The sequence below is a fragment of the Carcharhinus amblyrhynchos genome, chromosome 22 (assembly GCF_965287045.1).
Source record: "Carcharhinus amblyrhynchos chromosome 22, sCarAmb.v2.hapA, whole genome shotgun sequence".
Taxonomy (NCBI): Eukaryota; Metazoa; Chordata; class Chondrichthyes; order Carcharhiniformes; family Carcharhinidae; genus Carcharhinus; species Carcharhinus amblyrhynchos.
The window spans coordinates 26,304,734-26,448,912 of NC_137345.1; the positions used below are offsets into that span (position 1 = coordinate 26,304,734).

Below are 144,179 nucleotides of genomic sequence, written 5' to 3' on the forward strand. Positions count from 1 at the left end.
GGTTAGTCTTTTGATTGCCTGATAATCCAAATTAAGGTGTATGTTCAGCCTTTTGTTTTGTGTTTGGTCTCTTGTTTTAGTTTTAAAAGAGTTGTCTTGAAAGATGGAAAAAATTGGGAACAAAACATTTATAAGGCCTAAAATTGTCTTGGAACTATTTCCATATAAAACAGTCTCCAAATTTGCCTTAATTGAACTCAGACCACTTGTATGAAAGCAGAAGAGATTTGGAACTTATACAACCTTCCATCCAACACCTCGGCCAAAATTTAGTGTTTTATTCAAAGCTGTTTATAGAAAACCTCATCACAGTTTGTCAGACACAACAACTTGGTTTTTAAAAAAGCATTTGAATTTATTTCAGAATAGTTTATTGTATGGTCTTACTACGATGTCACACCTGGTAAGTCACAATTACAACAAGGAACTCTACAGGTATATTGGACAGCTGGAGTTATTACAGTATATGGAAAATATTTTTCATAATTCTACTTAATCTTACACAAGAGTGATGAAGCATTTTAATACAAATAAGTAAATTTACCTAAATCTTTGAATTTGTGCTATAACATTCCCGTTCCAATATCTTATAAACAAAGACATGCATTCTTTTAGTTTGTAGTATTGCTGAACAGTCCAGTAAGTTTTAAAAATGAAATTACAATAAAAACAATCACCCCTTTATGCTGTAAACAGCAAATACATCTATAAATTAATGTACATCCCATTTGTACTTTTTATAAAAGTAACAATTACTGCCTGCGTTTTTAGGTTTGGGTGGCTTTTGTACATGTCATTGAACATTTAAAATAGTATGCAATTTTGAAAATAAGGCATACAAATACACAAAGTTTACCAGTTCGAATACAAGTGCTTGCAAGGGATTTAGTTAACAGTTCACAGTGGATGATAATGGCAATATACAAAAAGCTGGCAATTGCTCAGGATTTAGCAAAACATGCAGGACGTAGAAGAATTGTTATAAAAGTTCTATTTTGCCCTCACCCACAAACAATCCGTCATCAAGACCATGATAGGCACTTGATAATATTGGAAAGAACCATCAGTCGAACTGGTTAAGTCCTCACAGTGATGCGATATAAAAGATCTCAATACAGAAGTAAGGTTTTCATGGCTCCAAGTCCATACTCTCAGCTTGTAGCTCTGGCGGCACAAAGCTGAGTACTTCTTCATAGGTTAATCCTGAACACAAAAGAGCAACATCTTAAATATCTTTGTATTACGATGTCTGGATAAAAACATTGAATGAAAATAAGATCCCTTATACAAAGATTCAAATACTTGCACCAAACATTAATGCAAATTCAATCTTGTTCTGCAAACAAACTCCAAGCAAAATGTAAAGAAAATTAAAGTCATTATTTTCTACAAGTGGACATTGTTGCATATTTCTATCATAATCAAAGGGTAATCCAAAGATTAAGAATACTTACTGCTCTTATTTTTCTAAGTTCTTTTTACAATTAAATAAACGTAGATTCATTGGCAGCACAATGACAGTGATTAGCATGTGCCTCGTGGCACCAGAGACTCAGGTTCAATTTTGGCCTTGGGTGACTGGCTGTGTGAAATTTGCATGTTCTCTGTGTCTGCGTGTTTGTCCTCCAGGAGCTCCAGTTTCCTCCCACAGTCCAAAAAACGAGCTGGTTTGGTGCACTGGCCATGCTAGATTCTCCCTCAGTGTACCCGGACAGGCACCAGAGTGGAGTGACTAGGGGATTTTCACTTTATTGCAATGTTAACATAAGCCTACTTGTGTCACTAATAAATAAAGTTAAAACTTAAAGACAGGGAATGCACAAAAGTCCTTATCAATTTGAGTCAAAGGACTCCAAGTTAGTTTCGTAAAGCTACCCTCACAAAGCTTACACACACACTACAATCAATGACTCATCCTCAAAAAGACTGATTTTAAAAAAACATTTACACTATTTTGTACATATACAATTGTATTATATACACAGCCCCTCTGGGTGCTCCAATTTCTTCCCATATGCCAAAGATGTGGGGGTTAGTTTAATTGGGCATGGAAAATTGTCCCCTAATGTCAGGGGGATTAGATGAGTATATGGGTTTAGGGCTGGGTGGGATTGTTGTCAATGCAGACATGATGGGCCAAATGGCTTCCTTCTACACTGAGGGATTCCATGATTCTCTGAGGGCTCTGACGAATGCAAATAGCTTTGCTGGAAAAAATCACATAAGAATTAAGGGGCGCACTGAAGTTAGTTTTCTTGCAGGATTGGAATTGTTTGAAAGGTGAGAGTTTAAGAACAATTTTGAACAGGTGATTTTTGGCTTGAGTGGCTCTCAATTAATTTTTGGGCTTTTTTCCCCCCCAAGTTATCACAGAATAGCCTTGTCATAGAAGAGCCTTGCTGCACATTAACGGGATTGAAAAATGCTCCAATGTACTGAAAATCGAATTAGCACCCAAGAAATTCAGCATCTTCAATCATGTAACTTTGAATATCCTGAAATATTGGTTAAATTGCTGAGCACTTCAGGTGGGTTCTGGTGGTATACATTTACTATCCAAAACTGCCAATTAATTATTTCACTAATAAACCTACAAAATAATGCCCTCTCAGCCTGGACAGGTACGATAGTTTAATATGGAACTGCAACTGACTGAGTACAAAGCTGCAATTTTTTGGTTTCAGTAATAAACAAATATGCACTTAAATGCTTATTTCTTGCGCTATTAATCCTGTAACACTTTGAACAATTCCCTTAATGTGTTTTCCCTTTATTCAGCGATCTTGAGGGCAATTAGGGATGGGCAATAAATTCTTGCCTAGCCAGCAATACAAAATTGCTTTCGACGGGGATTGGAAAAAATAACTTCAGCATCCATCCCATCTGGAGAAACAGCCCTTCAAAAATCCTTTTTGATACAGTAGGCCTGATTTTAACTGTGCCAGTGAACAGGTTTGACATGTCATCCACTGATCATACAATCATTTCAAAAATCTGGCAGTGGAAAATTTGCAATGGCATTTCTTAAAACAAACCTTCTTGATGATCTGCTTAGAAATCTATTAACGTAAATTGCAAACAGTTTGGAATTTTGATAAAGGACAGATAAAAACACAGCTCAACATTCACCTACATTTGTAGCTCACCAGGATTTGGATCAGGAGCTCAAAAAAAAAGGCATCACCCCTTCCTTCCCCACCACCACTATGTTCATGCAGAATTTCAGATTCCTTGGACACAGCAACAACTTGGTATTAGGTCATCTGAGAAAAAAATCTGCCAATATTCCAGGGTCATGCTTGCGGTTGGCTATTTTTAGCACATTTTACATTACCCTCAAAAGTCTCTGTTGAATATGTTAACATGCACTAGAACAATCTGTAAATTCAAATAATGGTAGGTCCTAAAGTGAGTCTGCAAATTTTACATTTTAAAGCTATAGTGTTTTTGTCTAACTTAGAAGGGTTATCACCTGTATATATGTGCTTTAACTATCAATCATAGGAGAAATAACTAACATTTGTTTTAGTCAGTCGGATGGGCTGACATTTGTGGAAATCCATCACCCTACATTAGCCTGCAGGGTTTCTGTTTGTAAGTACAGAGAACACATAGGATATACTCACCCAAATTAGGGCAACTGGTAGAGCTAAAAACTAGCCTCTTAGGCATTATGTGTATTCAGATACACTCAGATTTAATCAGAAAAAATTTCACAGCTTACCAAAGCCACTTCCTCTTACTTATCCGGCAAGGAGGAATGTGACAATATTTTCAGAAGTCTCAAAGCAGTTTATTAATAAAGACTGACTTCAAACAAGATGGGCAACGGTTGACAACACTTGCATCACCACTCTTTCGGTGAATTGACTGAAACTGTATTTATATCCTGAGAGATTTTGGAGATTAACTATAGATTCAAGATCATGAAACTGGAGTGCAGACTTCAAAAATATACCAGTTCATTGGGAGGACTGCATGAGTCAGAACATTGAAAGTCTTGTGAAAATCAATAACAACTGTAAAATCCTAATGGTACCTTTGTAACTGCTCCATGACCATCACAATGTATATGTGACAAGCTGAACAACCTAACTAGCCACTAATAGTTTTAAAGAAAATGAGTAAATTTCTTAATTATGGGGAGAGGGGCTACTCTTCCACCAAGAGCAGCAATGGTCTTTGCTCAGTTTGATCATCTTTCAGATCCGCCAGTTAAAAATATAGATGGTGTACTATTTAGCTGAACTGCACAAAAATGTTCCTGGATGAACAAGGCAATTTTGCATTAGTGGAGTGCAGTGAATTAAAGCAGCACAGTATCCCTACTTTTAACACCCACTACAATTGAATGAATCCAATTCCATCCAAAACAGAGCAACATTTTCACTGCTAAAATGGAGAGACAATTATTAACTCAGCCTGATGAGCAATGACAGGAAAAGGAAAAAAGGGGGCAACATTATATCAACATCTTTGATCTGAGCACAATTCCAGAATTAATACACGTAAGAATAGTTTCACTTACGTTAAGAAATTAAATGTTAACAGTTGAATTTGTGATAACAAAACAATTTAATTTGCACGATGACACTTAACCCACACCGTTTTATCCGAAATTCTCTTCTCAAAATACACCCATGTTCCCTGAACTCAAAGATCTTCCTTTTCCCAAACAATATCCAATTTAATAACTCTTAAGCCAAATCAGGTTAACTTTTACAATTCAGCTTAAATGACCAAGTCTGGGAAAACACCTTTAGAGAATACCTGCAAACTGCTGTGTAACAGGATCAACAGGTGTCCAGAGGAATACTGAGATGTGATTTGCCCAATAACAAGAATAGCAGGCTTGTAAAGAAACTGAGGTGCAAACTGCCATATCAGAAGAACTGTTTACCAGAGATCAGTGGAGCTATACAAATGATAACTTCTAAAAGGCAAGGAATTTGCCAAAAGATGTAGACAATCGAATCGAGGGTGGATATCAAAGAGACTCAACGGTATAACTGCTAGCACACTCATATGGGAAGGAGGCTAGTTTTCCATCCACAGGCAGGCTAGTTCCATCTATGATCATGGCCACAGAGGCCTGTTGCATCTAACATTCAGAGTCATGACAGTTTGCACACCTACTGTAAAGGACATAGTTTTGCCTCTTTGCTGAATCAGGAAAACATGTCTTCCCAGACTTGGCCATCTAAGCTATATTGTGTGGTAACTATTAGCTGGATTTAGTTTAACAGTTACAAAATTGATATTGTTTGGGAAAAGGGGATCTCTGAGTTCAGGGAATGTGGATATGTTTTGGGAAGAGGTAATTTCAGACAAAACGGTGTGTCATCATCCATATTAGTCTTTTTTGTCATGTGCTTTTCTTTATATAAACAATTAATTAAGTATTTATTAATGATTGGACTGGCTCCTCACGCTATTCCAAATATACACCACTATGATCCTTTGGGGTTCTGAGACACTCTCGCAGCTAATGCCAGTGGGGTTCTTAGCACTCACTTTTCCATTCTTCTATTTCAAGCTCTCGGCTTTCAAACGACTGATCATAAGGGTCTGCTTCAGGTTCATCATCTGGATCATGATACTGAGAGAAATACGAATGGGCCAAAGCTTCTGCCGCTGTGATCCTCTTATCTGTGTCCAGCACAAGCATTTTCTCCAAAAGGTCAACAGCTACATGATGGGGTAACAAAAATGGTTGATACAAAATTGATAAGGGGTTCTCTTTGCAGTGAAGTTTTATACATTAACATAAAACATTTAGCTGACAGAACTAAGTCAACAGATGATTACAAAAACAGAGAGACACCTGCTTTTGTCTCTTCTCATTCCCCTACCCTCTCACCACAAAAACAATTAATTAGGCAAAAAAAACTGAAATAAATCCAGTTTGCACCTGCTTATAGCAGACATGATATTATTAGCGTAATATGCCCATTATAAGCAATGGACCGTAAAATTATGATCTTTAAGAATGAAACGTAACCACAGTCAACCTATAGTGGATTTAAAGTGTGAATGATTGGTTGGGTTTTGTACACTGTAGGGGTGGGGAAATTGGAACTAATTTATATTACTTATTAACCATATCCTATTAACCATCTTGCAAGCTATTTAAGCCTTAGGCTTCAATAATTGGGGGATATTTAATATTCCTAAAATGACTTTGGATTCTTGAAAGCATGACACCAGTGTGTCAATGCAAGTTTTGAGAAAGGATCTGCTGTGATAGAAGGAAAAACAGGAAGTTTATTATTGCAAGAAATCACTGTTAAAGTTTTACAAAATCTCAATAAATTTATTGATTGTAGAAACAGTTCTCTCTCCCCTTATAAAAAAGAATGTTCCACAACACCTTGGTGAGCTGACAAACAGGACAGCGCAAGTCTGTTATTTCTGCTTAGTAAGAAGTCTCAACACCAGGTTGAAGTCCGACCAGTTTATTTGATAGTAAACCTACAAGCTTTTGGAAACGCTGTTCCTTCATCAGATGTCTGGAAGTTTCTGAACAGAGAAGGGCATATAAAGTCACACACAGTTTATAGAATATTGATCAGAATGCAAGTCTTTACAGCTAAAGACTTAAAGCTGTAAAGACTTGCATTCTAATCAGTATTCTGTAAAACGTGTGCGACTTTATATGCCCTTCTCTGATCAGAACCTTCCACACACCTGCCGAAGGAATACCGTTTCTGAAAGCTTGTGGGTTTACTATCAAATAAATTGGTCGGACTTTAACCTGGTATTGAGAGACTTCTTACTGTGTTTATCCCAGTCCAACGCTGGCATCTCCACATCATTTCTGCTTAGGACATGATTCTATTGCAGACTCTGAAACAATACATTCCTAAACCCAATAAAGTTAGATCTCATGATCAGTATCTAAATCAACTATCTGATTTCAGGTTTGGCAGGATATCTTATCAAACGATAAGCATGGACTTCAGGGAGATTACCTCGAATATCTATTTCTTGCAAATGGGTGATGAAACTGTAAGAGAAAGACATGGAACGAGCCAAAAAAATAAGGTATCTAACAGGCTCTCAACGTGGGGTGGTTGTGGCCAGCTCAAGATAACCTAAAGCAGGAGAGATTCCTACCTCCAGTCAAAGAGATCAGCTTCATCTGTCTCTTTAAAAAAGCAAATTACTGCAAATGCTGAAATCAAAAACAAAACAGGAAATGCTGAAAAATCTCAGCAGGTCTGACAGCATCTGTGGAGAGAGAATAAGCATCTCAAGTCTGATGAAGGATTATTCAGACTTGAGACACTAGCTCTATTTTCTCTCCACAGATGCTATCAGACCTGCTGAGATTTTCCAGCATTTTCCGTTTTGTGTCATCTGCCTATCACATCTGATCTGGGACCAGTAAATCATTCTTGCCTGATATGTTGTACGTCTTTCCTGCCAATTTAGCCGACGCTTTACATCCAAACTGTTTTAAAATTGTCTGTGACCCACTTTTGAATATTTTGACACTCCTATATCAAATCGTACATGATCACGTTGGTAAATATGACTAAACGATCTGCCTAAATAGCCAACATGCTTAGCAAGTGATAACTGTGTGACTGACTCCTGTTTGCTAATAATAGTTTGACATCTCCACCCCCTCTGATTAGAAGCATGGTTCAACTGGTGGAAACTGGTGTACACCTGCAATCCCTAACAATGAATTTGGATATCAACCTTTTTTTTTTAAACAAAAACGGATTACTTTTCTACCAAAAGGAAAATACAAACACTAGACAAGCTTATGCCCATTCCTTTACACCTCTCTTCCAGTTCCAAACTGCAAAAGGAAACTGGAATAAGACGTTATCTATTAAAATCATGGAATACAAAGCTAAGCTGATTTATAAAGAATAAAAGAATACACATTAAAAATGGCATTACCTTGAGGATTAGCTCCAATGAATACATCTTCAAAGCTCTGCTTTGGCATATGCTGTAAGGATTGTATGTAGTTTCTAGCCTGCATAAATAGTTTATATGGATTATTCATCTTCTACTAAGAAGCAGAAATAAATTTATCCTCTCAATCCAAGTTCCTGTATCACTTTTCCTAGGTATTTTCTGGAGGCATACTGAACACTATAGCTCATCTGAAACATAAACATGGATCAATTGAGCTGAATTTCCAGTTTCTGACATAAATAGGTAGTATTTATATTTTAGAAAACAATTTTAGTTCATGGATGCCTGGCAAAATCTATTTCAAGATCAGAAAGATCTTGCCACAAGTCCAATTAGTATTTTGCTCTTCTCCTTTTGAATATGAAAGATAAATTTAAAGATCACTTGAAAAGTAATAACACAAGCCAATATTCAAGAAAAGGAAAACTTTTGTAAAAGTTATAAGATTAGACATGCCACAATGCACTCTTAAGAAAACAACCACAACACTTCCCTACCTGGGCACAATACAGGTTATAAACTGAAGATTAGAAAATTTTTTGTCAAATTTCTGCAAGATTGGCAATAGTGAAATTCATCTGATGCATATGATTTTATGGATAATTTTTCACAAAGTATTTATATAACTTGAAGTTCTCTCCCAACATGACAATAAAAACTCAATCAAGACTTACAAAAATGATTAACGTCAAGTAAAGCTTTTTATTTTGATTATCCACTAAAATAATTTTACCATGTCCAATTTGTTACAAAGTTCCAGCTGGATAAGCAATTTGCAGAATTAAGGTATTTGACAATATACTCAAACCTCTTACATACCTGTGTTTGACCACAAAATCTCACTTACTCTGTTCAGAATAAAGTAACTTTGCAGAATAAATAAACTCTTCCTAGCAAATTCTGAATATCAAAATTTCATTGGACAAGAAAAAACAAACTAAACCAAATAATCTGCTCCAAAGTGAAACAGAACTGAAATTAAAGATTACATATTTTAGAAAATTCTCTTCACTAGCAGATGTCTGCGCCAACAGACATCACATCAGGCCAAGGACAGATAAGGGTATTCTTCAGAATTAAATGCATACAAACTGAATGAGATAATGAAGACAGCCAGCAAAATCATTAACTCATCATTTTGCATTTAGCGGAACAAATTAACCATCGATCATTTCCTGGTGTACAGCACAAGGAAAATTTTTAATTCAAGGCTCAAAAGGAAAAAAAGACGACATTGAAAAATCATTTGTATTAAGCTAACTTAATGATTCAACGTGTATGACTGCAGGCAAGTTAGAAGTTCCAAGGAGAGAAATAAAAGCTGCTGGTAAGTACCCAATTTTAAACATCTTAACCAAGTATTCAGTAAACCTCTGGTGGCATATTTCTTATCCTGATGTCTGCATTACATATATTTTGGTCAATTGTAAAAACTGACAAAACAGGATTTGAGATCACAAATTAAGTGGAAACCATAATTAGGAATTTTGTTTTAGAAAAGAGAGGTGTTTTGGGACAGGAACGCATTATATGGAGGTACCTGTATAGATAATACTTGGTGCAGATACTATCTTGAACTTGGTACTGGGGTAGAAAGGACCAGTCCTTATTTTTAAACTTTTATTTATCTTAGGCTTTGGCTTACTGGTAGGGAATAGGTGTCTATGAAGGGGCCGAAGTATGGTGTGTAGAAAGTAACCAATAAACCTCAGGATAACCCAACATGCTTTTAAGCCAATTAAATACTTTCAACAGATGCTCAAATCTTCATGAGATGTGGAGGAAGGCTTGATGAACCAAATGGTCTTTTCCTATCCACTAATTCTGTACATTGATATGAATTCAATGCAGCACAAAGTCAGGATACATTAATCTTGCTGACCTTTCTTCATAAAAGAATCCCTGATGTATCCCTTATGGTTTTAAAACAAATTGCAGAAAAAATAAAACTGAGAAATACTGGTCAAAAATTTTAAACAGGATGAGAGAAATTTAAATATGTATTTCCTAATTTAGAGTTGCTAATGGCACATATCAAACAAAATTCAGAACATGCCTATTTGTAAAATCATCAACTTAGTCCCCACCTGGGATCACTGAATCCTGTAGTGCAGGAGGCGGCATTCGGCCCATCAAGTCTGCACTGACCACAATCCCACCCAGGCCCTGGCCACATAATCCCATGCATTTACCCTAGCTAGTACCTCTGACACTAAGGGGCAATTTAGCATAGCCAATCCACTTAACCCGCACATCTTTGGACTGTAGGAGGAAACCCATGCAGACGAGGGAGAATGTACAAGCTCCACTCAGACAGTGACCCAAGCTGGGAATCGAACCAAGGGCCCTGGCACTGTGAGGCAGCAGTGCTAACCACTGTGCCACCCTAAAGTTTATTTATTAGTCACAAGTAGGCTTACGTTAACATTGCAATGAAGCTACCATGAAATCCCCAAGAGCCACACTCTGGCACCTATTCGGGTACAGAGGGAGAATTATTTCTGGAGAGGTGACAAGTTGAGCATTTTTAAGAGCAAAACTGGCTTTTAACTTTCCAGTGTGCTAATACAGAAAGAAAAATTCATTATTATGATACATTATAGGCAAGAGTTTAATTTTTCTCAGCTCCGTTAATTATGCTTTCCATGAGTTTTTGGGTTAATGGTCATTGCAATAGTCGGGTGCAGTTAGCAGGGTATGGTTTTGGTAATTAAGGAATTTCCCAACTTAGAATTTAAAATATTTTTGACACCATAGATTGCCTGCCTGAACACGATACATTTAAATCTGATTATGGAGATCCTATATAATAAACTGTTTCAGGGATTAAAAAATTTACTCCCCTTAATTTCAGGAAACCTTCACAGTGCCCAAGAAAAATGTGAAAGTAACAGACCATTTTCCTAAAACAAGTTTCTCTGATTGTAAAAAGAGAAAGAATTCAAGTTCATAAAAAGACTTAAACAATCCTCCATTCTAGGCTATATGAAACACAAATTATCTGCAAAAATTGACAGAACTATCCTTGTTCCCAAGACTGTAAAATAAACACAGGAATCTGAAACACCCAAATATTTCAAATTATTGCTAGCAGTTTTAACCTATAGATGATTTCATATAATTGTCCAGATTTAGAAGTGGGTTTTCTATGTGATATATTTCTAAGGAACATTAGAACACTGTACAGATCTTTGGAACCCTATTTGGATATGTTGACCCACACACAACTCACATTAAATTGTTACACTGAAATTTTACATAGTTCAAATTTGAATTTTGCCTTCCGAAAAGAGGAAGCTGAAAACAATTTATCCTACACAATAGCTGGCAGCTAAGATAGATAGCTGAAAAATTGACACCATCAGTTAGGTGGTCCATTGATCGATATATACAGAAAAGACATGAGTAGCAACAGAAGTCTTCCCTATGAGGAGTTCATTGATAGCCTGTCTGTCTCACCTCGTGGCTGGGCATCCTGTTAATTAAGGAAGCAGGAGGGGTTCCTGTCAATCTCATGATCTGCTGAAGCTGGTTAATATCTTAAACGCCCAGGTCAAGGCGTTTATCCGATCTTCCAAAGGGTATTCAAAAGATTTGAAAAAGAATTTTCAACTATCATAACCATTCTAATGAAATTCTTGTGTTGCTGGTTGTTATGTTAGAAAAAGATAGCAGGATTCAGTGAAAAATAAAAAGACACAAACATGCAGAGGAGGGGAAGGCCATGATCAATGACAGCATGCTACAGGGTTAGATTGGTTAGTACCAAATGGATGTTACTTTGTTTTAATATAGAGCACTTAAAACAAGCAAACTGCAAACATTCAATTTTTAATGTTGTCAAACCTCACACTTAAAAACTTTTAAAATCGGGTAAACTGAGGTATGTGTGTTATTTTAGACTTGTTATGGATTAGGGTAAAACGTTACCAACAATACTATTTCTGTAATAACCAAAATTACCACAGCAATGAAAAGAACATTTCTAATAGATAACCAAATCGTGCCAATTAATACTGGTAAATTTGTGCTTTAATTTGCAGTGTTGCAAGTGACTTACTAGAATGGTCAATAACTATCAGCGGAAAGTACAGGCAATACATAAACTCACAGAATCAGATGATATTTTCATCAAAAGTTCTGGCCCTGGTGTTCCGACGAGCTGCATTATTAGCTTCAACTGATCAATATCTAACATTGTAACATAAAGGAAAACATAGGGGATAGGTTATAACGAAAACGGCCAATGCATTTTAGAGTTGTAACGATAATGGAGTTCAGAGGAACCATGAGCCAATATTCAGGTCATAAGTGATGAATGGCTTCAGTTAACTTCTGATAACTAAGGATTGTGGCTTCATAAATTGTAGTGGTGATTATTGAGACAGTAAGAGAAAATCTATTTTACTCAGCGGCACAATTCAGCTCAGACTTATTCTCGTGATTTTAATTGACTAATTCACTAAAGAATTAAAATATAGAAATCAGTTTAGGTATTTTAACCCGACAATGTGAAAATTTCAAAATGTTGTCAATCAGCAGCATTAATGTACTGCTACAAGTAAAAAAAAATTGGTTAAAATTTTCAGTCCTCTCTTCAAAGCCTCTTCCAATATTCATACAATTTAAACATTGAAACCTTTTCAGAACAAGTGAAGACATGCTGAACGAATGAGTGGAAAACCAAGAAACATGTAACTTTTAGGCACAGAATTTTCTGGGGGGTTTTTTTCCAATGCTTTAAATTATTTGTAGATATTTTTGTCTCAACTTTGCTGATGTAACTTTTGTTACATTTGCAAGATCCAGAAGGCTGTCACATTACCGATACAACTCTAAACCCCTGCCAAAATAAAAATATCCTATTCAGACACACATTTTACGATATTCTTTAATTTCCTGCATTTCCATCACCTACTATCTGGGGAGCCTCCTACTTTCCCATTCACCACAATCAGAATGGCAATTAAACATTAAAACCAATGACTAGAAGGGACTAGATAGCAACAATTAATATTTTCCATTCATGATGCCCAATCTGGTGGCATGGATGAAATTCATTGCACTTGAAAATCAGAATCTCACACAGAATTTAAGGTAAACACACTTAACTTAATCTTTACGGTCCAACTAAAATAAATTTCTGAACAATAAAATGCACTTCCATACAGACCAATGCAGTATATTGATTCTAGATACACTTCAGTATAGTACATAATGACATTTATGCAATTATTCCCTAAATGTCAATACAATGATCTATAGAAAATAAATTTCAGAATTCCTGAAAGTACAGTATATTTTTATGGCCATTTGAAGTCAATCAATATTTTTTGATTTATGTACTCCAGCAAGAGATCAAAATAGCATTCTGATGAAGCAGCCAATTCAAGAACCTGATCCAAATTTTCACTAAACATAAAAGGAGAGTGAAAGCAAAAGATTTATCACAGGAAGCTTCACATCAATTTTAAAACACTTTACAATTTAAAATCAACACGCCTGATGCATGGTAACTCTAAGTGCATTCCATTGATAGCAAAGAAATTCAAACACTTGCAATGCTATTAGTGCCATTTTATGGGTTAGGATTGCTAATATTAATTTTAAAAATCCAAATTTACATTGGGTGACAACTATCAGATTCAGCATCAATTGAATGTTAGATTAAATGCCATAAACACTGCCCCTTTCCTGAGGTGTTTACTCACACTGGTGTACAATTCCACCGGCACCGATAAGTCACCTAGTATGTCACTCAAAATGTTTGTTCATGAAGAGTCAGGAAGTTTTGACATGCCTTTCAATCATTAGTATGATCAGAAGCACTTTGATCTTTTCCTCAGCCACTATCCCTACAAACTAGTTTTCTAGCAATAGTTTCTGGATGGTTATTAGTAACAGGTACACCAATTATTACAACCATAATGCCTGCCCCCCAACTCCTGAGAACAAATGTAGTACACAACGTGCCACAACATTTCACACATCACAAATCAAAAATCAAAATTGGAAGCTTCTTGTTTGAACAGCTCAGGGCTGTTAGGTGTCTTTACTCACTAGACATCAGAAGTCTCTGGGTCTTTTGAATCAAATTATTTAATTTATCACTTACCAAAAGAACAATAACACCTTTATAAATTTATTCAATAACTATAGGTATTGGTCATTTCAATTGACATATACCTGATGTCATTACATGAAAACGTCAAACCCTTACTTCATAAGGAATTTTCAAACTTGAATTTGGCTCCTCAATACAATATTCAGTGTATAAGCTTGGTTAAGACTGCATGCAAAGGTAACCCACAGTTAAATTTTCTTGTGACAAGCTTTAAGAGGTCCAACAAGTAATTAAAATGTTTGTCTGAGCAGGATTGGGTTAGTAAAGACAAAACACAAAGAACAAGCGTAAACACATGAAACTATGGTTCATGCAGATTTCAAGTAACCACTGTTAGAAAATACTGGGTCACTTTTCTATAATCAATTATGTGTCATGCACTGTTGAGGTCATAGCTGTGGTCTTCTTTCTAAGCAAAATAACTGAAGCAGGAGAGAATGTAAGCATTGAAAAATTAGGTTAATTGCAAAACATTCCACAGTAACATAAAGCATTAATCCATGCATAGTGCTAACAAAGTTGTGAACAATCTTATGATTGAATTATGTTTGTAAATTATCTTACAAATCTGGCACACTTAAGTTAGCAATCGACAGAAAAATGAGCACAGCTCAAAAAAGTACTACTTTCTGGTAAGTTAGCGAGTTACTCAAAAAGGCAAGATAAATGTAATTATAGAACAACACAAATATAACAGCACTGATGATCCAAAGGTTATTCAATTCAGTATCCCACTGTACTAAAAACAAAATCACAAAACATGTTAAATATACTGTGCTTGGATGAAAGACATATCTGCTAAAAATATTGGTAATGTCTTTATGCTTCCATGGTGGAAATGTTCATCAGCACATTGATCAGTACAATAACTTTGTAAAGAAATTCAAGCACATAACATCAGAAATGATATTGACATGAGGGGTATTAAAAATTATAAAGGGAACATGATATTCATTCCTATATTGAGGGAAGGTAGCTTTTGAAAGTCACTGACAGAAATTAGAACTGAAATCACTTACATTTTGGCAGAATGCAATCATGATGAAAATAATTGTTACTAGTGTCATTCAGTGTGCAGTTGGCAGGGTCAGAGCCAAGAACAGGTTTGGAAAAGGAAATAGTTTTGCTTGGGAACAATATCAGGCCACAGGCAAGCTGCTGAACAGATTCAGTTTCACTGATCACAAAGCAAACTTGGTTGCAAACTCAAAATCTGACCCAGTTAAGTTCTACACAATTAGTGGACGCAGAAAAACAATTTCCATCTGAAAAAAATGGATTGTTATGTGAGATAGATAAAGGGAAACAGAGGGAAACATTACAGTCAGAAGTGTAAAGCAACAAGAGCTCGGAAAAGCATTATGCAAAAATAAATTCTGTTATTTGACTACCAAAGGGATCTAACTAAGGAGACCAATTCTATTTGTGGGTTGAATCAACTCCGTTTCAGGCCTATTGTGATAGAATAGCACTCAGTTTACTATTCCATCAGTATGTTATTAAGCAGCGTGCCAAGATTTTAACTGTTTGCCAACTTCAAAGTTATGCATCTAAACGATGAAAAAAATGCCCAAACTAACCAGTTTTACACATTTCGCTTTGCTCAAAGCTTTACAAATGTTTGTTTTAGTTCACGTTAACGTATGTCAGTGTAAACTAAAATAAAAGGCAAGAATGCAATCGGTAATAAATGAAATGAACTTGGCCAGGTGATTTGTCAAGAGGTGCAATAGCACATCCTTAAATACGAATGTTTCGTTTTGTAGGAAGCATAGAAATATAGTTCCGAGTAATCTAATGCAGCATTTTGAACTGGTGCTATAAAGTTAGTTTTAAAAGCAACCAGTTGGAGAAGGACAATTCGTTACAAATGTAATTATTTAACTCTTTTTAAACTAAAAATTAACCAGTTCATGTTTGGCAATATGCATATGGGATTTTTAATACAGGCTGAACACACATTACCATGATATTGTTTCAATGAACTGCTCACTGACTTAAGTTGACAAAGTCTTTATTTACCAAGTTTGAGAGTATATTTACCAAATTAGTATTCACAATACCTTTGGCCAAACATTCCAGGTCCTATAAAGCAGGTTGGAATGGGGCATGGAGAGAAGTAAGGCTGAAGAAAATTGGGGATGTAACCAGAAGCACAATGAGGTGGGTCTTAGGAAGCCTACAAGGTGGAGAAAGGTGGAGCAAAGTTGTTGAAATAGGGAATTCCAGAGTACAGAAGCACGATAGCCAATGCTATGCTACTGGCCAAGATTCAGATAAGGGGGGGAGAGCATGGGCATCAGGAAGTAGACCCCACAGTTTTGAGGAGCAAAGGATGCTCAGATGTAGATATACAGCCAGGGGAGAGGAATTTGAAATTAAGGATGAACATAGATCAATTTACTGTGAACTAGTGAGTCAATGTAGAACGAGGTTCCTAGGAACTCAGCATTTCCTGTAGAATAGAATGAAGGTGACTGAGTTCTGGACTAAATGGAGATAAAATATAAAAAACAGGCAAATAGTTCTCCAGAATAATCACAAGTATTCTGTTCCTCTGACAAGGAAGCATTGGTTTATAAAAATAAATTTTGAAATGAAGATGTAATTTACTACAAAGATATTTGTAGAATTAACGAGAGCTGTGTGCAAATAATTAGCAACAAAACAGCACGAAGCTCAGTTCCCAAGGTACCCATTTTGAAAAGAAATCTTGCCTTAAATAAACTGATCATGAAAATGTTATGAAATCTGTTAAAATGTGAAATGATTTTAGATTCAAGTGGACTGATTCATATGGTGATAGTTTGTTCAGAAAAGTTAATTTAACTCAATAAATGTAATAGTGTTTAGATTGAGGTGAAATTACTATATTAGTGAACAACTTTTTCCCCCTGCTCAAACAAGAAAAGTGGTGCTAAGATTATTTTTTAAAATAAGCAATCAAGGATACGGTCAGTGCCTGGAAATAGAGTCTTTCCTGTCAGTAGTTCTGCCATAATGCAGCCAACAGACCAAATATCAACTGGAAATAGAAAAGAAAAACAGAAATTAGTATTTTAATTTCATCTTGCATGGGCTAGTTAGGAATGAAAAAAATAATAACAAAATTTTCATGTTCTTGTACAAATCAAAAAAGGGGTTTTTTAAAAAAAAAGTTGAAGTCAGTGTACTATTACAGCTATAGATGTGTTCTCTACTGTATGAAATATCAATGATAGCTGTCAATTTCAATTGAACCAACATTAGTCATTAGGATGCCAATTGCTATACTGCAGTTAATTTTCGAAGACAGCTCTAAGTAGGCAAGTCAGAGAACAGTTATATCTGCTTGTGAGTGCCAGTCAATGCTAGTCTTTTCTCATGTTTTAAATATCGTTTTCCATCTTAATGTAGGACATCCGATTTACGACTGATGCGCACTAAACATACAAAAATACGATATCTACTACATTTCTGTCCAAGACACTGCAAATTCCTTTGCTTACAACTCAGGTTGAATTAAATTTTGTAGAATTTAAACAGCAATAAGTCATAAATGAATATGTGGGTGGCCCATCAAAAAAGTAAAGTTAAAAAGAAGATAAGTTTATTTATTAGTCACAAGTAGGCTTACAGTAACACCATAAATTAAGTTATGGTGAAAATCCCCTAATCACCACACTGTGGTGCCTGTTTGGGTACACTGAGGGAGAATATAGCATAGCCAATGCACCTGCCCTTTTTTGGACTGCGGGAGGAAACCGGAACACCCAGAGGAAACCCATGCAGACACAAGAAGAATGTGCAAATTCCACACAGACAGTCACCCATGCCAGGAATCGAACCTGGGTTCTTGGTGCTGTGAGACAGCAGTGCTAACCACTGCGCCACCGTTCTGCCTACAAAAATGGGAACGAAAGAAAAAACAAAATTCAAAAGCAACATATGGGAATAAAGGACATTAAACAATTGTTATTAATTTTAAAAAGATGAGCAAAGCCATTTGTTCCAATTTTTTTAAAAAAACAAAACACCTCTGGTATCATCTTGGGGTCTCCACTAAAGTAAAATCTGTAAAACGGATTGTTACAAAAAAAAGCTTTAAACTTGTCTGTGCAAAACATTGTTTAAAAAGCCTATAAATGTTTTCCATGGAAGCTCTGTGCCTATGTGAGAAGTCTTAACCTCAAATTCATGCATATTTCCAGACTAATTATTGTTGGAGACATGCGCTAGCAGGTTACAGCAAAGACCTGTACCATCAACTGCTAGAAAAATGAGAACGCAAAAACAAATGACTTCATTTAAACAAGCAGATAGTAACTTGCAGAAGTCTGTGCAATTGAGTTGAAACAAAGTTCTGAATATAAGGACTAAGTTTAAAAATCAAAAGGTTCTGCTTGAACAAACAGGACTACCACAAAGAAATCTGGTAAAAATGAAAATGTAAGATTAAATTATACACTTCTTGGCCTTTATTATAAAACTCACATCTTGACCAACTATACAATAGTTTCACATGTCTACAAATGTAACTTCAAATAATACAAAATATAAAGATGTCACTTTTTGGAAAATATAGCAGCTCCTGGCTTTAATTAACTTGTACTGAAAATTTAAATTATGAAAGCAGTTATAGTCACATCTGCATGCTGTAACCTGTATGTGTGCCAAATCTAGTTTCCCAAGTTAATGATAACGACTCTGGCAACTAAGACAGACTTAGAATTCACTTTTTTGGCTTTGGCATAGGGTATCCAAAGAAAACATTTGTACACAATGAGATTTATTTATGTAATTATTTCTTTACCTACGTGAATCAAACCAGAGCACAGTAAATAGAGAAACTGCTGAAGGAACATAAGAAATAGGAGCAGGAGTAGGCCATCTAGCCCCTCGAGCCTGCCCCGCCATTCAATAAGATCATGGCTGATCTGTCGTGGCTCAGTTCCACATTCCCGCCCTCTCCCCATAACCCTTAATCCCCTTGCCTATCAAAAACCTATCAACGCGCATCTTAAAAATACTGAGCGAGGCAGCCTCCACCACTTCAACGGGCAGAGAATTCCAGAGATTCACCACCCTTTGAGTGAAGTTGTTCCTCCTCAACTCCGTTCTAAACCCCTCCCCCCCTTATCCTGAGGCTGTGCCCTCTAGTCCTACTGTCCTTTGAGCAGGAAGAGCCTCTCCACCTCTATCCTATCCATCCCATACAACATCTTATACATCTCAATGAGATCTCCCCTCATTCTTCTAAACTCTAACGAGTACAAGCCTAGTTTATTCAGCCTCTCCTCATAGTTCAACCCCCTCAACTCCGGACTACCAAGGATATATGGAAATAAGAGTAAGAGGAGTCAACGTAATCCAACAAAAGGTGAGGAGAACAAATCAAATATTTCCTTGTTTAAAATTTGTTTAATAACATCTTGCAAAACGAGTCAATGGCAAGATCACCAAAGCCTATTTTCATCAGGTTTGCAGTGCTATAACTTGGTCAGTTCAAAACAGACCTAAAAAGGTAGCAGACTACAACTTGGAACACTGTATTTCAAACACTGGGAAAATTGTCAGCACGTCCTTGTGAAAACATGCATTAGTCAGGTTGAAATTTACAAAAACATAAATGACTAACCCAAACCTGTGGGAAGACTAACTACTTACCCCAATGCAGCAGCAAGAGGAATTTTAGCAGGGAAAGAGTGGAGAGAAAAAAAAATGCAGTGGTTTTCCATAATGTAAAACAAAGAGGCTGTGATCAGCAAATTAAAATATGCAAATTTCAAGCATCTCTTTCCTCAGGCCAGGGACAAAACATTGTCAGCTAAATTAATATATACATTCAAGTAATTATTGCCCAGATTTTAAAACACAGAAAATGACTTGTCTATCACTGTAATTCACCTGTTTGATTGTAATGCATCCAATTTAGCATTATCTCTGGAGCTCTGTACCATCTAGTGGCTACGTATCCAGTCATCTCATCATCAGTGTGACGAGCCAATCCGAAGTCCAAGATCTATAATCAAAACAATTATGATCATAAAATTTAAAAACTGAAATTCAAAAGGTCAAAATTACATCTAGTTCATAGGAGATCCCTTTATTTAGCTGGGAGTCAAATAGGAGGCAGAGAGTGGGGGTTAATGGGTGCTATTCGGATTGGCCGTTGGTGACTAGTGGAGTGCCCCAGGGGTCAGTGCTGGGGCCTCAGCTATTTACCATTTATATAGATGATCCGGAGGATGGAACCGAGTGTATGGTGTCGAAATTTGCTGATGACACCAAGATTGGTGGAACGGCAAATTGCGCGGAGAGTGTGGAGAGTCTGCAGAAGGATCTAGATAGGCTGGGCGAATAGGCCAGGTAATGGCAAATGGAATTTAATGTTGGCAAGTGCAAGGTGGTCCACTTTGGTAGGAATGATGGTAGGAAGGACTATTACTTACGTGGCGAAAAACTGCAGCAGGCGACGGTGCAGAGGGACCTCGGGGTCCTTGTGCATGAGTCGCAAAAACCCAGCCTGCAGGTGCAGCAGGTGGTCAGGAAGGCTAATGGGATGTTGGCCTTCATAGCGAGGGGGATTGAATCTAAAAGTAGGGAGGTCTTGCTGCGGCCGTATAGGGCATTGGTGAGGCCGCAGCTGGAGTACTGTGTGCAGTTTTGGGCACCGTACTTACACAAGGATATTTTGGCCTTGGAGGGAGTGCAGAGGTGGTTTACTAGGCTGATACCGGAGTTGAGGGGGTTGAACTATGAGGAGAGGCTGAATAAACTAGGCTTGTACTCGTTAGAGTTTAGAAGAATGAGGGGAGATCTCATTGAGACATATGAGATGATGAATGGGATGGATAGGATAGAGGTGGAGAGACTTTTCCCGCTCAGAAAGGACAGTAGGACTAGGGGGCACAGCCTCAAGATAAAGGGGGAGCGGTTTAGAATGGTTGAGGAGGAACTTCTTCACTCAAAGGGTGGTGAATCTCTGGAATTCTCTGCCCGTTGAGGTGGTGGAGGCTGCCTCGCTAAATATTTTTAAGACGCGGGTTGATGGGTTTTTGATAAGCGAGGGGATTAAGAGTTATGGGGAGAGGGTGGGAATGTGGAACTGAGCCATGACAGATCAGCCATGATCTTATTGAATGGCGGGGCAGGCTTGAAGGGCTAGATGGCCTACTCCTGCTCCTATTTCTTATGTTATGAGATAGGGAGGGAACAATTCAGTAATAAATAGGATGACCTGGAAATCTAATCATTATACTGACAAAGTATTACATATTACATTTATCTCAGTTTTCATTACATTTAGGTAGCAAAATAACAGATACACAGGAACACAATGAGGACAAGGTGGTGTAGTGGTACTGTCATTCGACTAATAATGCAGGCTAATGCTCTGGGAATGGGTTCAAATCTCAGCGTGAAATTTAAATACAATTCATAAAAATCTGAAATAAAAGTCTAATCTCAGTAACGTGAACTGTAGTCATCACCGATTATCTTAAATCATTGGCTCATTGCTGTCCTTTGGGAAAGGAAATCTGCCATCTATACCTGATCATGTGATGCCAGAATTACAGCAATGTGGTTGACTCTTAACAGCCCTCTGAAATGGCCCAGCATTCTTGCTGCACTATTCAAGTATGCCTGATCAGTTCAATAGATAGCAACTAAAGAAAATACTATTCTAGAACTACTCCCACCCTATACAAAACATAGGAGGTTTCTGTAAAGTGTACATTGTTGTGTATTATTAATTCACATTTTGTCTTCTAGACAGATCTACTATCACTTTGAAGAACACAAGCATTATCTTAACATTGACAGACTCGATTAGGGAACTTAAGTTGAAGTAGCCCTTAGGGAGTAGTGACCACAATATGATAGAATTTATCCCTGCAGTGTAAGGGAGAGAAGCTGGAATCAGATCTAACAGTACTACAATTAAGTAAAAGGCAACTACAAAGACATGAGGGAGGAGTTGGCCAGAATTGATTGGAAAGGGAGTCTAGCAGGAAGACAGTGGAACAGTAATGACAGGAGTTTTTGAGGGTTATTCGGGAGGCACAACAGAAATTCATCCCAAGGAGCAAATATGCTAAGAAGAGGACAAGACATCCATGGCTGACGAGGAAAGTAAAGGACAGCATAAAAGCAAAAGAGAAAGCATACAAAATGGCAAGGATTAGAGGGAAGCCAGAGGATTGGGAAGCCTTTGAAAGTGAGCAGAGGACAACTAAAAAAAGTAATAAGCAGGGAGAAGATGAAATATGAGTTTAAGCTAGCTAGTAATATAAAAGATAGGAGTTTTTTTTTCAATATATAAAAAAAAGGCAAAAATAGACATTGGACCATTGGAAAACGAGGCTGGAAAAGTAATAATAGAAAACAAAGAAACGGCAGAGGAATTGAATAGTTATTTTATATCAGTCTTCATGGTGGAAGACACCAGTGGGATGCCAGAGTTCCAGGAGAGTCAGCGGGCATAGGTGAATGCAATGGCGCACAGGTGAATGCAGTGGCCATCACTAAGGAGAAGGCTCTGGGGAAACTGAAGGATCTGAAGGTGGATAATCACCTAGACCAGATGGACTACACCCCAAGGTTCTAAAAGAGATAGCTGAGGAAATTGTGGAGGCATGGCAATGATCTTTAAGGAATCACTGGAGGCAGGGAGGGTCCCAGAGGACTGGAAAGTAGCTAATATAAACCACTGTTTAAGGAGGAAGGGAGGCAGCAGGACATGAAATTATAGGCCAGTTAGCCTCACTTCAGTCACTGGCAAGATTTGAGAGTCCATTATTAAAGATGAGATCACAGATTACTTGGAAGTGCATGATAAAATAGGACTGAGTTAGCACGGCTTTGTCAAGGGGAGGTCATGTCTGACAGATCTGTTAGAGTTCTTTGAGGAGGTGACAAGGAAGTTAGATAAAGGAGAATTGGAGGAGGTGATTTATTTAGATTTTCAGAAGGCCTTTGACAAGGTGCCACATAGTAGACTTATATAAATTAAGAGCCCATGGTGTTAGGGTAAGATCCTGGCATGGACAGAGGACTGACTGACTGGCAGAAGGCAGAGAGTGGGCATAAAGGTATCCTTTTCTGGATGGCAGCCAGTGACATGATGTGCCTCAGGGGTCAGGGCTGGGGCCACAACATACATTAACCATTTGAAAGAAACTGAAAGCACTGACATTAAGTTTGCAGATGATACAAAGATATGTATAGGGACAGGTAATATTGAGGAAGCGGAGGAAAGAGACATGGACAGGTTAGGAGACAAAGGAGTGGCAGATGGAATATAATGTGGAAAAGTGAGAGGTTATGCACTTTGGAAAGAAGAATGCAGGCATATTTTCTAAATGGGGAAATGGTTAGGAAATCAGAAACACAAAGGGACTTGGAAGTCCTTGTTCAAGATTCTTTTATGGTTAACGTGCAGGTTCAGTTGGCAGTTAGGAGGGCAATGCAGTGTTAGCATTCATGTTACAGATAGCAGTCATGGGCATTCAGCCTCTGATCTTCGGGTAAGCGTTCTCCAAGGGGCCTTCACGACACACAACGCAGAATCACTGAGCTGAAACTGATAGCAAGTTCCACACACGAGGACGGCCTCAATTGGGATCTTGGGTTCATGTCACGCTATTTGTAACTCCGACTTGCCAGGCTTGCAAAATCTCACTAATTGTCCTGGCTGGAGACAATACACACCTCTAACTTGTTCGTGGCCCTCTGTCCACTCACACTGTCTGTAGCTTTAAGACTTGATTATCTGTAAAGATTCGCATTCCAACCATTATCTTGTAAATTGAGTTTGTGTCTGTATACGACCTGTTTGTGAACACAATTGCTCACTCACCCGATGAAGAAGCCTGAGACTCCGAAAGCTAGTGCTGCCAAATAAACCTGTTGAACTTTAACCTGGTGTTGAGACACTTCTTACTTGGAAAAGGTCCAGAGGAGACTTGCAAAAATGATCCCTGGAATGAAGAGCTTGTCGTATAAGGAACAATTGAGAACTCTGGGTCTATACTCGTTGGGAGTTTAGAAGGATAAGGGGGATTTTATCGAAACTTACAGGATACTGCAAGGCCTGGATAGCGTGGACACGGAGATGATGTTTCCACTAGTAGGAAAAATGAGAACCAGAGGGCACAACCTCAGCTTAAAAGGGACAATCTTTTAAAACAGATGGAGGAATTTCTTCAGCTGGAGTGTTGTGAATCTGTGGAACTCTTTGCCACAGAAGGCAGTGGAGGCCAGGTTATTGAGTGTCTTTACCTCAGAGATAGATTAATAAGGGGATCAGGGGTTTTGGGGAAAAGGCAGGAGGATGGGGATGAGAAAAATATAAGCCATGATTGAATGACAGAGCAGATTCCATGGGCTAAGCGGCCTAATTCTGCTCCTATGTCTTATGGTCTTACCATCCAATGCCTGAGAACAGCAAAGTTGAGGCACAAATTCCCCAGCATAATCATATAATTGGAGTATTGATAAGGAAGTAGGTTACAGACAGGTGGGCGAGCACAAGAGAGAAAATAGGAGAAAAAAGTTGATTATTCTACCTACTAATCAGTAGGGAAAACAGGCTGCAAAGAGTTTGCGAAGCTTTCTGGTGATTTGTTGCCAAGAACTGCTATTTGATACATTTCATCTAACATCATGGGGGCAACAAGTCTCCAGGCCCTTGCTAAACGCAAGACTGTGACCAACATAATGCATGAGACTAGAATTGCCAAGGTGCGTGGCTACTGTATGGAGATTCACATTTCCCAGAAGTTTGAAATGGAAAGTTAGCATTGTTCATCCGTGAAAAAAAGGTTAAACAGGTTCCTGTGAGCACTGACATGCATCTGTTTTCATTGTGGGTAATGGGTGGGGCAGAGAATAGACAAGAGGAGGAGGATAAATTTACATGCCACAAATATACAAAATAATGGGGAGTAGGCCACACGACCTTTTGACCCTGTTCTGCATTCGATGAGATCATGGCTGATACAATTGTGAGTTCAACTTCACTTCCCTGCTTACACCCATCTACCTCTTCCGATAGAGCAGTATATTTGAAGTGTTAAATGTGCTTTCATCAACAGTATTCAAGATCCTTTGTCATTTTGTTTAAAGAAAAGAATACTTGTTATATCTCCACGTTATCTATCTAGGTCAGCCAGCATCCTGTAAGGAAGGCATTACATATATACAAGTTAAACGCAGGAGTCAGTCCCTCATGGCTGAAATTCTATCATCTTGCCCGCTGTGGAAATTATAGTAGGAGACACAGAAACTGTGGTGAACCACTTAAAGATCCATTGAGCTGGATCAGGAATTTCTGGTCTTAGGATGCATGTGGCGAGAAAATCCTGTCCCATGTCTTTAAACAGTAGTTGTTTCAAACCATGCTATTTAAATATAGAAGTCATATGTTATAAATTTAAAATCTACAACACCCAAAAATACAGTCACACCATCAGAATGGTGAAACTAATATGACTGCATGTCTTGTGGGAAATGACTGCTTTGATCTGAACTGTTGTCCAAGTCTACTTCCACTTTAAAGTAGTCCTGGAATATCTCTTCACAACTGATCTGGGACATTCAGTGCTCTGTCATCTGTCAGTTTCCATGTGTCACGGAGGAAAGAAATGAATAGAAATGAACACCATGGTTACATCCAAAGACTGAATTTGAGAAGAATAAGGTTCTGGATTTTTATTTTCAGGATAATTCAACGTATTGCACAAGTCAATTAATGAATCACTTTTGTTTCTCTTCTTTGCAATTACAACTCGTGTAATCTTGGCTATTAGTTTTTGATTTGACTTCTCCCTCAACATCAACAACATTGTCACATGTACGAACAGTGAAAAGTATTGTTTCTTGCATGATCTCCAGACAAAACACTGTTCATAGAGAAGGAAACGAGAGAGTGCAGAATATAGTGTCACAGTCATAGCAAGGTGCAGAGAACAATCAACTTAATGCAAGGTAAGTCCGTTCAAAAGTCTGACAGCAACAGGGAAGAAGTTGAGTTGGTTGGTACGTGACCTCAGACTTTTGTATCTTTTTCCCGAAGGAAGGTGTGAGAGAGAATTCTGGGGTCCTTAACTACACTGGCTGCTTTGTCATGGCAGTGGGAAGTGTAGACAGAGTCAACAGATAGGAAGCTGGTTTGCATGATGGATTGGGTTACATTCATGACCTTTTGCAGTTCCCTGCAGTCTTGGGCAGAGCAGGAGCCATACCAAGCTGTGATAAAACCAGAAAGAATGTTTTCTATGGTGCAGCTGTAAAAGTTGGAGTGTGTTGTAGCTGACATGCCAAATTTCATTGGTCTTTTGAGAAAGTTGGTGGGCTTTCTTAACTATACTGTCGGCATGAGAGGGGGATCAGGACAGGTTATTGGGGATCCGGACACCTAAAAACTTGAAGCTCTTGACCATTTCTACTTCATCCCTATTGATGTAGACAGGGGAATGTTCTCCTTTATGTCATCAACTTCAGGAAGCAATCTCTTTTGTTGACATTGAGGGAGAAATTATTGTTGCCATGCCAGTTCACCAGATTTTCTACGTCATTCTTTTACTCTGTCTTGTCATTGTTTGAGATCTGACCCACTTCGGTGGTGTTGTCAGCAAACTTGAAAATTGAATTGAAGGGGAATTTGGCCACATAGTCATGGCTATATAAGTATAGTAGGGGGCCGAGAACACAACCTTGTGGGGCAGTGGTGTTGAGGATGATGTTGCCTATCCTTACTGATTGTAGGCTGAGTTAGGAAGTTCGGGATCCAGTTGCAGAGGGAGGTGCTAAGGCCCAGGCCACAGAGTTTGGAAATGAGTTTTGTGGGAATAATAGCGTTGAAGACTGAGCTGTAGTCAATAAATAGGAGTCTGACATAGGTGTCCTTGTTATCTAGGTGTTCCAGGGTTGAGTGCAGGCTCAGGGAAATGGCATTTGCTGTGGACCTGACAGGGCAGAAAGCAAACTGTAGTTTAGTCTGCTTAATATGGTCTCTGTTTTGCATTCTGCTTCTCAGTAAAAAGTGATGGACAGACCACTCAACCTCTAGCTCCAAAGATGGTGACGAGAATACAGCCCACAATTGTTTCCATATTATGCTTAAATTTTCAAGATTCAATCTTGGGGATGTGTAAGTAAACTTGTAAATATTACCTTGTTGCATTATCAGAGAAAAACACTGCAATGAAATGTGCCAACTGTCTGGTGATAGAAAGGAATGGAAGTGTACAAGGCTCATATCATGCAAATAGATCAAAGCACCAGAAGTCAAGGTAAGGTAACAAAGTGCACTCAGTGATAACATTTCTCTGGAAGACTTCAATGCCTTGGGTAGGATGTTTAAATGAAAGCTTCTTAAAAAAGCAAAATACTGTACATGCTGGGTATCTGAAATTTAAATATTAGGCAGGCATGGCAGCATCTGAAGAATGAGAAACCGTCAACTTTTCCCATCTTTCGTCCTTGGACTTCAACAAAGACACTGATTAGGCCTCATTTAGAAATCAAGTTTTACCACTCACATGGTAGGTGGCATACAAATTTTGGAGAAGATTCAGAGAAGAACAACTGTCAGATAATTAATATAAACGTTATTAATTACAATAAATGGCTGACAAAGCTAGATTTATTACTCTGGAGAAATACTGATTTTAAAGAGACGATTGAGATTTTTAACAAAGTAGATTTACAAGTAAATAGGTATTTTGAGTTAGGTTAGAAGGACTAGAGTATAATATTGCAAGCATGGAACTAGGTCGGATGCTTGGAAACATTTTTTTTTTAGGTAGCTGAATACAGATTTGTTGAAAAAAATGGAGAAACCTGAAGGGTTTCTCAAATGTGGCTGACGATTAAATATAGTTAGTTATTATGGGGTATTTTCTGCACATCACTATTTTGAAATATTTAATTGCTTTTAGGAGCTGGAGAGGAATTACCCAGAGTATTATTTCTAAACCAAGGTTTTTCTGGGGGTTTTTGTGGAGGAGTTTCTAACACATCAGTTAAAAAAGTCTCAATGAATCAACTAAATTGTTCCTGTCCTTTGCTTTATATAAGTATGAAAATTAACAACATTTTATGCAGCATTTCCACTTTGAGAAGTTCACATTTATTATAGAAAGTTGTTTGCGCAATTATAACATTGTAAGTTATTACCACCAGTGATGGTTTAATTGCAACTTAATTGTGATCTAGCTTTGGGGTGAGAAGAATATTTTTTGAAGAGTTGTTTTGAAGACTGAATTTACATGTGCAATGCATCATCTGCAGGTCCAGAAACAATCTAGCTCAGACATACCTCCTTTGTTAATGATTCCACTTAATCAAATTAAATACATTTCAATATTAGCTTATTTTGTTTCCAAGATTTTCCTATCTCAAGTTACCCATTAAGAACAGATAGCTAGCTATTCTTACATTCTGGTCCACAAAGCAACTGACCAACAATTTAACTGTTTAAAATACTCTGTCTCCTTACCTTTAGCTCACAATCTTCATTCACTGCTAGATTGCTGGGTTTCAAATCCTGCAACAAGGAATAACTTTTTTCAAATGACCTTGCTAAGATGCTTTTAATGCAAATGAATAAAACATATTCTGAACCATTCCATTAAGTATAAGCTAAATTCCAATGGTAAAAGAAGAACCTGCATAGAGGGTCAAGACAAGATCCTGCCCTTTTCGCCCAGCTTTACATTAAATATGGTGGTCTCCAAGCTGATGTGCCCAAGTAACCAATATTGCTTCTATCGCAGATTTCCAAATAGATTATCTGATCCAACATTTACAAAAATTTTCAAAGCTTATTTAGTGCATAATCTTTAAAATGTAGCAATCTTTCATGTACTATGATACAAGCATAGCAAAAAGATAAGAATCACTGGAGAATGCTCAATAGTCAAAATATTTGCAAGCTCCTGTTATGTTACATATTACACAAATTTCCAGTTGGCCCTATTCTTTGAGCAAAGAGCAACAAGCTCTCAGACAACTGGATTCCCTAATGCTCATTATTAAAATAATTGACTCTTGACTAAATAATTTTGTTTGAAATTTAAACATCTTCAAATAATTAGGGGGAAGATATGCAGGGGCCCAGGTCAATATTCTGGGAACATGGGTCCAAATCCCATCATGGGAGCTGGTGGAATCTTAATTAAAAGTTAGTTGCCATAATAGTGACTATGAAACTGTTACCGATTCTTCTAAAAACCCATTTGATGCACCAATGTTTAGGGAAGGGAAATCTGACATTCTTACCTTATGTGGCCTACATTTGACTCTAGACGCACAGCAATGTGGTGGACCCTATGCTCCCCTCTGAAATGGCCTAGCAAGTCACTCAAATCAAGGGCAATTAGGGATGTGCAACAAATGCTGACCTTGCCAGCAACGCCCACATCCCAGGAAAAATATTTTTAAAAACTTGCCAAGTAGAAACTGTTGCAAGGTTAACCAAACTCCTCTCAATTACAGTTTCTTTCCCAAAAGTGCTAATGAAGATAAAATGTTAAATCACAGGTTCTTCCGAAAAGGAAGACATCTGAATAAACCTGAAGTAAAGCTATTATCTTCACCTCACCCAACTGGTTTGCTGCTTTCTTACCAACATAGACAGCCTCTGCTCCTCCATGTAAACTCACCTAGCTACATTCTTGGACACCTAGTCTATCTCATAATGCCCACGGTCTCTTACCATCCACATGCCTATTCACATTCTTCTATCCCACCTCTGCAAACTTAGATACATTAATATAGATGGCAAATAGCCAAGGCCCCAGTATTGATCTCTGTGGCACTCTACTAGTCATAGACTGTCAACTTGAAAATACCTTGTTTATCACTATTCTTTGCTTCCAACCCATTAACCAACCCCCATCCACCCAAAACTCAATCTTCCATATTAACCTTTTGTGTGGCACCTTAATGAACATCTTTTTAAAATTCAAATATACTATATGTATACCGGCCTTTTTTTAATCTATCCTACTAGCTGCATCCTGAAACAAACTAATAGATTTCTTAAACACGATTTCCTTTTTGTAAAACAATATTGACGCTGCCTGATCATATTAGGACATTCTAGGCGCGTTCAGACTTCCTTAATAGCAGATGTTAGCACTTTCCCAATGACTGATATCAGACTAACCGGCGTGTAGTTCCTCATTTTCTCTCTTATCCTTTTTTGTATAGTGGTGTTACATTTGCCAACTTAAATCCACTGGGAATGTTTCAGAATTTAGAGAATTTTGGAAAATTATAACCGTGCATCCACTATCCCTGCAGTTACCACTTTTAAAAGATTTGGCGAATTTTACTCAAGTTTCACGACTACTTTTTCTCTACTGATTTTAATTATCTCAAGCAAGTACTCCCTTCCAGGTGACACTAAGATTGGTGGCATAGTGGACAGTGAAGAAAGTTATCTCCAATTGCAACGGGATCTTGATTAATTGAGCCACAGGGCTGAGAATGGCAGATGGAGTTTAATTTAGACAAATGCAAGGTGATACATTTTGGGTGGACTGAACCTGGGCAGGACTTACTCAGTTAATGGTAGGGCATTGGGGAGAGTTACAGAACAGAGAGATCTAGAAGTACATGTTCATAGCTCCTTGAAAATGGAATCACAGGTGGACAGAGTGGTGGAGGAGGCATTCGGCACACTTGGTTGCATCGGTCAAAACACTGAATACAGGAGTTCGGACGTCTTGTACAAGACATTGCTAAGGCCATATTTGGAATACCGTGCGCGATTCTGGTCACCCTATTATAAGAACAATAAGAACATAAGAAATAGGAGCAGGAGTAGGCCATCTAGCCCTTCGAGCCTGCCCTGCCATTCAATAAGATCATGGCTGATCTGTTGTGGCTCAGTTCCACTTTCCCGCCCTCTCCCCATAACCCTTAATCCCCTCTCTTATCAAAAACCCATCAACCCGCGTCTTAAAAATATTTAGCGAGGTAGCCTCCACCACTTCAACGGGCAGAGAATTCCAGAGATTCACCACCCTTTGAGTGAAGAAGTTCCTCCTCAACTCCGTTCTAAACCGCCCCCCCACTTTATCTTGAGGCTGTGCCCCCAGTCCTACTGTTTTTTTTGAGCAGGAAGAGTCTCTCCACCTCTATCCTATCCATCCCATTCATCATCTTATACGTCTCAGTGAGATCTCCCCTCATTCTTCTAAACTCTAACGAATACAAGCCTAGTTTATTCAGCCTCTCCTCACAGCTCAACCCCCTCAACTCCGGTATCAGCCTAGTAAACTTCCTCTGCACTCCCTCCAAGGCCAAAATATCTTTGCGCAGGTGCGGCACCCAAAACTGCACACAGTACTCCAGCTGCGGCCTCACCAATGCCCTATACAGCCGCAGCAAGACCTCCCTACTTTTATATATCAGTCCCCCTCGCTATGAAGGCCAGCATCCCATTCGCCTTCCTGACCACCTGCTGCAAAGGATATTATTAAACTAGAGAGTGCAGAAAAGATTTACTACGATGCTACTGGAACTTGATGGATTGAGTTATGAGGAGAGGCTGGATAGACTGGGACCTTTCTTGCTCTGGAGCATAAGAGGCTAAGGGGTGATCTTACAGAGGTATATAAAATAATGAGGGGCATAGATCAGCTAAACAGTCAATATTTTTTCCAAAGGTAGTGGAGTCTAAAACTAGAGGGCATAGGTTTAAGGGGAGAGATACAAAAGTGTCCAGAAGGGCAATTTTTTCACACAGAAGGCAGTGTCTGGAACAAGCTGCTAGAGATAGTAGCAGAGGCAGGTATAATTTTGTCTTTTAAAAAGCATTTAGATAGTTACATGGGTATAATGGATCTAGAGGGATATGGGTCAAATGCAGGCAACTGGAATTAGCTTAGGGTTTTAAAAAAAGGATGGCACGGACAAGTTGGGCCAAAAGGGCCTGTTGCCATGCTATAAACCTCTATGGCCTCTATGATTACTGGCATATTATTTGCATTTTCTATTGTGAAGACAGGCAAAATATTTATTCAATATCTCAACCATATCCTCATTCCCCATGATAAATTATTCTTTATCTGCCTTTAAGAAACTAATGTTTACTTTAGCTACTCTCTTTTTATATACAGGTCGAGTATCCTTTATCTAAACGCTCATGGCTGATTGCATTTTGGATTACAGATGATTTTAGGATACTGCACACAAACTTAGATTCCAATTGTCTAAGTTTAGTCTTGCTATAGTCTAAAATAAATAAAATGACTCGAAAAGATGAATCACTGAATAATAAATACAGGTTACCGGAAAATGTTTATTTTTGATACGTTTACCACAAAAATATCAAAGTAAACAATGCAGACAAACAAGTGGACTACCAATGCTGAAGGTTGATGAGGTTAAAAAACGTGCGATTTTTGGGTGCGTTTGGATTTTGGATTTGCGGATAAAGGATACTCAACCTGCACTTGAAAAAGAACTTGCAATCAATCAGTTTTTGTATTATTGGATTGTTTACTCCCTTTTTTTAAAATTACCAAGTTTATTGTGGCCCTTTGCAAATTTCTAATCCTCAGGTTTACCACTATCCCTTACATTATACTGCTCCTCTTTCAACCTAACCAACCTGCCTCACTACACAAGACAAAGTTTAAAATAGATGAAACCCTAATCAGTTCCACAATATTTTGGTCCAGGAAACTGTATTTTAAGCATTCAATAAACTCAGCTATCAGGCCACTCTTAATAATTTGATTGGGTTAGCCTTTTCCAAACATTACATTGTTTTTGTAAAAACCTTCCAATAACTCCTTGCTTAATCCCTGGCCTGTTAAGCAGCTGAAAACTACTCACCAGCATTATGACCCTTGTTATTTCCTAATTTATACCCATATGATTTACTTCCTGATCTGAGCTACGATCCCTTCTCACTACCATGCCTCCTTTTCCACCCTGTCCGGCTCTCTGAAATCTTGTAAACTCTAAAATATTTCTTAATCCTGCGAATCAGATCTAAACCATTTCTTTCTAATTTGTGTCATGAGTTAATTTATTTTACTCAAATACTTTGTGCATCCAGACACTTTTTTCAACAATTATTTACACTGATCTTATTTGCTCATGCACTATTAAACTCCACCCCTTCCTATCCCATTTGACTTGTCTTTGCCCAAATTGTTACACTAGTTTCCAGTCAACTTCTCTTAAAACTCTAAATCTTTTTGCACCTGAATCCTCTCCAACAGACTCTCATTAAAGTTTTATCTACAATTTGTCTAACCTTACCATCAAATATGCTTTGGCAATCCTGGTTTCCAGTAAGTATTTATTCTTTCCCCTTCACACATTCCCTGTAAAGCTAGTATTTTGCTTTCTCCAATTTAATATCTAGTGTACTGATTTAACCTTCCACTTTGAGATTCAACCCAACCCTTCAGGCCTTGATCACTTGAAGAATACCTATGTTTCAAGACATCAAAGCAAAGACAATACCCAACTTATTTTCACTACCCAAAATGTCTCCTGTCCCCTTTCCTACGCCTCATTCATCTTGGCCACAGACACTATCCATTTGATCACTGCTGATGTTTACCCAAATCTTTTCCACCTGCACTTCTTAGCTTGCTTATTTATATTCCTCAGACAAAGAACGTGCACTCCACAATCATAAGAACATAAGAACATAAGAAATAGGAGCAGGAGTAGGCCATCTGGCCCTTCGAGCCTGCCCCGCCATTCAATAAGATCATGGCTGATCTGTCGTGGCTCAGTTCCACTTTCCCGCCCTCTCCTCATAACCCTTAATCCCCTCTCTTATCAAAAACCCATCAACCCGCTTCTTAAAAATATTTAGCGAGGCAGCCTCCACCACTTCAACGGGCAGAGAATTCCAGAGATTCACCACCCTTTGAGTGAAGAAGTTCCTCCTCAACTCCGTTCTGAACCGCCCCCCCTTTATCTTGAGGCTGTGCCCCCTAGTCCTACTGTCTTTTTTGAGCGGGAAGAGTCTTTCCACCTCTATCCTATCCATCCCATTCATCATCTTATACGTCTCAATGAGATCTCCCCTCATTCTTCTAAACTCTAACGAGTACAAGCCTAGTTTATTCAGCCTCTCCTCATAGCTCAACCCCCTCAACTCCGGTATCAGCCTAGTAAACCTCCTCTGCACTCCCTCCAAGGCCAAAATATCCTTGCGCAGGTGCGGCGCCCAAAACTGCACACAGTACTCCAGCTGCGGCCTCACCAATGCCCTATACAGCTGCAGCAAGACCTCCCTACTTTTATATTCAATCCCCCTCGCTATGAAGGCCAACATCCCATTCGCCTTCCTGACCACCTGCTGCACCTGCAGGCTGGGTTTTTGCGACTCATGCACAAGGACCCCGAGGTCCCTCTGCACCGTCGCCTGCTGCAGTTTTTCGCCACGTAAGTAATAGTCCTTCCTACCATTCTTCCTACCAAAGTGGACCACCTCACACTTGCCAACATTAAATTCCATTTGCCATTTCCTGGCCCATTCGCCCAGCCTATCTAGATCCTTCTGCAGACTCTCCACACCCTCCGCACAATTTGCCTTTCCCCCAATCTTGGTGTCATCAGCAAATTTCGACACCCTACACTCGGTTCCCTCCTCCAGATCATCTATATAAATGGTAAATAGCTGAGGCCCCAGCACCGACCCCTGGGGCACCCCACTAGTCACCAACCGCCAATCCGAATAGCACCCATTGACCCCCACTCTCTGCCTCCTATTTGACAACCAATCCTCTATCCACGCTAACACCCTACCCCCAACTCCATGTCCTCTGACCTTCTGCAGTAACCTCTTGTGAGGTACCTTATCAAACGCCTTCTGAAAATCCAGAAAGACCACATCCACCGGCTCTCCTCTATCCACCGCCCTAGACACATCCTCATAGAACTCCAGTAAATTTGTCAGACACGACTTCCCTTTAATGAAACCGTGCTGCGTCTGTTCTATCAAGCAATTCCCTTCAAGATGCCTCGCAATTTCCTCCTTAATGACGGATTCTAACATTTTACCTACCACAGACGTTAAACTAACCGGCCTGTAATTCCCCGCCTTTTGCCTGGCACCCTTCTTAAACAACGGCGTAACATTAGCCGTTTTCCAATCCTCCGGCACTTCCCCGGAATCCAGCGACGTCTGGAAAATAACCACCAAGGCATCCACTATCACCTCCGCCATTTCTTTCAGAACCCTCGGATGCATTCCATCCGGTCCTGGGGACTTGTCCACAATCAGCCCCTCCAGTCTGTCACGCACCACCTCTCTAGTAACAGTAATGTCATTAAGACCCTCCAGTCCTACCACCTTTCCATCGCTAACACCCGGCAAATTATTCACGTCCTCCTCCGTGAAGACAGAAACAAAAAAGTTATTCAAGACCTTAGCCATATCCCCATCCCCTACCACTAGGTCCCCTTTCTCATCCGCTAAGGGACCAACGTTCACCCTAGCCAGCCTCTTCCTTTTTATATATTTATAAAAACTCTTGCTATCCTTTTTTATATTAAGCGCTAGCCCAGCTTCATAGCTTCTTCTACCCTCCTTTATCAACTTTTTTGTCAATCTTTGTTGACATTTAAACCTTTCCCAATCCTCTTCTCGCCCACTGCTCTTAGCTACTCTAAATTCCTCCGCTTTTAATTTAACACTTTCCTTCACCTCCTTCGTTATCCACGGCTTATTACCTCTCTGCCTACTGTCCTTTTTAACCATTGGAATAAATTTCTGCTGAGCACCAAGAAAGATCTCCTTAAAGATCCTCCACTGCTCCTCAGCAGACCTACCTTCCAACGCGCTCCCCCAGTCCACATTCGCCAATTCTTCTCTCATCCTACCATACTCCCCTCTATTCAAACAAAGGACACGTGTCCGGGAACCCACTTTCTCCTCCTCCACCTGCAACAGAAACTCCACCATACAATGATCACTCTCTCCAAGAGGATCCTTCACCTCAAGGTCCCTAATTCTACCCGCCTCATTACATAGCACCAGATCCAAGATAGCTCGCTCCCTCGTCGGCTCCAACACACACTGTTCCAGGAAACTATCCCGGCAGCATTCCAAGAACTCCTCCTCGAGCCCGCCTCGTCCAACATGGGTCGACCAATCAATATGCAGATTGAAATCCCCCATAACTACTGCCGTCCCATTCCTGCATGCCGCACTTATTTGCGCGTTAACAGCCCGCCCTACCTCCAGATCATTATTCGGGGGCCTATAGACGACACCCACCAGCGTCTTCCTCCCTTTGCTGTTCCTAATCTCCACCCACAACGATTCCACTTTCTGCTCTTTGGCTCCGATATCATCCCTTGCTACCACCTTGATGCTGTCCTTAATCAGCAGAGCTACGCCACCCCCTCTTTCCTCCTGCCTATCCTTCCTAAACACTTGATAGCCCTGTACATTCATCTCCCAGTCCCTGTCACCTTGCAGCCACGTCTCTGTAATGGCCACCAGATCGTATCCATTTGTGTCGATCTGCGCCACCAGCTCATCCACTTTATTCCGAATGCTTCGTGCATTCAGATAAAGCGCTTTCATCCCAGCCTTCTTCTGGACCCTATTTGCCGTAACGCCACCACTTGGGACATCCTCAGCCTCTTCCCTTACCTGTACCCTATCCTTAACTGTAGACCTCCTAACATCACCTACCCTCGCACCCTCCCCCCCCCTAATTAGTTTAAAGCCCTGTCTACAGTCCTCTTTACTCGATTCGCCAGCACTCTGGTCCCAGCACGATTCAGACCAACCCCATCCCGCCCGAACAAGTCCCACCTACCCCAATACTGGTGCCAATGCCCCATAAATTCGAACCCATTCCTCCCACACCAATCTCTGAGCCACCCATTCACTTCCTTTATCCTGTCAACCCTACGCCCGTCTGCACTCGGTTCAGGCAGTAGCCCAGAGAAGACCACCTTGTCGGTTCTACTTTTTAATTCCATTCCCAGCTTCTCATACTCCCTCCCCAGATCCTCAGTCCGCACTTTGCCTACGTCGCTGGCACCCACATGTACCACCACAACTGGGTTCTCACCCTCCCACTCCAGATTCCTCTGCAGCCCAGCTGCGACATCCTGTACCCGAGCACCAGGCAGACAACACACCCTTCTGTGCACTTTGTCATTGTGACAAAGGACAGTGTCAATACCCTTCACCCCACTATCCCCAATCACTACTACGTTCCTTTTCCCCTTCTCTTTGCCTATGTCCTGCTGCATCACTGTACCGTGTGCAGTTTGCTCACCAACCTCACCTGCCTCGTCCTCTTCCAGAGTGGAAGCAAGAACCTCAAACCTGTTATGCAGATTAAGAGGCTGAGGCCTCCGCTCCTCACCCCCCTTCCTCCTCCCAGCAGCCCCCTTGTGTTCCTGACCCTTAGATTTAGACAGTCTAGAGGGGGTGGATGTCACTTGCACCCCATTGACAATGACACCCTCTCTCCCCCTGATGAGCCTCAGTGTCTGTAGAGACATCATATACATAGCTGCAAACTTTTGGACAGCTTAAATTGAAGGGTTTCAAATGTATGCCAGACACCTAACTAATCCAAAATTAAAAGCTAGGATCCCTGAATGCTCCACCAGAAGGAGGTCGACAATAATTGCTTTGTAAATCAGATCTACATATAGGCAATGAACACAAGACTTTCATAGTGGTTCCATAGTTTTCATTCTCATACTAATAGTATGCAGAAGGAAAACTAAGGCACTTTTCTTTCCTCTTTCACGCATATGAACTTGCTTCACAGATGCTCACGTGGACCACAAGAAAAAGGAATTGGGTATCTTTCAAAACGAACGCCGCTTCCTATTACGCCTAGGCCACCAGATACACTGACAAAAAAGATGGCGATTCTTGGTTTAAAATCAAGAAATAAAATGGCATTGCAGCCATCCTATGCAGTCATCTCAGCAGCTGTCCCACTGAAGTCTCTTCTTCCCCCCGCCCCCCAAACTTCCTCAGAAAGATCATAACAAAACTTGCAGAAGCAAAGCCGCATTGTTATTGATTTGGTGAACAAAACAGGTCACATGCAAATACATGATACAATGTGCAACCAATCTTAAACAGGTCTTAAACTGAAATTAACTTATTTGCAACAACCCTCACCTACACAGATAAAACTAGTTACAAAATGTTAAAGGCCAAAAGAATGTGACATACTGTCTACACAGTTGAAAAGGATGAATAACTATTGTCCTTTCAAAGCTTCTACAGATAGCAGCTAATAAAAATAGAATAAAATTCACAGTATGAAATACTTACTCTATGTATGATTCCAGCTGAATGAATATACTGGTAAGAAGAAAACAAAATTAGATACTGTTGCAGTTTTAAGTCAACGTAGTTCTACAAATTAAATACTCATTTTAATTAATATCTAGTTGCAACCAAATACACAAAACGTAATTTCTAATGAAGGAACCCATGTTAACAAACATGGGTCCTTAAGGCTATTAAAGTTACTGAACTGAAAATACTAAATCAATTACTTGGCTTGTGAACAAAGATGTTGACGTGGTACAATCCTTTGATCCGCTTTTGCACTTGCTATTGGGGATCCATAACTAAATAAGGATGTACATTAGCTAAGAATTCTAAGACTGTGTTCATTCAACATAAATGCTGCCTGTAAGACACGATATCTCATATTTTTGTTATGCAGCAAGAAATTTTTAACGTCTTGTATTTCTGTTCAAGTAAAATGTAACCAGTTGTGGCATGGACCAGCATGCAGAGCTCAACATCAGGTGGTAAGAATATGGAGTGCACAGGACATCAAGTTGAAGGAAGGGGTCTGATTGAAGACATAATTGCTGAAGCTGATATTGAACTGACTTAAAAATAAAGGCTGTCTCAACTAAACAGGGACACACACACACCCCCCCATGTCAAGACATGTCACTGGGGCATTGGCTACAGAAATAAATCCAAACAATGGTTTCTGAAGCACATTTGAATGGCTTTCTTCTTCCTTTACAAAGATAAAGAAATCGTATCCATTGTTGCCAGTACCTGAAGACATCTACTGCTGACAGCAGGAAACAACTGCATGCAGGTGGTCCTTGCATAGCCAGGGTGGGACTGTAATCCAATTGGATTACGTGAGGGACCAGGATCAGAAAAGGGTTTAAAGTCATAGCTTTCAAGGATATAAGAACATAAGAAATAGGAGCAGGAGCAGGCCATCTAGCCCTTCGAGCCTGCCCCGCCATTCAATAAGATCATGGCTGATCTGTCGTGGCTCAGTTCCACATTCCCGCCCTCTCCCCATAACCCTTAATCCCCTCTCTTATCAAAAACCCATCAACCCGCGTCTTAAAAATATTTAGCGAGACAGCCTCCACCACTTCAATGGGCAGAGAATTCCAGAGATTCACCACCCTTTGAGTGAAGAAGTTCCTCCTCAACTCCATTCTAAACCGCCCCCCCTTTATCTTAAGGCTGTGCCCCCTAGTCCTACTGTCCTTTGAGCGGGAAGAGTCTCTCCACCTCTATCCTATCCATCCCATTCATCATCTTATACGTCTCAATGAGATCTCCCCTCATTCTTCTAAACTCTAACGAGTACAAGCCTAGTTTATTCAGCCTCTCCTCATAGCTCAATCCCCTCAACTCCGGCATCAGCCTAGTAAACCTCCTCTGCACTCCCTCCAAGGCCAAAATATCCTTGCGCAAGTACGGCGCCCAAAACTGCACACAGTACTCCAGCTGCGGCCTCACCAATGCTCTGTACAGCCACAGCAAGACCTCCCTACTTTTATATTCAATCCCCCTCGCTATGAAGGCCAGCATCCCATTCGCCTTCCTGATCACCTGCTGCACCTGCAAGCTGGGTTTTTGCGACTCACGCACAAGGACCCCAAGGTCCCTCTGCACTGTCGCCTGCTGCAGTTTTTCGCCACGTAAGTGATAATCCTTCCTATCATTATTCCTACCAAAGTGGACCACCTTGCACTTGCCAACATTAAATTCCATTTGCCATTTCCTGGCCCATTCGCCCAGCCTATCTAGATCCTTCTGTAGACTCTCCACACCTTCCGCACAATTTGCCTTTCCTCCAATCTTGGTGTCATCAGCAAATTTCAACACCCTACACTCAGTTCCCTCCTCCAGATCATCTATATAAATGGTAAATAGCTGAGGCCCCAGCACTGACCCCTGGGGCACTCCACTAGTCACCATCCGCCAATCCGAATAGCACCCATTGACCCCCACTCACTGCCTCCTATTTGACAACCAATCCTCTATCCACGCTAACACCCTACCCCCAACTCCCTGTCCCCTGACCTTCTGCAATAACCTCCTGTGAGGTACCTTGTCAAACGCCTTCTGAAATTCCAGAAAGACCACATCCACCGGCTCTCCGTATGAGAAGTCAGTCATAGGATGTTACCCAAAAGAACTCCTTCAACCAACTGATCACCTGGGAATGAACTTCTGCTTGCCGGTGTTACTAAGCAACTGGTGTTGCTGTTTATACTATTGCTTAATGGGTTAAGAAAGGTTCTCCACAAAGTGGAAATTGCACCCAAGGTTGTTGTTTCATTGATATGGGGTCCACACCTTAGAGGGTAGTGAAATCCTCCTGTTTAAGAGGTTTGCCTGCCCTGCAAAACTATCTTATCAGACCAGAATAGACAAATTATTAGAAAAAGGATAGACTATGTAATGTCCAATTCAGGACTGCATTCAAACAAGCCAAGCATAACAATATATTCCATTGTTTTACCGCAATATATTCTAGAATTATAAACTGCTTTAAGGTTTGAGGGGAAGAAAAGAGCGTTGAAGAGGGGTGTATTTGGATTGTGAATATGGGTTTTCAAGAAGTGTTTAAGAAAGTGCCACATAATGGACTGGTTAATAAAATTGAGCCCTGTGGGATTAAAGGGAGAAAGGCAGCATGGATTTACAAAAAAAAACAAAATACAATGATTAGTAGTGAATGACTGCTTTTCAGACTGGATGAAAGTGGTGTCCTTCAACAGTAGAATTACTGCTTTGATACATTTTAATTATCTGTACTTGGGTATAGATGGCATAATTTTAAATTAAGGAGGTAATATCAAATTTGTAATTACAGTACCAAGTGAGGATAGTACCAGCCTCAAAGACCGATTGGTGAAATGGGCAATTACATGACAGATATAGTTTTATGCAGAGAAGTTTGAAGTAATGAAGCAACAATGAGGACAAATATAAACCAAAGTTCAGGAAAAAAAAAGGGGGGGGGCGCGTTGGGGAGGATGTTCTATACATAAATTTTTGCAAGTGCTAGGAGAAGTTAGTAAAGCTCTTACAAAAGTCATATGAGATCATTTGCTTTATAAACTAAAGTTTAAGAGGCTATACTAAATCTTTATAAAAAATTGGTTATGCCTCAGGTAAAATACTGTCCCCAATTCTGGGCACCACACTTTAGGAAAGCTTTGGACATGGTGAAATATACTAGAATGGTACCAGTGATGTGGGATTGGAGTTGAGATAATTACTTCTGCTTTAAGGAAACTAACAGGAGTGCTCGGAATTGAAGAATTTTAATACAGTAAATAGGTGAAATTGGTTCTGGTAGCTGGTAGGTCAGAAAAATCGACAATTCAGATTGAAGGTATTTGGCAAATGAACCAGAAGGAAGATGAAGCAGCAATTTTAATCATATGTAGCGAGTTATGATCTGGAATGCACTGTCTAGAAGTTTGGTGCATTCAATAACAACTTTCAAAGGGTGTAGATATATTTTTAAAGAAGGAAATAATTACAGAACTATGGGGAAAGACAGTCAGACTGTTGGATTCAACGCTTTCAAAGACTGAATAGTATTTCTTCTGTGTTGCATAATTCTATTAGTTTTGTTCATAAATGTACACATACTATACTCCTGTCAACTTTCATCAAACCAGTCAGAGCCCTGCAACAGTGATTACATCCAGAAAGAGAAAATCGGAGAAACGAGGGGGGAGAAAATTTTCACCTTAAGGCCCCGAAGTATCTGATAAATTAAGAACTGTACATGGTCATCCGTGAGCTTCTGACATTTAACTATATTGTTTAGGTCTGCTCCCATTAGGTTTGTCACCAAATACCTGTGTAGAAAGCATCAAATTCAAATTAGTTATGCAATGACATCACCTTGCAGTGGTCACTTGCTCTGCAAAAATAAAACATATTTAAGTAAATCTCTTCAGTCTGTGCCATGCCAAGTTGAATTGCGCGATACCACTATTGATAAGGCAATATACAGTACTCAATATACAGTACTCAACATACAGCAAACTCTGTCTCTTAACCAGAATCCATAGGATGAAGGAATCACATTCATTATTGTAAAGCTCAGCAGCAACTCACAGGCATTATTCTCTTGAAATCTGAATTGTAACACCATCAGTATAAAAGCAGTTTCGGATAAGTTCACATGCCTGTGGTAATAGTACACCAAACATGTCCAACTTCATTCGAAAATAAAGTTCAGCACGATATAATGCATTGTTAAAAATTATTTTCCCTCAGTTTATATTAAATTATAAAAAAGCAAAAGTTAACATGGAAATAAATTTTTCAAAAATTAGCACTTCACTGTAGCTAAATTAGCAAGAGGATTGGCTATCCACCTGTAACTAATCAGAATGAGTAAGCGACCCAATTCCACCGTACATCCGAGCAAACCAGGTAGATTAGCAGCAGCGAAACTATAGCTATACAGCATGCTTCTGCACATGTTCTAGATCTGTTGCAATTTCCTGTTCAGAAGTGTCAAGGTCACGTGAGACATTTAAACAGAAATCCAAACCCATGCATTCCTGGGCTATTAACAATGTACAGTTGCCGGTGTTTAACTGGGGTAGGCACAGTAAAAAGTCTCAACACCAGATTAAAGTCCAACGGGTTTATTTGGTAGCACAAGCTTTCGGAACGCTGCCCCTTTATCAGGTGACTCACCTGACACACGGCCAGCACACAAAGCTCGTGTTACCAAATAAACATGTTGGACTTTAACCTGGTATTGAGAGACTTCTTACTTGGCTTATTAACAGCATAGCAGACCTGATTACACAGATTTTGTTCCCTACAAAGGCACAAGAAGAATTCCCCTTCAAGTAACACGTAGTTTCAATGCTCTGGACAGGTTGGAGGAGGGTTGTACCTCAACATACAGGGTTCTCTAGTTTTGTGGGACACTTACTGCATTTACAAACAAGGACTATATGTCGAGTGCTGTATGAAACCATCTTGAGAACATGTAATCTCAAAATTACAAAGATAAAAATGCCAAGATTTTTCAGGTCTGAGTAACTCACTCATTAGAAATTGAATAACATAATTGAGATTGTTACTGCTTTTCCTCCATTTGTTTAGATTATGCTCATGTCCTCCAAGAACTTTATAACATTAAGAAAAGATGTGAAGTTTAATGCTAAACATCGATGTATTCATTTAGAGTTTAGGAGCTACTTTACAATGAATATACCAGATTACAAAGCACATTTTCAGCATTATTTTAGTCAAAACTAACTTTAAAAAATGAAATTCTGTACTTTAACAAATAAAATGCAATTAAATTGGAATGGTTGGGAAACGGATGGCATGAAAACAACAATTTTGACACTCAATACTTAAATCTAGCCCAGAGTGATGCCAACTGCAAAAGTCAAGTTTGATTCATCTGGCATTTTCAATGGTTTCCAGTTATAGAGTAATAGAATCAGAGGTTTACAGCATGGAAACAGCCCTTTGGCCCAACTTGTCCATGCCATCTCTTTTATTGCTTAAGCTAGTCCCAATTGGCCCATATCCCTCTATACCCATTTTACCCATGTAACTATCTAAACGCTTTTTAAAAGACAAAATTGTACCTACCTCTACTTCTATCGCTGGCAGCTTGTTCCAGACACTCACCACCAGGATCCTTTTGTATCTCTACCCCCTCACCTTAAATCTATGCCCTTTCATTTTAGGGCCCCCTGCCTTTGTGAAAAGATATTGATTATCTAGCTGATCTAGATAAGGTTGATAAGGTTGTTAAGAAGGCGTACGGTGTGTTAGCTTTTATTGGTAGAGGGATTGAATTTCGGAGCCGTGAGGTCACGTTACAATTGTACAAAACTCTGGTGCGACTGCACTTGAAGTATTGTGTACAGTTCTGGTCGCCGCATTATAAGAAAGATGTGGAGGCATTGGAAAGGGTGCAGAGGAGGTTTACCAGGACGTTGCCTGGTATGGTGGGAAGGTCTTATGAGGAAAGGCGGAGGGACTTGAGGCGATTTTCATTGGAGAGAAGGTGATTACAAGGTGACCTAATTGAGGCATACAAGATGATCAAAGGATTGGATAGGGTGGACAGTGAGAGCCTTTTACCTCGGATGGTGATGGCTAACACAAGGGGACATAGCTTTAAATTAAGGGGTGGTAATTATAGGACGGATGTCAGAGGTAGGTTCTTTACTCAGAGGGTAGTGAGGTCGTGGAATGCCCTGCCTGCAGTAGTTGTGGACTCGCCAACTTTAAGGGCGTTCAAATGGTCTGTGGATAGGCACATGGATAACATTGGAATAGTTTAGGTTAGAGGGTCGTTAGATTGGTTCCACTGGTTGGCGCAACATCGAGGGCCAAAAGGCCTGTACTGCGCTGTAGTGTTCTATGCCCCTCATTATTTTATAGACCTTTGTAAGATCACCCCAAAGCCTCCTAGCTCCAGAGAAAGAAGTCCCAGTCTATCCAGCCTTTCCTTATAACTCAAACCATCAAGTCCCAGTGGCATCCTAGTAAATCTTTTCTGCACTCTTTCTAGTTTAATAATATCTTTTCTATAATAGGGTGACCAGAACTGTACACAGTATTCCAAGTGTGGCCTTACCAATGTCTTGTACAACTTCAACAAGACATTCCAACTCCTGTATTCAATGTTCTGACTGATGAAACCAAGCATGCCGAATGCCTTCTTCGCCACCCTGTCCACCTGTGACTCCACTTTCAAGGAGCAAAAAAACATGTACCTTGAGATCTCTCTCCCCAACACCCTACCATTAACTGAGTAAGTCCTGCTCTAGTTCAATCTACCAAAATTTATCACATTTATCAAAATAAAACTCCATCTGCCATTCGTCAGCCCTCTGGCCCAACAGATCAAGGTCCGGCTGCAATCCAGATAACATTCTTCACTGTCCACTATGCCACCAATCTTGGTGTCATCTGCAAACTTACCAATCATGCCTCCTATATTTTCATCCAAATTAACATAAATGACAAATAACAGTGGACCCGGCACCAATTCTTGAGGCACACCGCTGGTCACAGGCCTCCAGTTTGAAACACAACCCTCCACAACCACTCTGTCTTCTGTCATCAAGCCAATTTGATATCCATTTGGCTACCTCACTCTGGATGCAAGTTCATGTCATAAAGCTGACTATAATTCAGTCTGAAATTATTAGTCACACCCAATACATTTATTGTGGAATGACACCAAAGATGACTATTAAAAAATGTAAATTATACACTGGTGTATTTAACTAAAGGTGAAATACGTCAATATTTCCCAAATACGTCACTCATGCTTTCCTCAACAAATCATTTAATAATAACATCCAATGTTAAGAGGAGGAGTATTCTGCTCCTGATGCACAATTTATTTTTGTTTTTTTCAAAGTGAAAGCTCTATCAAGGATGATAACTTGTAAAACGCATGGATTAATGGGAGAAATAAGTGATAATTTAGACATAGGGAAACCAATTTAAGAGAAAGGGAGTGCTTATTTCCCTTATTTTGGTTTTAACTGTTTGAACTGTGCCATTCAAAACCAAAACGAGATAGTTAAAAAAATCCAGATGCAGATGACACTTGTATCGCTTTTCACATCAAATGTCAAACTGCTGATGGAGTGCACAAGTGAGGAGTTTAAGCTTTGAAGTGGAATGTAGTCCAAATGCAAACAAATTATTTACTCTTGTCTCCCAGAACTTTTCCTTTTCTGCCTCTGTTGGTTACATGTGACAGAACAGATCTTCATTGTATCTTTTTATATCCTGATGCCTGCTTCAACTGGACCTTGGCTGAACAAAGGCAACCCCCCTACCCCGGATTTTTGTTTGCGACCCCAGAACAAAAGAAGCCACTTTACAGTTTCAGAAATTGACAAATTATCCCAGAGGACCTCCTAATGATCACCTGGGAACTGCCAGTCTAACTTCAAAGGGAACCACGTTGATAATCTTTTGCCTTTAATAATCCAGGCTTACCAGCAGAGACAAAGTCTAAGAAAAAGACCTTTCAAACATCCCTTTTAACCCAAAAGGGCAGGGATGTTTAGCAGTCCTGGAGATCCAACCTACTCCAGACAATGGACTTGCATGCTTTATTGAAGAAGCGGTGAACAGTTACGGTCACGTGACACAAGCCTCTGACTTGTTGAAGTTAACATGGCCTTGCAAAGTTGCATAGCCCAGTTTGCTGTTTTAACATCCAACTGTCAGGCCACATGGAAGGAGCTCTGCCCATGTTGGACATCGAGCCCCATTTACTCTACTTCTCTGGAAATGCTGCATCATCGCCACAAAACTGATTATCTCTGCCTGCCTATCTCATCTTTTGATGTCAACACCACTGGAAATGTGAATTTTACAACATCAACTTTCAGCCTGCTGACCTCCGCGGAAGAATATCTCATTGAACTTTGATTCTGGACTCTTGAACTCACGTGAATCAATATTTATTTTCTCTGTGATCTCTGGACTATAAAACCTTCTTTACTCTATGAGCATAATGGGAAAGTTGCTAATCATTTTCATGTTTTGAACGTGTGCAATAAACTAATCCTTTAAGAGTTCATCCAACCTCAAGTTTGCTGTGGGGTGATTAGCAGAAATTGGATCACACAAAATTTGAGGGGTTGGGAAATTGACCACCACTTATTCAAAAGAAACACTTATTTACAGATGAGCGATGAGGGGAAAATGTAGGGCTGTCTGAATAAATCGCCGCCCCCACAACATACTATATGAATTTTTTCTTCTTAATTTCCATGATGGATTGTTTTTGCACTGTTTCCCTCAGTATTGAATCTGCAATGGTCAACACGTGATTAAGTGAACATTTTCCATGAGCTGCATTTGGCTAAGGAGTTGTATCTTCTTCAAAATGCCTTGTCAGCTGTCAGCAGGAAATGTTAACTACAAACTGATGTACAATGCATTTTTTAGGAGTCTGTTATTGCTGGCCCTTTTGATTCCATTCTCTTAAAATGTCTCCACATGTAGTGATTCAAAATAGCTCACCCCATCCAAAATCATTAACCATTTATTGGTCAATTTTAAATATTAATATCCAATTATTAACTAACTAGAATTGCTACAACAAATATTTGAAGAGAGCTTCAACAGTGAAAAGAATACAGCTTACAAGGCTACAAACAGCTACAGATAGAAATGCATGGATTACTTAGTCACGTCCTCTTTAATTTCCTCATGTTAATTTACAAAATGGTTACTCATAGCCACGTCCACACAGAAAGCTGCTTTGATTTAAGGGAAAGGAGGCTGAATTAAAGAAGTTAGTAAATAACCAATCGATCTTTTTGGGTTAAGGAAGGAGATTTCGTAGAAAATTGCCATTATGCACAAAGTCCTGGCTTTGCAAAACAAAACTTCAAAGAAAGCATCACTAAATTATAAAAGTGGCATACTTACACATCTGTAAAATCTTCCAAAGTTGTTGCTGGCGTGAAAACATCTAATAGGCCAATTACCTATGAAAATAAAAATCTAAGTCAAAGGGTAACATTCAAAATTTGGAGGTTTTATTTAAAATGAAAAATCTCAATCTCAACCCTTCTGCACCTTCAGTTGGGATCAATCATATCTTTTCTGCTCATTATTCAGGCACCAGGGACATCTTTTTAGCAAAATCTTCTGGAGATTACAAATATAAACTGACCTTTTCCATCCACAACTATGCTGTAAAGCAAATATGGTTAATTTGTAATGACGGGCCAATCCCTTTGCTGAGCATCACTCTAGTTCTCCCTCTAAACTCTTGACAGGTAGGATCCATGGAGCAGGGCAAATAAAAAGATTATGCACCTTTAGTTTTCACCACCCCAAAAGAAAAGCAAATGGTTCTTAAGACCAGCATGGGTTAATGGACTATTCAGCAACTTGCAATTACATAACTCCAGTAGGATTTAAACTTTGGGAGAAATGCTGGAATACCTTTAAATCAGGCTTAGCTGAATAAACACAAGGCAACTCTGTACATATGGAAGCAAAATTTCCATACAGAAAGTCGCCACATCTGTCAGCTGTGAACCAAGGGCAAAAAGCAAACACGCATTACATGCAATAAATTGTAAAGCAAGTCTAAAAACAGTACGGCCTTCTGATTCGCTTGCTAAGACAGAACAAAATAGGTCTTTCAAAGAAAGACCACAATGTTCTTCAACTACAAGATGGCATTGGGAATCATTCATATGGTTTCCAAATATAGGAAAGAGGCTTCAATTTTACACAATCCCCACAGTGCAGGAGGCAGCCATTTGGGCCATCAAGCTTGTATTGATAACAATTCCACCCAGGACCTTCTAACCCTCCTGACACTAAAGGGGCAATTTACCCTGGTCAAATCAACCTAACCTGATCATCTTTGGAGTGTGGAAAGAAACCAAACGAGGAAACCCATGCAGACACAGGGAGAACGGGCAAACTCCACCAAAGGCCAGAATTGAACCCAGGTCCCTAGTGCTGTGAGGCAGCAGTGCTAACTACTGTGTGCCACCCTATTTGTACAACATCTAAAAACTGTTTCTAAAAATCTCTTATTTAATTGATTTTGTAATTAATTTTCCAAAAGAGCCAGAGGTGGACCTTTGTACATATGCATTGCAATTCAAAAGATTGGACATGAAGCATATTAAGATAAAGCAAAAATTGAAGAAAAGTGCTTCAACAAAATAGGAAGGTGGTGTAGAGTGTTTCTAAACTTGCAGACAGTTGGTGGTGCATACTGTGGCTGGAGAACAAAGAGTGTGGTGATTGAGGATGGGATATTGGTGAAGGGTGTTTATAAGATTTGAAAGTAGTTAAAGTGAGAGTGAGATTTAGGACTAACAAAAGTTGTTTCACTACATTGGAGAACGAAGTGCAGTTTTGGGATTGAAGATTGTGTCAGGCACAGCATAGTACTGTGTGTATACAGCACGTTACGTTGCAGGGAAGTGATCCCAGGATAGGAAATATGGGATGGCAGAATACCTGGACACCACAATAACTGGAAAAGAATTTTGATTGATAAACAGGAATAGGTAGGTGGATTGGTAACTAAAGGACACAGATTTAGGATCACTGACAAAGGGATCAGGGAGGAATGGAGATTTTTTTATCTCATAACTACAATCTAGAATCCACTGTCTTAAAAAGGTGTTGGTTCAACAGTGATTTTAAAAAGGGAATGGGATATATACTCAAAAAGGAAACATCTGCAGGGATAAGGGGTGAAGTGGGATAACTCTCAGAGCCAGCACAAGCACAATGTGGCGAATTCTGTGATGGATGATTTAATGATAAATCTGGAAAAAATTTAAACAAATCCTTTAAGATGAAAAGTGCTATCACAATAGCATCACCTAGACACTTCCTCCTCTAAGCCACAGTTGAGTTATAGCAAATTCACATAATTCCTATTAACTGAATTTTCTCACAGCAATGCTGACATAAGTGAATCAGATAAAAAGGGCCTACTTTAAAAATAAAATGAAAATTTTCACATCCACCACAGATATCCATTCTATTCCATTTAAAAAAAGTGGTCGCAATGTTATTTTGGGAATGAAATTCCACACTGCACTGAAAAATGTAATTTTCAACACCTAAAAAATATTAACTTCAACAGTTGTTTTGAATAACTCAAACACAATTACACAGAGTACTTACATTTTCATGTTTCATATGTTTCAGCAATCGCAGCTCTCTGTACGTTCGTTTTGCATGAATGATAGATTGAAACGGTCTGGAAAGTTTTTTTACTGCCACACGTGCAGTTGATTTTGTGTCAAAAGCAGAGCTACAAAACACAAGGACAGCTCATTAATGTTCAGTTATCACTATCATCAATATAATTGCATTGCTGAGGTCAAAAACGAAACTGAAGATTAAGCCATTAACCATTTAACCACACAGATACTTCCAAATTATGTGCGATACTCAGCATTAACTTTTTTGCAATCAAGCTTCTTTCTCTCCCTCAAAAAATAAAATCAGTTTAATGTCCTCAAAAAATATTTTAGGAAATAGGTACATTATATTTTAACAAAATAGCTATGGAAAACTGCAAAATGAAAGATCTCTTCCTTAATAGACCATCTACCCCACATTCAGTGTCTCCACATCTGAGCTCAGTTGGTTCAATATCCCTCAGTACAATTGCAACAGCTCACATCCAATTTTGGAACGGATGTTTAAAATTAAAGCTGACTATGCTAATTCTATAAGACTTGCTTTTGCAATCAGAAAGCAGAACATAAATACACCATGTTGACTGTCAAGTCAACATGAATGGAAGATTACCCACAAGTGCAGATTGCTACTGCACTCAAAGATTGGTTGAATAATTTATTCCTAAATCAGACTGATTGATCTATTTAACTGTAACGAGCCATACTGATATAAATACCAGAGGTTTCAAACCAGTAAAACTCCGTCATCAGATTTATTGGTGGTAACACAAATACATTTCATTGACTAGACTGATGCATTAAAGCAATTACACAGACGCTGCTCAGACAGAAGAATTAAGCCCTGCTCTTGGGTCTGAGCACAAAATCTAGGTTGACACTTGAATTCAACAAATACATCACTTCATCAGTATTGCACTTTCAGACGAACCTTTAACCCAAGATGCCACCTGCCTCTTTAGATCAAAAGTAAAAGATCCTGTGACACTATTAAAAGCAGGAACTTGCCAGTTCTGTAGCCAACCTTATACCTTCAACAAAAGCCACCTAAAACGATTAACTCATTTATTTATAATTCATGAGTCCTAGATACAAAATATCAACATAAGTAATTTATTTGCTTGAACACATTTAGAGCAGGTCAACAGGATTATATAAATGCCAATGTTCTCTTCATCCCAGGTGTTGCAAAGGATGGTTCATGTTGCGGCAAACTACTCCATTCTGTTGAACATAAGAACATAAGAAATAGGAGCAGGAGTAGGCCATCTAGCCCTTCGAGCCTGCCCCGCCATTCAATAAGATCATGGCTGATCTGTCGCTGCTCAGTTCCACTTTCCCGCCCTCTCCCCATAACCTTTAATCCCCTCTCTTATCAAAAACCCATCAACCCGCGTCTTAAAAATATTTACTGAGGCAGCCTCCACCACTTCAACGGGCAGAGAATTCCAGAGATTCACCACCCTTTGAGTGAAGAAGTTCCTCCTCAACTCCGTTCTAAACCGCCCCCCTTTTATCTTGAGGCTGTGCCCCCTAGTCCTACTGTCTTTTTTGAGCGGGAAGAGTCTCTCCACCTCTAACCTATCCATCCCATTCATCATCTTATACGTCTCAATGAGATCTCCCCTCATTCTTCTAAACTCTAATGAGTACAAGCCCAGTTTATTCAGCCTCTCCTCATAGCTCAACCCCCTCAACTCCGGTATCAGCCTAGTAAACCTCCTCTGCACTCCCTCCAAGGCCAAAATATCTTTGCGCAGGTGCGGCGCCCAAAACTGCACACAGTACTCCAGCTGCAGCAAGAACTCCCTACTTTTATATTCAATCCCCCTCGCTATGAAGGCCAGCATCCCATTCGCCTTCCTGACCACCTGCTGCACCTGCAAGCTGGGTTTTTGCGACTCATGCACAAGGACCCCGAGGTCCCTCTGCACCGTCGCCTGCTGCAGTTTTTCACCCCGTAAGTAATAGTCCTTCCTACCATTCTTCCTACCAAAGTGGACCACCTCACACTTGCCAACATTAAATTCCATTTGCCATTTCCTGGCCCATTCGCCCAGCCTATCTAGATCCTTCTGCAGACTCTCCACACCCTCCGCACAATTTGCCGTTCCCCCAATCTTGGTGTCATCAGCAAATTTCGACACCCTACACTCGGTTCCCTCCTCCAGATCATCTATACAAATGGTAAAAAGCTGAGGCCCCAGCACCGACCCCTGGGGCACTCCACTAGTCACCATCCGCCAATCCGAATAGCACCCATTGACCCCCACTCTCTGCCTCCTATTTGACAACCGATCCTCTATCCACGCTAACACCCTACCCCCAACTCCATGTCCCTTGACCTTCTGCAATAACCTCTTGTGAGGTACTTTGTCAAACGCCTTCTGAAAATCAAGAAAGACCACATCCACCGGCTCTCCTCTATCCACCGCCCTAGACACATCCTCATAGAACTCCAGTAAATTTGTCAGACACGACTTCCCTTTAATGAAACCGTGCTGCGTCTGCTCTATCAAGCAATTCCCTTCAAGATGCCTCGCAATTTCCTCCTTAATGACAGATTCTAACATTTTACCTACCACAGACGTTAAACTAACCGGCCTATAATTCCCCGCCTTTTGCCTGGCACCCTTCTTAAACAACAGCGTAACATTAGCCGTTTTCCAATCATCCGGCACTTCCCCGGAATCCAGCGACATCTGGAAAATAACCACCAAGGCATCCACTATCACCTCCGCCATTTCTTTCAGAACCCTCGGATGCATTCCATCCGGTCCTGGGGACTTGTCCACAATCAGCCCCTCCAGTCTGTCGAGCACCGCCTCTCTAGTAACAGTAATGTCATTAAGACCCTCCATTCCTACCACCTTTCCATCGCTAACACCCGGCAAATTATTCACGTCCTCCTCCGTGAAGACAGAAACAAAAAAGTTATTCAATACCTTAGCCATATCCCCATCCCCTACCACTAGGTCCCCTTTCTCATCCTCTAAAGGACCAACATTCACCCTAGCCAGCCTCTTCCTTTTTATATATTTATAAAAACTCTTGCTATCCTTTTTTATATTAAGCGCTAGCCCAGCTTCATAGTTTCTCCTACCCTTCTTTATCAACTTCTTTGTCAATCTTTGTTGACATTTAAACCTCTCCCAATCCTCTTCTCGCCCACTACTCTTAGCTACCCTAAATTCCTCCGCTTTTAATTTAACACTTTCCTTCACCTCCTTCGTTATCCACGGCTTATTACCTCTCCTCCTACTATCCTTTTTGACCATCGGAATAAATTTCTGCTGAGCACCAAGAAAGATCTCCTTAAAGATCCTCCACTGCTCCTCAACAGACCCTCCCTCCAACGCGCTCCCCCAGTCCACATTCGCCAATTCTTCTCTCATCCTACCGTACTCCCCTCTATTCAAACAAAGGACGCGTGTCCAGGAACCCACTTTCTCCTCCTCCATCTGCATCAGAAACTCCACCATACAATGATCACTCTCCCCAAGAGGATCCTTCACCACAAGGTCCCTAATTCTACCCGCCTCATTACATAGCACCAGATCCAAGATAGCTCATTCCCTCGTCGGCTGCAACACACACTGTTCGAGGAAACTATCCCGGCAGCATTCCAAGAACTCTTCCTCGAGCCCCCCGCGTCCAACATGGGTCAACCAATCAATATGCAGATTGAAATCCCCCATAACTACGGCCGTCCCATTCCTGCACGCCGCACTTATTTGAGCGTTAACAGCCCGCCCCACCTCCAGATCATTATTTGGGGGCCTATAGACGACACCCACCAGCGACTTCCTCCCTTTGCTGTTCCTAATTTCCACCCACAACGATTCCACCCTCTGCTCCTTGGCTCCAATATCATCCCTTGCTACCACCCTGATGCTATCCTTAATCAGCAGAGCTACGCCCCCCCCTTTTCCCTCCTGCCTATCCTTCCTAAACACTTGATAGCCCTGTACATTCAGCTCCCAGTCCCTGTCACCTTGCAGCCACGTCTCTGTAATGGCCACCAGATCGACACAAATGGGTACGATCTGCGCCACCAGCTCATCCACTTTATTCCGAATGCTTCGTGCATTCAGATAAAGCGCTTTCATCCCAGCCTTCACCTGGACCCTATTTGCCGTAACGCCACCAACCGTACTCACACCCCCTACTCCCTCTATTATTGGGACATCCTCGGCCTCTTCCCTTACCTGTACCCTCTCCTTAACTTTAGGCCTCGTAACATCACCTACCCTCGCACCCTCCCCCCCCTAATTAGTTTAAAGCCCTGTCTACAGTCCTCTTTACTCGATTCGCCAGCACTCTGGTCCCAGCACGGTTCAGACCAACCCTATCCTGCCCGAACAGGTCCCACCTACCCCAATACTGGTGCCAATGCCCCATAAATTCAAACCCATTCCTCCCACACCAATCCCTGAGCCACCCATTCACTTCCTTAATCCTGTCAACCCTACACCTGTCTGCACTCGGTTCAGGCAGTAGCCCAGAGATGACCACCTTGTCGGTTCTACTTTTTGTTGAGTCTTGCCATATGTCCCTTGTGCTGTTGTGTCCTTGTGGCCCTTCAGGGAGATGATGGATCCTGTTGGATGATTCTCTGAGCACATTATCAAAGTCATTATTTTGAAGTAAGTAACTTGGCTGCTGGTGAGAAGGACATTGGGAAGAGACCATCTCAAATCTCGTCCTGGAATGTGCATTTGCAAAGATGATCGAAGAGACACTTTTGGTCTGCCCAAAACTCTACTGGTTTTCTGATGTAAAAATCTGTCGTCAACTAAATGCTACAGACTGGCACATTCCAAGGTTCAGGACCGCCCATTGAGGGACACACTAAAGCTTGGAGGAGCTGCCGCAAATGACTCAGTGGAGCAACACCACAATCTAAGGACTGCTTGCCATAGTACATTACATGAGTACTGCAACTAGAACCTGTACATCTATATGGAATAATGTTACAAACTGTAATGGGAAAGAAAATGGAACTCTACTGCAGTGTGTTGACAATTTTGAACTGTTATATAATGCATTTTCACAAACTTTCTGAATAAATTAATTTTGAAAACCGTATATAAATGCAATTTTTTTCTTTGCATCATTTACATTTGATCATTTTGACACGAGATTGACAGGAATAAAGTCAACCAATAATTGCCAATCATTAAGTTTCTCCCTATAGTAATTTCATGTTGTGTTAATATCAAAATACCCATCCTCAGTCCAATGTGATTGAGTATCATAACATCATGATTGACTCACTCCCCTAGTTGTACCAAATCATCAGCATTTTTACATGAGTGATCACCACCCTTTGGTGGGCAACTAGGAATGTCAACAAATCAGGATCCCTACTGTGCAGGAGGCAGCCATTCAATCCTTTGAGTGGAGCATCTTTCCCACGCCCACCACCCCACCTTTACCTGTAACCATAAGATGATAAGACATAGGAGCAGAATTAGGCCACTTGGCCCATTGAGTCTGCTCTGCCATTCAATCATGGTTTTTTTTTCTCTCAGCCCCATTCATCTACCTTTTCCCCATGATCCCTGATCCCCTTATCAATTAAGAACCTCTCTATCTGTCTTAAAGACGGTCAATGACCTGGCCTTCTCAGCATTCTGCAGCAGAGTTCCACAAATTCACCACTCTGACTGAAGAAATTCGTCCTCATCTCTGTTTTAAAGGATTGTCCCTTTAGCGTGAGGTTCTGGTTCTAGTTCTAGTTTTTCCTGTTAGTGGAAACATCCTCTCCACGACCACTCTATCCAGGCCTCGCAGTATCCTGTAAGTTTCAGTAAGATCCCCCCCTCATCTTTCTAAACTCCAACAAGTACAGAGCCAGAGTCCTCAACCATTCCTCAAGCAAGCTCTTCATTCCAGGGATTATTTTGTGATCCTCCTCTGGATCCTTTCCAAGACCAGCACATCCTTCCTTAGATATGGGCCAAAATTGTTCACAATACTCCAAATGGGGTCTGACCAGAGCTTTATACAGCCTCAGAAGTACATCCCTGCTCTTGTATTCCTGCCCTCTCGACATGAATGCTAACATTGCATTTGCCTTCCTAACTGCAGACTGAACCTGCAAGTTAACCTTAAGAGAATCTTGAACAAGGACTCCCAAGTCCCTTTGTTTCTGATTTCCTAAGCATTTTCCCATTTATCAAACATGACGTCCTATTGACAAAGCTGTGCTGACTCAGTACTACTTTATCGTGCACTTCCAAGTACTCTGCAATCTCATCTTTAACCCCAGACATTTACCCTGTTAATTCCCCAAACCGACAGATCTTGGGACAATTTAGCATGGCCAATCTACCTAATCAATACATCTTTGGACTGTGGAAGGAAACTGGAGCACCAGGAGGAAACCCAGGGAAAAAGTGCAAACTCCACAGACAGTGACCCAGGCCAGAATTGAACCTGGGTTCCCAGCACTGTGAGGCAGCAGTGCTAACCACTGTACCACCATGCCTCTCGTCGGTCCAACCAAAACCCATATTCTGTATAATTCTTTCCTTAATCGTTTCAGCTTCTCTACTACTCTTTCAAGGCATTCTTTAAATTCTACTTCCCCTGTTCTAACTTTGGTGTCAATAATGATCCTGTATAGCCCGCGATACATTTTCTACATTAAATACAGCATATAAATCCAAGCTGAAGAGTGAAAAGGTGAAATTTTTGCATGTGTAGATAAAAATAAGTGTGTTTTGGAGGGTTAGACATATAAAGTAGGCAAGTTCACAATCTCTTTAAATGCAGGTGGAGTTTGGTAAAGATATTAAAAGAGACCAATGGTAACTCTGCTGGCATAAATATTCAGAGAAATAACAGAATACCAATTCAACCCAAGTGAAACACACTATAGCAGGAGTGATTGAAAGTCATCCAATAAACAATACATAGTGAAGGAATATTGTACTGGAGAGAGTAGGGTAAGTCAAGGGGCGGATGAGCTGATCAAGGAGACTGCTGTCTCTATGAAATCAATCCAAGTGTGCTTGCAGCTTACCCATTTTGGGAGTGACGGGTATTTAAGCACACCTGTTTGTAATGCACAAGACATACTACTGACTGCATACAGATAATAGGAGAAAAATTGCAAATCTAATAGGCATTTTGACATGGTGAAGTGCAATCTAATTTATGTCCAAATTTTAATGCACGTACTTGCAAGCACAAAGGGAATTGAAATTTTTAATTCAGGGTTTGCAAACGAGGTGCCATTATTTGCACTATGATTTTGATTTAGTATTAATTTATCAGCCTTATCAAAATAGTGTTTCTTTATTCTATCCATAGGCTAAGTTGGGTTATATAACTCAAAAATATAGTTACCTATCTGCCAAGCATAACAATGAACCAACATATGTAAAGTTCATGATCACACACACCCTCTAGGGCATGGTACCTGGAGAAAGAGTTGCCTCTGAAATTTCAATCCCAAAGATTTTTTGCACCACTTTGATTACCTTTCCACCTCTCAGAGATGCTAATTATTGCCACTCTTCAAATGGACAATAGCTGTATTGTGCCACACCCAATTCAGTGCCCACAACTTGTTTTGCAATGGTCACTGAACATCAAAAAGCAGAAAGTCTCGAAAAGTGTTTCCTTTAGCTTGGGACTGCAAGAATTAACATAAGAAACATAAGAAATAGGAGCAGGAGTAGGCCATCTAGCCCTTCGAGCCTGCCCCGCCATTCAATAAGATCATGGCTGATCTGTCGTGGCTCAGTTCCACATTTCCGCCCTCTCCCCATAACCCTTAATCCCCTCGCTTATCAAAAACCCATCAACCTACGTCTTAAAAATATTTAGCAAGGCACTTCAACGGGCAGAGAATTCCAGAGATTCGCCACCCTTTGAGTGAAGAAGATCCTCCTCAACTCCGTTCTAAACCGCGCCCCCTTTATCTTGAGGCTGTGCCCCCCTAGTCCTACTGTCCTTTCTGAGCGGGAAGAGTCTCTCCACCTCTATCCTATCCATCCCATTCATCATCATATATGTCTCAATGAGATCTCCCCTCATTCTTCTAAACTCTAATGAGTACAAGCCTAGTTTATTCAGTCTGTCCTCATAGCTCAACCCCCTCAACTCCGGTATCAGCCTAGTAAACCTCCTCTGCACTCCCTCCAAGGCCAAAATATCCTTGCATAAGTGCGGCGACCAAAACTGCACACAGTACTCCAGCTGCGGCCTAACCAATGCCCTACACAGCTGCAGCTAGACCTCCCTACTTTTATAAGAACATAAGAACATAAGAAATAGGAGCAGGAGTAGGCCATCTAGCCCTTCGAGCCTGCCCCGCCATTCAATAAGATCATGGCTGATCTGTTGTAGCTCAGTTCCACTTTCCCGCCCTCTCCCCATAACCCTTAATCCCCTCTCTTATCAAGAACCCATCAACCCGCTTCTTAAAAATATTTAGCGAGACAGCCTCCACCACTTCAACGGGCAGAGAATTCCAGAGATTCACCACCCTTTGAGTGAAGAAGTTCCTCCTCAACTCCGTTCTAAACCGCCTCCCCTTTATCTTGAGGCTGTGCCCCCTAGTCCTACTGTCTTTTTTGAGCAGGAAGAGTCTCTCCACCTCTATCCTATCCATCCCATTCATCATCTTATACGTCTCAATGAGATCTCCCCTCATTCTTCTAAACTCTAACGAGTACAAGCCTAGTTTATTCAGCCTCTCCTCATAGCTCAATCCCCTCAACTATATTCAATCCCCCTCACTATGAAGGCCAGCATCCCATTAGCCTTCCTGACCACCTGCTGCACTATCCTATTGGGCTTATAGGCACAGTTGCTTGAAGATGGAATGTGTTTTCTGGACACCAATCCATTCCCAATGGCCAGGAAAGGTTTGGTGAACTAACAGAAAGCAAAAAGTGGGGGTAAATGGGTGTTTTTCTGGTTGACTAGTGGTGTGCCTCAGGGATCAGTGTTGAGACCATAATAGTTTACGATTTACATAGATGATTTGGAGTTGGGGACTAAGTGTAGCGCATCAAAATTCACAGATGACATTAAGGTGGGAGGAACAGCAAAGTGTGCAGAGGATGCTGAAAGTCTGCAAAGGGATCTGGATAATTTGAGTGGGTGAGGGTCTGGCAGAAGGAGTACAATGTTGGTAAATATGAGGTCATCCAATTTGGCAGGACTAACAACAAAATGGACTATTGTTTAAATGGTAAAAAATTGCAGCATGTTGCTGTGCAGAGGGACTTGGGTGTCCTTGTGCAGGAATCTCAAGGAGTTGGTTTGCAGGTGCAGCAGATAATTAAGGTGGCAAATGGAATTTTGTCCTTCATTGTTAGAGGGATGCAATTTAAAAACAGCAAGATTATGTTGCAGCTGTATAAGGTGCTGGTGAGGCCACACCTGGAGCACTGGGTACAGTCTTGGTCTCCTTACTTGAGAAAGGATATACTGGAACTGGAGGGGGTCCAGAAGAGATTCACTAGGTTGATGCCAGAGTTGAGAGGGTTGGCTTATGAGGAGGGACTGAGTAGATTGGGGAATTCAGAAGAATGAGGGGAGATCTTATAGTTCACCACTGGCAGGTGAAACTAGGATTAGGTGGCATAGCCTCAAAATAGGGGGAAGCAGATTTAGGACTGAGTTGAGGAGGAACTTCTTCATGCAAAGGGTTGCGAATCTGTGGAATTTCCTGCCCAGTAAAGCAGTTGAGGCTACCTCATTGAATGTTTTTAAGGATAGATGAATTTTTGAACAGTAAACTAATTAAGGGTTATGGTGAGCAGCTAAGTGGTGCTGAGTCCACAAAAAAATCTGCCATGATCTTACTGAATGGCGGAGCAGGCTCGAGGGGCCAGATGACCTACACCTGCTCCTAGTTCTTACGTTATGTTAAGGTCAGAGTTGGTTACAATGGGAAAGCCAGATGATTGGTCATTAAGAACACATCACGTCCTCAAAGCTAACCAGAGCAGAGAAGAATGCTATAACATTGTTTTTTCTGGAAGTGCCGGGGGCGGGGGGTGGTGGTGGAATAAATCACCATTACAGATGAGTATTAACACTTCCAAGTTATAGCCAGAGGTACTATTATCAGCACCATAAAAGATATCAAGAAAATACAACTTGAATTTCTATAGCAACCAATTACTACATTCAAAGTCATCTCAAGAGTATTTTACTGGGCAGTGAATGCCAGTTAACACCCAGTCAAGGGAAGAGGGGAAAGAGTCTGGAAAGATGATGAAAGAATAATGAAGGCGGAATCAAAATTCAGACATTAATGCAGACCTAGATAATTAAATATTCTCCTTTATCTTTTCCTCTATAAATCAGGCCACACAGAAACACACTCAAAATATACTAGGTTTTGGGTAGAATAATTACTAGTTCCTTTTGTATTTGCATAAAAGTCTTAATCTTGGCTCAGTGGTAGAATTCTTCCTGCCAAGTGTTGAGATGTGGAGATGCTGGCGTCGGACTGGGGTTAAGCACAGCAAGAAGTCTCACACCACCAAGGTGAGTGACCTGATGAAGGAGCAGTGCTCCAAAAGTTTGTGGCTTGTGCTATCAAATAAACCTGTTGGACTTTAACCTGGTGTTGTGAGACTTCTTAAAGTGTTAAGATACCAGAGCAGAAACCCTAAAGTATGTTATGTAGCTCGACTAGACTCCAACAGTTTTTTTGTTGGACATTTGTGTGAGGATAAGGTGTTTCACTCCAGGTGTGATTTTATTGACACACTAGGACGGTTGCATCAAAACAACCATCTGGACACCAGGCAGTTCGCACGCTGAGAATGCAGGGTAATGCGTGATTTGAGGTAGGGATGTGTTGTTTTAATCTGACTTGATGCATTTTGTTTTCCTTTCCCTTTGTGGTTTCAGGAGGTTTTGATGAGGTTGATTGACAATCATGTGGTTATGGGGAAGAGATAAGCTTACAGGGAAAAACCAAGCAGTTACTGGTAGGTTCTGAAAGAAGCAAGAGGGGTCTCTCTCTCTCTCTCTGCTCTCTTTCTCCCCAAGGTGTTCAAAAGCTCCAGGGCTGTTAACAAGTACAAACACGTAAACCTGTGTGGTGTTAACTGATTTTGAAGAGGAGTTCAAGTCTATAAGAGGAATATTGCTGGAATTGGAACTAAAAGATAGACTACAGTCACCCGAGGTGGGAACTGAAGCCATTGTGAGGCAGCAGTGCTAACCACTGTGACACCATGTCGCCCATAAGTAATTCAACAACTAAATTTAAGTTTTTTTCCCTGAAATCCTGACACTTGGCATTTTGTCACTTGTGACAATTATAAGTTCTGTTTTCCCAACTCTAATATCAACCAAGAAAACAAACTTCCAAAAATAAATTGAATATTAGAAATGCATTTAGAATAAAAGTCTATTGGGTTTGATACATGAAAAAATTGTATTATTAAAAGAATCAGTTTCTGACGTAGTGGGTCTAAAAATAGAGCAGGGATACCAAAAAATTTACAGTAATATGTTCTTTCACATGTCTTCTGAAATTCCATTTGCAACTTAACATAATAAACCTCATACACTTTATGCTGATTCACCCACAGTCTGCAGAAGATTGGCAATCAAGAGAAAATACAGTTCTGTATCAGGTTAACAAAAAACAAGCTCTAAATTTCTTATTTGTTAAGAGTTTTGTTTAAAGATCTGCCCCTCCAACAGTTCAGTTTTTCTGAGAAAAGTTTGGAAGTGAATACATATAAAACTTTCAAATGCCCATTTCAACCAAAATTAAATATAAATGTCACCCGTTCCCTCCAATTCCATCCTGGCAACAGTCTGAGACTAAACCAGATTGTTCACATATTATATGTAACCCCAAGCTAAGCTTCCGAGTACATAACTATACCATTACTAAGATGGTCTATTTCTACCTCCATAAGATTGCCCAACTTCCTCCCTGCCTCAGTTCAGCTGCTGCTGAAATCCTAATTCATGGCTTTGTTATCAATTCTAATGCATGTCTGGCTAGTCTCCCACATTTGATCTTCTGACAGTGGTCAGAGTCAAGCAACATTGTGATATTAAAAACTCTCAAGCTCATTTCCAAATCCCTCAATGGCCTTCCCCCTCCCTAATCTCTTCCAGGCCCATAACCTTCACATTTGCACTCATTTAATTGATATTGAGTATTCCCAATTTTAACTGTCCCACCATGAGTGGTTGGCCTTCAAGTGCTAAGCCCCTAAACTCTAGAATTCCTTCCATTCATGCCTCTTCAAGATACTCCTTAAAAAATTATTTATTTGACCAAGCCTTTGGCTAGCTGCCCTCATATCACTTTATATTAGTAACATTAAACACAATAACACAAATTCCAGCAAAGTACTTTGGAAAGTTTTATTATACCGGTGTACAAAAGTAACTTACATTAAAGATAAAGAAATTACTGCTTTAACCAGAGATAAACTAAGTCTGAATTTGTACTTGCAGGGCAGTAGTCAAGGACTCAACTAACTGATTCCAACTTCTTCCAAGATTCAACATTGTTTCAAATTTTAATCTAATAAAAAAGAGAGTTGTAAAAGTAGGCTTTTGCAATGCTGCACTTATCTTGAGGCTGTGCCTCGAGTAGTGGGGGGTGGGGGCAGTTTAGATCAGAGTTGAGGGGGAACTTCTTCACTCAAAAGGTGGTGAATCTCTGGAATTCTCTGCCTGTTGAAGTGGTGGAGGCTACCTCGCTGAATATATTTAAGTCATGGGTAGATAGGTTTTTGATAGACAGGGGAATTAAGGGTTATGGGGAGAAAGCGGGTAAGTGGAACTGATCCACTTCAGATCAGCCATGATCTCATCAAATGGCGGGGCAGGCTCGAAGGGCTAGATGACCTACTCCTGCTCCTATTTCTTATGTTCTTATGCCTTCATTATCTTATAGCTCTCCGAATATAAACAATGACAAGACACAATTAAGAACAGAAACACACTTTCAGCTGCACAGAAGCCAGAGGGTGACATAGTGAGTGCAGTCAGGCATTATCTTGGCTTTGTCGGCTATGTAAACAAGTGACATAACTATCGCGTTGTTATTGGTTATCTGGTCAATAAAATATTCAATTCTACATATAGAAACAAATAGAAATCTGCTGTTATCCAGATACAACATAGTTAGAACTTATAGATTGGCACTTTGCAGCTAATGAAGTATTTTGAATGCAATTATAATGTTGGAAACACACTAGCCCATTTTCACACAGCAAAGATCCCACAAACATTGAGAAAAATCACTAGATAATTTATTTTTAGTGATATTTGTTAAAGGATAAACATTAGCCAAAACAGTAAGCATTTACTTTTCAAATAATGCTATAGGATTTCTTACCTCCATCTGTGGGGGCAGATGGGACAAATAAACCACCCATTAGGCAGAACTCCCTAAGTATTGCAGTGTTTGAAGGTTAAGTTATGTGCTTAAATCTCCAGAATTAAAACCAGTTGAGGCCACAACTGTCTAATTTAGAGGCAAGAGTGCATTGAGCTAAAGTTGACACCACAGCTTGTATATGTGATGTCTTGTATCCTGTTTGATGTTTGGATAGAAATAATGATGAAGCCACAAAGGAGGTGAACTGAAAAATCCCCTTTCGCAATGATTCTCATACAAATTACCAGCTAAATATTGCGAAATCCAAAACCATAAATTTGCTTTCCACGATAATTCAATTTTTAATCAGATTATGTCCTCCATACGGTGGCACAGTGGTTAGCACTGCTGTCTCAGTGCCAGGGACCTGAGCTCAATTCCCTGTTTGGATAAGCCTGGGTGGCATTTGCACGTTCTCCCCATGTCTGCAAGGATTTCCTCTGGGTGCCCTGGTTTCCTTCCATAGTCTGAAAGGTACGTTGATTAAGTGCACTGACCCGAACAGGTGCTGGAGCATGGCGCCTAGGATAACTTCACAGTAACTTCATTGCAGAGTTAATTAAAGTCTTGTGACTAATAAACAAACTTTAAATATAAATAAAGTCAGCTACCCAAACTGGGCCACTCTTTGGTGCCTTCTGACTCAGAGGTGAACTTGTATTCTAGTCATCGGCAAAGCCATTTATTTTTGCCCCTCCATCATTACCAGGCTACCCATGAGGGACCTCGGGGTCCTTGTGCATGAGTCGCAAAAACCCAGCTTGCAGGTGCAGCATGTGGTCAGGAAGGCGAATGGGATGCTGGCCTTCATAGCGAGGGGGATTGAATATAAAAGTAGGGAGGTCTTGCTGCAGCTGTATAGGACATTGGTGAGGCTGCAGCTGGAGTACTGTGTGCAGTTTTGGGCGCCGCACCTGCGCAAAGATATTTTGGCCTTGGAGGGAGTGCAGAGGTTTACTAGGCTGATACCGGAGTTGAGGGGGTTGAGCTATGAGGAGAGGCTGAATAAACTAGGCTTGTACTCGTTAGAGTTTAGAAGAATGAGGGGAGATCTCATTGAGACGCATAAGATGATGAATGGGATGGATAGGATAGAGGTGGAGAGACTCTTCCTGCTCAAAAAAGACAGTAGGACTAGGGGGCACAGCCTCAAGATAATGGGGGGGCGGTTTAGACCGGAGTTGAGGAGGAACTTCTTCACTCAAAGGGTGGTGAATCTCTGGAATTCTCTGCCCGTTGAAGTGGTGGAGGCTGCCTCGCTAAATATTTTTAAGACGCGGGTTGATGGGTTTTTGATAAGAGAGGGAATTAAGGGTTATGGGGAGAGGGCGGGAAAGTGGAACTGAGCCACGACAGATCAGCCATGATCTTATTGAATGGCGGGGTAGGCTCGAAGGGCTAGATGGCCTACTCCTGCTCCTATTTCTTATGTTCTTATGTTCATCACCAATTGAACTCATTCACATGTTTACCACTTCTAGACATTTTTCTAATATCTTCCCTGTTGGCCTCAAGTCTTCCAAATACTCCAACTCATCCAAAGTGCAACACCCTACAGGAAAAAAAGGCCAGCTACATTGCTAGGACTATACTTCAACCCCCAAATAGTGGGAGGAAATTGGAACATATAGACAGATTTTGGAATGCAAACAAAAAAAAAAGGCCACCTTTGAGGACTTCAACTACCCCAATATTAATTAGGACACAAACAGTGTGAAAGGCACAGAGGGTACAAAACTTTTGAACTACATTCGAGAGAACTTTTTTTTTAAGATAGCAAGTAACAAGCCCAATGAGAGGGGGTGCAATTCTAGATTTAGTCTTAGGGAAATGCGACTCATTAACTGGAAGAAAGGGCAGTGGGGACTACAGTGACCACAATATAGTTAGATGCAGGGGAATAAAGTGTGAGAGAGAGAAAGATGTATTTTACAAAGCCAAGAGATGAGCTGGCAAGAGTGAACTGGATACAATTACTGAAAGTAAAAAGCAATGGGAGGCACTTAAAGGTGAAATTCTACAGTGTAGACATGTTCCCAAAGAAAATGGGTGGTACTACCAAATCTAGAGCACCCTGATTATCCTGAAGCATACTGGCCAAGGCAAAAAAAGCTTATGACAATCACAAAACATTTACTGTTGAAAACCTAGAACATTAGGGGTGAATTAAAAATGGAAATTAGGAAAGCAAAGAGGATATGAAAACACATTAGCAGGTAGAATAAAAGATCCTAAGATGTTTTACCAATAAATTGTGAGCAATATAACTAAGGTAAAGGAATGGCCCTTCAGAGATGCACAAGGTTCAGATGTGACCAGGGTTTTCTGAGTATTTTGTCTGTCTTCACCATGGACAATTTAGACACTCAAAGTGGAGTGCAAAGTATTAGATACAAAAAGCACAGCGAGGGGGGAGACATTGCAGGAACTGACATCCTTGAAGATGGATAATGTATCCGAGGCTGTTGAAGGAACCCTGGGAGGAAATAGCAGATGCTCTGAGGATCATTTTCTCACCCCACTAGATACAGGTGAGGTACTACAGGATTTGAGGTGTGTGAACATTGTACCATTATTTATAAAAGGTGCAAACGATAGGCTAGACAGTCTGACTTCAGTGATGGGCAAATTATTAGAAATAGTTCTGAGAGACAGGATAAACTGTCACCGCACGGACTAATCAGGGATAGTCACCATAGTTTTGTGAACAGAAGATTGTGTCTTCATAGAATTCCTACAGTGCAGCTGGCCACTTGGCCCACCGAGTCTGCACCAACTCTGAGTATCTTATCCAGGCTCTCTTCCAATACCTATACCCATACCAGATTCACCATGGCTAATCCATTTAACCTAAACTTCTTTGGACTGTGGGAGGAAACCCACAGGGAGAACATGCAAACTCCAGTCACCCAAGGTTGGAATTGAACCTGCTTCCCTGGCACCAAGGCACCAGTGCTAACCACTGTGCCACCGACAAACTTACTAACTTAATAAAACGAGGGGTAGTGCAGTGGATATTGTCTGCATGGATCTCAGTAATGCATTTGACAAGTTCCCACATGGCAAACTGGTCAGCAAAGTGAGAGATCTCATGGGACACAGGGGAAGGTGGCAGGGTGGATCCAAAATTGGCTCAGTGACAGGAAAAAGGGATATGGTTACTGAACATTTCTGTAAATGCAGAGGTTTCCACTGGTGTTCCACAAGCTCAGTGTTGGGATCTTTGCTGTTTGTTCAATATATTAAGATTTAAATGCAGGGTCAGGATTGGAAAAGACCATAAGACATAGGAGCAGAATTAGGCCACTCAGCCCATCGAGTCTGCTCCATCAGTCAATCATGGCTGATATTTTCCTCATCCCCATTCTCCTGCCTTTTCCACATAATCCCTGATCCCCTTATTAATCAAGAAGCTATCTCTGTCTTAAAGACATTCAATGGCGTGGCCTCCACTGCCTTCTGCAGCAAAGAATTTCACAGATTCACCACTCTCTGGCTGAAGAAATTCCTCCTCATCTCTATTTTAAAGGGTTGTCCTTTCAGCCTGAGATTTTGCCCTCTGGTTCGAATTTTTCCTACTAATGGAAACATCCTCTCCACGTCCACTCTACCCAGGCCTCGCTGTATCCTGCAAGATTCAATAAGACCTCCCCTCATCCTTCTAAACTCCAACGAGTACAGACCCAGAGTCGTCAACCATTCCTCATATGACAAGCTCTTCATTCCAGGCATCATTATGAACCTCCTCTGGACCCTTTACAAGGTCAGCACATCCTTCCTTAGACATGGGGTCTAAAACTGCTCACAATACTCCAAATGGGGTCTAACCAGAGCCTTAAACAGCCTCAGAAGCCTGGCTTCAGTGATGGGAAAATTATTAGAAATAGTCCCTGTTCTTGTATTCTAGCCCTCTCGACATGAACACTAACACTTAATTTGCCTTCCTAACTGTGGACTGAATCTGCAAGTTAACCTTACGAAAATCTTGAACAAGGACTCCCAAGTCCTTTTGTGTTTGATTTCCTAAGCATTTTCCCATTTAGAAAGTAGTCTATGCCTCCATTCCTCCTTCCAAAGTGCATAACCTTGCACTTATCTACATTGTATTCCATCTGTTACTTCTTTGCCCACTCTCCTAACCAATAGTGACAAGGATGTTGAGGTACAGATAGGGAAACAGATCCTGGAGAGATGTAGTAATAACAGAGTTGTCGTGATGGGAGACTTTATTTTCCCAAACATCGACTGGAATACCCCTAGGGTAAGGGGTTTGGATGGGGAGGAGTTTTTAGGTGTGTTCAGGAGGGTTTCCTGACAGTATGTTGATAAGCCGATGAGAGCAGAGGCTGTACTTGATCTGGCGCTGGCTAATGAACGTGGACACGTGTTGAATCTCTCGGCGGGACAGCATCTTGGGGATAGCAATCATAATTCTATCTCCTTCACGTTAGCATTGGAAAGAGATAGGATCAGGCAGGCTAGGAAAGTGTTTACCTGGAGTAAGGGGAAATATGAAGCCATCAGGCAGGAAATTAGAGGAGTAAATTGGAAGGTGGTGTTCTTGGGGGAAGTACTGAAGGGAGATGGTGGATTTTCAAGGAATGTTTGTCTGGAGCTCTGCATGACAACGTTCTGATGAGACAGGGAGGTTTTGGTAGGTCATGGGAGCTGTGGTGCACGAAGGTTGTAATGAACCTAGTCAGAAAAAGAAAGGCGAACAGAAGGTTCCGAGAGCTAGGAGATGTTAAGGATCTAGAGGAATGTACGGGTTGTAGGAAGGAGCTTAAAAAGGAAATCAGAAGAGCCAGAAGGGGTCATCAGAAGGCCTTGGCGGGTAAGATTAAGGAGAACCCTAAGGCATCCTACAAATATGTGAAGAGTAAGAGGATGAGATGTGAAGGAATAGAACTTATAAAAGGTGAAGGGGAAAAACTCTGTGTGGAACCGGTAGAAATGGCAGAGGTGCTTAATGAATACTTTGTCTCGGTGTTCACGGTGGAAAATTATCTGGGTGGTTGTACTGCAAGTTTGCGGCAGACTGGAAAGATTGAGTATGAGGATATTAAGAAAGAGGACGTGTTGGAACTTTTGAATTGCATCAAGATATATAAGTTGCCGGGGCCGTATGGGATGTACCCCAGGTTACTGTGGGAGGTTAGGAAAGAGATTGCAGAGCCTCTGGCAGTGATCTTTGATTCGTCGATGGAGACGGGGGAGGTTCCAGAGGATTGCGGACGTGGTTCCTATTTTCAAGGAAGGGAACAGGGATAGCCTGGGAAATTACCGACTGGTGAGTCAGACCTCAGTGGTTGGTAAGTTGATGGAGAGGATACTGAGGGGCAGGATTTCTGAACATTTAGAGAAGTTTTGTGTGATCAAAAGTAGTCAGCACGGCTTTGTCAAGGGCAGGTTGTGCCTTACGAGCCTGGCTGAGTTCTCTGAAAACGTGGCTAAACACATTGATGAAGGAAGAGCGGTGGATGTGGTTTATATGGACTTCAGCAAGACATCTGATAAGGTACCCCATGTGTGACTTCTTGAAAAAGTGAGACGGCATGGGATCCAAGGGGCTGTTGCCTTGTGGATCCAGAACTGGCTTGCCTGCAGAAGGCAGAGAGTAGTTGTGGATGGGTCTTTTTCTGCATGGGGGTCGGTCACCAGTGGAGTGCCCCAGGGATCTGTTCTGGGACCCTTGCTGTTTGTCATTTTCATAAATGACCTGAATGAAGAAGTAGAGGGATGGGTCGGTAAGTTTGCCGACGACACAAAGTTTGGTGGTGCTGTGGATAGTCTGGAGGGATGTCAGAAGTTGCGGCAAGACATAGATAGGATGCAAGACTGAGCAGAGAAGTGGCAGATGGACTTCAACACGGATAAATGTGTAGTGGTCCATTCTGGCAGGTCCAATGGGATGAAGGAATATAGTATCAAGGGTAGGACTCTTACCTGTGTAGAGGATCAGAAGGACCTTGGGGTCTGGGTCCACAGGACTCTTAAAATTGGCCTCGCAGGTGGAGGATGTAGTCAAGAAGGCGTATGGTGTATTGGCCTTCGTTAATCGAGGGATTGAGTTTAGGAGTCAGGAGATAATGCTGCAACTTTAAGACACGTCAGACCCCACTTGGAGTACTGTGCGCAGTTCTGGCCGCCTCACTAATAGAAGGATGTGGAAGCTATTCAAAGGGTGCAGAGGAGACTTACAAGGATGTTGCCTGGATTGGGTTCTATTCCTTATGAGGATAGGTTCAGGGAACTAGGTCTTTGCTCCCTAGAGAGACTAAGGATGAGAGGCAACCTGATAGAGGTTTATAAGATGTTGAGGGGGAAAGATACGGTGGATTCTCAGAGGCTATTTCCCAGGGCTAAAATGGTTGGTATGAGAGGACACAGGTTTAAGGTGCTAGGGAGTATGTACAGAGGGCTAAGTTTTTTACTCAGAGGGTGGTGAGTGAGTGGAATCGGCTGCTGTCGGTGGTGGTGGAGGCAAACTCGTTGGAGTCTTTTAAGAGACTTCTGGATGAGTACATGGGATTTAATGGGATTGAGGGTTATAGATAGGCCTGGTAGGTAGAGATATGATCGGCGCAACTTGTGGGTCGAAGGGCCTGTTTGTGCTGTAGTGTTCTTTGTTCTATCCAAGACATTCTGCAGTCCCCCCACCCCCACCCCAGCTTCCTCAATACTACTTGCCCCACTACACAAGTTGTATATGACACAAACATTGGCTGAGTAGCCAATAGTGAAGAGGGCATTTGATAGTCAGTACAGATAAGGTGGGCCAAAGAGTCTGTTTCTGTGCTGTATGACTCACTCTAGGACAGTTGTCAAACAATGGTTTGGTTGACTGGGTAAAAAAAAGGCAAGTGAAATTCAATCCTGGATGGTGTCAACCTTCTTGAGTGTTATTGGACTTGCATTTTTCCAATGCAAGGGGACAGCATTCAATCATCTTCCCAACTTGTGCCTGTGGACAGAAGCAGAGTTGCTCATCACAGGATTCCTAGCCTCTGACCTCTTATAGCCAGTATTAATAAGGCCAGGCTGTTACTTGCCACCTGTTGCCCAATCCTGGATAATGTCCAAATGTAGCAAGACCTGTACATGTACTGCCTCAGTATCTGAGGAGTCACGAATGGTGCTAACAGCATTGTGCCAGTCATCAGGTAATACCCTTATTTCTGACCTTTTGATGGAAGGAAGATCATTGATGAAGAAACTGAAGATGGTTGGGGCTCGGGTACTCTCCTAAGAACTCCTGCAGTGATGTCCTGGAACTGAAAAGAATGACCTTTAACAACTCCATTCCTTTGTGCTAGGTATGACTCCGACCAGCGCAGAGTTAGAGTCATTCGCACCTCACCTCTGGAGTTCTGCTCTTTAGGCCATGCTTGGACCAAGGCAGTAACGATGTCAGGAGCTGAGTGGCCTGCTCCATTATTCAACCTAAATTTTATTGTCCCCATATCCCTTCATACCCAAAATATTAAATGTCTTGAATATACTCAACAACTGAGCAGCCACAGCTCTCTGGTGCAGGAAATTCCAAAGATTCACAACCTTTTGAGTGGAGGCATTTCTCGACTGCCCCAAATGGTCCCTTATCTGGAGACTGCGGCTGTATGTTCTAGATGACCCAGCCAGGGAAAATATTTTCCCAGCCTTTCGAGTCCGTTAAGAATTTACATGTTTCAATAGATCAGCCCTTGCTTTTCTAAACGCCAGAGAATACGGGCCTAGTTAGTCTACTCGAACTTTCTGCATCGTAGCATAGCAGGTTGTAGTAGCAGAAATGCATTTCTACCACATTGGGATTTTAGAATTACACACAAAGGTAGTATATTTTACAGGATAGGTACCATAAGTGTATTTACTGATTAACATGTGAGACAGGAAAGATGTATGATCCAAAAACATGCAAATTTCACAATGGCGAATTTAACATGCAAGTTCATTTTCAAAATTCTTTTTTTTTGGACATGACCATTATGTTCGGATAGTCTAATGCAGATGCAGAGATCGTAATTCTGGGCTGCTGTTTGATTGCTTAAATAGAGTCCTACTGCAACATTCCCTCTAATGTTGGTGTGAATTTTTTCTGAAGTGGCTTTGAAAATGTATTGCAACAGTTTTACATCCATAGGAAACTAGCCAATGACCATTACATAATAAACTGAAAGGAAATTGCTTACATTGATCGTGTTTAATAACTGCTGTTCAGTCTCCTCAAAGACTGAGAAACAATTAAGGGCTGAAGGACTGATTCAACATTTCATTACTTCTATTTCAAAAAATGTATTTCAAAATTAGCAGAAACTAAAATTCAAACAGTATAAAACTAACACTGGTACATCCCTCAAATTTATTCTGCCAACTTAAGTTTCTTCTCTCCTAGTTTGCACTAACAAGTTATCCTAAAGCACAGCTGCAAAAGTTCAGAAATCATTGGTTTTAACACAAATCTATCATTCTAATTGTGAATTTTATAGCGTACCTTTATTAAATATTTAAATTGAGTTGTATTGGCAAATCTATTCCTTTGTATTGTGAGTACAAAACACTTGAAAATAATTACACATACACTCAATTTCGCCGCACTGATCATAGCATTCATGGGCAGCAAGAGAAGATTGCTAATGGTGAAACAGCATTGCTGGACTGTAGAGATGAGCCAAGAAATTAGTTTGCCTGCAGCTAAACCTATTTTCCTGATAATTGATTTGTTAGTGTCACAAATGGCTTACATTAGCAGTACAATGAAGTTACTGTGAAAATCCCCTAGTCATCACACTCCCGTGCCTGTTCAGGTTCACAGAGGGAAAATTTAGCAAGGCGAACGCGCCTAACCAGCATGTCTTTCGAACTGTGGGAGGAAACAGGAGCACCCAGAGAAAACCCACACAGACATAGGGAAAACGTACAGACTCTGCACAGACAGTGACCTGAGCCAGGAATCGAACCTGGGTCCCTGGCGCTGAGGGGCAGCAATGCTAACTGTGCCATGTAACCTGAGGCACCATTGGCACATGGTACGCCATGTGAAATATCCTCCCAAAATGGATTTTGTTCTTTCAACAGCATTGTCCCCTCACTGTAGTCAATTCTGCAAAGAAAATGGAGTGCATGACTATTGTAAGTTAGATTGATGTCACAAACAGATTTTTAAAAATCTTTCATTTGCAGGAACTTTGGAAACTAATCTGTCACACCCTCCAGTTCAGTGGGGTGAAGCAATTCATTACTTGCCTACAAATAACTTCCCAATAATGTGGCAAGTTACTCAAGATCAAGCAAATTATCGTTTAACTTTTCATAATATCTCCAAAACGCAAACAGCATTGACGTTTCTGCACAACTACTTGAGAGTTTAAAGAACTTTTTATTGGCACTCAAACTTCTCAAATCAGCATATGCCGGAAAAACTCAGTTCTGGCAGCAAATGTGGAGAGGGAAACAGTTAACGTCGAGTCAAATGGCTACTTCAGAGCCACATGGACTCAAAACCTGAAACTGTTTCTTTCTCTTTCAAAATTTGTTGGCAGGCCTGCTGGGTTTTGTCTTTATTTTTATTTCCGATTTCCAGCATCTGCAATAACTTTTACCTTTCAAATCAGTGGAGGAGCAGCAGTCCAGCCACTCAGCCTAGGAGCAGACATATTTCTCTGCTTCCACGTTCAGTCATATTATAGGCAAAAGGATGCCCATTGAAAGCATAGTGGAATCAATATCTGTGCTGCTCCATACTTCTGGAATTTTTTAAATTAAATTTTAGAATTTTTCCATTTTTACAAATAAGACAACAGTTCCTCAGGTACAACTTATTTATATCTGGAGAAATTATAGGAAAAAAAAGGGGGAAACTAAGTTGATTAGCATATCTGGCGCTTCCACACAGAAAAAATAGAGGACAAGTAACAGGATTGGGAGCGGGGTGGCCGCAGGGAAGAGGGAAAGGATAAAGCCATGAAAACATGGCAAATTGATACACACCTTTATGTATAGTGTATTAGAAGCAGTGCTATAAAGCTATAAAGTCCTATAAAGCTTTCTGTCGGCTAAGTCAGATGTTACAAAATCTGTTTAATATAGGGGTCCATACTTCCCAGAAGGCATCAGCCTTGGATTGGAGTATAGAATTCCTACAGTGCAGGAGAGGCTATTCGGCCCATCACATCTGCACCAACCCTGTGAAGGAGTATCTTACTCAGGTCCTGTAACCACACACCACAGCTAATCCACATAACCTTCACATCTTGGAACACTAGGGGCAATTTACCTGGCCAATCCACCTCACCCGCCAAGCGAGAGCAAGAGCAGAATTCAAGTTAAATCTTCCGTCCGACTCACTGGCCTCCGCCACACAGAGTTAATGATTATTGGATTCTGACATTTGTCAGGCAAAATCCTGACCAACAACAGAGCTTGCAAGGACTACTCAGACTGGCCAGCTTCAATATCAAGTCAAATGGGGGCGAGACCCCTTCTTACTCGCTCTCATATAAATCTAAGATGAGGGGTGAATTGATATATCTTAATATTTGGCAGTCCTACACTGCAACCCTATTCCTTCCTCCTTGAAGAAGGAAGCTGCAATTTGGCCAAATTTAAGCAAGGTCACTTTTTATCCCACATAAAGGATCTAACCACCTCACTAATTTGCTTTACGACCTTAGGTGAAAGTAAATTGGTAGCAGCTGTAAAGGGTACAACAACCTAAACAGGTAATCGTAATCAGTGACCAATAACATAGGTCCTGCCTAATAGATGCAAGTAAGGGGAGGAAGTTTGTCTTACATAACTGTCAAAGTGAGGGCAAATAGAAATATCCAACTAAGTAAAGCCTAAGGGGGAAACCATCTAAAGGGGAAGGAGGGTGACCCTCCCCCTTCCAAGTGTTCCCAAAGGCATAGCCTAGGACTTTGCTAAATTAATCTTATAGCACCAACAGGAGCCAAATCTACTCTCAATATATCAATAACAGGAACAGGGATATCCAGCATATACATAAATAGTAACATATCATCAGCGTAGAACATGTTATGTTGTTTTCCACCACTAGACAACTCTATACTGAAGGATTATGTCTAATTGCCTCCACTGGGGCTGAGTAACTACTACAAGTAACAGAGATAACGTGCAACCTTGCCTATACCTTTACTGAAGGCTAAAATCAGATCTATAACCTTTAGTAAGAACTGACACTATCCACTTAATGCAACACCTTTATTTTAGACAATCTAAAATCTGATGTTCAAGCATGAAATTAGCCAATAGGTGTACGTTCCTCAGGATTCTTGCCTACCTTCGATATTAAGGAGATATTCACTTCTCGAAGTGACCTAGACAGCAGAACCGCTTCAAATGAATGGTCAAAAATACCGATCAGAGAATCTATTTGCAAGTCTTTAAATTCCTTATAAAATTCACTCCCAAAACCATCAGGCCGTGGAACCTTACCAGATTGACGATCCCAAGGGGCAACCACTCCCTCCTTAGAAATGGAGACATTTAGGGTCGACCTTTGGTCTTCAGAAATTGTTGGGGAATCAAAGGAAAAAAAAACACCCAAATGTACGAGTGCATCTCCAGTTTAATACGTTTTTTTCCCTCAATCAGTACTGAATCTTTTAGGTGCATCATTAATGTCCTCCGACTTAACCATCGTATCACCCTTGAAATTTAGCATGGAGGTCTACCTTCTTAGTAAGGAGACCCAAGTAAGAAAGAAAATTACAGCATGGGAACAGGCCCTTCGGCCTTTCAAGCCTGCACCAACCAGGCTGCCCGACTTAACTAAAACCCCCTATCCTTCCAGGGACCTTATCCCTCTATTCCCATCCTATTCATGTATACGTCAAGATGCCCCGTAAAGTCACTACCGTAACTGTTTCCACTACCTCCCCTGGCAACGAGTTCCAGGCATTACTACCCTGTAAAAATTCTGCCTCGTACATCTCCTTTAAACCTTGCCCCTCACACCTTAAACCTGTGCCCCCTAATAATTGACTCTTCCACCTTGGGATCTATTCGGTTCATCTTCCAGCTCAGTTTTTGGTTAGCAAACTTCATATTTCTCTCAGCACATTGAGTTGGCAAGGAGTCTAGTGCCATTGGATTGCATTAATTTCTTTCACCATTGAGTGGCTAGGTTTTTTATCACACTCCCTCTCTGCTTCTGCCAATTTTACTTGAAACTGATGCTGCTGTTCCAACACTTTATGCTTTTTGCTTGCCACGAACAAAGTGACCAAAACCCTTGCAGATTTCCCACAGGATTGAGGGGCTTAGTTCAGACAGAAATTTGACTGTGTAGAAATTTGGCCTTAGAGTAGGAGAGAAAGTTATGATCTTTAAGCTCAAGACCAAGGATAACTCCCCTTTAATAAAAATTCCACGAAGACAAGAGCATTATCAGAGATCACAATACTACTTATTGAGTAGGAAGACATGAATAAAATAAATTATAGTACTATATTGGTGGGAAGTGGAGCAGGTGAATTCTATCTTTAGGATGCAGTGTTCTCCAAACACCCAAGTATCCCACTTCCTCCCATACAGATGAAATGCCTTTGCCTGTTGAGTGGGAGGATTCCTTGTTACGGGAACTTTATCCATAAATACAGGCAGATGTTGTTGATTTCCCCAGGCCTCAGACACAGGATATGTTATGTGCGCTTGCTAAATTGACAAAATGTGGATGCCAGCTCTCCAAGAATTTAACTGGGAGTTCACCCTCAGTTTGTTCTGGCAAACCAACAATCCTGACGGTTTCAGTTCTGCAGATCAAGAAATTCTGACATACCACACAGCTGGTTTTCCAAGCGTACTAAGCGGGCCTCAACTAAGAAATTTGCGTTTTCGACAGTAGCAACTCTCTCCCCTACTTCATCAAGCCGTTTGCCATTATTCTATAGTACGAGCACTGATATTTTGCACGAATAGACCGAGTTTCTCATTAATGACCTCAATAGCGTTAGCAGTCATCAGGTGTAGTGCCTTTGAGTATGTCAGCCTGTTCGTTCACCACATCGCTGTGTTGAGGAGTTGTCTGCACCTCAAGTTACTTCTGACTACTCTCTTGCTGACAATTTTAATATTCCTTGGCATTTTGTCACTAACTTTTAACCAGAAATCCTCCAGGGACTTAATATGGCGTTTTCATTCCTAGATCAGGTAAGCATGAGCTATATAAAAGCAATAAGTGCAAGGATTACTGGCTGAATCGCCAAACCTCTCAGAAATGCAGCTATTCTATCACACGATGTGGATATGCCGGCGTTGGACTGGGGTAAACACAGTAAGTCTGACAACACCAGGTTCACCTGAAGAAGAGGGAAACCTCAAAAACTACTAAGTTTACCGTCAAATAAATCGGTTGGACTTAAACCTGGTGTTGTCAGACTTTTTACTGTATCACACGACTCATTGAATTTTTAAATACAATGCACATTTTCTGTGTTATCCATTTGTTCTGTTCATTGGCCTCCAAAACTTAACATAAAATCTCTAACTTGACCAACATTCTGCCACTCATATTTCCTATCCTTTCAATTGGTTCCATAGCTCAAGACATCAAATTCTTCAGGCTCATTTACAAGTCCCTTAGCAGCTTTACCCCGCCCTATCTTTGTAAACAACCTCCAATGCTACGTTCCAGGCTTCAATACTGCAAGTTTAGCTTCCAATTTTCATTTCACACTTTTCCATTTATGGCTGTGTTCAGTCTTACTTAATGGAGGGAATTCTGTTCAGTTGAAAGTAGTTTGTGATGGATTTGAATGAGACTCATGCCAGTTTGACCATGATCCCAAAGTTCACATACTACACAAAAATGAGACAGACCTACCAAATTGTTCAAACTAGCAAGTTCTAAAATTCAGTCATGCCACTCATCCAATGCTCCGGACGCTTTTTCCAACGTGGGAAGTAACTCCCAGCAGGTGAAATCAACGCCACTCAACAAGTTACGGCTGATTCCCATATAGTAAGACTCCGCAATTTGCACACTTAAAAGTGCGTCAATGAAAATGAAACTCGCAATCGTAAACGCAATAACTAAAACAAAATCTAGTGCTTAACGAAACAAATTGTACTCGTGTTAACAAATGCAACCAGAGACCACGAAGCAAACTTTCAAAATTCCAAAGATTTTAAAGCAAAACCACAAGGTAAAGAAACTCTGATGGATCAAAGTCCAACATGGGTCTACAGACGCTGCCAAACCTTTCAATGTAACATCGGTGATATTAGAAAACAGGAGGAAGGACTGTGTCCAATAAACTTTCCCAGTTGATTCACCCTATTGTTGCACAAGGGTCCGTAAGACAAAAACCAAATGCACCACGCCAACAAGTTATAGAGCGAGCTATTTTTGACCAACATGATTTTTTTTAAAAAAAGATTATTGGAATGAAATCAATTTTTTGCAGTGATTAAGAAACAAATGAGGGTGCATTCTGTGCATCGGAGCAATGCACAAGAGCCCTGTCACTCGCCAGTCCGGGCCTAGCGAGGCCTGTGAGAGGAGCTGCAGACAAGAGCTTGCAGCCTCTCCCTCTCACACACAGGCGCGCACACACACAGCAACTAACTTTCTCACAACTTGTGCACAAACCCGTTGGCGGCTCCACCTTAAAATCAATAAATAAATAAAGCGGTGATCGAGGCACCTACCAGACTGAGCCGTAAGCCCCCGAGCCAACAGGGGAGAGGTTCTGGTATCGCTCCGGCACTTCCCAGATTGTCTTGTTCAACTCCTGTTTGTAAAAGTGCGGCCTGACTTCTGACATTGTGCACCACACACGGGGAGAGAGGCTGCTCTCCCTCCTGCAAGAGGAGCGGGGAGGGAAGGGAAAGGGAGTTGCTGCAAAAAAATTCAAAATTTGACCAGAAACCGCCCCCTTATCTATTCAGATAGAGTTAAGATATAAATGTGTTATCAAAAAAAACACGGCCAACTTGAATGGCCGCAGGAGGAAGGGTGGCAGTTGTCGCCTCTTTTCCAATCACGATGTGAAGGTGATAGCCATGCGATGGGCAGTCTCCACTGAGGGGGCGGCAGAGCGGCCAGGGGGGGGGGGGGAGGGGCAGCAGCGGCTCCCGATTGACATCCGACACCCGGGGGCGGGTGGGCGGGGACGCGAGCCTCCTCCGGCAGCACTGACGTCATCGCCCCGCCCAAAGCGCGCGTTGTCCCACCATTGCGTCATACTTCCTGGCAATGAGGTCCCTCTCGGGTGCGGATGCAGGTGCAGGCGCATGCGAGACGGAGTCCGGCAGATATACGCCTCTTGCGTTGTAACGAACAAGGACGGGCCCGGGAAGTACGCCTGCGTTGGACGAGTGATTGAGCAATATCAGACGTGCCCGGCAATGCGCCTGCGCAATACGGGCGACAGAGCGAGAAAGCGAACACGCGAGACAGGCTAGGCAGTACGCCTGCGTAAAAACGGCGAGCGGGCACACGGGAGGGCCGAGCCCGGTGCAGATGTAAAACGGGCGGGAGAGAGAAAGGGACACGGGCCTGAGGAGTGCGCCTGCGTGGTAGGATGAGCGAGCGAGCGAGGAAGCGCAGATATGAGACGGGCCCGGCAATGTGCACGCGTAGCGTCGGATCGCTCGCCCTCCAAGCCACCAGAGCGCATGCTCAGGAGCCTTGCCCTTGACCTGTTCATAGAATCACTAGAGTGCAGAAGGAGGCCATTCGGCTCATCGAGTGTGGTTCGACTCACCTAACGAAGGAGCAAAGCCCCGAACGTTAGTGGTGTTTACTACGAAATAAACGTGTTGGACTTTAACTTGGTGCTGTGAGACTTCTTACTGTGTACCCCACAACCCCATACTTCCATCTAACCTACACCTTGGGACACGAAGAGGCAATTTAGCATAGCCAGGCCAACAAACCTGCACCTCTTTGGACAGTGGGAGAATGTTCACTCATCGCGTCTTCCCCATCACTTGGGTCAACTGCAAGCCAAACAAAAAATGCTGCTGGAAATTCTAAATTCATATATATTTTTAAATATCTCCCAGAAAGTGCTCCACACTTCCAGCAGGTACTGCCTTAATTCATTTACTTATGGACCTGTTTCCTCCCATATTCCAAACATGGAGTCAGTATTCATCACCAAAAGTGGCTTTGCAGCACCATTGCTGATCAAGCTAGCAGATTCCTAAAGGATACAACTGTTACACTGGGTCTCAAACAGGTGGTAAGAGAACAAACATGAGGGAAAAACATACTTGACGTCTTTCTCACCAATTTAACTGTTGCAGATGCATTAGTCCACACCGGTATGAGGGGAATGACCACCTCACAGTGCTTGTCGAGACAATATCCTCTCTTCACATTGAAGATTGCCTTGATTGTGTTGTGTGTGATTACCAATGTACCAAACCAAAACTGCACCTACGAGGTTCTGTAGGCCATCAGCAGCAGTCCAGAATATTCTTCACGTAACCACTACCATACAGCCAGGGGAGCAACCCATGAACATTCTCCAATTTCACAGACTAGAAACCAGACCTTGTCTCTGGTTTCTCTGTCCTTTCGTCATTCAGCAATCCAAATTCTCATTGAAAGATTCCCACTGAGTAATCAACAAAACATTATGCCACGTGACATAAAAAGGTTTTCATAATTGAATTTCAAAGAAAGGAAGACCATGGAAATAATTCAAAATACACTTAAATAAAATTTAGATCCATAAGAGGAAGCAAAGGAACACATTGTCAAACTGATTTTATAAAGGAAACAAAAGGTGAAAGGCAGAAACAAGAAGTAGTAGTCTTTTAGTTTTAAAAGACCCATCAGAGCATTGATCTGCAGCCAGTGAAGGCAATTTCAACACATGCAGTTGTGATAATGGACAAGTGGAAAGAGTTCACTACCCACATCAGCAATACATTACAGGAAGTTTTTGCACAATGTGCAGAACACCTTGGGGTCTGTGATAGCCCAGAAAATTGTTGCAAAATCAAGATGCTATGAAGAGTTTTTAATAGTAGCTGATCTTTTGTGGTTTTCAGAATGGTGTCACCAATCCTTAAGTAGATTCTTCATAAGGATTGCAATAACTTTTTCGGAGTATTAGATCAATGATGACACTGACAAATAGTGTACCTAAGCCTGTGCCCAGGACCAAGGTGCTCAAGGTTTGGGTGCAGATGTCACTGTCCAGCAAATTGCAAAGCGTTTGCTTCTTTAAAGCCCTCAAAGTACCATGCTTTTACGAGACGGTTTCAGATATGGGTCCAACATCTTGACAGGATCGCCAGGCTGCTGGAAACTGACCCCCCCTTGTACAACAGCTACCCTGAGGCAAGGATTAACTCAGGCTTCTAAGGTTCTGGGGGAATATCCCAACCTCATACCACTCATTGCTGTTTTGTAGGAAAAGTCGATTAGAAACTAGAATGAAGGAAGAATCTGGCAAAGTGCAGTCTCAATCTTAAGGTTCAGCTGTAAATAAGAAAAATGGATTCCTTTGTAAATATGAAAAATGTAAACACTATTGGTTAAAGTAAATACACTTGATCATGTAGTGTTGTAGGTTAATGTCTGTGTCTGCTTTGAGTTATTCAATGTTGGATAATAGCTGAGGAAATGTAGTCTTCTGCCTTCTGAGAACTTAGGAGAAGTCTTAGAAAGGGAGAAAGTTGTGAGATTGTGAAAATGAAGAGGCACGTGTGAAGTACTTTCTGTTGGGTGAGTCAATCTTTATGAATTTCAAATTCTGGCTCTCATTTGGGCTCCCCTTGTGCTGGGAGCTGGTTACTGCCCCTTATGTTTCACTGCCTGTCATTTTTTTGTGCTTTGGGGCTGTAATTAATATTTTGGTGAGTGAGAGAGTATGTACATGAAAGGAAAGAGCTATCTTCAGTGACATCTGACTATGCAAGCCTCCAAATTAACTTCTTCCGCATGTTCATTCTTCCTCTCTTCATAGCTTTCATTGAGATAGCCATGGTTAAAATGCAAAATTGTACTTTGAGGAGAGCTGAATAAAAGTCCCACATCAACCCCAACAGGATAAGGAACATCAGTAGCAACACATGGATGTACAAATCCAATGCCTCAGTGACACCTGGCAGGAGCTCTTACTACCCAAACATAATTATTTGGAGCAGGTTGTAGCACAGTGGTTAGCACTGCTGCCTCGCAGTGCCAGGGACCTGGGTTCGATCCCTGGCTTGGGTCACTGTTTTTGAGGAATCTGCACCTTCTCCTCGTGTCTGCATAGGTTTCTTCCGGATGCTCTGGTTGCCTCCTACAGTCCGAAAGATGTGCTGGTAAGGTGCATTGGCCAATCTAAATTCTCCCTCAGTGTACCTGAACAAGGGCTGGAGTGTGGCGACTAGGGGATTTTCACAGTAACTTAATTGCAGTGTTAATGTAAGCCTGCTTGTGACACTAATAAATAAACTTAAAAAGGTCCTCCTGAAACCATGGATTCAGAAAATTTGGTGCAGCTGAAAGGGAACTGGCAGTTTCACTTGGGGCCACATTTAGAAACAGATTTTTGTGGTGCATTTGAGACAGTAGTCTTTAAGAATGGTTCCTCCTCCATGTCCTGCTGCAACCCCCATCGAATTAGATAATTCAGGGGTGAATTCAGGCTGTTGGTTGAAACTTTAAATTGAAGAGTTATCTGCCTGCACAGGTGAATGTAAAAGATTCCCTAGTGGACTAACGGGTTTTTTCCCTGACCAGGTCCACATTTCTGTCAATGAAAACAACCAGTAATAGATTAATTGATTGTTAATTTGCCTGCCTCCTGTTAGTGTGAGTAGATATCCATAGAAGCCCTACAGTGCCAGAAGGAGGACATTCAGCCTATCGAGTCTGCACCACAATCCCACCCAGGCCCTATCCCTGTAACCCCACATATTTACCCTGTTAATCCCCCTGACACTAGGGTCAATTTAGCATGGCCAATCAACCTAACGCCCACATCTTTGGATTGTGGGAGGAAACTGGAGCACCCGGGGGAAACCCAAGCAAACATGGGGAGAACATACAAACTCCACACAGATGATTCACTGTCTATTGAATCAAATATGAATTGTTATACAACAGGAGTCAGTTTCCAGCATCCTGTCAAAATGTTGGACCCATTCTCGGAATCGAACCTGGGTCCCTGGCGCTATGAGGCAGCAGTGCTAACTACTAGTCCACCATGTCACGATGGTTTTGGTTTGATCTGATTTATTATCGTCACATGTATTAACATACAGTGTAAGTATTGTTTCTTGCATGCTATACAGACAAAACAGGAATTTCTGTCTCTTGCATTTATCCAAGCCTTTCATTTCTTAAAGAATCAGCACAAAACCATGCTGTTAAGGGAGTCCCTGAACACTGTCGAGAATAAGAATGGAAGAGAGTGTTCTTCTTAAATGGGAGAAATTATTGTCTTTGGCAGATCTCGGGGTTTCAAAAGTGCAACAGTTGCAGAGCATTGATCTGCAGCCAGTGAAGGCAGTTTCAACACATGCAGTTGCAATAATGGACAAGTGGAAAGAGTTCACTACCCACATCAGCAATGCATTGAGAAGGAAAGGAGAGAGTGCAGAATGTGATGTTACAGACATAGCCAGGGTGTAGAGAAAGACAAACTTAATGCGAGGTAAGTCCATTCAAAAGTCTGACAGCAGCAGTGAAGAAACTGTTCTTGAGTCAGTTTGTACGTGACCTCAGAATTTGTATCTTTTTCCTGACGGAAGAAGATAGAACAGAGAATGTCCGGGGTCTGTGGGGCCATTACTTATGCTGGCCGCTTTGCTGAAGCAGCAGGAAGTGTAGATAGAGTCAGTGGATGGAAGACTGGTTTGTGTGACGGAATGGGCTACGTTCACGACTGTTTGTAGATTCTTGCGGTCTTGGGCAGAGCAGGAGCCGTACCAAGCTGTGATACAGCCAGAAAGAATGCTTTCTATGGTGCATCTTTAAAAGTTGGAGAGAATGGTAGCCAAATTTCCTTAGTCTTCTGAGAAAGTAGAGATGTTGGTGGGCTTTCTTAACTATAGTGTCAGCATGGTGGGGGGACCATGACAGGTTATTGCTGATCTGGTCACCTAAAAACCTGAAGCTCTCAACCTTTTCTATTTCGCCCCCAACCCTTTCTACTCGACCCTTTCTATTCAATCCTTTCTACTTCTGCTGGAAACCAGCAGAATTTGCTGCAGCAACGGTACTGTACTTAAACAGTGATTCATTGTGAGATATTTCAATGTAATAAGCTACTTTATAAATTAATATTATTATAATATCCGCTATTTTCCTGTAATATTACTTACAGTCTAAAGTGTGCAGTGGTATTGTAAGATTTATCTAATTAGACAGAGGTCTTAAATTTAGTCTCCTTGCTTTACAGTCACTGATGAGCTTCTTCCTGTGGGGAAAGCAGCCTAAATTAGAACATTGTGTGTAAGTTAGAGGCTAATTGCTGTTACAAAAGGAATTTTTTTTCAAATTAGGAGCTCTTTGATTTATTTCCTTGGAGACAGCTCAGGTTAATTTGACATAAGCAAATGATAGATATAAATGTGTGGGTTCCTTTTTATAGCTGTGTGCAAAAAATATTCTTTTGTGGTTATTTAGTGGATATTGATTCAAAGTGGCATCTCTATCTGAAGTATCATGAATGTACTGGACTTATACTAGCATATTGCACCTGATCTTTTGCCACCTAGTGTGAAGGGGCTGGTGAACCAGCCAGAGGACTTCCTCACAGGTTTGATCCTTTGACTGGCTAAGAGGTGAGAAGGGGTCACAGCACATAGGCTTTACCTTTTCTTCTGTGGTCTTGTCCAGCTGGAGCAAAGTCATGCAGTGTCCATCATTCACCTATGAGGCCTTACAGTAACTGAATTATTGATGTCCTGAACAGGAGGAATGATGGTTGCATATCACTGCTGCACTCTCTCAAGATATCAATGCTTTGTGCCCACACCCTTGTCACTCTGCCAGTGCCCTTACTGTTTCCCATCAGCCAGCCAGGCCAGACTGCTACTGCCTATGCTGAAATGTTGCAGCCAGAGCTGGGTCTTCAAGGACCAGAGCTGCACAAGGGTGTCCTGCAAGAACATTTGTGGTCTTCCCCCATTGAAAGTCAGCAGTTTTCCATTAGCAGCAGTGGTACAAAATAGGGGTGGCACTATGTCAAAATGCTAGGTCAGAAAAAAGCACCCTCAAGACAGGCACTAAGAGAATGCACAAGGCTGATTAGTTGAGTGTCATGTGGAGTATTGGTTGTGTTATTGGATAATGTTGTAATGACGAGATTGTTTTGTGACTTTTACTGAACGTTTTGGTTGAGGAAACTATGATGATCTGTCACAGAGCAATGGTAAGGTGGCAAACAATTGAATTGTGAGGATCTGGAGTTTCATTTAGGGAACTGGAGTTTGATGATTCACTTGCAGACAACCCAACTGTAACATGGATGTGCCACCTACCTTGTCTCTTTCTCCTCCTCTTCTTCCTTTTCCTTTTCTTCATTTTGCTGAGGTAGTCCATGTTGGCATGAACTGTGCCTTCTTGAAGCCCATGTTGTAGAGCATACAGCAGACCACTAAGAATCAGGACAGCTGCTACAAGTCCTGAGGCATCAAGACCATTACTTTAGCACCCCTGATAGTCTGCTCAGTGGCATTCCTTGTTAAAGTATGAGTGTTAGCCACATTTGTTGGTGTTGCAGAGATGAGTCATCAGACAGGAAGGCTTTAGAATGGATAGCCCTGTGGAGTGGGCAACCACCCTCAGATTTGTTGTAGTGACTGGAAGATTGGTAGACAGTAGACTGGCATAAGGTGACCAAATCATGATTGCTGCCAAGATAATGGGCTTCGCCAGGAGTGGTCATGCATCAGCTGCATTGAGTGAGTGGTAGCCTTTGCAATTTTGTTATATCTCACCATTAAGATGCGACACCTACAAAGCTACATACATGCAGTTGATGATATCCTATTTCCTGGGGAAGTCCAGATAGCCTGGCAAAGCCAGTTTTGCACTTGTTCCTGCTTCTCTTCAGAAGACAATGAAGTCTCCTCTCCTTGTGTACAGAGGCTATGTGACTTCCTGGTGGAAATGATGAATGACGAATTGCTATTTCATCTGTTGCAGATGAAAGGATCTGCTTTAGAATAATTTCTAGGGAGGTTGTTAACTTGAATGGCAATGCCAAAAATGTTAGGTTGGGAGTCAACTTATCTGGCTATTTTCATGATCTGCCTACTCTATATACTGACAGTATTCACGCATAACACCAATGCTCATACCCTCAACATTATGGCACTCAGTGCAAGTTAAGAACATAAGAAATAGGAGCAGGAGTAGGCCATCTAGCCCTTCGAGCCTGCCCTGCCATTCAATAAGATCATGGCTGATCTGTCGTGGCTCAGTTCCACCTTCCCGCCCTCTCCCCATAACCCTTAATCCCCTCTCTTATCAAAAACCCATCAACCCGCGTCTTAAAAATATTTAGCGAGGCAGCCTCCACCACTTCAACGGGCAGAGAATTCCAGAGATTCACCACCCTTTGAGTGAAGAAGTTCCTCCTCAACTCCGTTCTAAACCGCCCCCCCTTTATCTTGAGGCTGTGCCCCCTAGTCCTACTGTCTTTTTTGAGCAGGAAGAGTCTCTCCACCTCTATCCTATCCATCCCATTCATCATCTTATACGTCTCAATGAGATCTCCTCTCATTCTTCTAAACTCCAACGAGTACAAGCCTAGTTTATTCAGCCTCTCCTCATAGCTCAACCCCCTCAACTCCGGTATCAGCCTAGTAAACCTCCTCTGCACTTGTGTCAGAAGTGGTTGGGAGCAGTGCAGGTGACATTTTTCTTCTAAACCAACATTGATAGCCCCAAAGCTATAATGTAGCTAGTGTTTTGTGTTGATTGTTATTAAGTTATTGCAAGTTTAAAGGTCACTCATAATTGATATTTAGCCAGGGAACTGTGCCGACTACCAAGTTGTTATGAACTTCCAACTGCAGATGAGATATCTTAAGGTTGTTTGTCATCTGTATACATGTAACATCTGGAGTATGATGTACTGTTTTTAACATGTTAGAGACAGAAACCACTCAATTGGAATGTGATATTATAAACAGCTGCTACTCCAATGTTTGCAATATTTTGAAGTGATCTGGAATGCTTCATTCAGAAAGCTTATGCACGCTGGTCTAAGTAGCCAATCACTGTTCTTGCAATATTGTGGCAGCCACAAGATAACCTGGTCGCAAAGAAATCGGATTCAAAATGTCCTGGTTTTGGCTTGGTGGCCTTTAAACTCATTTATTTGTAATTCTTAAGGAGGCCGGAAATCTTCAGATCAGTTCCATCACTGTAAGTATGTATGAACAGGAATGCCAATGTGCCACAGACCTCTTTTCCTGACCCTGCCGGAGTATTGCAGGACAGGATGTGGTTAGTTCATTTTGATAATTTTGCTATTCAGCATTTGCTTAGTTTGGATGAGGCCCCTTTTATTTCAAGCCAAAGCCCATGTAACTTATATGTGTGGTGAAGAATAGTGATCTCAAAACTGACTCCTAGCCAACTCTATTGGTTACGTTCTTCCAACTCCCTGTTAACAACAAAGTGTTATCTATACTTTAATCAACTTTCCAACTATGTTGTCACACCCAATTTGATGGTATTCTGTAAAATTCAGATGATCTAGGTGAGCAGCATGGTTTATTAGGTGACAATTAAATAAAAACTTGAATAAATTTTGCGGTTTAAAGAATGGATCCCGGTCACAGCAAGTGGGTTCACAAACATGTGCATCAGGCATGGGGAGAGGTAAAAAAGGTTGTATGCTTCAGGAATGGAACACTCAAGAAGATAGGAACAGTGTTATGATCTCCATAGAGACCAATAATTGTTAAAAGAAGAATTTTGGACTTAGAGTTTAAAAATGAAAGTATAAGAACATAAGAAATAGGAGCAGGAGTAGGCCATCTAGCCCTTCGAGCCTGCCCCGCCATTCAATAAGATCATGGCTGATCTGTCGTGGCTCAGTTCCACTTTCCCGCCCTCTCCCCATAACCCTTAATCCCCTCTCTTATCAAAAACCCATCAACCCGCGTCTTAAAAATATAAACATTATTGTTGCGGGCAACTTATTCTTTAAAACACAGAACGGAACATTTCCTTTACTTTTAATACAACCAAAAAAGCACACTTTGTAAATATACTTTATAGTGCTTTTTATTAGAGATTCAATTCTCCCAGAATCAGTCCAAATGATTCTTGACTCTTAAAATTTCCCAACCTGACAACTTTTGACTGTCTTTCATTGTGAGTTTTCTTGGAAACTTCTCCCTCTACCTAAGGCTAGATAAATCTTCCAGTCTTGTTATAACTCCTGACAAATTAGGTTTTTCTAATCTGAGGGTAAGCATCCATCACATTCCTGCATGGTGAACCACGGCATCTTGCTGCAAATTGCTGCTTTTCTTCTTCCAGATCCTGGTCTACTAACTTATCTGTGATATTCAGTGATATTTTAGGAAAGCCTACAAGCCAAATCACAATGGCTTCTTGTGTACTGTTCCCTGCTCAAAGCCTAACGTCATGGCACCATGAATTACTTAGGCCTTGTACACAAGTAAAAATTCTGATTAGCTATTCTGAAACCTCAACTGTTTATTATCTTGGAAGTAAATGGACTGTTTAAAGAACAACTGTTTACAATCCAACGTTCTCCACATTTTTGGGACTTTGGAGACTCTCAGGCGATCCACTGATAGTACACAGGCTGCTGTCTTTATCTCCCAGCGTAAGCGCCTTGCAACTTCTTCCTCGTAAAACAATTTGAGCCCCCTTTCATTTCTAAGAATCAAATGACCAAAACTTGCTGTCAGACAGACTTCAGAAAAGGTTACATGGCCTCCTCCATTTTATATTAAGTTAATGACAAAGTTGGAAAATACAACAATCTCATAAACCTCATTATTGTATCCCCTTGATAGAAATCATTTCTGATCTGTATACTCACTCCATCCACTCACATTGGCTCCTCAGCCCTTTATATTCTTGACTATCAAAAATCCATTAACATCAGATTTAGGCTTATTAATTGAGATATTATGTGTGTTGTGTTTGTATGGCCAGGATTTTATGTTTGTAAATCAAGACTGATGTCATCCCACACGTGTATAATTTATAATGATGATGTCAGGTTGCTGTTTTTAAAAAAATGCACAATTGAACTTGTTAGCAACCCAATTGCTCAAATATTATTCTGCTCATTCCATAATATGGTTGGCCATCATGCTGTACCATCTGAGGTGAAAAAAATGGGAAGCGGAGTGGGGTACATCTTCTGGGTGGCGTGCTTTGCACGCATTGGGAATATTCCCCCATCCCCAACAAGATGATGTCTTTCTCCACCACCGGCTTGTGCCCAACGCTTACCCATCCTAACCATCAGGGTGCCCAATCCTTCCTATTTATTGGTTGTCCAGGATCCATTGCTCTTTTCATCATGGGACCTCTCACATCCATGCAATGCCCAGAAAGGATTTCTGGAAAGGATTTCTGGCACAACTGTACCAATAGAGAGGGCAGGACTTCCTCCAACTGAACGGCAGAACATTATCACTGCAGGGTTGTCTTTTTTTGAAGTTGGTTAGTTTGCGAGCTACTTTTGTAAAATTCAACCTCATTCCCACCTTTCTACCACCCATTGTGTGTAGAAGTGTCACCTAACTTTGCTCCTGAATGGCCTTGTTTTGATTTTGAGATCATGCTTTATTGTCTTAGACTCCCCAGTTGCTACAAAACTCTAGGTTAATGATTTAGATGGTTTATCCTTAGAGAAACAGCATTGGGCCTCCAATTTCGCTATTGCCAAAGTCATTCTACATGAATGTAATAATAGGGCAAAACCCGCATTTATACAACATCTTTCAAAATGTCCCAAATTGTTTTACAGCCAATTAAGTATTTTTGAGTTGTAGTCAGCCATAATCTAATTCAATGGTGGAGGAGGTTTAATGGGCCAAATGGCCTACTCCTATGTTCCTGGTCATTGGTTTAAAAAGGCAATGCTATCAAATGGCTGAGTAGTCTCATTGGAGGCCCAATTCTGTTTCCCTAAGGATGAAACATTAACTAGATCTTTGCAGCAACTGGGAGTCTTAGTTAATAAAGCATGATCTTAAAATCAGAACAAGGCCATTCAAGAGCAAAGTTAGGCGACACTTCTACACACAGTGGGTGGCGAGAAGGTGGAATGAGGTTTAATTTTACAAAAATAGCTCGCAAACTAACCAACTTCAAAAAAAGACTATCCTGCAGTGTTAACGTTCTACCCTTCAATAAGAGGACGTCCTGCCCTCTCTGTCAGTACAGTTGTGCCAGAAATTCTTTTTGGGCATTGCATGGATGTGAGATGTCCCATGACAAAAAGAACAATGGATCCTGGACAACCAGTAAATAGGAAGGATTGGGCACCCTGAGGGATGGGGTGGGTAGGGGCTCCACTTGCTTAATCCTACTCCTAATATGTATGCTTGTATGTCATTTGGAAGAATGAGCTGAGTTAGATGGCCCTTGTCATTAATAATTATCTTGCAAACAGAGAGTGGAATCATTGCTGGAGATTTGTTTGATTTGTTGCTGAATGGAAGTTTACTACGCAGGCTTTGTGAGATGAAATTGCAAAGCCAAGAGTGTGTAATGGGTTCATAATGAATCAGTAAGCTGTTTTATACTGCACATGATTCTCAGGAGCCATTTTCAATGACTTCAATCTTGAACTTTTATCTACTTTCTTATTATCCCATTCCATCTTTTACTAATTATTTGAGGTATTTAAATACTGTGATAAAGTTGTGTTACAAAACGCATATTTAAAATATATTGTTGTAAGAAGCAGCAATCAGTAGAGTCTTCAGGTTGGCTGATCAAGAAAACAACAGTGCCTGTCAACTGCAAGCCATACTTGAAGAGGTAGTCACATTCAGTTCTCACGATCTCCCACATATTACCCTAAGTAACTCTTTATAACTCACCCCAATGCCTCCTATAGAGACTGCTCAAGATATAATTTCGAACATTCAGTCTTTGTCCTCTGACCCATTTAAAGTTGTGCCACACAGAGACATCTGAAGGCTCCAAGACTTCTCACTGACAGTAAAGACCCATGTTGTTCAATCATTCCACTTTGTTACTCAGGAGTCATTTGATCCTTTTCACCTGTAAGATTACTGATAATGAAATAATTTTATTGAATGCTAACATGCGCTCAGGTAGGAGAAATTCTTCTACTTCTTCCACAGATTGAAAAAAAACCTCACGCAGTTTATGTGGATTGCAAGTATTAAATCTTTCTTCCAAACATGAATTTATTATCGCCACAACCATTTGTTGTAATGTGCAGAACATATTAATGAGAGTTGAGCCAGTCAGTAAAATCATTGTTATTATCTACACAGTGTTATAAATAACTAATGGAGTATTTTTCTGTCAAATTAACAATAATTGCACAACGCTCTTAAAGTAAAAATTGTACTCTCTGGTCTGTTAAATAGATGAGATCACCCATAGGCACACAAACTAACACTGCATTATATCATTGCTTCTCATACCATTAATGATCCATGCTGCATTTATATCAGACACTATTTGTAACCAGATGCCAACAATGGTCATTACCTTCTTACTGGGGCCTTACAATGATTGTTTGGTGAAGTAGTTGATAAATCTTTAAAAGGGAAGAGGAAAAAAAGATCAGGCATGATTGAGGGAACAGTTAAAAGGGAACAGTGTTTGAATAAGGGGTACAGAAATAGAAGATGTATTAGGACCCAGGATTTCTCTTTTTAGCCTTTCAACTACCTCTTCAAGTGTGGCTTGCAGTTGACAGACACTATTGTCAACCTTCTGTTGTCATGCAAGGGCCAATTCCTTTTCAGCTCCCATGACCTCCTGCATATTACCCCAAGCAACTCTTTATAAATCACCCAAATGCCTCCTATAAATCATTACCTCCCACTGTTCTTCCTCGCTGGCTTCCCCTCTCCCCCACTGCTTCCTGCTCTCCTCTTCTGTCCTCTGGCTTCCCCTCCGCCGCCCCAGTGTCCATCACCCCGTCCATGGAATCCCTGATTGGCCAATTGGAATGTTTTGACAGAATGACCAATCAGGGCACTGAGAAGTAAACTAACTAGGGCAGTGAAAAGCTGTCCCATTGCAATTCAGTCCATTTTTGGAAGAAACGGTTCACCACCCGTGCCGGCTCTGGGTGCTGATAAGAAGGATTTCTGCATCCTGACACAGCGCTTATTGGGCGAAGTATTGGCAACATTCCAATTCACAGGGTGCAGCCAAAGGGGTTTTTTATGGGTTTGCTGACTGTAAATGCAGTGCAAGGTGAAAGAGAGGGGCGAAGAAGTGAAGGGTGGAGAAGCTGATTTTGTGCGAAAAGGTGAAATGCTGGCAGAAATCTCTGATACGCTGACGTAAAGGGGGAAAAGCTGCAAGTCAGTTGAGCCATTTTGAACAAAGTGTCGGGATTTATAATGAAAAATGTGGGTTGGGATCTCCCATTGCTAACAATGTCGATGGCATTTTGTATGATTAGTCCCTCTGGCTGCTGGGAAATCCACCTTGCGGGATCACCTTCAGTGGGACCAAGAGTTCCTGCCAGTGGAGAAATCCAGGGCCTATGGGGGTGGGGGGAGGGGGGGAATGCTGGAGGTGGTGGGGGAGAGGGGTCCCACAACTACTTACCCAAAAGATTACTGTGAGAGGGAGGGAAGGGATGATTGGGACTAACCATCTGGTGGTTGGGGGTCGGTGCTGCTGCAGGTTGGGGGGGTGTTGTGGGGGGAATTGGGGCTGGCCAAAAAGGGGGAGGGGCGGTTGTGGACACCGGAGAGGTCCAGGACATCAGCGATTGGCGGTTGGGGAGAGGGTCGGAGGGACAGCAATATGGAGTCACTGGGCTGACCAACAATTGAGCTGGCCAGCGATCAGGAGGTTGACAATGCAGGGCCATTGCACATGCGCCAATCTGTCAGCACTGAGATCAACGCATGTACAGTGGTCCACTCAGCGCAATGCTGGCGGCCTCTTCAGCGGGTATAGGCCACACCCCCTGATTTTCAGAGTGAATCATGCTAGGGCACTCTGCGGTGCTCAGAGTGTGGAAGATTCATTCTGAAATTCTCACTAAATAAAAATTGGCTGGAGTTACTCCAGTTTTCACGTGATATCAGCATTTTGAATTTTTCAAAGAGTCACCCCTCTGGATATGGTCTAAACAGAACTTTGCATAAAATATCCTCTTTGTATTATAGTCATAAAGGCTAACATTCCACTATCCCTTTGATCACTTTGTGTAGCTGACTACATTTTAGAGTCTGTGTACATGGATCCCTAAAGCTCTTTGGAACTGCACTGCTCTTGACTTTTCACCTTTTTTAAGATTTATGGGGATATAAGAAATAGGCCCTCCAATCTGCTTGACCATAGTTCCTCTTTTACTTCAACACCATTTTCCTGCACCATTGTCATATCCCTGGATGTTTTTAACATCTATCGATCTTGAACATACTCTACGACTGTGGTGAGGTGACAGCATCCAATTGTGCATTTTTTTGACATTGCTGGGTGGATGAAAATGTGGATGGATGAATGCCACAGGATGAAATGCCATGGAAATCAGCATTGTACAGTAGCATTATTCTTCCATAATAAATGTCCAACCATTGTACAAAGGAGGAATGAATGTCCTTCCATTTCACAGATGCTCCTGTTTCTGGTGCATACGGTTGAGGTCTGTTATGCCCTGGGCATAAGGGAAATCAGTCATTGCTGCAAATTCCAGAGCTCATTCAGTCTTGCTGCTGGCATGCACAAAGGTAATGTAAAGTCTTAATGAAGACAAGAGGACCTTAGTGTCCTGCTTGATGGAGCTGTGCAGAGCAGACTGGAGGAATGGCTGACACTCCCAGTAGCTTTGAATGAGCTTGAGATCAAAAATTTGGTGATGACTTTGATAGCCAATCTCAAAGTAGCTGAACATGATTGAGAAATGACCCATCACTGATCCATCCCACAGGAGACAGGATTGAGGATGGGGCAGATGTGTTCTCTGGCAGCTGAATGGACTTCCAGCAATTACAACACCCTTCTTTGTTATTCTAACCTTCCATTTTTCCTTGCAGCCATAACAGCGGCTTTATGTGGACTATGAACACATGTTTCCTTTTTAAGGGTGTACATCTATTCTTTAAGAATCATTGCCTTGGTTGAAATTTGTGAATTTGAGCTAGACTTACCCTCTAAATAAAGGGGAAAGGCTTGCCTTGCTACACCTGTATTTGCATGATGGGCAAATATATCTTCAGTTGCAGTTTGGAGTCATTGCAATATTTGGTTCAAAAGCAGGAATTATATTTTGATGGTTTCCTTTCCCTTTTAAGGATGCACCATATTATCAAAGCCTTTATTAATGACTTGCTTGCTTTCATCCGCACAGATTTCAATGAAACTAATTTTCCTACCAGCTTGCACTCTACAAAGCAGTTTCTATTTCCTCCCGGACGCTGCTTTGACATTTTGTACCAATGATTTCATTTCAGTCAGCAACTAATGGAAATGAAGTGGCTTTGCAAAGAAAAAAGATTAAGTGGCAACAATCATAAATCTGGAGGTGTTTAATCAGAAAGCAGCTGCACCTCCTCCTCCAGTACTCAGGGCAATGTTCACCCTCTGCAAACTAAAAGCATCAATATGGATTCTTCTAGCTTGGTCACAAGGCGATAGTAAATACAAATACATTAGAACATTACCCGGTACTCATAAGATTTGGAATGCAAACCCTTCTCTCCTCCTAGTAAACAACCATACTGTAGGATTCGTGAGAAGCATAATTTCTCAGACAAAAGTGTCAACTGTCTTATTTTCTTCTAACAGCCTGCAGATCTTTCAGATTTTAAACACCTCTAAGCAGCTGTGGGATTTACAGTTTCATTGGGAATGTGAACCCCAAGGGCTTATTAAGCACCAGTTAAGAGCAAAGGAACATAAAAAAAGGAAGCAGAAGTAGGCCACATAATTCCTCGACTCTGTTCACATTCAATGACATTTCCAATCCCGCCCCCCACCCCCACGGTGTGTTTCGTGATGGAGGGAGGAGCTGAGCCTCTCGCTGGCGGCGGGATCTTATGGTCCTGCCTTTGTCGACGGGCTTTCCAGTTGAATACATTCTTCGCCTTCGGAAAATCTGTGGCAAGGGTGCATCACCAGTGGCATTGTAAGATCTCACTGGCGTGAACGCCAGGAAGACTTTGGTAAATGAGTGAATTCTACATTGGGTGTATTTCCCATTGGGGAGGGTGGGGTTTGGTTTGGTTTGGCCATTCCACCCCCTTCACACTCACCCCTGAGCTCTGCTCCATAATCAGGGGAGGGGAACAGTGGATGCCAAATTTGACAGCCCACCTGCAATATTTAATTGAACAATTAAGGGTCAGTTAGGCTTATTATCAAGCCTATTGAGCCTGATAATATGCTGCCCATGCCATAAAACATTGGGTGCAGACAGCAGGCTGGGAATAGGAAGCCACTGATGCCTTCCTGGACTGATGGTGCTGATGGCCAATTGGATATACTGGCACCTCCAGAAAATGGGAATCCATTGAGGGAGTGAGGTGAAAGGGTGGTGACTACCCAGCACCCACCCCTCCAACTTCCCAACTTCGTGTATAGCTAGCTAATCTTTGATTTCAATTCCACCTTGCAACCCAATCCAGATATCCCTTGATTCCCTTGCAGTCCAGAAACCTATCTATCTCTATCTTTAATATTATCAATAACCATATCCACAGCCTCCTGGGATAGAGAATTCCAAAGGTTTTCTTAGTGAAGAAATCCTTGCCCCCAAGCTCAAGATTCTCCAACCAGGGGAAAGACTCTCTCAGTTTCATTCCTGAAGGCTTCCTGTTTGTAATCAGATTTAAGTAATTCTAACAGCACTTGATGTTGATTTGTCTAATTTTATTTTCAAAATTCCTTTCTGCCTGTAAGCTAATTCAGACACAGAACATTAAATCAAAACCAAAATTCTGCCTCTATAACAATGCCAGCAATGATTTGTGCAAAACGTTACAGTCTAGTGATTATTCTTGTGAAACTATCAAATGACGTCTGAGTATATTCATACCTTTACTTATAATGCAGGCATTAGCACCTCCGTATTAAACAACTTAGTATCTTGAGTAAAATAGCAGAGAAGAAATATGACAACATTTGAAACAATTTTCCATTAACAGTAATTCCTGGTCTTAAAGCTAAATACCTCCTTCTTCAGGTATAACCAGTAAAAAAAAATTCAATAGCATAAAATATTCAAAACTTTTGCACCAGTTTCTAGTTTGAAGTTCTGTGACTGACATAGAACTTAGCGAATTTGTGAAGTGAACAAAACTATAGATCTCCTTTCTCACAAGGAATAGTAAACATTTTCATTTCATTATATATCTGAACTTCTCTTTGTTGGGAAGAATACACCTAAGAACTAGAACTACGCCAGAATGTGTTACAAGTTGTTAGCTAATTTTCCTACAGCACTCTCCCATTCATCACTACTGTAATGACCTAACGAGGCCCATGAGGTGGGCCTTTTGGAGCATGAGCTCCCCGATTGAGGTAACTGGTGCCTAATCTCCCTCCTCAGCACAGACTACAAAATCTTTGCCAGGGCAATGGCACCACGCCTTGGCTCCAAGCTGGACCACATGATCCACCCTGACCAGTCCTACAAAGTCTGGGCCGTTCGATCCACAACAACCTCCACCTGGTCCGAGACTTAATCCATCACTCCTGGCGGGCTCGTCTTGTCTCTCATTCGGAACTCTGCAGGCATTCGGGTTTGGGACGCACTTTGACACCCGGATCTGATTACTGTACTCTGCCGCAGAGTGTCTCATTGAAGTTAACGGGTCCCTGACTGCATCCCTTCACTTTGGGATAGGGGTGCAGCAGGGATGTCCCTTGTCCGGCCAACTGTATTCGATTTGCGTGGAACCATTCCTGCTCCTCTTGCGGAGGAGGTAGTCGGGTTTGGCTCTGCATGGTCTGGGCATTGTGGTGGTTCCGTTGGCTTATGCTGATGACGTGCTCCTCATGTTCACAAACCTGGCTGACCTGCAGAAGATGCAAGAATGCCAGTCAGTGTACTCCACTGCATCCTCCGCCAGGATCAATTGGGCCAAGTGCTCCGGACTTCTGGTTGGTCCGTGGGAGATGGACCCCCTTCTGGAGGAGCTCAGGTCTTTCACCTGGAGTAGAACCAACCTCCTCTACTTGGGGGTCCATCTCTGCCCAGCCGAGGAATCCTGGCCAGCGAACTAGCAGGAGTTGGAGGCCAAAGTCTCTGCTCGCCTGAGTCACTGAACAAGACAGCTCTGAGTGCTGTCTTACAGGGCATGAGTTTTCATCATAAACCGGCTGATTGCCTCCATGTTGTGGTACTGGCTGGTCACTTTGACCCTTCCCCCTGACTTTGTCACAAATATACACAGTTCTTCTGGGACAACAGACTTCCCTGGGTCTCTGCTGAGGTTCTGCACCTCCCGCTTAGGGAGGGCAGTCAGAAGCTGGTGTGCCTTCACACCCAGATAGCAACTTTCCTCCTCCAGCCCCTGCAGAGATACTTTTACGTTGAGCCTCCTCCACTGTGGTGTTCCCTCGTGACGTATTTCTTCCGCCAGTTGCATGGCCTGAATTATGATGTGCAGTTCCTGTACATAAATCTGGGGAGTCTTCTGACTTCCTTGCAGGCGTTGCCCGTCTTTTACCAGGACCTCCTCACGGTCTGGGACACGGTCACCTCGCGACACAGCTCTCCTCTGTCAAGAGTAGTGGCTCTTGTGCGAGAACTGCTGCTCAGGAATCTGCTCCTCCAGCTGTATATCTTCAGGTGGCTAGCGGAGAGGAGGGCCGTGGACACTGGGGTGACCAGGATCGGTGACGAGTGGGCTGGATGAGCCCCACAAGCTGGCAGAACGCATGGGAGTGGCCGCCTGGCACACGGCCAAAGCCATCCAAGACCTTAGGAGGGTCATGCTCAGACCTGAGGCATGCAAGTGTGTGGTGGGATCGCATCCGAACATGCCCCTGCTTGGGCGGAATTTCACATTGGCCCCAAATCTAGACCACCCCCGCTTGGGTCAGGCACCCCACAACATGAGCTGCCTCAGAAAATGCCCTCTGTGCCTTTTTCCACTGCAACTGCAGCTGCTCACCCTCCACTATCACATCATTGCCCATGACCTGGATATATCTTGGTGGGCCTTGTTGCCGCCTGGTTGTCGAGATCCCTAGTGGACGTCCCTCTACGGAGGGATCTCCCCCCACTATCTTGGGGACCTGGTGTGGAGGGTCCATGGGCACAGTTGACACCTTCCATGCACACAGGGTACTGCAGGGGCTGGGACATATTAGAAACCCTGGTAACCACACTTTGAATTGATGATTTAAGTTCCCTTTCTACTTTGATTTTTGGTTCGGGCTGTTCTCCCTCTTTTTGGGGAGCTGCCTTCTTTGATTTGTCCCTGAGTTAATTTGATTTTGTATAATTGGTTGATATCTGAAAAGAAATCCCTGATTGAGGTAATGATTGCATGCAGGGACCTGTGTATATAATAAAGATTGTCATGTCTACTGAGACTCCAGATTCTGATTTTGTACTTGAAGCACTTTTAAGAGTGGATTAAGTTTGAAAATAAAGGGAATCTAGTGAAGGAATGTCAGCCTCTGAGGAGTTATTTTAGCTACCCTCCTTCCTGATTGCATTCTTGTCTTTTTTAAAATTAATTCATTATTATTTATTCAGCGACAAAGCATTGCCGGTTTGCCAGCATTTATTGCCCATCCCTAGTTGTGAGTCAACCACATTGCTGAGGATCAGGAGTCACATATAGTCTAGACCAGGTAAGGATTTTGATTTGATTTGATTTATTATTGTCAAATGTATTAGCATATAGTGAAAAGTATTGTTTCTTGCGTGGTGTACAGATAAAGCATATCGTTCATAGAAAAGGAAACAAGAGAGTGCAGAATGTAGTGTTACAGTCATAGCAAAAATGTAGAGAAAGGTCAACTTAATGCAAGGTAGGCCCATGCAAAAGTCTGACAGCAGTAGGGAAGAAGCTATTCTTGACTTGGTTGGTACTTGACCTCAGACTTCTGTACCTTTTTCCCGATGAAAGAAGGTGGAAGCAAGAATGTCAGGGGTGTGTGGGGTTCTTAGTTATGCTGGGTGCTTTGCCAAGATAGCAGGAAGCGTAGACAGGGTCAAATTTCCCTCCCTAAAAGACATTAGTGAACCAGATGGGTCTTTCTGACAATTGCCAATGGTTTCAATGTCATCAGTAAATTTTTAATTCCAGATACTTTTTATTGAATTCAAATTGCACCAAGGCAGGATCTGAGCCCGAATCCCCAGAACATTAGTATAGTTTCTGGATTAATAGTCTAGCAATAATACCATTAGGCCATTGCCTCTTCTTCTCTCCTGGTTAACATCTTTTCTGATCACCCTCTTCTTGATTGTTCTTTTCATCAATTGTCCCTCATCCCACCTTCCCTGTTGCCATATTCCCATTTTGTTTTAAGGACTTACTCACGGGCTATATTGCCAGCAATTCAGTGGCTCAATCTTTGAGGCCTCTTCCTCAGCATGCTGCCTGGGAATGCCTATTAGATATCTATAGCTCACCATTCCAATGATAATGAGGCCCAAGACTCAATATTTGTTGTGCCTCGAGCCTATTCATTAAGGTGATCATTTTCCACTTCCAATTCAAGGTTGACATGAATGAATATCTAGGTCATTACTCCTTTTCAGTATTACTCCATATTTCATAGAGAGCCATGGTGAAGAGAGCTTTTTAATTAGTTATATTAACAAGATATGGCATTATGTGTAAGCCTTTATTATGAAATCTAATGGTAATCAAATTTAGTTTGAGGCACATAGGTGTCGTATTTGCCTTTTTGTTAAATAGAAATCTCTTTTTATTCAAGATAATATTGTACATGGTTCATTTATTGTCTTTAATTTTACTTGAGTAATTAACTACAAAAACAATGTGATTGTTTAGTTTGTTCTTTCCATTTGAATCAGCAAAACATATAATGGAAAATCACCCATTTTGTTTTGCTGGGAATTCTCTCCAGCATTTGGAATCCTCTACATGTTTCCCAATGGCTTCCCACATTCATCTAAAAATATTGGCTCTCCCTACTGAATTCATCCAATATTTTCCCTTGAAATAGAAAGGGAGTTTGATGCCAACTAAATTAATCATTTTGCTAGCTGTAAGTGAACAGTAGTATCCAGTTAGTATCTTGGGGAATAGCAATGTAAATTATGTAATAAGCTCTCAGGTTTAAATGATGTCTTGAGATCCAAAGGTCTGTAATTGGATATCTGTTACTTCCTCCTTACAGTGAAGATGCTGTAGTGCACCAACATAACATATGGCTGACCTCTTCAGTCACATACTCGCCAAAGATATGTTAGGAGAAGTCAGCCATTTGCCATGCTAATGCTACACAATCCCTCCTCTGTGAGACGGCGGCCCAAATTAATACCAGCATTTGGGAATTCTGTGTGACTGCTGAGGAAACTTTTATTCTGCCATCTTTAAGGTTTTATCAGACCAGCATAGGAACGTTCAGTAGTTTTAAACATCTCTCCCATTGGGATTGAATGAGATCTTGACTTTTATTTTTGTATAGTTCAGAAAGCTATGTATATTAGGAACAAAGAGGCTGATAATGCGTATCTCAGATCAGTGCTGTTTAAATATTGTGTGTATGTGAATTGCAGGGAGTTCATTGAATAGAATTCCCTCCAGTGCAGAGGGGGGTCACTTGGCCCATTGAATCCGCACCGACTCTCTTACGGAGTATCCAAACCAAGCCCTATTCCCGTAACCACACATATTTACCCCATTAATCCCCCTAATCTACACACCTTTGGACAATTGAGCTGACCTCACGCTTTGACCAAATGCTTCAGATTTGCAATCCTATGTGTGCATTAGGAAATTTAGGGTTTTTTTAAAAACGTTAATGGAGCTGAAGAAATGCAGACTATTGTTGTTGAAGTAGTTTCAAACCATTGGCCTGAAAAATAAATTTGCTCCAGCGGATGAATTAAAATGAGTGAAACAAACAGAACTGCATGGTGGCATTGCTGCCTCACAGCACCAGGGGACTGGATTCAATTCTCAGCTTTGGGGAATTCACAGTCTGCGCTGAGTCTGCACACTCTCCCCATGTCTGTGTGGGTTTCCTCCAGGTGCTCCAATTTCCTCCCACAGTGCAAAAGACAAACTGGTCAGGTGCATTGGCCATGCTAAATTCTCCCTCAGGTGCTAGAGTGTGGCAAACTAGGGGATTTTCATAGTAATTTCATTGTAGTGTTATTGTAAGCTTACGTGTGACTCTAATAAATAAAAAAAACCTCCTTCATCACATCTATCCTGTGACCTTCCATAATAAACAAGGCTATTTTTAAGTTATGATGTCACAAAATAGTAATATTAGTAAGTGATTAAAAGAATCTTCGTAACACTCTCATCCATCTAGAAGATGTATGAGCATATCTAGAACTCAACCAGTGACAAATCTGGAAACATTATTAACATGATAGTGAGCCTGTTTTATCTTTGTCCCATGGGGAATCTGAATCAGGTTCCAGTTGAATGGAAACATACAACTATATTCTGCCTTGATCATCCTTGTGGAACTGTCATAGCAGTGCCCCTACATAGCAAATTTTAAAAATAATAATTCTATTTTTCAATTGGTAATTGACAGCACCACAGTATCTGAAATCATATGGTCAGCAATGCAAGCGAGGAATTAATTCCTTTAAGAAAATTATGTTTTATTTTAATATTTAGCCTTTAAGACATATTTCCAAAAAAGCCTAACCCTCTCAGAGAGTATCAAAACAAATCTTACAAAGAATATTGTGCTCCAACAAATTCTTACATTCTCATCAGCATTTGCCTTCAGAGTTACTTGGAAAGAACACACAATCCAAATAGCATGTGACTCACTAGATTTACTGCTGAGCCTTAATCTCAAATCAAAGCACTGAGGCACTGATGCATATACATCATAGTTAGATAGTTTTATATCTGCCAGATACAAAAATAAAAGTTATAGATTATATCTGTATGAGGCTTAAGTTTGAAGTAGTTTGCAACCTAAGTATTCAGAGTCAAATTATTCAAAGAACGAAGAAAATTACAGCCCTCCAAACATGCGCCAACCATGCTGCCCATCTGAACTAAAACCCCCTACCCTTCTAGGGACCATATCCCTCTATTCCCATCCTATTCATGTATTTGCCCAGACGCCCCTTAAAAGTCACTATTGTATTTGCTTCCACCACTTCCCCTGGCAGCGAGTTCCAGGCACCCACTGTGTTAAAAAAAACAAGTGAAATTCAAGTAACATAGAAATCAAACAACATATGGTGAAACTGATTTGTTTAAAAGTTCTCTGGACAAACAACATGTTTTGACATACTTCTGTGAAACCATAAAACGTAGCAACAGAAGCAAACATTTGACCTATCAGATCTGCTTTGCCATTCAATTAGATAATAACTGATCTGATATAATTCTCAGTTCCACTTTCATGCCTTACAACCATCACCCTTGCTTCCCTCACTGATTAAAAATCTAACTACCTCAGCCTTGAACTTAATGACCCGGCCTCTACAGTAAAGAATTCCACAGATTCACTACCCTCTGAGAGAAGAAATCCCCCCTCATCTCTGTCTTAAATGGGTGACGCCTTACTCTGAGATTACGCCCACTGGTCCCATTCTCTCCCATATCTATCCTATCAAACCCCCTAAGAATTCTATAGGTGCCAGATTTTCTTTCTAGTGCATAATTTTATTTGTAAAATATTTCCACTGTTGCTGGCTTTATTTCTTGCTGCTTTGCTCCAGCAAGCTCCCAGTGATGTAAGAATCACCAAGGTCAATAACAGCCAGTGTGCACACTCTATAGTATTTACCACAAACTGTACCCAGTTCAATGTTGTTGCCACTGTGTTGGTGCGCACCAGTTTTTGCTAACATAGCATAGTACTCAATCTCTGTCTTTCTCAGGGCTGATGTGGAGATGCCACGTTGGACTGAGGTAAACACAGTAAGAAATCTCACAACATCTTTTGCTACCAAATAAACCTGTTGGACTTTAACCTGGTGTTGTGAGACTTCTTATTGTGTTTCTCAAGGCTGGACAGCTTTGTCAGCAAGAATAAGTAGTTTGGCTCTGCCTTGATGAATCACTTTCAAAATCCGTTTGTAGCTCAGCACATATTTTGCCAGATTTTAGAGCTGGGATGTCTGTAGGAAACCAAAACCTACACAAAACTCCATCATTCCGAATAATCATTTGTTGATAGGAACGTAAGAAATAGGAGTAGCAGTAGGCCATTCAGCCTCTCAAGCGTGCATGACCCACCATCAATACATGGCTTGATCTTCTACTTGAATTACACTTTCCTGCACCCTCCCCATATCTCTTGATTCCTGGAGAGATCAAAACATTTATTGACCTCCATCATCAATTTACTCAATGATGCAGCATCCGCAAACATTTATGAGTGAAGGAATGTCTCCTTACCTCAATCCTGAATGATATGGCACAGCATTAGGATAAGAGTTCTATGTTCCAAATTCCCCAGCCATGGTAATCAATGACTTGCATTTTATTTAGGCAGCAGTCCCGCTGTCGGGTTCGAAAGCTAGGTGTTGGGTGAGGGTGACCACACTTTGACAATCAGCCTGACCTGGGGCTGTATTTTCGTAGCTGCAGCCAATTAAATGGCTGGTAGCAGGACTGCTGTCTCTATTAAGAAAGGTGGCTTACCTCCAAAAATTGCTGGCCAATTCAGAGGGACCACCATCAGCATTGACCCTGGCTGTGTGTTGCACCTGCAGGTTGAGGACAAATTGATGGGCACGTGCATTCAAAGTCAAGAAAATAGGATCTGGAGACACTCGGCCAAGCCAGGTAGCTGCCAGAGAAATAATGGGGAAGGGTTTGCCAAGGGCAGCTGCTGCCACTGAGTGCCTGACAAGAAGGGATCCCACATCTGAAGCCTGCCTGGAGGCTACTAGGGTTTATTTGGTGGTCTCTCCTCCATGACAGAGGGCTTTACAATGCTGGTAGAATGTCAGCAGAGGCAGGAAGAGGGGCGGCACAATGGTTAGCACTGCTGCCTCACAGCACCAGGGACCAAGGTTCGATTCCTGGCTTGGATCACTATCTGTGTGGAGTTTGTACATTCTCCCCATGTCTGCATGGGTTTCCCACGGGTGCTAGAGTTCCCTCCCATAAGCCAAAGATGTGCAGGTTAGGTGAATTGACAATGCTAAATTCACCTCAATGTACCCGAATAGGCACCGGAATGTGATAACTGGGGAATTTTCACAGTAACTTCATTGCAGTGTGAATGTAAGCCTACTTGTGACTAATAAATAAACTTTACTTTTAAGGAGGGTCAATTAGACTAAAGGTAGGAAGGCTGTCCAGCACCCTCCTTTCTACCAGCTTTCATGATTCCAAGCCCATCCCCTAAAACCTAGTAAAATTCAGCACAAACTTTCAGTACCCACCCTGTGAGGCCTTGACAGAAAATGTTCTCAAATGTAAACATTCTAAAACATAATGTAATACTCTGTGCTACAACAGCTAAAATAGTTCTACACCAGCATTAGTAATTCTTTATCTATTACAATTAATCTAAAGCATTTCTGGAGCATTTGCTATTCTAATACAGAAAAGGCTTCCAAAAGGATTTAGGTTGGTTCGCCCTGAAAGCGAAAACCTCGTGTGAAATACAAAACAAATTGTTTTGTTACTTGTCTTCGTGTCATATTGCTCACAGGTATTCAATCTTTCGGCTAGGCGCTTGGGAATTAAATAACTTGCCTTCATTGAATTGTTCAAACATGCCAGTGTTTTTATTGAAATCATTGTGTCAGCCAATAATTTGCGCATTGGCTGACAATGAGCTGGAGGCAAGATAAGACTTAGGGCAGGGCACATCTACTTTACAGCAAACAAAATCCATTTACTTCACAGGAAACAGTGCCTATTTGAACAGTGCACTGCAGTAGTCTACAAAGTCTTTGTAAAAAGTGTCTCTATGAAAGTGCAATAACACTCACAACTTAAGTTTAAGTCTGATCCTCTATGCCTCCCACATCCCTCCCTTCCACAAGCCCACCTGGTTAAATTTTCTCTACTCTTCTCCCCTGCCCGAATCCTGAAACTTGCATCTTTGTCTAGTTCCTCTGACTCCCTCACTTCCTCTATGAGCCAAGCTTGTCCATGAGACTCATCTCCTGTTCCCTCAATCCTATTCCTACTAAACTGGTGGTCACCAACTTTCCCTCTTGGCTCCCACATTAGCTGATAATTGTAAACCATTCTCTCCATTCAGTACTGTCCCTCTCTCCTTACCATCACCCTCTCCTCAAAAACCACTGATTTTGTTATGAGCTTGTTAGAGACCAGACTTCAAGGTATATTATGCAGTTAGTCTAGGCATTAGGATGAGCATAAGGTGTTTCACTGCAGGTATGATACAAGAAATCCACTAGAAAGCTTTTATTAAAACAAACTTTATTTAAGAATGCAGAATATAACAAAAGGAAATAACATAAATTTACCAATTAAAATACTTAAACATGAAAAAGTCTAATTCTTAACAGCTAGCTTTCTCTATTGTTCCAATTTAGCAATGTCCCCCATAGACATAAATCGTTTCTTTAAATCCAGTTAGCACAGAAACCAAAAGTGCTTATATGGGTACTAGATTTCCAGCCTTTCAACACCTCAGGACAGAGATCCAGACAGTAGTTTAGACAGAAGGGTATAATTTCAAACAGCAGAAATCCCGACAAGTAACCTAGGACCCGATTTTACCATTTTGATTCTAAGTGCTGAATCTGGGTGGAATTCATATCCGACTTGGAAAACTGGTCTCAGGCTCCCCCATATGCACTTAGCCTGAAAAAAAATTTGCAGGCCTGAATTGTGTGGTGGGCGGAGCTTATTGTGCCTAAAATGCTGCAGCTCCAAGCGGAGCTCTGAACTGCGCGTGCGCAGTGAAAAAAAATTTGAAAAACGCGCCCCTGTCACATTGCGGATAAGGCAGCCCAGGACCAAAAAGCGGGAGTGATGGCCCCTGCAGACATCACCCCACTCCACAAAATAACTTTTTCCCTTATCCACCCACCTCCCCCCTCCCACGATGCAGACTGATTGCAACCCTCTCCCCCATTCCCCCCACCAATCGCCTGCGGAGTGGCAGTGATCTGCCCTTTCCCCGCCGATCGCCCACAGAGTGGCAGCAGATGCCCCCCCCCCGCATCCCCCACCAGAGATCCAGCTGGCCTCCCTTTCCCACCACCCCCCCCCACCCCACCAGAGAGCATTCAGGCCCTCCCAATCCCCACCAGAGAATGATCTGGTCTCCCTCCTCCCTCCCCCCCACCAAAGAATGATCAGACCCTTCTCCCACCAGAGAATGATCTGGCCAGCCTCTCTTCTCCCACACCACCACCCCCAACACCCCCCACCACCGATCTGAGTCAGAGAGCCGCTGGAAGCTCTGAACTTACCTTTTCAGAAGCTGGAGCGTCTGAAACGGACCTCTGCCGAGCAATTCTGTTTTACGCCGAATCTGGACGGGCGAACACGATGGTAAAGGGGGAAATGCAGGTAAAGTTGGGCGGGCAGGCCATTAATTCAATTTAAATGCCTGCAAATGCATTTAAATCGCCATTGCGCCCATGTTGGATGTGGTTCAGATCACAGCCGTTTTCGGGCCTTGGTAAAGTGGGCACCTGCGTGGATGCACCTCACGCCCGAGTTTTCATGCCCGAAAATGAGTGTGATGCAATGAGCAGCTCCCAGTCTCCAGATCTCAGACAGAAAAGAATAACTTCCTCTTCAACTTCTAGACAGCAACTTTCAATAAAAGATCCACTCTCAAACAGCAGAATCTCCGAGAAAGAGACTTATCGCCAAGAAGATTGCAGTATCCAATTTCAGAGAGAAGAAGAGAAAGGTACAGCTCTCTCTCAACTCAAAGCAGCATCACCTAAACATGCTTGGTGTAGGCCTAAGCTCCACTGAGTCATATGACTTTATCTAATCAAGTCCTACACTGCAAAACCCTAAAGGAACAATGAAAAACAACAGAGCAACATTAGTCCAGATGAAAACAAACATTCCAGTAATTAGAAGTAATTATGCTGTTGAAGTAACAATACAGAGTTGCTGGATATAAACAAAATGGCACTGGTAACAAAAAACTGATCCTGCACAAGAATCATGACTAAAATTCAGTTTTTAAAGGCACAAGCTCAAAGACTACAGTCTTTCTAGTGTAATGTCTTTATTGAACTGAATGTAACATGGCTGCCCCCAGAAATTCCCTTATGGTAGAGGTCACATGATTATGACTATCCAAGTAGGATCTTTAGTACATGTTTGCATTTCAAAACCAAAACATCCCACTTTTTGTAAAAAAACAGCAGACAATTTTGTATGCATTATCATGTGCAGGAACACTGAGTTGCCCACTATCCCACCACTGTTATCATGTGTTCTGGAACAATTCAGTTACCACCAGGAGAGATAATCATGTGTGAATCATATGCGTCAGACTTAATTGTTGTTTTTTTGTGATTAAATGCATTAGGCATTGTTCACACAAATGGAGGCCCTCCTATCTTGCAAGTCCTGATCTTGTGCTGCAGTGTTGTCTCACTCCTTCGATGGAATTTTCCAGTCCCGCTGACGTCTATGAAGTTTTATGTGCCCTACACTCTGCGCCACAGCGTACATGACACAGGGGTCACCATCAGTGGAACCAGGAAAGGCCGGAAGATTTTGGTGCTTATCTCAACAAAAGTGCATCTGCCACCCATGGATTCTGCCTTTCACCAGTAGGTGCTAAGAAACACTTTTTGGCTAATTCCTTTCTTATTTTATTGAAAGCAATTGGCAACTTAGCACACCTACTAATTCAATCAACTCTGCCTTTTCCTCTGTTTTTTTTAAATTTTACTTTTTAACTAAAACAGTTTAACCCCTTCAATAAGCTATTTAACCCTTTCAATCCTTCCTTTTGGCCCTTGGCCTAGCCCAAAGTGTCCAACTCAGTAATATTGTCCTTTTTATTATGCTCTGCTGCCTATGGATACTGGCCAGGTATCGAGCTTGGGTTATGAAGTGTTACAAAGAGTTACACCATCTCTATGAATTGGCCTGGTAATATGGGTTCTTGCGCCTTTTGTTTATTCCCCACATTGCCAAAATTCCTCTTCTTCTGCCAATTCTCCTGTGACCTTCTGGTGCAATAAACCAAGTACATTAAGTACAGAACAAATACCAACTGGGCGATAAACTTGGGAGAAGATCCTAATCCATGCATGCACTTGCAACCCCAATTCCACAAGTCTTCCCATCATGTGGTGTAGTCAGTTTGTTTGCTATCGTCCATCATTGTTACAACCTGCTGCAGTAATGTGTTGTGCATTCTTTGCACTCATTTCATTCCTTCAAGGATGACCATAATCTGACAGTTGTGGGATCACTTTAGTTCCATTGTGGCCCATAAGCCTTCCATAGTTCAGGTGCTGCTGTATCAAACCTGCACCTTGCCTCTTGAATTAAATATTAGGTGTGGACGCACAAATGTAGATGTTTCTATAACTACAACTATCTAAAATAGTCCCACCATCGTCCCTTCTATTTCTACCATGCATGGTGAAATGTTAAATTTCACATAATAATTCCACCTAATTACCTCAACATTTTCTTCTCTGTATGATGCTTTAATGAGTGTTAATTTTGGTATGACTGGGATTGCTATAATAATGCCAATTAACATATTATTCAAAATACACTTAGCATCAGTTTTCTACATACCCATTAGACCCCTGAGTTAGCAATCAGTCAAACCTTAATTCTTGTGTCACCATAGGTTAAACAAGTATGCATTTGTTACCCACGGGAGCACATCTCCCTCATGGATTTGTCTCAAGTTTTCCTGTGTCTGCTCAAGCATCCATGACCCATAGGTGCTGTAGCCATCATTCTGGGCTGCCTTCCATGAGGCATCATGTCCAATATTAATGAATTCACTAAGGTTCCCTGGGTGACTTTCCCATATGGTTGCCAAGGCCTGCATTGTCTGGGCCAGGTCTCAGTCCATACTGAGTTGTCCGATCTAGATTTTCTCTTCCTTGTGCAATAATTTTCAACATTGAGGACTTCATTCATGGACTTTGTAGTTCACATTGGACAAACCAGTCAAATCATTTACTAAACTGCGCTGAACACCAAAGTGATAAGCCTATATCTTAAATAGTTAGGACTATGGGTGCCAGTTCATGGAGTACATTATCCTGTTAGACTTTATTTTCTCTTACTGACACTAATCTGGTCACCAGACCTGCTCCAGTTCCAGGCAGGGTGGCACAGTTCATCTGTTAGGCCCCATGTCGCGTTGTCTTCTGTTCCTCCTCAAGCCATCTGATGTGTGCGGATACAAATGTGATCTGTATTCCATGTGTCAGGGCCCATGTTTCAACCTGTAATAATATAGTTAGTTTCCAAAGTTCTTCCTGCTGCTTGTGTAAAGTAATCAAGTAATAAACTATTTTACTTTTGTTCAATTTCAACGATCATCCTATCTCCTACAGTGAGTATATGCCTGAGGCAGCACAGTGGCGTGGTGGTTAGCACAGCGCAAGGGACCTGGATTTGATTCTGGCCTTATGTGACTGTCTGTGTGGAGTTTGTATGCTCTCCCTGTGTCTGTGTTGGAATCCTCCAAGTGCTCTGGTTTCCTTCCATAGTCCAAAAATATGCAGGGGTTAGGTGGATTAACCATGGTAAATTACCCAATAGTGTCCAAAAGATTGTAGATTAGGTGGATTGACGATGATAAAGGTACAGGACTACAGGGGTAGAGCTGAGGGGATGGCCTGGGTGGGATGCTGTATCGAAGAGTGAGTGCAGACATAGAACATAGAACACTACAGCACAAACAGGCCCTTCGGCCCACGAGTTGCGCCGATCACATCAACACCTACCAATCCATAGACCTATCTATAACCCCCAATCCTACTAAATCCCATATACTCATCCAGAAGTCTTTTAAAAGACCCCAGCGAGTTCGCCTCCACCACCACTGACGGCAGCCGATTCCATTCACTCACCACCCTCTGAGTGAAAAACTTACCCCTAACATCACTTCTGTACATGCCTCCCCACACCTTAAATCTGTGTCCTCTCGTAGCGACCGTTTCAACCCGGGGAAATAGCCTCTGAGAATCCACCCTATCTATTCCTCTCAACATTGTATAAACCTCTATCAGGTCGCCTCTCAACCTTCGTCTCTCCAGGGAAAAGAGTCCCAGCTCCCTCAACCTATCTTCATAAGGCATGCCTCCCAGTCCAGGCAACATCCTTGTAAATCTCCTCTGTACCCTTTCAATAGCTTCTACGTCCTTCCTATAGTGAGGCGACCAGAACTGCGCACAGTACTCCAAATGAGGCCTGACAAGGGTCTTATAAAGTTGCAGCATTACCTCCCGATTCCTAAACTCAATCCCTCGATTAATGAAGGCCAGTACACCATACGCCTTCTTGACCACATCCTCCACCTGCGAGGCCGATTTAAGAGTCCTGCGGACACGGACCCCAAGATCCTTCTGCTCTTCAACACTACTAAGACTCCTGCCCTTGATAGTGTACTCATTCATCCCATTGGTTCTGCCAAAATGGACGACTACACATTTATCCGCGTTGAAGTCCATCTGCCACTTCTCCGCCCAGTCCTGTATCCTATTTATGTCCTACTGCAACTTTTGACATCCTTCCAGACCATCCACAACACCACCAACCTTCGTGTCATCAGTGAACTTACTTACCCATCCCTCCACTTCCTCATCCAGGTCATTTATGAAAATGACAAACAGCAAGGGTCCTAGAACAGATCCCTGGGGCACTCCACTGGTGACCGACCTCCATGCAGAAAAAGACCCATCCACAACCACTCTCTGCCTTCTGCAGGCAAGATGTGGGTATGCCGGCGTTGGACTGGCGTAAACACAGTAAAAAGTCTGACAACACCAGGTTTTAGTCCAACCTATTTATTTGATAATATACTCACTAGCTTTTGGGGTTACCCCGACGAAGGTCACCTGACGAAGGGGGTAACCCCGAAAGCTAGTGAGTATATTATCAAATAAATAGGTTGGACTAAAACCTGGTGTTGTCAGACTTTTTACTGTGTTTCTGCAGGCAAGCCAGTTCTGGATCCACAAGGCCAAGGCCCTTGGATCCCATGCCCTCTCACCTTCTCAAGAAGTCTTGCATGGGGGACCTTATCAAACGATGGATCAGTTTCAGAGAGGGGAAAAGAAAGGTACAGCTCTCTTTCAACTCAAAGCAGCATCATCTAAACAGCAACTAAGCTTGAATTCTTTGTGTAGACCTAAGCTCCATCCAGTCATATGACTTTACCTAATCAAGTCCTACTCTGCAAAACCCTGAAGGAACAATTAAAAACAACAGAGCAGCATTAGTCCAGATTAAAACAAACGTTCTACTAATTAGAAGCAATAACAACACAGGGTTGTTGGATAAACAAAATGGCATCGGTAATAAACTGATTCTGCACAAGAATCATGAATAAACTTCAGTTTTTAAAGGCACAAGCTCAAAGACTACAGTCTTTCAGGTGTAATGTTTTTATCGAACTGAACGTGGGGTGGCACAGTAGCACAGCTGCTGCTTCACAGCTCCAGGGTCCTGGGTTTGATTCTTGGCTCGGGCCACTGTCTGTGTGGAGTTTGCACGTTCTCCTTGTATCTACGTGGGTTTCCTCCGGGTGCTCCAGTTTCCTCCCACAGTCCAAAGATGTGCGAGTTAGGTTGATTGGCCATGCTAAGAAATTGCCCCTTAGTGTCCAGGGATGCGTAAATTAGAGGGATTAGTGGGTATAATATATGGAGGTAGGGCCTGGGTGGGATTGTGTTTGGTGCAGACTCGATGGGCCAAAGAGCCTCTTTCTGTATTGTAGAATTCTATGGATCTTTTTCCCCAGCTATTTGATTCTGTGTTCTGTACTCCTTTATGTTCTGTTGTTTTTTCACTTCTTGTCCTAAGGAATTTTAATTGTTCCTTCAATATTTCCCAACCCTGTCTTTAGTAGATCCTATATTGTCAGTACCCATCAGTGTTCTGTCTGGGAGTCGCATTGCTCTCCTGGTCATTAGTTACATAGAAACATGAAAACATAAAAATTGCAAATAGGGTAAGCCAATTGGCTCTTTGAACTTGCTCTACTATTCAATATGATCACGGCTGGTCCACGATCTCAACTCCACGTGCCAGCACTCTCCCCGTACCCCTTGTCACATTCAGAGTCTGGAAATCTATCTCTTTCTGACTTGTATTCAGTGGCAAGGCATTTACAGCCTTCTGTGGTAGAGAATTCCATAGGTTCGCCACTCTGAGTGAAGAAATATCGCTTCATCTCAGTCCTGAATGGTCTATTTAGTATCCTGAGAATGTGAACCTTTCTTCCAGACACTTCTACCAGAGGGAACAACATCTCTGCGTCTAGTCTGTCCAGCTCTGTCAGAACGTTATATGTTTCAATTATATTCCCCCTCATTCTTCTAAATTCCAGTGAGTACAGTCCCATTCAACCCAATCTTTCCTGATGTTCCAAGAATCAGTCTGCTTAACATTTGCCACAGTCCCTCAATGGCAAGTATATCCTTTCTTAGATGAGGACATCAAAACTGCACACAGTACTCCAGGTTTGGCCTCACCAAGGCTATGTACAGCTGCAGTAAGACATCCTTGTTCCTGTACTCAAGTCCATTTGCAATGAAGGCCACATATCATTTGCCTTCTTAACTGCTTCCTGTACCTGCATACTTGCTTTCAGTGGCTTGTTTACTAGGGCATCGAGGTCCCTTTGTACATCAACATTTCCCAATCTATTACCATTTAAACATTACACTGCCATTCTGTTTCTCCTTTTGAAGTGGATAACTTCAAATTATCCAGTTTATACTGCATGTGCTATGTACTCGTCCAAATCACCCTGAAGCCTCTTTTAAATTTATTTATAAGTGTCACAGTTAGGCCCACATTAACACCGCAATGAAGCCACTGTGAAAATCCCTGAATTGCCACACTCCGAAGCCTGTTTGGGTACACTGAGGGAGAATTTATCATTGCCAATACATCGAACCTGTACATCTTTGGACTGGACTGTGAGAACAAACTGGAACACCTGGAAGAAACTTATGCAGATAAGGGGAAAACATGCAGACTCCACACAGACTCTGGCATTTATTGGATTTCAGTCTCATTAATATCTGCCTCACTATATTACTTGCAAGTTTACTCTCATACTCACTATTTTCCCTTCTTAATCAATCTCTTTGTCATTCTTTGCTTAACTCTGAACTGCTTCCAATCCTCAAGCTTGCTAATTTTTCTAAAAACTTTGTATGACTCCTCTTTGAATCTAAAGCCATCCTTAATTTATTTTGTAAGCCATGGTTGGGCCACTTGTGTTTTTGCACTGGAAAGGAACATATAACTGTTTCAAAAATTAACCATTGCCTATCCACTATCATGCCATTTATCATGCCATTTATTCCCCAATCTATCTTGGTCAACGCATGCCTCTTACCTTCATGCAACTTAATGCCCATCATTTTGTTAATTATTGCTCTAAGTTGCATGAACATGGCAGATAGCAATCCACCCCTCTATTCATTTTTAGCTTTTACAGCTTTTTTCAAAGTTCTGTTCATTCTCTCCACCATTTGTGAACTCTGGAGATGATAGGATATATGGAACCTTTGTTTGACCTCTAACAACTGGCATTCCACTTTCACTGCCTTGCTGGTAATGTGTGTTCCCTGATCACTATCTATTTGCAAGGGTGCTCCCCATTAGGATATTCTTTCTGTGAGGTGGTCTGGAGTTCAAAATCCATTGAGACCAATAACCTCGGAGCTATTAAAATATCTGGCAATAGTGGTCTCATAGAGTGGCGGGGGGGGGGGTCGTCCTTACCATTTTTGAGTCAGCCCCAGGAAAAACTCTTAGAATTGTTGTTCTGTCAGTCCATTTCTTGAATCTGTTTCCCTATTAAGCCTATGATCATAGACCTTGGTCCTCTTCTTCAGCCAAAAATCAAGACTGCAGTGGCCCTGTTTTTTACAATTATGGCATTCCCGCATTTTTTGGCAAAATGTCCATTTTGTTGAGCAATGATTGTTGTCACAGTTGCTGCCATTGGCCTCTTGCTGATAACTTTATCATTTTCTTGAACCATGATCATCTTAAGATTCTCTTAAATTCTCTAATTCCAAAGTCTCAGGAGATAGCCAGATTATCAAGTTCAGTTCTCTTAAAAGTTCATATGTTGTCTGTTTTTCTTCTATATTCCTTATTTCCTCATGCCACTTTAAATCTGCAATAGTCACCATATTTTTTGATTCAGTTTGCCTGAAGAGACTTCACAGTCCATAAAGTATCCTCATGATATTTTAAAAACTGAAATCAAACATTTTTATTTGATTCCAGGCATTAACATGCTTTGTTTCTTTCTCTTATTCCCCTTAAACCTTTAATTTTCTCAAAAGTTACCTGCTAAATTGTGCCTTTCTCTCCACTTTAAAATGATATAATTCAGCAGTCTGACAGCTAATGGAAAGAGTTAACTTTCCTGCAGGGGCAGAGCTAAATATTCTTGGAGGCACGCAACTTAGTATGATATTTGTAAAGATCTAAATGTCATACTTTTCTCTCCCATTCTAATTTCTATAAATTTTTCCCAAGGAACTCAACACAACAAATATAAAACTTTTACTAGCAATAGCGTAAAAATAGAACATTCAACTAATTTGCTACATTGTAACTTTAACTGACTCAGCAATCACAACAGTCTCAGCTAAATACAAATGTAAAGAAGCTTATCCATGATCTCTCCAAGTCCTTTTTAAAATCAATACTTTTCAATCTTGATTCGAATCTTTTCATTCCACTTGAAGTATCCCCCGCTTCTTATTCACTTCAAAAGAGTGATCGACTTGAACTATTCCTTGACTCCGCGATCCAAGTCCGCCCGTTGGTTAAGAGGGTGGAGTTTTTCTGTTTCTCGGAATCGTACCAGGCGAGGGCGGATCATGCAAATGTCCATTGACCTCAGGCAGAATTTTCTGGTCTTGGAGTGAGCGTGGCTGGAAAATCCCATGTATCATTTCACAGGAATGTCCAGATACTATAGAGACAGGAGCTGGTGTCTTCTCAGATGGAAAGGGGGGAGTACATGGCTGAAGGGGCTACGAGAGTGCTGGGTTCTATTACTGGTTTTAAGACAGACCAAGGACTGGGTTTCCCCTGGTAACCACAGAAGGAACTGTACTTTTCCTTATCAACCTGCTTTCCAGCTCTCAGTGACCTAGTTTAAAGTCCGCAAAATATCTTTTCACAGAAAGTGAATGGTACAAAGACTTGTTTCTAACTCAAACATTGCTTTGTTTGCCTACACTTTCCTTTAGTCCAACTTATAATCCTCGTTGTGTGGGGTTTTAACTCAAAGTGCTGAAATATAGGGGAACAATAAACACATTAAAGTTCACACACATAAATTTTTCATTGCACATACTTTAGCCCAATGCAGTATTTGCTGTCTGCACATCTTTATTTTTAATCTTTTGATGTAATGCCAGGAACCTCAAAATGGTACTCCCCCGCCCTCCCCCCAGCTCCCAATCAAGGTCCATGGTATCTTGCCCCCCCATCCTCCTTGTCTCAAAGCATTACTTATCACAGTCTTGTCAATGTGACCCACCGTATGGCTTGATAGACCCTTCTGGTTCTGTCTCATGTCATTGCCATGACTCCCCATATAATTTCACTCCCCAATACAGTTCTATCTTTCTTCAAGACTGTTTGAGACTTCCCCACCGATCGCTTGACTCCCCATCACAGTTCCATCTTAGTCCATGTCAAATTTGTAATCCAACATATAGTTGGTTTCCCCAAACATACCATGCCCGTATGGTTTGTTCCCCTCATCCAATTCTCTCACGGTGTGCCTCCTGTCCTGAGTCCTCCTTTAAATTTTTTGATACTCGGCCAGGCCTTTACTCAGGTAGGCTGGGTGATAAATAAATATACTCACTAATATGCAGTGCCGATCCAATTAGTCGATACAAGTATCCAGCCAACTGAGCCACAACTGTTGTGGGCAGCAGTTCAATCACCACCAGGAGAGACTCAGGATCAGGTTTCAAAGCTTTTATTCTGATGTATGAAGGGAGGGACAATTTCAGACAATCTAAGACTGACTCAGATGTTTACATTAAAGTCACCTCCTTTATACATAGTCACATGCACATATTACTAATCTTTTACTTGCAATCATACGTCTCAGACTTAATTGTCGTTTCTTATGATTGAATGCTTTAGGCATTATTCACAGGAATGAAGACCGCCCTCTCTTGTATGCCCTGACATTGTGCTGCCGAACTGATTTGTCTCACTCCTTATCTTGACTAAAACACATTTGCTACCCATTGATTCTGCCTTTCACTACTTGGTGCCAAGAAACACTTTTAACGAATTATTTTCTTGTTTGGTTTTATTTAAAGAAATTAACTTCTGAACACACCTTCTAATTCAATCAAATCTGCCTTTGCCCATGTTGCTTTATTTTGCTAAATGATACTTTTCAACTAGAATCATTTAACGCTTTTAGTAAATTGTTTAAGCCTTTCACATGCATTAACAAACTACTTGTTATTCACATCGGTCTCTATATGTGCATTGCACACAAAGTTATTAAATTGTGCAGGTCTCTTAATGATAGGTATGTATGTTGTCATTGGCTGTTCATTTGGACGATGTTCGTTCCCCAGGGAATATTGTTCCTGTGGCATTTATTCTAACTGTTGTTAGCCCATTTCTATTGCATTGGATCTCTGGCAGTGATGGTTGTCCTGCACCCTGTGCAGCTGATGAGACCTCATCTTCCTGATCAGCTGTTTGCAGTGAAGGAATAACTTTACTAGCTATGTATTTATGCCAGTATATTTGGTCATTCCTTTCTATAGTGTACGATTGAGGTGACAGCTAATCTACACTTGTCCCAAGTTGCTGACCCCTCTTGAAAGCATTGAAGGGTTTGTATCCTGACTGGTTCTTCAATGCTTAATTCTGCCAAAGGTTTGGCAGCTTTATGAAATGAACTTTGGCTTTCTGCCGTTTCATCTTGATTTCACCTGTTGCTAAGTTTGGTTTTTTTATGGTTTAGTTCCGAAATTCTGAAGTGTTCTGTGGAGCCCACCTGGGTCATAAAATTTGCCTCTTGAATTTGGCTAGGACAAGAATGATATGTTTCACTTCAGGTATGATTCAAACGATCCACTAGGGAGCTTTTATTAAATAAACAAAGTTTATTTGAGAATATAGTTAACATGTATAGTAAGAAAATTAGCAAGAATTTTATCATTTACAAACAAGAAACAATCATGATAATGTATAACTCTTCACAAAGACATCTACAATGTTCTAATCAAACCAATCCCATAGACAAAACACTGTTTTCACAGGTTTAACACAGCACAGACTAATGCTCATGTGATACTGGAAATTGAGTCCTTTGGTTGAAGTCTGCTGTTCTCTGTATTCACTCCTGACAGTTTGAAGACATAACAGGTTCCTAAAACATGAGAGAGACTCTGGTCCAGCCCCCAACAACAGCAGATTTTAACACTTCAGGAAAATAAGATCTTGTTTCAGCTAACCAACAGAATTTTCGTTGCAACAGGGAGAGAGAGAAAATACTACTTTTTAGCTTGCTGTCCCTTCTAAAATGAAAACTCAAACCTGTAGCTCCATACTGGAAATGAAAAGAAAACTTCCAAAAACACACGAATCCCAGAGTAAACACAAGCAGCCCTATTTAAATCACTTAAGTAGTAATAAAAGGACATTTCCAGTCAAGTTGGCAACAATGGTATCAGTGAAGCTGTGAGCTAAGAAACCACTGAAGCTCCGAGAGCTGCAAAAATCATGATTTTTTTTTAAAAAAAGCTTTCTTAAAGGTACGCTAATATCACAGCTTCAGTAGTTTTTTTACTACAGAATAGCGTGGGTGCAACATGACATTAGTCTCTAAAGTGGACTACTTTTCATGCCTTCATTCAGTGTGTTTCTCCACTTGAGGATTGCTTTGTATACATCTGTGCTAAATTTGCTTGACTTCTTGATGATTCCTTTAGTGATTTTCACTGCTGTCTCAGCCTTTCCATTTAATTGAGGATAGTGTGGAGATGGTTATATAGTGTTGAATTTCCCAATCATTTGTGAGGCAGCAAAATTCTTCATTTGTGAACTGAGGATCATTGTCACTCATCACAAAGTCTGGAATGCTGTAACGACTGAAGAATGCTTTCAAGCATTCTACTATCTTTCCTGTCATTATGGAAGTCAGCTGGTTGCCTCCCATTGTCACAATAGTAATCTGCAATGACAAGATAATCGGTTCCCTCTATACATTGCTCTAGCTGATGTTTTACAACCTTTGTCTTCCTATACACGCCTATTACTTCCTTGAGAATAAGTTTTGCCTCTCAGTAGAATTGGTCTCACTATCAGGTCTCCTATGATTGAGACAATATCTTAATGAGATGACCTTTTAGTTGCCCAAATTCACATGATTCCCCAAGCTGTGTTACTACAGTCAAACACTGATCAATGGATTTTTTCACCTAATGCCCTAATGTTGAACGCATTTAATTTATAAATTACATTCACTTGGGTTTCAAAGCATGCTGTCAAAGCTTTTAAAATGTCTATAGGCTATTGTTTCTCTTCAAATAGATTTAGGGTGGAATATAATTTGTAGCAGTCTCTGTTGAGAAGTTAAAAGTATTGCTGTTTGTATTAGTCTGGCTTGTTAACCTGTTGCAATCTCACAGCTTTGCCATTGCAAGTGGAAGAATTGCCAGTTCTGCCATGTTTTTCCTCCCATTTTGGCAGGAGCCGGGAGTGCAGAATTTACAACCATTTTTGTCTCACCGAATATTTGACCTGCAGCATTTGGCTTGTGTCAACTTATCCTTGTCTGTGTTTTTTTTTCCCCAGCAGCTTTTAGTAGATTGGAACATTTCAGTAACTGTGGCTTCTCTTACAGGTTTTCAAAACTCAATCTCAGCTCCACTTCTGACACCATGTTATGAACTCAAAGACTACAATCCTTCTAATTTAATGTCTTTATTGAACTGAATGTAATATGGCTGCCCTCAGACATTCCCTCATGGCAGAGGTCTCATTACTATGGCCAGCCAGCTAGGATCTTTAGTACACAATTGCATTTCAGAACACAAACACATTCCACCATCCTAAGCCTAACCCCTATCTCCAATCTTACTTTCTTTTTCAAATTATTTGAATGTGCTGTCACCTCCCAAATCTATTCCCATCTTTCCTGGAACTCCACATTTGAATCCCTTCAATCCGTTTTTGCCCTTGCACATGATTCTTATCAATGTCACAAATTACATCTTCCTAGATGTATGGCAAGGGTAAAATTTTCTTCCTCGCCCTTCTTGGCCTGTTCATTTATCCAATTCCCTTTTAAAAGCTCCAATCTACAGAACTTGGGTCTACATACTGACCGTGTGGTCATCATTCCTACTAAGACACTCATGGACAGATGTAACTGCAGTTGGAAGATTGATCATGACAAGCTCAAGTAGACCTATTCCTCTTATTGGTTCTCACAATCTGCCACAAGCCCTATCTGGTAGTGCATTCTTCAATACTCAGCCAATTCAATCAGTAGTGTCACTACCAAGGTATTTTTAGTGGTGGATTTTAAAGGTCCCACCCAAAGTAGACTCTATGTCCTTGCTACCCTAACTGCTTCTTCAGTACTGACCAATACTTAAGAAAGAAAGGAATTACAAAGATGTGGGACCTGACCTGATAGGTGAAATGGTTTCCTTATATGCTGTAGTAATCTCGGATTCAATGTTTTTTTGCACTGAGGGATCCTCCATTTAATTATGTGGCACTACTGCAAGGCAAAATGGGATAGGTTCACTGCAAATCTGGTAGCATCCATGAGATGTTGAGGGCCATAAACAGTAGCAGAATTATATTTTTCCACAATCTGTAACCTCATGGCTGACATACCTTTCACTCTACAATGACCATCAGAGCAGGGGATAAACTCTGATTTGTTAAGAGTGTAGAAAAGCACACCAGGATAAGCTGCAGGTGTTTCTAAGAATGAAGTGCCAGCATGGCAAAGCTACAACACAGGATGGGCACAAGCGGAAGAAGTCTACTCTAGACAGACTTATGGAAGCTCGCACCCAATTTATCTGGGGTATGGTAGCTTAGTAGCTATATTACTAGACTAATAATCTTCAGAACTAATGATGCAGAGTCATGAGTTTAAATCAAAATGGGGAACTTAAATTAAATTAATTAAATAAATAAAATCTGGAGTTAAAAACTAAGCCAGGACTTTCCAGACCCATCCATTGTGGGACTGGGGAATCTCAGTTCTGGTATCAGTAATGGTAACCATGAGGGACTCAATAGGGTGAATGCTGAATGGATATTTCTCCTTACCGGAGAGACTAGGGGGCACAGTTTAAAAAGTTAAGGGGTCTCTGATTTAAGTCATGATGTAGAACTCTCCACTCACCTGATGAAGGAACAGCGTTCCAAAAGCTTGTGACATTTACTATCAAATAATCCTGTTGTTATTTAACCTGGTGTTGTGAGACTTCTTTCTCTGATTTAAGAGGGATGAGGAGATATTTTTCTGTCAGAGAATTTGTGTTGATCTATGGAACTCTCGTCCCCACAGAGTACTGAAGGTTGGGATATTGAATGTTTTTAAGGCTGAATCAGATAGATTTTTGACTGACAAGGGAGTCAAAGGGTAAAAGGGGTTGACAGGAAAGTAGGGACCACAATCAGATTAGCCATGATTGTATCAAATGACAGGGCAGGCTCAAGGAACCAAATTGGCTTACTGCTGTTGCTAATTAAAAACGATTATTAAAAAGATGGAGATTTTCCTTTTGTATGAGTCATGCCAAAACAACCAGAGAGGTTCAATACTTCTAATTCTTCCAACAGCAATGAAAGCAATTTAAAAATGAAGTGTTGTTAAAAAATAAAGCACACTTGAATGTAGGCATGCATTCCTTTCGTGCCTGTCGAACAAAAAAAAATGACTCTTATACACTATTCTTATCAAAGTGGAACTGGCATTGCCTTATATGGTAATCATTTGTTGCATTCTGAGTAAACTTCAATAAGTGCTTATCAATAGCACAATCAACATTCATCCATAGGTCATCAACACTGTCAGCAGGTCACTTACGTCCAAGTCTTCTTGTTTTGTTACTATTTTGATGATATTGTATTGGCAGGACTTCAAATCTTGTCTCTATGGCTGAATATTAAATACATTGGCTGTTGCTAGGTTGAGTTGTCTTTCTCTCTCTCTCTCTCTCACATACACTCTGTGATAGTTGCTCAATGGGTAACATCTTCTTCCGCTTTTGCTTTAGTTAATCAGCAGCACAGACTAACATCCATATTCTGTAACTGCCTCTGGTATATCAATATGCCCTACTGTTTAAAATTTGTGTTGGTTATTTAAACTTCTTTCACTAGAGTGATTTATACCCCTCTTTATAATTAATAATCCTGGCTTTCTTTCAGTGCCCTGGCTAACTCCTTATCTTTCCTTATATTTTCCCTATTTCATATTGCCTTCCTTACATAGTATAATAGTGTTTAAAATTACTGGTGCTAGCACTTGCGGTATCACTAATCCCATCTGAAATAACCTAACTCATGGGTATAATTCCATACCTAGTGGGTTCTATTTATGATCGAGAATTTTAATGTCTTCCTCTATCCCTTATCATTATGGAACAAGCTTCTTGTTTTGTAGATTATTCACTTCAAAGTAATTGATAAGGGAGGTACATAATGCCTAATATGTGATAGTACCTTCATGGTTTCACCCTCCAGTGGCAATTACTTCTGTTAGTTTGTGATGGTGTACCAACGCCCCACCATTTTCTTCTTAAGGTGTATACAAAACAATTGTAACACAAGATTCAAGCACAAGGACTGCACAAAGGTTATAAAATATGCTTCATTTATTCAAGTGGCATCAGAACTACATAAACTCCCAAGGAAAAGTTTAACTTCAAGGAACAATCTGTTGTCCAGCTCTCTGCCTATTCATGGTTGCATCTTCTCACTAAAATGACTCACCAGTCTTGATCTGCTGCACCAGCTTGTGACTGCAGTCATGCTCTTCTCTCTCTCCACAAGGCTTCTGGTGCCTCCTTTTCTTCTTGGGTCCTCTCTTCAGTCTGCACTCTGAGTAGAGGCTCCACCCCCAGTTTTCATTGTTCTCCGGAGCAGTGTACCTGGTGGCTCTGGCTTTGGTGAGTACTGGATTTACTCTGAATCACTTTCTGACTGCAGTTCCGGTTCGCGGGGTTTGTGTGAGTGTATTTTACTTCCGTACCGGAAGTTAGGCGAGGGGATTGTCGGGAAGGGGGAGCGGGGGGTATAAAAAGGAGGTAGCAGCATACAGCGGGCAGCGTCGGGAGCGGACAGCGGAGTGAGTGGGAGCTGAGTGAGAAGGGTTTTGGCTCGCTGGGCTTAGGCGAGAGTAGGCTTAGAGAAGGTGAGTTGCAGTTTTTCAACTTTGACACATACAAACCCAAGGGAGGTTGGGACATGGCAGGGGCTATGGGGAGGAACATAACCTGTGTTAGGTGCCACATGTGGGAGTTTTTGGTGGCATCACGTCTCCCGAAGGTCCACATCTGTGTTAAATGTTTAGAGTTGCAGTGCTTGAGGGCCCGGGTCAGGCAACTCGAGGGGCGTTTGGAGGATGCGTTTCTGGTCTGGGAAAATGAGGAGATAATGGCTAGGAACCATGAGCAGGAAGAGCTGAAGAGCAGGATGGGTGGACGACTGTTAGGCGGAAAGAGAGGAAGGAGAAGAATAGTCATGGTCCTCAGACCTCCCCAGTGGCCCCCAAAGATTCATCAACAGGGGCACAAAAGGATAGGCAGGAGGGCCAAAATGACTTAGAGGCACAGAAGGGGGCTGGCAATGTGATAGTGGTAGGGGATGGGAGGGTCCAAGGCATTGACAGGAGGTTCTGTGGGCAGAGGCGTGACTCCAGGATGGTGGTCTGCCTCCCTGGAGCAGGGGTACAGGAAAGGGTAGAGGGAATTTTGAAAGGGGAGGGGACCCAGGCAGAGGTAATAATACACGTAGGGGAGAGGGACATAGGAAGGAGGAATAGGGTAGATGTACGTAGGCAATTTAGGGAGTTGGGGTCCAAACTGAGGAGCAGGACCTCCAGGGTGGCACTCTCTGGGTTGCTGCCCAGTACCAGCAGGGCTAGGAATGACGAGATCATGCAGCTGAATGCATGGTTGAGGGATTGGTGCAGGGTAGACCACTGGGAGGTATTTATGAGAGAAGGGCAACTGTATAGGAGGGGTGGGGAGAATTTGAATGGGAGAGGGACAAGTGTCTTGGCAGGGAGGTTAGCTGGTGTGTTTAGGAATGGTTTAAACTAATAGAGAGGGGGGGTGGGGATGTGACTGATAGCTCATTAGACACTGGGGCCGGGAGTGAGTTGGGTGAAAGGAAAATTATCAGGGAGAAGGCGGTTCCGAGGGACACTGGTGGGTTGGACTGTGTCTGTTTCAATGCGAGGAGTGTGACAGGAAAAACAGATGAGCTTAGGGCCTTGATGTTTGTGAGGAAGTTAGATGTGGTGGCAGTAACGGAGACATGGTTACGTGAAGGTCAGGACTGGCAGCTGAATGTTCCTGGGTATAAGTGTTTTAGGTGTGACAGAGGGGGGTTGAAGAGAGGTGGAGGGGTGGCACTGTTAGTAAAGGAAAACATCACAGCAGTGCAGAGGGAGGATAATATGGAGGAGTTAGGGATTGAGTCGCTGTGGGTGGAGTTGAGGAATAAAAAGGGAGAGATTACGATGCAAGGGGTATACTATAGGCCACCCAACAGCCCGAGGTCAGTGGAGGAAGGTATTTGCAGAGGCATTTTGGATAGGTGCAGAAAGAATAAGGTGGTTGTAGTGGGTGACTTTAATCTTCCTGGGGTGAATTGGAAGGGGCCTAGAGCAGGGGGTACGGAGGGAGAGGAGTTTGTAAAATGTGTGTTGGAAGGGTCCCTGGAGCAGTATGTAACTAGCCCGACTAGGGAGGGGGCTATACTGGATTTAGTGTTGGGTAATGAGCCGGGGCGGGTGGTTGAGGATGAGGTAGGCAAACATGTGGCTAACAGTGACCACAAGTCCGTCTACTTTAGGATAAAAATGGAAAGGGATGAGTGCCGGCCAAACGGGAGGGTGCTGAACTGGGGGAAGGCGAGCTATAGCCGGATTAGGAGGGAGCTGAAGGACACTGATTGGGAGGGACTGTTAGCTGGCAAGTCCATGGGTGGCAAGTGGGAGGCTTTTAAGGGCAAACTGAAAATGTTGCAGGAAAGGCACGAGCCGGTTAAGCGGAGGGATGGGAAAGGTAGGATTAGAGAGCCGTGGATTACAGGGGGTATCGAAGACTGGGTCAGGAAGAAGAGGGAGGCGTATGTTAGGTCAAAACAACTGGGTACGGAGAGTGCGCTGGAGGAATATAGAGAGAGTAGGAGGGAGCTAAAAAGGGGAGTTAGAAGGGCGAAGAGAGGGCATGAAATGGCTTTGGCTGATAGTATTAAGGAAAATACAAAAGCATTTTACTCCTATATTAGGAGCAAGAGAGTGGTTAGAGGGAAAATTGGTCCTCTTAGGGACAAAGGAGGGGAGTTATGTATTGAGTCGGAGGGAATGGGCGAGATCCTGAATGAATACTTTGCGTCGGTATTCACGAAGGAGAGGGGTTCGGTGTCGTGCAGTGTCTTGGAGGGAACTGTAGATCAGTGGCAGGAAATATCTATTACGAGGGGGGAAGTGCTAAGGCTTTTAGGTAGCATAAGGACGGATAAAGCTCCAGGGCCTGATGGTATTTATCCCAGGCTGCTTAGGGAGGTGAAAGATGAAATCGCTGGGCCTCTGACGCAAATGTTTGTCTCTTCTTTGGACACAGGTGAGGTCCCAGAAGACTGGAGGGTAGCTAATGTTGTACGCTGTTTAAAAAAGGTAGTAGGGATAACCCTGGTAATTATAGAACAGTGAGTTTGACATCGGTGGTAGGAAAATTATTGGAAAAAATTCTTAGGGGTAGGATGTATGAGCATTTGGAGCGTTGCGATCTGATTAGGGATACGCAACATGGCTTTGTTAGGGGGAGGTCTAGCCTTACGAATCTGGTAGAATTCTTTGAGGAGGTGACAAAAACAGTTGACGATGGGCGAGCCGTTGATGTCATCTATATGGATTTCAGTAAGGCGTTTGACAAAGTCCCTCATGATAGGCTGGTAGAAAAGGTTAAGGCACATGGGATACAAGGACAGGTAGCTAGGTGGATTGAGAACTGGCTGGGCAATAGGAGACAGAGGGTAGTTGTCAAGGGGACCTTTTCGGGCTGGAGGCCAGTGACCAGTGGTGTGCTGCAGGGCTCAGTACTGGGACCTCTCCTCTTTGTAGTATATATAAATGACTTGGAAGAGAGCGTACGTGGTGTGATCAGCAAGTTTGCGGATGACACCAAGATGGCAGGATTGGCGGATACCGAGGAGGAATGTCAGGTGACACAGCAGGATATAGATAGGTTGGTATATTGGGCAGATAGGTGGCAGATGGAATTTAATCCTGACAAATGTGAGGTGATGCATTTTGGAAGGAATAATGCAGCGAGGAGCTACGTGATAAAAGGTAGACCGATTAGGAGTATAGAAATACAGAGGGACCTGGGAGTGCAGGTTCACAAGTCTATGAAGGTGGCGACACAAGGAGAGAAGGTTGTGAAGAAAGCTTATGGAATGCTAGCCTTTATTGGAAGGGGTATAGAGTATAGGAGCTGCCGTCTAATGCTTCAGTTGTACAGAACGTTGGTTAGACCGCATTTGGAGTACTGCGTCCAGTTCTGGTCGCGTTACTACCGGAAGGACGTGGAGACTCTGGAGAGAGTGCAGAGGAGGTTTACCAGGATGTTGCCTGGCATGGAAGGACTGAGTTATGAGGAAAGGTTGGAGAAACTGGGACTCTTCTCCTTGGAAAGACGGAGATTAAGGGGGGACATGATAGAGGTGTATAAAATAATGAAGGGAATAGATAGAGTCAATAGTGAGAGGCTGTTCCCTAGATTGGGGACAATTACGAGAGGTCACGATCTAAGGGTGAGGGGGGAGAAGTATAATTTGGATACGAGAGGAAGGTTTTTCACGCAGAGGGTCGTGGGAGTATGGAACGCGCTACCGAGTAGGGTGGTGGAGGCAGGCACGTTGGACTTGTTTAAGAACAAAGAACAAAGAACAACACAGCACGGGAAACAGGCCCTTCGGCCCAACGAGCCCGCGCCACCGTCCTACTATCTCAGTGACCTATTCATGATTTTAGTCTACGCCTAACGTGCGAGGATCAGGGAGGTCCAATTTAGGGACAATTTTAGTACCCAATCAATCAGCCTAAAAGCACATCTTTGGGGGATGTGGGAGGAAACCGGAGCACCCGGAGGAAACCCACGCAACCACGGGGAGAACGTGCAAACTCCCACAGACACAGGCCCAAATCCATGTGTCCGCACAGCAACAGAGATAGTCTCTGAGCTGTCATGTTGCCCTCGAGATGGTCCAGTTTAAGCACACTAACGACATGAAGCAATAGGCAACTCCCGAAGCAACATCCAAGAGCAGCCCACTACAACCTGCCGCCTGCATGCCCCTTGCTGGACTTAAATGCCTGTGGAGACAAAAAAATTCATTATTAAACAGGCAAAGACTAACATTCCTGAGGCAAAACGTATTCCCAAGCCTACAATGTTCAGTAAGGCCTACTATATCCCCCTATATGTAGCCCGCTCATATGGCTGTCTAAGTGACTCTTAAACAACCCTAGCGTGCCTGCTTCCACCACCTTACTCGGCAGTGCATTCCACACCCCCACTACCCTTTGCGTGAAAAACTGCCCTCTAATATTTGTCTTATACCTAGCCCCCCTCACCCTAAGCCCGTGACCCCTCGTTCTATCCATTTCTTGTAGCGGAAAAAGCTTACCACCATTTACTCTATCTATCCCCTTCATAATCTTATAAACCTCTATTAGATCCCCCCTCAGCCGACGTCTCTCAAGGGAAAACAGCCCAAGTTCATCCAATCTTTCCTCGTAAGACAGCCCTTCCATACCAGGCAACATCCTGGTAAATCTCCTCTGCACTCTCTCCAGGATCTCTACATCCTTCCGGTAGTACGGCGACCAGAACTGGACGCAGTACTCCAAGTGAGGCCTAACCAACGTTCTATACAACTGCAACATCAGACTCCTACTCTTATATTCTATACCTCTTCCTATGAAGGCTAACATACCATACGCTTTCCTCATCACATTCTGCACCTGTACCGACACCTTCAGGGACTTGTGCACTTGCACCCCCAGGTCTCTCTGCGTATCTATACTCCGGATAGTTCTACCTTTTATCGTATAACTCCCCTCCACATTATTCCGGCCAAAGTGCATCACCTCGCATTTCTCCGGATTAAATTCCATTTGCCATCTATCTGCCCAATCTACCAGCCTGTCTATGTCCTGTTGCATTGCCAGGCACTGCTCCTCAGTACCCGCCAATCCAACCATCTTGGTGTCATCAGCAAATTTGCTGATCACACCACCTACCCCCTCTTCCAAGTCATTAATATATACCACAAATAGAAGAGGTCCAAGTACCGAGCCCTGCGGCACACCACTGGTGACAGGCCTCCAATTGGAAAAGGAGCCTTCCACTACTACTCGCTGTCTCCTCCTCCCAAGCCAGTTCTCCACCCATCTACATACCTGGCCTTGTATCCCATGAGCCTTCACCTTTTCTATCAGCCTACCATGAGGGACCTTGTCAAACGCCTTACTGAAATCCATATAGACAACATCAACGGCTTGTCCTTCGTCAACCGTTTTTGTCACCTCTTCAAAAAATTCCACTAGATTCGTAAGGCATGACCTCCCTGTAACGAAGCCATGCTGCATATCCCTGATCAGATTGCAGCGCTCCAGATGTTCATACATCCTATCCTTGAGGATCCTCTCCATTAGCTTGCCTATAACTGAAGTCAAGCTCACCGGCCTATAATTCCCTGGGTTATCCCTCTGACCCTTCTTAAACAACGGTACTACATTTGCAATGCGCCAATCCTCTGGGACCTCACCTGTGTCCAAAGAAGAGACAAAGATTTGCGTCAGAGGCCCAGCAATTTCATCCCTCACCTCCCTTAACAGCCTGGGATAGATGCCATCAGGCCCCGGAGATTTATCCGTCTTTATACTGTCTAAAAGTCCCAACACCTCTTCCCTCGTGATGACTATATCCCTCAACGGATCCTCAAACTCCTCAAGCACAGCACCAGACATCAGACATAAGGTTTACTTAGATAGACACATGAGCAAAACAAGGATGGAGGGTTATAGTAGAGGGTATTAAATAGGGTCAGAGCCTCGGGAGACACCGGAAATGTAGTTTTATATGTTAAAGTTTTTGTCTTTTTATTCCGCAGGTGTCGGTCCACCTTGTTGTCAAACAAGGGGCATGCACACGGTGGGTCGTGCGTGGGCTGCTCTTGGAGGTTCCGGGAGTGGCCTAGTACTTCGTGTCGGTGTGTGTGCTTAATCCTGGACCAGTAGACGGGCGCTGCAACAGCTCAGTGACTATCACTGCTAGCTGTGCAGATACATGGATTTGGGCCAGTGTCTGTGGGAGTTTGTGCATTCTCCCTGTGGTTGCGTGGGTTTCCTCTGGGCGCTCCGGTTTCCTCCCACACCCCAAAGATGTACTCTTAGGCTGATTGGTTTACCAAATTGACACTATTCTCCCCGAATCTGGCTAAATTAGGGGTTCCACTCACATACACACAGGGCAGGGTAAGTGTAGGAGGATGCGGCGGCGCGGGCTCGTTGGGCCGAAGGGCCTGTTTCCCGTGCTGGGTTGTTCTTTGTTGTTCTTTGTTGTTTTCCATGGACATTGGCTCTTCTTCCAAATCCCCCACCCGGCATCCTCCCAGACTGTCGACCTCTGCTTGCATGGGCCGCAGGGAATGCTCAGCAATGGGTGTAGCCCGTCCTCCAGCCTTGGTCTGAAGTCAGAAGCTAGGGGTTGGGAGGCTGAAGACTTGCTCACCTCCCCCACTACACAATTCCCTGCTTGAATGCTGTTCCCCAGCAACTACACATATAACGTGCTGACTGTTTGCTATGTAATCACGTGTTTGATTAAACTGTGATAGTTAGCATGTTCTCTTGTTCAGCTTGCAGCTCTGATTGGCATAACGATAACTTTTTTCTGCCCCTGAATCTGTGACAGTCCAGCTCCTAGGCTAAGGAAATGGGCATTGGTTTCCAATACAAAAAGGAGATAGAAACCCAGGTAGCCAAGGACCTGTGCTGAGGTGAGCTTATGCTTGAGTGTGTAAGGAGTCTTCACATTCCAGGGTCCACCTCCATGTAACAGTTTGTGCAGTACCATGCCTTGTGTATCCTTATTCCCCTACCCCTGTGACCTTGTTTTTTTTTAAGTTTTCTCCACAAATTGTGAAGTGGGGTGGCCAACTGGGCAGGGCTTTGCACAAACCTCCTACAATCAGATCAAGAGAACTAGCAGTTCCCTTTCTGCCTTAGGCCAGGACCACTCCTGTACCACTAGCATCAAAGCTGTACAAACTCTCAAGGAGAAGCTTAACTTCAAAGATCAAATGATGTGCAGAGAATATTCATGCCCAATGCTGCAGATTCCTGCCCTATTTGTGATCTCAGACTCTAACACAGTGATTCATCAGTTGCGACTCCAGTTTCCAGCTTTAGTCCTGCTTTCTTTCTCCCTCTCTGTGAGGCTTCTGGTCTCTTCTTGTCCTCCAGCCTGTGCTCCCAGCTCGGGTCTCACCTCCAGCTCTCATCAACTGACCCACACTCTGGGCTTAGGGTTTGCTAAAGACTTGGCCTTTTGTTCCAAACGGAACTCCAGGACTGACAATTCCATGTCCTGTGTTCTTCCAGGTCAACAATCTCTGCTGGTGGGGACTTAAATATCCTGCAGGAAGTGCCCTAAAGTGATTGGGGCCCATCCTCTGGATCCACTCTGAAACTGTAAGCCAGATGTTGGGATGCTGAAGGCCTGTTCACCCCTGCCACCATCCCCCTCTGCCTCGCCTGCTACATAATGTTTGTGTGGGAGGACAATCAGTTGTATCCACCATCATACTGACTGCTCTTTCCTTTGCCTTTACATTCTGGCTGGAGTTTCCCAGACTTGCACACCCCACTATCACTGCCAGTGAGGGTGGAGAATTTGGCACTCAGCCAAATCTCCATTCACAACAGCTGTGGACAAGATTAGAAAATTTCAGCCGCTGTGTTCATTGTCCTCCCTGTCTTTAATTCCAAGCCAATATTACAGGTTGGGGGGTGGTGGTGGGGGTTCATCTATATATTAGAGGATTTAACAATTTGTTGTCTTTATATGTCACATCTGCAAATCCCCATGGTTCCTTTCAAGTGCAACACTTCTAAGTGTGTCATCATTCTTAATTAGATAAAGCAGCCAGTCCTCATAATCATAGAACCCTACAGTGCAGAAAGAGGCCCTTCGGCCCATTGAGTCTGCACCGAACACAATCCCACCCAGGCCCTACTCCCATATCCCTACATATTATACCCACTAATCCCTCTAACTTAAGCATCCCTAGACCCTAAGGGGCAATTTCTTAGCATAGCCAATCAACCTAGCCCGCACATCTTTGGACTGTGGGAGGAAACCCACACAGACACGAAGAGAACGTGCAAACTCCACACAGACAGTGACCTGAGCCAGGAATCGAACCCAGGACCCTGGAGCTGTGAAGTAGCAGTGCTAACCACTTTGCTACCGTGCTGCCCATAATGTGTGAGTTTTGAGCCTTTGTGCTAGAATTCCAATCAGGCCTCTGCCAGAGACTAGCTGATACATTTTCCAAGTTTGATTCTCATTCTTTGCCAAATACCACTGACATAATATCCTTGCCAATACCACTGATATGATATCCTTGTCCATACTTTCATCTAAGAATGGCCAAGAATGCCATCCCCATCTAGCACATCATACTATATATATATGTCCTCTGCCCATAGTTCCCTTGAATGAACCATTGTTCAGTTTTTCATAGAAAAAAAGGAATTCCATTGCTTTTTACATCTTCCAGTACCATGTTCATCACACATCGTGCGTACATGTTACACATGATACTTAGATTGTCCAACTCATTGTGTTACTTTTTATTCCTTGACAGGTTTATATTTGTGAGTCACAATGTGGTCAACAGTGTGGCCTGCTTAAAAATTAGTTCCACAGCAATGTGGTTAACACCTTTTTTGAAGAGGCTGAGCAAGCCACTCAGTTAGCACAACAACTACAGGTAGGCAATAGATCTTGTTCTTTCCAACAACCTTGTCCTGTTCATGACATTTTTAAAAGTGCATTTATAAATGTTCAGTACAAAGCATCTTGACAATTGTTTTCTTACAATCTTGGGCTAAATCAACATTAGAAAAAATACTTACATTCAGTAAATTTGGAACAAGATATGTCAGCATTCATTTGATTCTTCAAGCTGATTTTCTAAAAGCTGTGATGACAGTAATGTTAAGTCAGTTCTACATTTGTTCAGTCGTTTGATACCTTAAAAAAATTACTTGGGCAATGGAACATTTCAAAATGGAGAAGTTCAAAGCGGCCACATCTCTCAATGAATTTGCCAGTGATTGACTTTTCTTCTTAAACCAATGGATAGAATTTTTACCCCTGACGCAGGCACACTGGCATATTCTGACACTAGCTAGTGTGCAGTCTGTCAGCATGTTCCAACATCCAGCCTATTTTCAGAGAGGTAGCTTTTGCAGAGTTAGTTGTATTTGTTGCTTAAAATGTTGTCCCCTCAATATTGAGGAGACCAAATGTAACTTGAATTACCATTTTTATGAAGCACTTGCATTCAGTCTGCAAGCATGATCGCGAGCTGCTTGTTGCCTATCATTTTAATTCTCCACCTTTTTGTACTTAGCCTACTGCAACGTTTCAGTGACAGGCCCAACGTAAGCTTGAGGAGCAACATCTCAACTTTCAAAAATACTGAAGAAAGTCAGCAACTTCCAGGACAAAATTTGATTGCTAAGTTTAAAAGTTTATGCTTATTTATAAGTGTCACAAGTAGGCTTACATTAATGCTGCAATGAAGTTACTGTGAAATCCCCTTGTCACCACACTCCAGCGCCTGTTCAGGCCAATGCATCTAACCAACACGTCTTTCAGACTGTGGGAGGAAACCGGAGCACCTGGAGGAAACCCACACAAACATGGGAAGAACGTGCAATCTCTATACAGACAGTGACCCAAGCTAGGAATCAAACCCAGATCCCTGGAACCGTAAGGCAATAGTGCTAACCACTGTGCCACAGCCCTGCCCACTGTGCCTTTAAGAAATGTATTTTGATCATGTTTCTCTGCAGGATGTTTTGAGCAGTCCCTGGTATCATATTGATGCCATAGTGTCTTCCAGTCTTTTGCACTGTTGTAGCAGAAGCCTAGTTGTTTCTAATGGCTCGAATATTGGTTTTAATCTGAACTAATGCTATTCTGCAGTTTCCCCCCAGGATTTTACCAAGTGTGGTTTCATTGGGATGATTGGCAGGTATGGTCATATGATGAGGAGCTGGACTTTAGCAGATATGTCAGTGACTGGCGGGCACAAATTTAAAGTAGAAAGATTAGAGGGCAATAAGAAACACTTTTTTTCCTCCCAGGAGATTGAGAGGGTCTGGAACTCATTGCCTGAAAGGGTAGTAGAGGCAGAAACTCCCAACTCAGTAAATGGGTATCTGGATTTGCCCCTCCAGGGGTAGAATCTGTAAAGATACGGACTAAATGCTGCAAAGTGGGATTAAGTGGGTAGCTCGTTTTTCAGCTGAGAACAGATACAATGGACCAAATGACTTCCTTCTGTGCCATAAACTTTCTATGATTCTAAGTACAAGCTTATTTGTTCATCATTTGTAGGATATTAATGCTAATAAAGTTCACAGGGCAGAAAACTCTCAATAATATTAAAATGACAGTTCAAGCTGCTAGTTGAGTTATTCACAGTTTATTGCTCGTTCAAATATTAGTCCTTACACTGAAAACTATTCTTTGGAAGAAGAATTATTGAAGAAACATTGTGAAATAATACTTTTTGGGGAGACTACAAAAAAATTCTCAATGTTTAATTTATTGTCTAGTTACATGATGTCAATAATGTAGGGCTGATTAATATGGCAGAAGTAAACAGCTGTATATACTTCTTGCAAGATTTAGGAAGATTTCATTTTATCGCAATACTGCATACTCAGTGCTGCCCTCTTCTAGAATGTTTTTAAATACTGTACCAAAAAAATATAAAATACCACAGATTCTGGAAATCTGAATTGTTTCAGCTTTTTCTATTTTACTGTAGTTATCCTATGCTGTATACAGCTTCACCATATGCTTATTGGCAGTCATTAATATGAAGCAATGGCATTGACCATTTGCCGTCACCATAGGAGTTAATTACATGGATTGGAAAAGGGGCTGTGAAGGTCATTGAAAGTTAGTTACGCATAAAGATAAGTGAAAAAAGCTTAAACTGTATTTTAAAAAAAATTTCAAAAGCAAGCCTAATCTTTACTGCGTTTTACATCAAGAAGCACAGTGAGGTAAAACTTGGAAAATGAATTATGTTATGCATGCTGTGATTAAAACTATAATTTTTATTTAAAGTGCTGCTCTCATCCACTGGCAGTTTAGCTAGCTGTTAGAAAAATGTGACATTCACCACGGACTGCCATTTCACACTGTAGTTTGGTGAGTTATGTCCAATTGCCTTTTTGAATTGCATGGCAAGACGTCACTGTCCTAGGAACAGAAATGAATAAATATTACTCACTTCTAGGATAATGAGTCACTTTAAGACTTAGCTTGCAGGGTGGATATTGCAGGGCACATTAGTTGGTTCAACAGGAGAATGGAGGAGTGCCATCAATTGGTAACAGAATACAATGCCTTTGTTTGAATCTTTCAGTTGTGGGAGAAGTAACAACCAGATTAATTGAAATTCTAAATAACACAGCCCCACTCAATGTAAAAGTGCCACAGATGGGCAGGTTGTTGAGCTGAGATAGGAATTTCAAGAACAATTCTTTGACTTCAGGGTCTATGAAGCAGGTTTTGCAATTTTAGGCACACAGTTTTCTGTCAATGTGTATGGTGTACCAGAGAATTTTCAAAGGCAAGTTATTGAACTGCGATGTGGCATTCTATTGATAATATTGTTACCATGTTTTGTCAATACCAAACACCAAATGATTTCAACCTGGTACTTCGCATCAAGAATTCTTTCCATCTTTGCTATCGTATGCATATTGAATAAGAAATCTCCACCGTGAATATCTAATGGATAATTTTCTGGCTTTGTGCATGGAGCGAGGAATCTTCCCAAAAGGGTTTGCACAGTGGAAATAAGGGAACATGTCCGACATAATTTTCCAACCATTCAAATGAATAGTTCCAGAATCTTGGCAGTGCGAACCTGAATTTGTCATATGCACTTCAGTAGAGTGAAAGTCAGAAAATTCACCCCGTGGTATAAAAATTCCGAAGCAACACCCTATACCCTGGGACTGGCATTTCTTTGAAAATATAAACCATGTTAATCTCTCGTACTAAGTCCAATGTTTTCATCAATATGTTGAAACAGCACGACCTGCTCTAAGCAATTCAATGATGAAACACTAACTGATCCGTATCAAATTCAAGCTGAATTTGAGTTCCTCCATCAATTTTACACTGTTTGTACATGGTATCTATGTTTCTCATTAGTTGCAAATCTGGCTGCAGGTGATTGAATAATTCATATATGGCTTTATTAGAAAGATGCAGCCTTTTTATATGTAGCTTCTAAGTGATATCAAGCATGTTCTGCAGCAGATAATAAACAGTTTACCTGAGGGATGAGTGAATGATGACGTTCCTTCTCCGATGTCCTCAGACTTAATTTGTCCACAATGCTTCTCATTCTTATTTGCCAATACATTCAATAAATCGAGGCTTATGGATAAACCAATGCTATTGCACCTAAGTTAATTGAATTACTCTTCGCAGTAACTCTTGTTCATCTCTGAATAGTACATCTAATGACTCTTAATCTGCTTCAATGCCAACTAGTGCAATGCAAGTTGGAAGACAAATGGCAAATTTGCTTTTTCATCTACAGCTAATTTTTAATAAGCCAAAATAAATAAAAACTATTAAAGTTTGCTTTGTTAAGGAACAGTCATGTCTGACTAACTTTAATGTATGTTTTCAGGAGACAATGAGGATCAATAAGGGTAGCACATTTGATGTAGTCCATGTGGATTTTAACAAGGCATTCAACAAGATCTCACATGGCAGATTAGGCGGAAAATTAAACATTGTGGAGTCCAGGGAAAGATGACAAGTTATAACCAAAATTGACTCAATAAATGGTTACAGTTGATGGGTATTTTTGTGACTGGAAAAATGTTTCAAGTGGGATTCCACTGAGCACAGTGATGGGTTCCTGGCTGTTTTTATTAGATGTAAATTGTTTTGATTTAAATGTAGGGGGTAAGGTATGATTAAGATGTTTGCAAATTATGTGGAAATTAGCCATATGGTTGATAGTGGTGAAGAAATCCATAGAACACAAGAAATAATTTTACCTACTCCTGCTCCTAGTTTTTATGTTCTTATAACTGATCAGGTGAGCACAAAAATAGCAAATGGAATTCAATCTGTGAGGTAATGCATTTGGAGAGGATAATATTAGGCAATGGAATATTCAATAATTTGTTGGATTCCAAAATGCACACATTTGATTTGATTTATTGTCATATGTATTAGTATACAGTGAATAGTTTTTTTTGCACACTATATACAAACCATACATACAGAAGGAAAGGAGAGGGCGCAGAGTGTAGTGTTACAGCTATAGTTAGGATGTAGAGAAAGATCAACTTAATATGGAGGTAGGTCTAATCAGAAGTCTGATGGCAACAAAGAAGAAGCTGTTATTCAGTCGGTTGGCATATGACCTTAGACTTTTGTTATCTTTTTCCCCAATGGAAAAAGGTGGAAGAGAGTATGTCTGGGATGCATGGCATCATTGATTATGGTGGTTGCTTTGTCGAGGCAGGCAGGCGCAAGTGTAGACAGTGTCATTGAATGGGAGGCTGGTTTGTATGATGCACTGGGCTTCATTCATGACCCTTTGTAGTTCTTCTGTGGTTTTAGACAAAGCAGGGGCCATACCAAGCTATGATGCAAGCAGAAAGAATGTTTTTTATGTTGCACCTGTAAAAGTTGGTGGGATTTGTGGCAGACATGCCAAATTTCCTTAGCCTCCTGAAAAAGTAGAGGTGTTGGAGAGCTTTCTTAGCTATAGTGTTGGCATGCACAGACCAGGACAGGTTGTTGGTGACCTGGCCACTTAGAAGGTTGAAGTCTCAATCACTACCACTTCATTCCCATTGATGTAGATAGGGGTGTGTCCTCCACTACACTTCCTGAAGTTGATGACTATCTCCTTCATTTTGCTGACATTGAGGGAGAGATTATTGTTGTTGCACCATTTCACCAAATTCTCAGGAACAGAGAGAGGAACTTTGGCATGTATCAGGTTCCTGAAGGGAGCAAACATGCACATTAGACAGTTGGCATTGGCATGCATGCTCCTAAACTGCTCATGCATTCATTGGGAAGTTTGTTAAACTTTCTGACTGTCCTCAGGACAAAGCATGCACAAGGGGGAGCAGTACCAGATTCGCATTCGAGTATTGGATATTCAGATCATCATCCCATTTGAAAAGGAGTGTAGGGCTAGGGAAGACAGGACTGGGCCTGCGGTGAAGGGTAGGACTTTCAGAGGAAGCTAGTGAGGATGTCTCTAATCTGCAGTTCTCAGATGCACCAACAGAGTGAGACATTGTTTAGATAAGGGAGTTTGCACAAGCATCAGCTGAATCTTTCTCTTCTCCATTTCAGGTACCAGCAAGCAGGCCAAAGCTAAGGTAGCCCACAACTAGCTCCATCTTTGAAGAAGATGCCTCAGAAATTGCATCATCACAGTGTTGCGTTCAACTACACCCTCCACCAGCACAGAGATATTCAGGCTCAGGTTCACAATCCGGTGAGGACATTGCAGCTGATGGAGATAGTGATAGACAAAGTCTCTTGACATTCGGAGGGCGATTGGAAACTCAGGTCCTGCTGAACCCTATGTTCTAGACTCAGCTATGAGACCTGTTAGAGATGCAGAGACAGGCAAGGGAACATCAGGCAAAGGTGCCAGACATCATACGCAAATTAGAACATGCTGGAGGAGTCCATTCATTTTTGGTTTGCTGACTTGTGGGCAGTTGGCTATCTCCATGGAAAGGGTGGCGCCACCTTGGAGACCTAGATCCAGGAGAACATAATGGCAGCTAGATATGCACTTGGCCCTGTACTTCTTCACTCTAGATATGGAGATGTCAGTGTTGGACTGGGGTAAACACAACGAGAAGTCTAAACACCAGGTTAAAGTCCAACAAGTTTATTTGATAGTAAACCCACTAGCTTTCAGGGTTTGCCCCTTCATCAGGTGAGTGGAGTGTTCCGGTCACAAACAGAGCATATAAGTGTGCCTGGTGTTGTGAGACTTCTTACTTTCTTCACTTTAGCCATGAGTGCAGCTGAGCAGTAGCTAGGCTTGGGCGGGGGGGGGGGGGGGGGGGGGGGGGGAGAAACAGGACACCATGATCTCTCTCTCCATGTGCTACTTCTAGGTGCCATCAAGCACTGACATGGAGGTGGAATACAAGGCACTCTGGGGGCTTCATCCCAGGACTATCCAAGAATGACCTGCTGCTCCATCTCTCCTCTGCAAGTGACTCCATTGTCTCCAGCAGTTCAGGCCAAGGAAGGTGAGCCTTTAATCGGCCAGGGTCCTCCTAAGCCTAGGCTACCTGAGGATGCCCATTCAAGTTATCCCAATCAACAGGGCCTTGCAGTCAGCAGGCTGCCTCCACCTTAGCTGTGGTTGTTGGGAGGTGTACCTCAGTGTAGTGTTAGAGTGGCAAAGGCTGTCCAACCACAGAACAGACTTTTGGCACTTGTAAATACAAACTCACTTACACTGTTTGGGAGCTATCTGTGTCATCACTTCGCTGCTGGTTGCTTAAATGGTCATGAGTTTTAATATGAGACGTGTCTCAAATGTATCAGCATTGTGATCACTTTTGCTATGCAGAGCCAGTATCAGCATTTCTAGATTATGAATTGCAATGAAGATACACTGTGATGCTCTTTCTACATTGTTCCAATTACATGGGTTTACCTCAGAGCACTCTTATACAACACAGATTTCTTATTTTCACCTTAGTATTCTTGCCCAACTGTATCAAGATGACATTGAGGCTCCTGCATTGTTTCCCTACACATCCTGTTCCTATGAAATCTTAGCTAGGTCTTTGCAGAGGTGTTAAAAATGGAAGCTCTATCAATTACTTCTGATGGAATTTATTTTGCCTTGGGTTTGAATTTTAATTACACAATACTGTATGGACAGTTAGATGGCTGTTTCAAAGGTTTTCAGGATTATGGGTAGCAAGGAAACATTTTTGCTTCATTCCTCATTGCCCTGAGAAAGCAATTGTGGGCCATACTGTATGGCAAAATATTGTGATGATATAATAAAAAGTAGATGGTGGAATTTTTCCAACCCACCTGCCATGGGAATCATAATGGGCAGGACAGAAAATCTGGCAGATTATGCAAAGGTCCATTGACCTTGGTGGGAATTTTTAGTCAAGAGGTGAGTGCAGCAGGAAAATCCTACCCAATTTGTCAACACACTCACTTTACACCCCAGGCCATGAATGTTAGTTTATTGGTAGTATAGGATTGTCTTTGTCACGACCGATATTTGGAAAGAGCCTAAACTGGAACAACCAAACCATGGAAGCTTTGTATTGTGAACTGGTCTCTATTAGGAACTGTTTCATCATTACTGACACAGTCAAAAGCTTACAGCCACATAAATCATTTTCAAAGTTGGCTTCTATAATAACTCCAGGAGGCAGCTGTAAAGGAAGAGTGCTTTATTGCACAAAGTAAAGCAAAACCACACATCTGTGGTGAACACAAACAGGTCCCGAATGGGATAATATCACAATGGACCCACTCAGGGGCCTGCTTATAAGGCTCGGTATATAAGCTCCACCTGGTGAGTTAAGTACCAATTACCAGGGAGCTCATATTCTACTAGTCCTACAGGGAGGTCAATCAGCGATTTCCCCATGTAAGTTCTGGAGGTTATCACAGCTTCTATCTCTATCTGAACACTTGTTAAACTTTAAAGTTTAACTTTAGCAGTGCTGATGTTAAATTGACCATTGCTTAAAAAGTAAACATGCACTCCTGCAGTTACCTGAACAAGCCAAAAATATTCTTTAAAATTACATTCTTCAGTTTTAATGACCAAAAACTCTACCTTACGCTGCACTCAGGTATCAATGTCGTGGTTAAGTTGTAATGTTGTCTCAGCCAGTGGGGACAATTCATAATCTTGGCTGACATTCCATACAGAATTGAGGCAGTGCTGCACTGTTGGAGATGCTGCCTTTCCAATTAAAATGAGAGTCCATCTGCCCTCAGGATGAAAAAGATTCCCTGGCACTATTTGAAAAAAAAATGAGGAGGGGAGGTTCTCCCTGATATTCTGCTCAATATTCAGCCTTCACACATTACTAAAATAGATCTGATCATTATTACATTGCTGTTCATGGAGTATTGCTGTGTGCAAACTGAACACAGCATTTTTTATTATTACAGTGGTGACTACATTTCCAAAGTACTGCAGTTTTGTGAAGTGTTTTAGAATTCACGAAAGATACTACATAAATGTACAACTTTTCTTTTTGTTTTGCTTTTCCCTTGTGCCCCCACTAGGAATTGTTTAAAGTAGTCCAGGCATAGAGAATCTTCTATTCTTCCTTTCTACTTCAAGAAAGATTTCACTTGGCAAATCATTTAAACATCAGACCCATGTTTAGAAACTTCTTGTAAGGGTAATTATAAGTATAGGCACCATCTTACTCAGACCAAATTTGAATGAGCAAACCAGCCCATTTTCCCACAGCGCTCAAAACAAAATATTAATTTAGATAAATCAATTAGTGAAATCTGTGAGCATTTTAAAGTGGTTCCTTTTTCTGTAAGTGTATAGAAAAATATATTTCTCAAAACATAAATACGTTTTAAAATTCATTTCACTAGTTCCCTGATTGCTAAGAGAAGGTATCCATTGAATAGCTAAACTAGACAGACAAGAGAACTTTCAGGCCCAGTCAGCTAGAGTGGCAGTAAAAGTGCTGCATTTCTGATCTTAACAAATCCACGTGCCAGAATGCAGTAGTTCAGTGTGCAGTAGCTCTACATCGAATTATGCCACAGATGCCACAGCCAGAAATAACTGCTTCATTTTTTTTCCTTCTGAAGAGCTATCGAATAACATAACCACAGTTCCGGACACCACTCTCCAAAAGGACAAAGAGAAAGGCCATCATCATTAAAATTCAAAACAAGTTTTCCCCTGCAATGGTTGCTTTTATTCAATATTGTATTTGTCCAAAATAATGATAATTCCTTGAAGCGCAGCTTTGATGTCAAAAGGAAAGAACAGGAGTGTCCAACAAATTGACTACCTTAATTTCAGTAACCATAGGGCCATAAAACCAATGCAATCACTGAACTCAAGTAACTAAACATCATCGTTGCTACAATCAGTCACTTTACTGATTCTAATAGGTTAGTTATCCAAAAAAAAGTTCAAAATTCTAAATGTTCTAGTTAGGTCTCCCATTTTATAAACTTTATCACAACATCCTAAATTATGAATTAAGCATTACATTTATTATTAACCTATAGTATACATCATTTCAGGAAGACAGAAGCAAACGTAGTGAACTGGACCAATATACACCAATCTTATCATCTTAGACAAAATATGCCAAAACAAAATTTCCTAATTTAAAAAAATTGAAACTTTAGCACTTTATTAAATTCAGAAATTGATTACTTTAGGATTACAGTTTCAATTCAAAAAATTCAGAAAGATTACTGAACTGCATAAATACTTCCTTCAAAGTTGCAATAATCAAAAATCTTGTCTAATGTCTGACTAGTCTTTCATGATGTTGTTTTCAAGTGAAACAGAACTTTTGCTATAAGCACACACCTTGGAATTAAGGGACAGATTGAACACAGACCATGTATGCACCAGCAACTTTCTTTTCCATTGGTCAGTGTTTCTTCCAAGCACCTCCAGGATAGCACAAGAGGGTAAACAGTATAGTGTTCAGTTCTTATACAGAAAGGAAACATCTGATCTTAATCCTTGATGAATGGTTTTGCTAAATATATTGTTCCTCTTAGGTTCTTCATCAAGTTTGGACTGCTGGTGTCATTTAATAAACAAAACATAAACACCCATGACAAGGCAAGACAGTGCGACCGGTACATGAAGTCTTGTTCCTATTACTGCAGCTGTAAGGAAACATAGTTTTGTTTAGTGATCAGTAATGATGCTGCCTCATTCAATTCTTTCCTTTATAACTAAAATCAATCTAACCATACTGCAATTTAACAAATCATATTCATGACCCTCTCAAACACATTCAGTGAGACATCCCATGGACAGATAGTCCTTGTCAGAATTTTACAATAAATTCTCTCTCTCTGAGCTTCTCCATCCAACACAGCAGAGGAGTTCAGATGCTTCATCACAGGGTGGCAGGAAAGATTGGTGGGAGCCACAGTGTGGTATTCCGCATACTCTCTAATTGTCTGCCTGTACTGAAACTGGTCTATAGGCATTTAAACAGTAAAAAGATAATAAAAGGAGAAACAGGACAAACTGGGGGTTTACACATGGAGGCAGGAGGCATGTAAGGTATTAAGTTAATACTTTGCACCTGTCTTTACCAAGTAATAGATGCTGCCTGGGCCATGGTCAGACGAGAAAAATCTGTCACTAGAAGGGTTGGAAACTGATAAGGGGGAAGCATTGAAGAGACTACCAGTACTTAAAGTTGACAAGACACCAGGACCAGATGAGATGCATCCAAGGATATTAAAGGAAGTAAGAGTGGAAATTACAGTGGCACTGGTCATAATCTTTCAATCTTCCCTAGACTCGGGAGGTGCCACAGGACTGGAGAATTGCAAACATTACACCTTTGTTCACAAAAAATTGCAAGGATAAGCTCAGAAATTACAGATCAGTCACTTTAACTTCAATGGTGGTGAAGCTTCTAGAAACAAACTATTCAAGATGGAATTAGTAGCCACATGGAAAAACAGGGGTTGATTAGGGAGAACCAGGATGAATCTCTAAAGGGGAAATCATGATTCATTAACTTGCTGGAGTTATTTGAACAGGTAACAGAAAGGTTGATGAGAGTAACGCCGTTGTTGTAGTGAACATGGATTTTTAAAAGACATTTGGTACAGGGCCAAACAAATTTGAGAGATAAGTTAAAGCTCATGGAATAAAAACAGTAGCAATGGGGATGAAAAATTGGCTGAGCAATAGGAAGAGTAATGGTCAATATACATTTTTTTAGGCTGGAGGAAGATTTGTAGTGGCATTCCCCAGGGGTCAGCATTTGGACCCTTGCTTTTCCTGTTATATAGTTTTAATCCAGATCTTGTGCGCAGGGGACAATTTACAGATGATACAAAACTTGGAAGCATTGTAAACAGTGAACAGGACAGTGTAGAACTTCAAAAGGACAGACAAGTTGATGGATTGGACAGATAGGTGGCAGATGAAGTTCAATGCAGAGAAGTGCGAGGTGATGCAATTTGGTAGGAAGAACATGGACAGACGTGTAAAATAAGGGGTAAAATTCTTAAGGGAGTGCAGGAGCAAGAGACCTGAGTGTATGTGAGCATAGATCATTGAAGATGGCTAGACAAGTGGAGATAAAGTATCCTGCACTTTATTAATAGGAGTACAGAGTACAAAAGCAAGGAAGTTATACTGAACTTATGCATGTCACGAGTGAGCTATCAGTTGGAATATTGTGTACAGTTCTGGGAGCCACAGTTTAGGAAGAACATGAACACATTGGAGAGAGTGAAGAAGAGGTTTACAAGAATGGTTTCTAGGATAAGAGACTTCAGTTATGAAGGGAGATTAGAGAAATTGGGACTATTCTTGGAGAGGAGAAGGCTAAGAGGAGATTTGATAGAGGTATTCAAAATCATGAGAGGGTTGGACACAGTAGATAGGGAGAAACTGTTCCTGCACATAAAAGGATTGAAGATGAGGGGGGTACAGATTTAAATGTCATCTGCAAAAATAGTAAATGTGATGTCAGAAGAAAACTTTCACACACAAGTGATTCAGGTCTGAAATGGACTTTCTGGAAGTCTGGTGGTAGCAGGGTCAATTAAGACTTTCAAGTGGGCATTAGGTGCTTATTTGAATAGAAACTATGTGCAAAGGTACAGGGAAAAGACAGAAGAATGGCACTGTCATAGCTCGTTTGGAGAGCCAGTACAGACATGGTGGATTGAACGGCCTCCTCTTGCACAGTAGCAATTCTGTACTCAAGAAGGGGTTGTCTGCTCTGCACCTTAGAGATTTTGCCAAACAGAAACTTTTTAAAAAAGGTAGCAGCACAGTGGCAAGCACTGGGGCCTCACAGCGCCAGGACCTGAGTTCAATTCTCGGGTTGAGTCACTGTCTGTGCAGAATCTGCACAGAATCTGCACACTCTCTCCAGGCCTGTGTGGGTTTCCTCCAAGTGATCTGGTTTCCTCCCACTGTTTGAAAGTCATGCTGGTTAGATGCATTGACCATGCTAAATTTGCCCTCAGTGTGACGACTAGAGGATTTTCACAGCAACTTCATTGCAGTGTTAATGTAATTCTACTATGACCACTAATAATAAAAACTTTTTAAATGCAAAGAAAACCTAAAGTTGCAAATAAATATATCACAAAATACTGTCAGACAGAGAAAAGATCAAATCCAAATTTATCTTACTACTCAAGACGATTTTACCCTAATCATTTAAATCACATTCTTCGTTCAATTGTACGACAGGAACTTGTTAATCAACAGTGATTAGTTTTAGTACTCAACAAATGAAATACAAATTGTGATGATCAACCATGCAAAACTCAGTATATGATGGTTTTATTATTTCTCTCAATAGTGATTTTACCATCTTCAAATTAAAGTTTTTGTTTAACAAGTTTAAGATGTATATTGGATTACCTTTGTAAAATACACCCCATACCCCTTTCTTTTCGGAAAGTAGCCATTTATTTAGTCGTGGAACTTTCT

General features: G+C 41.6%; 2 protein-coding genes across 4 annotated transcripts in view; both read right to left on the reverse strand.

The window, feature by feature from the left end:
• Nucleotides 1-332: 332 nt before the first annotated feature.
• On the reverse strand, nt 333-78,475 carry LOC145357004 (mitogen-activated protein kinase 14). 3 transcript variants are annotated; one of them, XM_080210044.1, is made up of 12 exons: nt 78,087-78,475; nt 50,004-50,133; nt 47,766-47,824; nt 42,058-42,169; nt 38,349-38,378; nt 28,545-28,592; nt 19,946-20,060; nt 17,013-17,084; nt 11,395-11,474; nt 7,915-7,993; nt 5,515-5,688; nt 333-1,203 (listed from the first exon to the last, which is right to left on the reverse strand). In XM_080210044.1, the coding sequence occupies exons 1-12, from the start codon at nt 78,200-78,202 to the stop codon at nt 1,130-1,132; spliced, it is 1,089 nt and encodes a 362-aa protein (XP_080066170.1). In that variant the 5' UTR covers nt 78,203-78,475; the 3' UTR covers nt 333-1,129. The 3 variants fall into 3 exon arrangements, with proteins under 3 accessions (XP_080066170.1, XP_080066171.1, XP_080066172.1); XM_080210045.1 differs by lacking the exon at nt 11,395-11,474 and adding an exon at nt 12,047-12,126; XM_080210046.1 differs by lacking the exons at nt 11,395-11,474; nt 78,087-78,475 and adding exons at nt 12,047-12,126; nt 72,374-72,473.
• A 61,932-nt stretch (nt 78,476-140,407) lies between these two features.
• The window catches only part of tmem167b (transmembrane protein 167B), a 12,244-nt gene continuing 8,472 nt past the window's right edge, over nt 140,408-144,179 (reverse strand). Inside the window, exons 2-3 of the mRNA XM_080210049.1 lie at nt 144,111-144,179; nt 140,408-141,367 (exon numbers count right to left, since the gene is read on the reverse strand). The exon at nt 144,111-144,179 is cut by the window's right edge and continues 63 nt beyond it. Coding sequence (XP_080066175.1) covers nt 141,285-141,367; nt 144,111-144,179 — 152 coding nt within the window. The 3' untranslated portion in view covers nt 140,408-141,284. The remainder of the gene's footprint in view (nt 141,368-144,110) is intronic.

Bases quoted from the DNA above. Each gene is read 5' to 3' on its own strand.
- LOC145357004 (XM_080210044.1), bottom strand. From the start codon at position 78,202: ATGTCAGAAGTCAGGCCGCACTTTTACAAACAGGAGTTGAACAAGACA. The intron at 38,379-42,057 runs GTGAAAATTTTC...TCTTCTTACCAG, and splicing joins AGATACTTCGGGGCCTTAAG to TATATTCATTCAGCTGGAAT. The intron at 5,689-7,914 runs GTAATGCCATTT...CCCATCATGTAG, and splicing joins CATTGGAGCTAATCCTCAAG to CTGTTGACCTTTTGGAGAAA.